Genomic DNA, 144179 nt, shown 5'->3' with positions numbered 1-144179 from the left:
TCCTGACTTTTGCTCCCTAGTGGGACGCTATGTGAGTGGCTGCCCAAATCTATGTGCCCCGAATTGCAATTCTTTGATTCCAAATGAACACTTTTATTTAATTATTGCTTCCTGACAATTTTAAGTTGACAGTGTACAGACCTAACAGGAAAGACTAGACAGAATGAGCTGAAGGCCAAGTTCATGTCTCTCCTACAACACCTATAGTAATGAAGGACTAATAATGTATGTTTGGGGGACAATAACAAGACTCACAATTCATGTTTTTTGGGAGAGATGCAAGCTTATGACTACTAAATTATACATAAAAAATGCCATGCCTTGTAACCACCCAGTCATACTATGACAGATTTGAAATATTTGCTTTTCTATCACAAGCCTTAGCATAGTAACTCTTCCTCATATCAGTTTCTACTACATATATACGCATTAACTTAACAGTTGAATACTAAGATTGCTCAGCATAATAGATGGCAGTGGTTCTAAAGGAGCTGAAATAATCTGTCAGTTAAAGAATATGTGTTTCAGAAGTACTTAACCAAGAAACCATAATGACTCAAAATGGGCTTGTTAAAGTGGAACAGGGAATCAATTCCTGACAGCTCGTCTTGAGCCAGTAAGAGGGCAAAAGATGTCTTCAGCGCCACTCTGGACTGATCTGGCCAAATAGGTTCAAGGCTAGATTGCAAGAAAGTGCAATTTTAAGATAATATTCTCTCTCCTGCGTCTTCTCTTTTAAGTTTTCTGACACTCAAGGTCCAGGCAAGACAAAAGTTTAAAAGCAAGCTATAATGATGGCCAAATAAAAACAGGAAGCTGAGTCCTTGTGTTGGCTAGATGTTTCTCCAAATAGAGAGGTAGAAGGAATTTACAGTAAACCAAACTAATACATTCTCGTGCTTAGAATGTATGTTTTGTTCTTATTACCAATAACCCTAGTTAATTTTGTTGACCACTTATTGAGGACCAGGCACTGAGCCAGTGTTCCACACAATATCTCAGTTGATTTTTTTCCTACAATGCTGTCAAGAAGATATTAGCATTTATTTGGTTTGTACCTGGGGAAACCGAGGCTCACAGTGGCTAAGTAATTTAAGTTCACAAAGATTCTAAGCTACAGAAGCAAGGATAGAATCTGGCCTCCTCCATCCTCACTGTGTTCACTATATTAAATTGCAACACCATTTGTCAGAAGTTATCGCCCCTTCATTAACTTCCAGTAGCCTCAGAATGAGATCACCTGACATGACCCACACTACCTAAGGCAATGTTTTGAAAATGGACCTTTTATTAAACTGCCAAAGTCCACAGTATTTCTCAACAGATCTCCTCTGGTTTATCTGGCAAAATGATTTGCATCTTAAAAGGTGTAGAATTGCATACAAACAAGTTCAAAGCTTGAATGAATCTTTATAACTAATTCCCCTGAAGCAAAGAGTCTTTGTTTTCCTCTTTGCATAACAACGTCAAAATTCTAGATGTCCTAGATCATCTGAAAACCACATGACTTGATAATTTTTTGTCCCCAGATGGAGCCAAAGGCCATGGAAGAGTGTACTTGAGTGTTAGCACAGTACAAAATATGGCTAAGCCTCTTTTGCTCCTGATTCACAAAATGAATACCCAGATTTCTTTTACTTGGAGGTTGAGTATAAGAATTATTGACTGGCTGTGAAGGTTTCCAACATTCTAAGGGATGGTACTGTGCTAAGCATGAGGATCCATATTATATTGGCATTTCTTCCATCTTGCTTTCATACCCTAATTTTAGTGCCCAAGATCTATATGCATGGCCCCTAGGTCCTAGTGCTAAGGCTAGAAATATTTGTTTAATAAGTGAATGTTTTTGCAGTTTACAAGGAACCGGGGTCAAAAGCCCGTTTACAAGGAACTGGGGTCAAAAGCCTATATCTAGATTTTTATCTATATCTAAGATATAGATATATCATGACTATCAGAGAAGAGAACATAAATAAACCACAAGAAAGAATTTTGTCAATTATATAGTGTTCTTTAGTTTTTTGTTTTTTTTTTTTAATTAACTGATCTCCTTGGGGTAATCTTAGTACATTAAAAAGGCAAATAAAATGTATATCCATTTTACCACGTTGCTAGGGAAGAAAAACCATTTCATTATGTGATCAGCCATTAAACAAAATTTAGACACAAACCCAATTTACCCACCTAATGTGTTGATTCCTACTGGATGATGTCAAGGACCAACATTTAATAGATACAAGGCATATTTCAGCCCCTTCCCTTGGGATCTATCCTGATCTCCCCACCCATCTCCCAGTTGCCCTCACACTGTCTAGCTGATATTAACTCATTAAATACATATTTGTCAGGTACTTACTATGTATCTGGCTCCCTTGTAGGAACTGAGATACATCTGATCCAGACAAAGATCTAATTCATAGAACTTACATTTTAGTGTCCTGGGAATACACTCTGAATGATATTCATTCTCTGCTTAATAAAAGTAGTTTATGAACACAAAAGCAGAATTAAAGACCAAGAAAATTATTTTTAGGCTGATTAAAACGTTAAATAAGAAAATGCTTGGTTATATTTTTCTAATAGACCTGCAATAGTTTCCAAAATATTGAATAATAACAGCAAGTTGCAGAGCAATTGACAGACTTTATTAAAAAATATGTTTACATAAGTATAGAAAAGCTCCCATTGTGAAGTACACAGAATGAACAGTTAACACAGGGTTGATTATTTCTTCCTGTGCATAGATATTCACCGTTTAAATTTGTTAATGGAGATGTGTTCTTTTTGTAAATTCAAAAAAGTCTAATCCATATTTATTTAGGGGTTAATGTGACCTGCTTTTCAAATCATCGGGTGAGAGATTGAACTAGATTAGCGATTCTCAATCTCTTCTCCACTCATGGCAGATGACATTCACGTGTGTAACACATTCCCAAAGCCATAACCAGGCTTATGTGTAATTCCCTGACAGGAGTCTACCTTTTTCTCTTCCACCGAGAAGAGTGTGTCAGAAGCTGGATGTTGTAGTGAAGCAAAATTTGCCACTCCAAAATGTCTCTTTGGCATGTGGATTATTTCAGGCTGATTATTTTTAAGAAATGGAAGGCTCAGGAAGAAACTTTGAACTTCCTGCCTAAAAGAATTTAGACAGAGGACTGTTTCAGAGAGGGAGCCATCACCATAGATCATAACTACAGTATAATATGAACTAGGTGTGGTAGACTGAGAAGAACCTAGTAAAGTCTGTTAAAATTCCTCTCCGTGTCTCATGGCTTCTGTATGGCCCAGCAAACATTTGTTTACCAAGCATTTGCTCTTTTTCATCTTCCTGTGAATTATCTTTCTCCCCTCTGAAGTCCCAGACTTCAGCCCCTTTAGCTCTGGACGGCATCTAAGCCTCAACTGCCTGACTGCGTGGGGCCTCATATTCTTATGGAGTCCCCATATGTATGTAATTAAATTGTATTTCCTCCTGTTAATCTGTCTTATGTCGATGCCATTGGTAGACCAGTCAAAAGAATCTTAAAGGGTAGAGTAAAATATTTCCTCCCCAACAATGTCAAAGAGAGTAACGCTATGGGGATAATCTTAGATTACTTTAATTCATAGATATAGATATAGAGACAGAAATAGAAATAGAGACAGAAACATGCAATAGATATACTCATACAGTTACAGTGGAAGAAACTTGGTGATTCACTAGCGCTGGTAACAAATTACCTGTGACATAATTACAGAGCACTATATGTCTAAAAACTATAGGTGAAAAACAAAAACAAAAACAAAACAAATAAAACTGGCCTTAGACCTTACTCAAAATGTGCTCCACAGACCAGCAGCACTGGCCTTACCTGGGAGCTTGTTAGATTTGCCCCCCAGACCTGCTGAGTCAAAATCTGCATTTTAACAAGATCTCCAGATGATCCATAAGCACGTTAAAGTTGAGAAGCACTGGCCTGGAGAAATGCTGAATTCCTTCCAACTCAGAGATCTGGGGAATCTAGGTAAAAATGACGGGCCTGGATGTGACGTCAGCAGCCGCAACAGCACCTAGCCCTGTATTCCTGCTCCCATGCCTCCAAAATTTCAGATGACCTTTTGACAACCTTTTATCCTTCAAGCACAGCCACGGCTACCAAAAGGGACAAGCTATTTTCTGGAGAACAATTGCTACTCAGCACTAAATTGCTGACAGATGGCTGCCACACACGATCGCGATCCATAACTCAGGCATCTGCTCTAAGTTTCAAGATTCCAAGCATTGGCTGCGACAGTTTTGAGTTGGTGATTTCATCTTCATACCCATCCTCATCCCCATGACTGTTGGCACATATCTCAAGATCTATTGGGAAATGAAACCATAAAAACAAAATGGTACTATAATTTGAAAGCCAAGAGCACTTTGAAACTTTTCATTATGCTGTCAGGAAAGAAAAACGGTGTTTGTAAGTATTCAATACTTCATGGTGGTTTTCTAATACATTACTTCGTGTCTGCGCTGGTACCCAGTCTCAATTCTGCAGCAATGCATTAGGTATGCATGTCTGCCATGCTACTGATTTTCATCTTGTAGTTCGGAACCGATCTGCAAATGACTGTCTCTGCTACAGGTTTCTTGATGAACAGACAATGGGAGGGACTTTGTTTTCTTTGTCAGAAAACTGGGTCACTAATTCAAGAAGCCTACAGAAAAGTAATAAACCTCATGATCTGCCAAATCTCACTTTCCTCGTGTCCCTTTGCTTGTCTCTGTTTTTCTCCAAAGGAAAATTTTCAAGATGCCTTTGAAAATGTTACCGGTCCAAGGCTAAATTCATAAACCTGATTCTTCTATTTTTCTTTGGCTATTGTCTTCCCTTGGGTCCTTCTTTTTTTTTTTTTTTTTTTTTTTTTTTTTTTTTTTTTTTTTAGAGCCCATGCATCTCAGTTTCTTGTTGATACTCACAGGGGAAAACGTCATTTTACTAATAGTCGTAAGTGGCCCAAGAGCCATTTCTTATTAGGTGATGACAGGCCTTGTCATACTCAATACTTCCCCATAAAAAATAAAGTGAAAAAAAAAAGAGACTTTATTTCTGAAATATTTGGAAGTATAATGGCACAGAGAAATGGAACAATTCAGGTCACAACTGACCCTAATAAGACAAACAAACAGTGGAGGCAAAGATATACTGTTTGAGCCATGAAGCAATATTCTGTTTTATCTTTTGTTAAGTGCATGTTGCTAAAAAAACAAAAACAAAAACAAAAAAACCCTGATGATAAAATCTATAATTTTGAACACAATTATCTAAAGTGACCATTTTACATTGGGATGGGGGCTAATCCCTTTGGAGAGTTGTGTCCACTGCTGGAGGATTTTCTATCAGGGCTAAGGCAGCCATCAGTTGGCCCAGCCCCAAACAAAGACTGTCTGACAGACGTGTTTGGATCGATTCCCTGATATTTATTAACAAAAGCACTATCAAGCCCCTACTGTGTGCATGAGGAGCTACAGAAGACACAGAAGACATCAAAAACAGGATCTCTTGGGGCGCCCGGGGAGGGCTCAGTCGGTTGGGTGTCCAACTTGGGCTCAGGTCATGATCTCACCGTCTGTGAGTTCAAGGCCCGCGTCGGGCTGTGTGCTGACAGCGCGGAGCTTGGAGCCTGCTTCGGATTCTGTGTCTCCCTCTCTCTCTGCCCTTCCCCTGCTCATAATAAATAAATAAATAAAAACATTAAAACATTAAAAAAAAAAAAACAGGATCTCTGTATGTAAGGTACTTTCCATCTAGCTGTAATTGGCGTTCTTGTGAAAACTGGGCCATGAGAGCCACTGAAATTGGCTGTTGGAAGCATGCTTGGACAACTATGGCCAGCCTAACCTGCAGGGGCCTATCTCTGAGATGATATTTCAATGGTGCCGAGAGAGTTGCACTGTCCAAAAGAATATATACTGCAACCACTATCAGGTGCCTAAAATGCCACCAACCCACTATCTTATATATAGGATTATATATCATATATATATATATTACAGATCCTATATATAGGTCACCTAGGCCTATATATGTAGGCTTGTGTAACCTGTTACAATGACAGTCCCCTGGGGAAAACTATCAGCTAAGAGAAACTGACTCTGCCTTTGAGGAATAATTATTCATGTGACTCTGGTCTGTACTGAAAAAGCGCAGACAACAGTAGAGAATCAGTTAGAGGGAATGCCAGGGAACCCACCCTGCCAACTCCTACTTTTCTTTCTACATGTGCTATCAATTCAGGTCATCAGTGTGAATGTTTGATTACACAAAGAGCAACGGGCTGTTCTTACATGTAGTTATAAAAGGAGTGGCCATTCTACCGCTGCAGGATGTTACGGATCAATCCCAAAGACCGTTTGTACTCATCTGCCACAGACCACCTTCTCCATCTTTTGCCTGAAGTGCCCTTCCCTCGCCCTTCCTCACTCCAGTGCCTAGTTTGAAAAACATCCACTACACAAGGCCTTCATGGTCTGCCTCTGGCCGAATGCATTCCCCTCCCTCTGGACCTGGATTTGTCTGATTCCCCTGCCAGATGGAGCAGAACCATGCTCTCCTCTACTGGTTTTCCAATATGGCCCTGGGACCCACACCGTCAACATCACTTGGGAACTCGTTAGAAATGCAAATTCTCAGATTCCTGCTGCCCCAGACCTACAGGATCCGAAGCCCTGGGGGAGGGGTCCAGTACTCCGAGTCTTAACAAGCCCTCCAGGGAGTTCTGTTGCACATTGAAGTTTGACAACCACTCTTCTACTCTCTTCGACTCCCTCCTTCCTGTCCGTGTCTTAGAGGCTGCCATGAACTGTTTCGCTGCCTCTGTTTAAACACAACCAACACACAGGCATGACTACGACGGAACCAAACTTCACTGCTAGGTTTCCTTCTGTTTATTAGAGCTGAAACGTGTTAACCTTACTTACTGGACTGGTTGTCAGAAAGGAAGAAGATTCTGTCGGGTTACATCAGCCACAATAAATTGCCAGCTGACAATCTTTGCATGTGGTAGTCACAAATACTATAAATCATTGACTGGAATTTGGTGACAGCTTTCCTGCCCCACCTCCCTGCAGACAGCATCTTGTTAGTGAGTCATGGGGATGCTAACAATATATTTACTGCAGCTTCTAAGAAATCTGACGATCCTGTGAGTTATTTTTCTTTTTGCGTGTGAAACATCATAAAAAAGACTTGCAGCGTTTCATTTCTTTTTCTATTACACTCTCTTGCTGGTTTTATAATGCTCTTTCTAAAAAAATATAGATATATAATAACAAGAAAATTTGTTTCCAGGATAGAATGGATCACACATCGGGTTATATCTCCATGTGTGTGTTTTTCTCCCCTAGCCATATTTGTACACATGGGAAATAATCCTGTCTATAATGTCATCTTTAAAGGGCCGCCTCAAGGAATCTCAGTGTTGTTGGCAAAATTGAATTTTGCTGCCCTGGATCACATTATTGCTTTTCTAATTTGACTATGGTTCATCCAGAACTAGAAAACTTGGGTCAGCTGGCCTATTGATTGCTTGCCCAAAAAACTTTTCCACTTGTGCCTCCAGCTGGGCTCCCGCCTCATATTTTAACTTCCTACCCAGAGGACACAAGGTTCAGGATTTTAATCCTTCTGAAATGGTGGTTTTGCTGTTTCTTTTGTTCTTTCCAAGTGCCAGTGCTCCTGGAGAACGTGCAGGCCAAAGAGGCAGAGATGAGAAGGGGGTTTGATGTAAACTTGGGGAGGTATCTGATTTGAATAGGAGACATGTGCTGGGACTCTGGCTCCCACCACCTGCTTCTGGGAGGAGCGTGTAGCAAGTGGGGAAGTGCACTGCCACAGCAGATTTTTAGTGCTGGCTGTGCCACGGGCTGCCCGTGTGACCCTGAACAAGCCACCATACCTTTTTAAGCAAAAAAATTTTTTTGACGTTTATTCATTTTTGAGAGAGAGAGAGAGGCAGAGAATGAGCGGGGACGGGGCAGAGAGAGGGAGACACAGAATCTGAAGCAGGCTAGGCAGTGATTCCTCTGGGACTGCTATGGTGGTACATGTGCCCCATTGCTAAATGTCCCTTCTAGAAGTGGTGGGAGTCAGGGGTTCCAGTATGCGTCTCCTATTCAAATCAGATACCTCCCCAAGTTTACATCAACCCCCCTTCTCATCTCTGCCTCCCGAGCTTGGCTGATAGAACTTTCAGGAGTTCCATCTAAGCCAGAGCAGTACTGTCTGGAATCTAACTTTATAATGTTTATATATGAAAAGAACTTGATGAAACCATGTTCTATTTTATCAATACGCTCCTTCCCTGAACATGCAGAGTCAAGAGTAAGAAGAGGAACCCCTTTTCATTTTCTTATGACACATCTTCGGGTCCTTAGGGGGCAGGAAGAACACTTCTCTACTATAAACTCTTCAGCCAGTCCCTACAAAGCCTGTTTTCTGCTATCTTTGACTTTATTTATTTATTTATTTATTTATTTATTTATTTATTTATTTTGTATAACTCTTGGCAGACATTCCCACTGATGACTTTTCTCTTCACTTAACATTCCCAAACTAGGTTATCCCCTTGGGGGTGGGGGGCTAAGTTGATGTTTACTATGTGACATCACAAATCTTCAGTGATGTCCTGTTTCCTTTGTGACCTACTGTCAGTGAGTGTGGTTGTCAATCACTACAGTAGAAAATCTCAAAACAAGTGACCACTGAGAAAACCAACACTTGGGCTAACGGAACACTCATGCTTTGAGCAATAACTCACTCTTGTGGTGGTTTTCAACTTGGTCTCCCTCCTCAGGTTCCGTGATGCCTTAGGAACCACCTCGGGGTGGCCAAGCGATAATGACTCCAGGGTCCCCACTTCATTCAGACAGACCAACTCCATTGCTTCCTAGCTCCAATTTCATCGGTGGCTCTTCTGGAGTTCTATGTAATATTTCATTTGGAAAGAGAAAATAAAAGCTTTACAGCTTTAAAACTTATAACGGGAAAGATAGAAAGTCATTGCCTCCCCGAACCCCTCTAGATCTGCCCATATTGTCAGACTCCTCCTTTCAAAAGATTTTTGTCTACTTTCCTCAGTTCATTCATCACTTTATGGAAATATGGGCAAGTGCTAGAGTATGGATAGGCGTGAATTATGTGTTAGGTGTGGGGGAACTGAAGATAACATGCACAATCCTTGTCTTAGTCTGGGTTATGAAAGCAGAGGTGGAGAGCCTTTCATTTAGGACTGTGAGCCCAGGGAGCAGGACAGCAGGAGAAGGTTTGTGAAAAGGGATGGGAGGAACCCAACAAGAGGACACATCAACACATGGGCCCTCCATGTGTTGGAGGAATCCAGAGTGCTAGGGAATTAATGCCCCTCCCCAATTACCTACTAGTGTTTTCTGCAAATCTCTTCCCAAGTATAGACTACTGGCACTTGAATCCTTGTCTCAGGGTCAGCATGTAAGGGAACGCAATCTAAGATAGGGATATTTACTAGAATGTCAGAAATCCGGGGTTTGGAATATAAGAGAGAGAGAGAGAGAGAGAGAGAAACTGGGCAAGAAACATACATTCAAAACCAAGTAGAACTTCTGTTTTCATACCACACAGTAGTTAACATAATTCTCCAAGTACTACGAGCCATTCTTGGCTAAACTGATGCAGGACTTCAGATACTACGTGGCTGAACTAGTATTAATCTCCACTTCCGGAAGCACTATTGGTCCCCAAGTAACCCACTGCCTTCTCAAAATTTTACTAATATCTCACTAATGGCACCCAGTGGGACATCTGGGATACCTTCTTTGTTGATGGGAAGTCTTGGTTTCTTAGGTGTTCCCACCTTTAGTTGAGAATTTCTTTGTTCCTGGCCTGGTTCTCCTTTTGAATCAACCCCCGTACTTACGGCACTTGGAGAAGTCTCCATGGAAAAGAGGTGATTTTCAGCCGAAGAAACAAAGCTGTGGAGTCATCTCCTGCCACAATTAACAAGCAGTGCTCTGTAGAATACTCTGATCTTGTGCAAATATCAGAGGGTTCAAATGACATTTCAAATATCAGTATTATAGTTTAATGTATTTTAAAACTGTGATAAAAGAACAGCATGGATATTTAGATGTAGTCATCAAATATTAACCCATTGAGGCAGTGCCTGGAAGGCTCAGTCAGGTAAGCGTCTGACTCTTGATCTCAGCTCTAGTCATGATCTCACACTTTGGGAGTTCGAACCCCTCTTTGGGCTCGTCGTGATCTCACAGTTTGGGAGTTCGAACCCTTCGTTGGGCCCTGCGCTGACAGGGCAGAACCTGCTTGGGATTCTCTCTCTCCCTCTCTCAGCCCCTCCCCCCTCCACACATGCACACACACACTCTCTCTCAAAATAAATTAATAAACTTTAAAAACCAAACCAAACTAAGACACCACATTTACTTATTAGGAGCCACTGAAATACCATTTCACCTTTTGTGTATTTGAAATGAAGGTTCTGCTATTGGAAATACAGCGGAGGGTCACTAAATATTTATTGAAAGGACTTTCTAGGCCTGTTATTACATTTCATATAATGTATTATTGACTGGAAAAGTTTTAGTTAACCCTGGAGTGTGTGTGTGTGTGCGCGCGCGCGCGCGCGTGTGCGCACGTTGGAGTCTCAGACATACCTGCTCTGCTCTTGTCCCAGGGCAATAGCAAGCGAATGGCGTAAAGAAAGAGGAATGTTGGAAAGACTGCTGATCTTTTCTAACTCTGAAGCTTGTGGTAGTGTTGCGGAGATTGAGAATTTTTAGTTTGATGACAAGAAGTCAAAACTTGGATTTCTCTTAAGGAGATTTTCATTAAGCAGCTAATTAGCAAACGGTAGGTGCAATCTGTCGTGCCTGGTGGTTTCGCTCTTTAAACAATCGTGTCTGTGGCCCATGTAATAGGTCACAATTGCTGTGCTCCTGCCCCAGCAAGAGCTGCCACTGTGCTACTGAAACATGAATTTCAGAAAACGCCAAGAACTACCGGATCGCTGACTCATTATATATTGAGCAGCTCGTATATTCAGATCACAGTATGTGGGGGTGGGTGCTGTGTACAGATAAAAGCAGGATCCCAGTGCAATGGAATCAGCGTCTCCCTTAACATCCTGTTTACGGTTAAACATGCACAGGCCCACTGTGCCTGCCATCCAGGAGGACAAATCACATTTGTGTAGCTCTGTGCTGCCTTTCAGTTAGGCTTTTTAAAAGGGTAGCCTGCAGTATTTCTGCATAATGAAGGTTGTTTTTTCTTCCTCTCACATACCAGAGGGTTTTCCTATAGCCTTGAATATCAGCTTTTGAATCCCTGAAAGCCCTCACCACATAATACAGCTTTTTTGTTTTTTTTTTTTCCCAAAGAGTATGGTATCAGGAAATGTCTTTTTCTGAGATGAATAACACAGTTTTAAAGTGATCGCAGAGTTCCTAAAGTTAGCAGGACTTTGGAGAATACAGGACAACTTGAACTCGGAGGTGCTCAAGGCCCCTGTAAAAGTTTTATGGTTCTTTCATGCTTTTGCTTTTGTGTGTCGAAAATGCGGAGAGACCTTGAGGGAGAGAAGAGGAAGCAAAATGTTATCAGAAGGAAAGAAAAAAATCTTGTGACTGCTACCTGGAGGGGGGAATGTGAAACTGGGTCTTAATTTCCTTTTCGTTTTCTGGAAGAATGTCACCGCATGTGAAACAGGAGGCCTGCAAGGGACAAAACATTCCAAAGTCACTCGCATAACAGCCCCCAAATTCCACATACGGGTTTTTTTTTTTTCCTTTTTTTCCACATGACTGGTTAGACAAGTTGTTAATGACTTGGAGTCCTCTTTTCTGTATTCACACATCTCATTCTTTCAGTTTCCCATTACCCCTCATTTATCATACACTCAATAAATATTTTTGTGATACCTACTATGTGCCAGGTACAGCATCGTGTTGGCAAGATACAAAGCTGGAGATAATGGTGAGCAAAACAGACATCTTCCTTACTCTCTTGGAGGTGACCATCTAGTGTGTCTACAGATAATATAATCACAACAAGTGCCAAGGGGCATGAGAAACCAGGAGAGCAGAGGAAGGTCAGTGTGCCCTCGGGCTCAGGAAACAGGGCTGTAGAAAACAATAATGATTGAGCTGAAAACTGAAGGGTCATTCCAGGCTGTGGGAAGAACCTAGAAAAAGCCTGTGGGGCAAAAAGGAAGGTGCAAGGAATGGAAAGGCCAGAATTGAAAGCTGGGACAGGGTGGGGGAGAATTTAGGGGAAGAATGTTCCAGATGTATGTCCGAGTTCAGAGAGCTGCTTTTTTTTTGGCCTCTTCTGGATTTTGGCCTTTGTGTTACAGAAAATGGGCAGCTGTTAAAGGGTTTGAAAGAGAGACGTGACAAGATTTGACAGGCGTTTTTGAAGGACTGCTCTCGGTAGAGGGTGGATAAGAGGCAGGACCGCGTCAGGAAGGGTTTTGGGAGGTGGAGCGCAGTTCAAAGGCTGTGCCTATAGGCCCGATGAAAGATGGGGGTGACTTGAAAGAGGGTGGTGGCTGGATTGGAGGGTGAAGCACCCAGGAGGATGCCACGTTTCCCCGTTATTCTAACTGGCTTGATATTGGGGCCATTTCCCAAGAGGTGGAGAAGGAAACCAAGAGCAAGTGTCCTGTGCGCGTGTGTTTGTGTAAGTAAGTAGGTAGGGGAGAGGGAAGTGTGCATGGCAACCGAAGGAGCAGAATGTAATCATCTTCTAGCACCTACAGTTCCAGTCTTTCCAACCAAGGTAGTGACTGCAATTTTTGACAGGGACCCAAGGTAAGACCTACATTTTACAGAGCCTCCCGTACACAGACAGGCTACATAGAAATTCACAAAATAGTGCTTCCCTGTTTCATGTGCAATGCGGGAATATTTCCTATATTACTCTTTATAAAATGAAACCCAGTGTGGGCCGTAAGGCTGTGACAGCGGCCATGATGGCGGCCATGATGGTGGTGGTCACCTCTGTGGTGTGGTCTGCAGTGCCATTTGTGATGTTGGGTTGGGGTGAAGCTCATAGGGCGTTGGGACCTTCATCCAGAACAGAGTACTCTGCCGCTTCAGCCTGGGTGCACGGGTAGGCCCTTCGCTCCCCCACCAGCGTGACAGCCTCCAGTGCTTCCTGCCGGCCCATCAAGGGGATTTTGAAGAACAAACGTTCCACTGTTTCTTCGGTGGTGGTCTCCACCCAGCAGTCCAGAGGGGTCATTCCGGAGGTACAAAGAAAAAAGACCCAAAAGTGGGACCAATTGAACATCTTGGCGACATCCCGTCCCACATACAGAAACTATGACTTCATGAAGATAAACGAACCCAGCAGTCACCATCTCGGCCGGGCAGATGACGAAGACCTCGTGAATGATCCTGAAGGCAAAGAAGCCATGACACCGGACATTTCAGCTAAGAAACCAGCCGCCACTGATACCTCCGAGTTCAACCGTCAGGTGGGAGAGCCTGAAAATGATGGAGCACACGGCAGTAGGATCTTTCTCAATAGGCGCGTAAAGCAACAGAAGTTCACACTGAAAAGGAAGCTGCATTACAACAAAGGCCTAAACATCAAGGTCTCTAGAAAAATTATCTCGAAAGACTTCCTATACCACGATGACGAAGAAACTCCGCCTAGTAACCACGAAGCCAGCACTGCCACTGAAGACTCACATGAAGGATCGACAACTGATGAACCTCAAACCCACTCATGCCACGCCTAGACAACACCTGCTTCACAACACACGCTCGTTTGCCACATACAACCTCAGTTACCTTCCACCGTGCCGCCGCTGCCTTGGAACTCCTGCTGTAACACCGAAATACTCATCACTTACATTGTACCTCGGTAATTAAATTGTAACTGTAGGGAATAATACCCTACCTACAAAATGACTGCCTGATATTTTTGTGCACGGTTCTTTGTGGCATCAGTCCAAAACCATCTTTTATACAAATAGTGGTTACTGTATACACTATATAGCTTGATAGATGTTAAAGACGACTAATTTGTATTCATTTGTACATATGCTAGCTTTCTTCTTTTTTTTCTTTTCCACGTCCTACCTTTTCTAGAAAACGTTTTGTTACAAAATCAAAATGCAATTGCTATGGTACATGACATAGTCTGATGAATATTCAGGCTGGAAAACACTTCTCCTTAGCGGGGAGGAGGATATATTTTAAGACTTATTGTTCCATTTCCTTAACTTAATACCCTTACACTTTCTCTTAGTTTTCTTTTGGTGTGTACAAGGAAATGGCAACTTTTTTTTCTCAAAAAAAAAAAAAATAATAATTCCTTTTCATTAGTTATTAGATTAAAATTGTGCCAATGCTTATCGGGACTGTGTCTTGTACACTAGGTGGGCAGATTTGATGTCAAGATTTTTAAAAATCCAATGTTACTTCAGTACTGTCCCCCAACTGCCTTTAACCTCAACCCTTTCCACAATCCTCGTGGCACCTACACACAACCCTTTATGGAGTATCATAGATTCTCTAGACATTGGCAACCCTTCCTTCTCTCAAATATTTTATCATTTGTTGAAACAGGGTTATTTCTATTTTCATCACTGTGGCCTATTCAGTCTTCCAATGTGCGGACAAGTAGGAAATAAAATTCAGCTGCCAAGTGTCTACATCTTTTGGTTTACAGCTTGCTAAATAATTTGCTGTTATTAGTTGACCATGTGACCTAATTAGCTTTTAGGAAACTGAGATTTTACTTTTATGACAAAGTCCTTTGCAACCAGTAACATGATTATAGCTCCGGGACAGGAGTAAGCCCAGAGGTGTTTTCTGTATTTCCTTTTTTTTTTTTTTTTTTTTTAATTTAGAATTTTACTGAGATAGTTGTAGGTGCACAGTCAATTGTGAGAAATGATACAGAGAGATCCTGAGTTCTCTTTACCCAGCTAACTCTTTTAGGGTTACTGGACCCAACTGGAGTGTGGGAGGAGGGGCTTCCCACACAATAAGCAATTGTGACACTACCTGAAGATAGCATCTGATTCCACAGGTTAAAGGTGCACTCCTACTGCCACTTGAGACATGAGTCACTACCCTAGGCCTTCACCTTTGCTTCTGACTGACCAGCTACAGACTGGGGGGTTCCAACGACAAAGAACTTAGGTTTGATTAATTTGCTAGAGCAGCTCACAGAACTCAGAGAAACAGTTACATTTAGCAGTTTATTAAAGGATGTGGATCAATAGCCAGATGAAGAGATACATGGTGGGGGGGGGGGTCCTGAACAAAGGACTTTCTGTTTTCATGGAGCTTGGAGCCCAGCTCCGTGGCACGTGAAAGCATTCTGGTTCCCCAAGCATGAAAGCTCTCCAAAAACAAAGACCGAAAAACCCCTATCCTCTTGGGTTGTTATGGGGGCTTTATTACATAATATCAGCACTGACTAACTCATTGACCATTGGCTAATTCAACCTTTGACCCCTCCCCTCCCTGTAAGTCAGGGGGTGGGACTGAAAGTTCCAACCCTCTATTCAGACTCGGTTCCCCTGGCAATCAGCCTTTGTCCTTGCATGGGGTCCAAAGGTCACCTTCCTTAACAAGATACCCATTTCACCTTTATGGCTCTGAAGTGTTTTCAGGAACTGTGGAGGAAGTCCAAATGTATCTGAGAAATAAACTTTGGGTTATTTGAATGAGCAAATATATATTTCTTATAAATCATTATATCCCAGTAACATATGGCAAAACTATAGTACAATGCTGCAACCCGGATATTGACATTCATACGCTCAAGCTACGGAACATTCCATCACCACAAGGATCCCTCATGTTGCCCTTTTATGGCCACATCTGTTCTCCATTTCTATAATTTTGTCATTTCAAGAATGTTCTATAAATGAAATCATACAGTATGTAACCTTTTGGGGATGTACCACACTTTGTTTATCCATTCATCCATTGAAGGACCTCTGGAGTGGTTCCAGGTTTTGGATCACAAAAGAAACTGCTGTGAACGTTCATGCGCAGGTTTTTGTGTGAACATAAGTTTTCACTTTTCTGGGATAAATGCCCGGGAGTGCACTTGCTGGCTCGTATGGTAGTCGCAGTTTCTCAAGAAGCTACCAAACTGTTTTCCAGAGCGGCTGTGCCATTTCACATTCCCACCAGCATAAAGGAGCATTCCGGTTTCTCTGCATCCTTACCAACATTTGGTATTATCACTATTTTTAAGCCATTTTTATAAAAGTAGCCTGATGTCTCAATTTACATTTCACTAATGCCTAATGCGGTTGCACATCTTTGCACGTTCTTATTTGCAATCTGTATATCCTCTTCTGTGAAATGTCTTTCGCCCATTTTCTAGTTTGATTGTTTTCACTGTTGAGTTTTGAGAGTTCTTTGATTTGCAAATCTTTCCTATAATCTGTAGCTTATTTTGTCCTCTTATGGAGACTTTTGCTCTGCAAAAGTTTTTAGTTTTGATGTGGTTCAATTTATCAGTTTTTCCTTTGATGCATGGTGCCATTGGTACCCTAGTCAGATGTGAGCCAGAAAGATTTTTTTTTTTTTTTTTTTTTGCAAATTGTCATTTCCTAATTAAGTGACATGGTCTTAAGCTGTATAGAAAATGGACTCTTATGGGGCGCTTGGGTGGCTCAGTCAGTTAAGTGTCCTACTTCTGCTCAAGTCATGCATGATCTCACAGTTCGTGAGTTGGAGCCCCACATGGGGCTCTTTGCTGACAGCTTGGAGCCTGGGGCCTGCTTTGGATTCTGTGTCTCCCTCTCCCTTACCCCTCCAGTGCTTGCTCTCTATGTGTGTGTCTCTTTCTCTCAAAAATAAATAAACATCAGAAAGAAAGAAAGAAAGAAAGAAAGAAAGAAAGAAAGAAAATGGGGGCGCCTGGGTGGCTCACTGGATTAGGCATCCGGCTTCAGCCCAGGTCATGATCATGGGCTTCCTGGGTTCGAGCCCCTCATCGGGTTCTGTGCTGACAGCTCAGAGCCTGGAGCCTGCTTCGGATACTGTGTCTCCCTCTCTCTCTGCCCCTTGCTCACTCTGTCTCTCTGTCTCCCAAAAATAAATAAACATTAAAAACATTTTTTTAATTAAAAAAAAAATAAAAAGAAAATCGACTCTTATTATTTAAGTTAGATTTTTCCTTTGGAGAAAGGAATCTGAGAATGTTCAGTTCCAGGCTCAACTCTTTATCAATATCATTTCCTCTCCTTAACTCTTCTGATGTCAGCCTTTGTTTACTCATTTTTCAGTCTGAGATTCAGCAGGGCTGGTAATTTAAAACCTGGGACATGTAATGGAGCAAAATGGATAGTTAAATAAGAGTAACTTCTACTTGAAGGTTAAAGCAATTACATGTCCCCTAGACTTGGAAATTGTTTACGTTTTTTTCCCTCTACATTAGTACACTGAGTAACATGTAATAAGACACAATAATATGAAAAGAATGATAGCCAAGAGCCACTCACTTGGTTCCTTTAAATTGCAACCTGTAATCTGACAAACACTGAACTCAAAGGATCTTGATATTTTCAGTTAAAGGATTCTGTTCTTCTTCGTGTGCAAATATCACTTGGGAATACCATCATAGGTGCTTATCAGCCATTCACACCTTAGAATAAATGAAGACCGCGGGATCAAGTATTCGTTGGGAAGGGAATGGGTCAGAATCGGGGGTCATTATACAGACAAAAGGAGAGAAAGAGGTAGCCATAGTGAGGGATTGGAAAGGGAGGGAAGGAAACAAATGAGAAAAAAGGAATCAAGGATTAAGTTCACCAGCTCTAAAAGTTCTGACTGGTTCTCAATGAATCATCAACTCTCTGAACTGTTATAAAAAGGACACAAAATCTTACTGAAGGGGCAATGAGGAAAAGGATAGTTCTCTTTTCTGCTGAACCCAATAATTGTATCAATACTACTACCAGTACTCTGACTAATGATTGCCATTTATTGAGTATATGTGATGTGTTGTTCACTGCGGTAGGGCTTCAAAAACATTGTCTCCTTCAATTATGACAATAATCCTTTGAAATAGTATTGTTTTTCCCATTTTTTGAGGTAATTTAAAATAAAGGAAATTTGGGGGCACCTGGGTGGCTTAGTTGGTTAAGCAGTCTGACTGTTGATCTCAGCTCAGGTCTTGGTCTCAGGGTTGTGAGTTTGAATCCCGCATTGGGCTCCACCTTAGGCTATTTAAATAAAATAAATAAAATAAAATAAACATAAAAATAAATACAAAATAAAGGAAATTATGTAACTTGTCCAAATCCACAGCTGCTAAATGATGGAATCAAGATTTAAGCCCAGGCCTGGCTTACTCAGGCATAGTCTCCTTCCCACTATACAACACTGGCTTTATTCAGGTCCTTAATGGGGACTAAAGGCTTCTTCCTGCCTGCTCCCTAAGCACACGTGTCTACCCTGACAGTGCGGCAGGGGCTGCTTTTATGTACAGCTGTAAAGTGGGAGTGGTCGAAGGAGAATGTTCTCCAATCTAGGAGCTGCCCCTTCTTCCCCGCTCCCACACTGCCCTGAGCCCCAGCTCCTTGTGCTACTCCCTCCCACTCTTTGCTCTGAGTCGGTGTTCAGCAAAGAACTGGAGACATTCACTCAAAGATGCCAGTGGATGGATGTAGTGTATGTATCAATTGCACGTTCCACAAGTGAACAAACCTTTACCAAGCATGGCCATGTGTCAGGGGCAGTAGCCAGTCCTAGGGAGAAAAAGATGAATGAAACACAGCCTCCGCCCCCCAAGGAGGTCTGAGTCAAGTGGGGAAGACCTGTGTGGTTCTGAAATGATCATTTATGATGTCTTCCAGGAAAGAGGGTGCTTGTATTAAAAGAGGGACAAGACATAATGACTTGAAAGCCAGTAAGTGGTTTCCAGATGCCCGAAGGGTGAGCACCAGCCTTCAGAAGAGGTGTTGTCTTCTGAGTTCCTTCTGTCTGGACGTGAGGACAGAGGGAGTCTAGCCCTCAGAAGGGATTAGTGGAAAGCCATAGAAGGATTCACAAGTGGGGAGGTAAACAGAGATGAGATCATTGGAGGGAATAACAAATGGTTCTGCGTTGAGAGCAGGGCGTTGACTTGGAGAATCCTTTACCTCAAGATGATGCTCAGAGTTTTGTTGTTGTCTTATTTGCATGAGGAAATGTAGATACTTCGTCTCAGAAGTGAAACAGATTATGTAAAATCTGAACTATAAGCCATGCTTCCTTTTGTTGGATGTTGCTTTCTGGAGCTCTATTGTCCTCTTCTGGAACATTGGGGCCCGTTGTTGAAACCCGGGGTCAGGGCGAGTGCTGGTTTGAGAAGTGCATATCCCTATACTTTTAATCCCCCGGCACCTAGACTGATGGGGAGGAAGCACAGAGAAGCTCAGGGGAGTAGCAGGAAGAGAGTCATGTGAGGCTGGAGCAAAGCAGAAAGGAAGGAGAGAGGGAAGAAAAAAGAAGGAGATGGAGAGCCAAGTTTTGTTGGGAAATATTTGGAAAGAAACGACAGCACTCAAGGCCATAAACTTCTTGGATTTTTCTAAGGTGTTAAAATTGTGTGTCCCTTTCTTGGATTCTTAAGGCAATTTCTGTTTATAAGTGGGATATGGGTCCTGCCACTCCTGTGCCACCCTGGCGACACATCGAGTCTTTGGAGCACCTTAGCTCGAGACTGGTGAGTGGCAGCAAAATGAGGTGCCTGGGAAGGACAGAGATTCAGGGGTGAGAGGAGTGGGAGATGATAATCGTGTGTAGGGCCACACCACCCAGGAGCCACTTCTGTCGTTTGTCATCAAACACCCTCCTCCACCCCGCACCCTATCCTCTGGCCACACTTCGATTGACAGGATTATTGGGGAGAAATGTGGGCAAGGAGAGGGATGAAGGGTGGAGCCTTCCAAACCCAGATTGGTGGAAGAATACAACTGGAATTTTTTGCGATAAGAAACTTGATCCACTTAGCGGTACCATTTCCAAATGGGGAAATTCAGCCCATAAGCAATGGTCGCAGCACGCGGTACTCGTCCGGGTGGGGAGCAGCAGAGGCTGAGCTGTCTGCTAATGTCCACACTGGTTGGGCTTGAGTGGCTGAAGCTGCATATGCAGCAGCTTTCGGAGGACTTAAGGATGCAGGTTGCGGAAAGTCTGGGGAAAGCTGAAAATTGCAGGTGTGTGTCTGTGCGTGTGTGTGTGTGTGTGTGTGTGTGCGTGCACGCGTGCACGTGTGTGGGCAGGGGGGAAAGCTGCCGTAGGCATTCTTCCTCACCAGGATAAACACAGTTCTCTAGTACAAGGTTATACATTATTAGCTCCTAAAAAATATAAAGAATTGTTTTTATCATCGTGTAGGCTGAGCATTTTTGCATCACTGAACCTGACTATGCGTGTTGGATACTAATATCTTATTCTTTCAAGAAGACTTTTTTTCCTCTTCCTTTTTTTTTCCTGTTTTAAAGTAGACTCTTTGAAAGGTGCATATGAACCCGGTTTCCATAGCAATTGCAAGCATCAGTGATAACCCAGAGCTTCTAAGTTATAATACACAGGCTACCCTATTAATGAGTTTCAAGCTGCATTTCCATGACACAACAGCTCAGCCGCTGATAGATAAGGTCAGACCCCATCTCCAAACTTTAAATTAAATCAGGAGAGATCAAAATGCAACAGAAGGAGTGTCCTTTTGGAAAGTGTACTGTTAAAAAAAAAAAATATGTTCTTTGTGGAGGCAAAACAGTTGCTTTTGTGGTTTGTAATGCCCAGATGGAAAAATCCTAAAACAGATACAGCTTCTTCTGGGATATTAATGGCATGTTGTCATTTCCTTATGCTATTTGTGAGTGAGTTTTTTCCTGTGGTAGCGCCGACTCGAAGAAAGCACATAATCCTTTGCTCCAGGAAGAACCGATGTGATGGTTAATTCTTGCCAGGTCTGGAATAACACTAGTTCAATTATAATATATTAAGTTGTTTATTCAGGCACTAAATGCTGAGACCCAGAGCTTGTCTTCAAGAAGCTGCCAGATCAGTGGAGAGCTCGGCCTTGTCACCAGACCATTTCTCTACTGTGCCGGAGTGCTATACAGAGGCACTTAAGGGGCGTTGTCCAAGGTCTTGAAACACCTTTCTGTGGAGTTTAGTTTGAGGATAACAACTTGCAGAAGAAATGGAATTTCTTTTTTTTTTAATTCTTTTTTTAACATTTATTTATTTTTGAGACAGAGAGAGACAGAGCATGAACGGGGGAGGGTCAGAGAGAGGGAGACACAGAATGTGAAACAGGCTCCAGGCTCTGAGCTGTCAGCACAGAGCCCGACGCGGGGCTCGAACTCACAGACCGTGAGATCATGACCTGAGCCGAAGTCGGCCGCTTAACCGATTTGGCCACACAGTAGGGTCTGGAATGGAACAGGGTGGGGAGGACAGAGATGGGGACAGGAGCACAGACGTGACATTGGTCTCAGAAAGGGAATGATTGTAATGTTCAAATGCTGAATCTCTCACCTTTCACTCATAGCCAGGTCAGAGCCCTCTCTACACTAGCGCCACGCAGTGTGGTCCCTAGACTGGTGCCATGAGCATCACCTGGAAGCTGCTTAAAAATGCAAATTCTCGAGGTGCCTGGGCAGCTCAGTCAGTTAAGCGTCTGCTTCTTGATCTCAGCTCAGGTCTCGATCTCAGGGTCATGAGTTCAAGCCCAGAGTTGGGCCCTGAGCTGCGTGTGAAGCCTACTTAAATAATAATAATAATAATAATGCAAAATTCTCAGGGCCAGCCCCAGACTGCCTGAGTCAGCATCTCTGGGACTGGTGCCAGCCACTGGTGCTTTAACAAGCTTCCCAGGGGATTGTTATGGACTGTCAAGTTTAAGAACCACTCCTCTACAATACAGCTTTTTAATTAGCTGAGCTCAACTCTGTGGGACAGACCTTACTGTTACTGTGTGTGTGTATGTCTGTGTGTGTGTGTGTGTGTGTGTGTGTGTGTGTCAGACCTCACAGTTACTGTGTATGTGTGTGTGTGTGTGTGATGTATATACAATTTTGCAGAAATTTATCACACTGAATGGCAGGACTGTGTACAGGTTTGCCAAGAAACTTCCACAGGTATGCTGCCTGATTCAGACCACAGCCAAACTCAGACCACTGTCCCTACCTGTCCTCCTGCTACTCTTTGTCTAGTCCTTCCTCCTCATCCTCCCGTACACCACATCCTCACCCAGCAACCCACACACACACTCAGTCACTGTTGCCGTGGGCATTCCTGCTGCCGCTACAGGGTCCCAAGACTTTCCCACATCTCCATCTCTGCCTGGGCTGTTCCTTTTGCCCAGAATACATGTCTCCCTGTGTTTTTTTTTTTTAAGTGTATTTATTTATGTTGAGAGTGACAGAGAGCAAGTGGGGGAGGGGTGAGAGAAAGGGAGACCGAGGATCTGAAGCGGGCTCCGTGCTCGCCAACCGTGAGATCATGACCCGAGCTGAAGTCAGACACTTAACCAACTGAGCCACCCAGGCGTCCCTGTCTTCCTGTTTTCACGGCATGTTTCACTCAGTCTTCCACATTTAGTGCAAACCACACCTCAAACTCCTGAGTCAGAATAGTGGGTGCCTGCCTTGGGGGAGGCAGAAGAGTCTAGTAATTGACAATAGCAGATTTAGAGTCAGAAAGATCTGGATGTGTACCCGGGCTCCACCATGTATTAGCTGAGTCATCTGAGGCAAAGCTTGTCGCCTCTTTGAGTCGAGTTTCTTCACAATCCAATGAAGACAATAATAAATAATACCTTCCATTCCCAGTAGTTGGAATGATTAAATGAAAAAATATTAGTAAAACCCATGGCCTCTAGTAACTATCCAATACATGCTATTGAATGGTTCTTATTCGATATTTGAAACTACTCAAATCAATATTGAATATACATTCAAAAATACCATTTTTCTCACGTGCACACATCTTTCTCTACACCTGCTAAAGGGCTGATCATTTCTGTAACAGTGTCAGATATTTCTGAACGTATCTCTTGTCTCCAACTGGACCATGGGCCTCTTGGAGACAGGAACTGTGGCCACGCTCAGATACAGCTTGTTACCTGAGGCCCCTCAAGCTTTGGGGCCATGAGCTGTGAGGGACACCAGTGAAGACAGAGTGAAATGCTCCCACAAGGCAAGCCTTGAGTGGCCGCTGCTTCAAGTAACCTTCTCTTTGAAGACGTCTTTGGTGTCTTCATCACCAGGAGTAGGAGATGAAATGAGAGGGCAGGAAGCAGGCTTTAGATGTAAAGCCAGGTATACATTTTAATTTTAAAAGGCATTAAGACTTTGGGGTGCCTGGGTGGCTGAGTCGGTTAAGCATTCAACTCTCAATTTCCCCTCAGGTCATGATCTCTATGTTCATAGGATCGAGCCCCGCATGGGGCTCACAGTGCAGAGCCCGCTTGGGACTCTCTCTCTCCCTCTCTCTCTCTGCCCCTCCCCTGCTTGTCCTTTCTCTCTCAAAATAAATAAGTAAACTTTAAAATAAATGAATGAATAAATAAATAAAATTCATTGAAACTTCGAGAACAGTTTCAAGTTTATGAAATAAAGGAATTAATTCTGTCTTATGAATCCAAGCCAAAGGTAAGAACCACATTCAGTTACTTACAGTAACACACAGCACTTTATATTCTCAGAATGTTTTTTTTTCTTCAGAAGTCTCTTTATTAGCTACTATGGACTTTGATAGCAGCGTACAATGTTTAGAGCTGGAAGGGGCCTTAAAGACCCTTTGTTCCAACTCCCTCACCTTAGAGGTAAAATTCCCTGTCTCATAAGCAGCAGAGACCAAAAGATCACCCAGGGCTTATGAAGCCAAGGGGAGGCCATGTTTGTATATAGCCACACCATCTCCTCTTTTATATATGGGGAATATAAATTGAAGACAGATTGAAATGTGTTTTCAAATTGATTTGGGGGCTGTTCTTATATTTAGAACTCAGAAAAGCCTTCAGGGAGCATCTGTCCTTTCCTAGAAAACCTCACCACAGACCAGCACCTGACACCCTCTCTGGCTGACGCTGTGCCTTTTCTAGCTGTGTGAGGAGGTACCTTGCTCCTCTGGGGGTGCCTGAGCAGAAAAACAATGCAGAAAAACAAGAAAGATCAGTGGTGCACTCGGGACAACCCACTACGTCTAAATTTCCTATCTTCTCTGAGTGACGGAAGAAGAGGTGCTCATGGTCCCCTTCTGCTTTGTCTCCTTGGCTTCCTCATTTGTGAGATGCAAAACTACTGATGTCGTGAGGTTGTGAGGACTTATGAAATAACACAAGAAGAGGGCTTAGAACAGTGCCAGACATCATTGCCTGTACTTAATATATATATTTATCTTTTAATGTTTACTTATTTATTTGAGAGAGAGAGAGGATGCACAAGCAGGGGAAGGACAGAGAGGGAGAGTGAGAATCCCAAGCAGGCTCTGCGATGTCAGCACAGAACCTGATGCGGGGCTTGAACCCACGAACTGTGAGATCCTGATCTTAGCCCAAATCAAGAGTTAGACACTTAACCGACTGAGCCACCCAGGCGCCCCTATTTAATATTCTTTTTGATATTGTTAGCACTGTCTTGGAGCTCTCCATGGGGCTACAGGATCAATCACAACCTGGCATTGAACAAGGGAAAACTCTGCTGCTCACAGGTAGGTGGGACATGTCACAGGAGCCAGCATACTCTTCACATCACAGACTAGGCTTGGTTCTTGAACGGAGACCTGGCTGCACCATTATCGGACCTTGTGGAGAACACCCTTTAGCATTAGAGCTGCTGAGAGTGCCCCCTACAGACAGCCCTCCACTGTCAGCCCACTCTTCTCCAGGACAGGCTCAGCTGAAAAGAAACACTTGGCTCAAGATCACAGCTCCTTCCTGAGGTGGCCCAAAACCAATGACTGATCAGTGTAGGGTTCTAATAGGCCTGTTCATTTGGACCCAACTTGGGACAACTCTGAAAGGCAATTCCAGCTTCAAAACTCCCTGTGGAGCTGGCCAAGACTTAGCCCTGAGACTTCATCACAGATGGGCTTCTCCTTCAGCCCAGTCTCTCGTCCTTCCCCTCCCCAAACCTGGTGTTGTTCCCAAGAGCCCCTCTAATAACTCCCCAAGTCTGCTTCCTAGGAAAACCAACCTGTGACAGACCTCTAACATTAGAAGTGCTGAGCTGAGGGACGCCTAGGTGGCTCAGTTGGTTGAGAGTCTGAGTCTTGATTTCATGATTTTGGCTCAGGTCATGATCTAGCAGTTGTGGGATTGAGCCTCGTGTCAGGCTCTGTGCTCAGTGTGGGGCCTGCTTGGGATTTTCTCTCTCTCCCTCTGTCCCTACTCATGTGTACAGTCTCTCTTTCTCTCTCTCTCTCAAAAAAAAAAAAATGCAGAGCTGAGAATGATCTAATGTCAAACCAAAACATCTCTGTCCAGCCATCAGAAATGAGGCATCTATACCATCTACAGCTGGCTGCAGTGTCAGGGATATGTGTGGTCACTGACTTTTTCTTGGCAAGGTGGCGTGCAAAGCTAGTAACGAAGGCACAAAGAGAGAAATAAACAGGGGTTGGAACACCTGCCTTAAGCATTGCCACACTTAGGGATTGGTTTGACAGGATCCCCTTGTCCCCAACTCTTGGCATAGGAGCTTTAATCAGCCTATTGTTCAGGTCCTGCAGGACCCCCAAATCTCATTTTATCTATCCACAGTGTATTGGGGATTTCTGGCCTGTTGGTTTATCAGACTCTGATCAGGAGTGAACCCCTGTGTGGACACCGATTCATGACAATCTCAAGTCCAACCAACAACAAATAAATACTAGCTACATTCTTAAAAATCCATCCAACATACCCAAAATGTGGATGGTCATGCCATCTGGTAGAAAATACATGCAAGTTATCATCATGGGGTGGAAGCTCCTCCATGTTACCTTTGGAATTCACTAAAGATTTGTCATAGTTTGAGTGCTATCTGTAGTTATGGGGTATCAACTCCAAGATTCTAATCTGTGCCCTTCTGGTGCCCTGTGATAAAGAAGAAAGAAATTATATTTTAATTTTCTGTCTTCTTTTTCTATTCCTAAAAATTATCTCCTGTCTGACATTGGGTTGCTACTGCCAATATCAGAGAGATTACTATCTATGTTCTCTTCAAGGATTTTTTATGATTCCAGGTCTCACATTTAGGTCCTTACTCTATTTTGAGTTTATGTTTGTATGTGGTCCAGCTTCATTCTTTTGCATGTGGCTATTCAATTTTCACATTTTCCCAACATTCTTTGTTGTTGAAGAGACTGTCTTTTTTCCATTGGATATTCATTCCTCCTTGATGAAGATTAATTGACCATATAATTGTGGGTTCATTTCTGGGTTTTCTATTCTGTTTCATTTATCTATGTGTCTATTTTTGTGCCAGCAGCATACTGCTTTGGTTATGATAACTTTGTAATATAACTTGAAACCCAGAATTGTGATGTCTCCAGCTTTTGTTTTCTTTTTTCTTAATGTTGATGTAGTCCCAATAGTTTATTTTTGCTTTTATTTCCCTTGCCCCAGGAGACATATCTAGAAAACAGATGGGAATATAAACAGGTTGGGATACCTCCAGGGATATTAATGGTATTGCATGAAAATAAGTAAGTAATGCTAAATAGCATGCGCATTACTTTTATTCTTCTCCATCATATGTTGCTGTTTTCTTCCTGCCACAGACAAAACATACAGATGGCCAACAGACACATGAAAGATACATGAAACAAGATAGTATATTATTGTGTAAAGACAGACAAAACAATATTGACATTTGATTTTCATTATATTTCATTATGTTGTCATTCATTATATTTCATTATACTGCCTACTTATTCAATTCAGAAGGAATGTGTGCAAACAGTCTGAAGTGTGTAAGTGTCATGCAAGCAGGAGAAAAAAATTGTAAAAAGACAAATAGCAAAACCAAAGGAATTATAGAATCTATATCCTAACTCTCATTTCAGGATCAGAAATAAGAGTAACCACTAGCGGTACATAATATGCGCATTGGCAGGTTCTTGACCATCTGGAACTCCAACCATTTTGTTTGTTTAAACATTTACCCTCCATGTATTGATATGCTGGTAGTTCAGCTCATCCGAAAAAGTCCATACAATAAGTATCATCACTGTAAGTTGCTTGTCTCGAGAGGACCCAAGAATATGTAAGTGAGTACGTAGATTTTGGTATTATCACTAATGCCTCTTTGTTTAAGTAACTTTAATCAAATATCCTTGAACTTGAAATGTTACGTAAATTTTGTTTATATTGCATTAGGAATGCGAAAATGAATGATCCAGTCCATGTTCTCAAGGAGCTCCTTTTACTGGGGCAAATGTTTGCTTAATAACTGCAACACATTGTGACAAAGGTTTAATAGGCAAGTGTTGAGAAAGCACAGACAAAGGATATTGAATGTCTATTTTAAATAGATCCCCCCTCTTCTATCCATAGAATCTGCATAGCACCACATTTTTGGTTAGTGGCTAAGGAGAGGGAAGAGAATTTTATGATCATGCTTAGCTTTAATCTTTAATCTTCTAGCATGTTGAAACAATATGGTGTATAAGAAATAACTTGAATTTGGAGTCAGAACACATGAATTTGTATCCAGGATCTGTATCTTATTAACTGAGTCTAAGAGTGACTTGACTAATGCCACATAGTTTTGTCATATGTAAAAGGGAGTAAGAGACAATTATGGAGAAAATAATACCACCACCACCACCAACAATAGCTAATATTTCTTGAGCACTTATTATGTGCCAGGCCCTGTTCTTGTTTACAGGTATTCTAATTTCATGACCCTTTGAGGTAATTACCACTATTAATCTAAATTTATAGAGAAGAAAATTGGGCACAAGAAAAGTTAAGTCGTTTGTAGAAGATGGAGGTAGTTTTCACAAGTTCACTGGTGACTCCAAGACTAGAAACAAACCAGTCTAATTGTCTTCACAACTATGTAGCAGCTAGTGCAACCTGATATATACCTACCTTAAAGGCTTGTGATGAGAGGCTCAACTGAGATATATGTAAATACTTTGTAAACTATGAACTTTGTCAACTCGTGCCTACAGATTTTAGTTGTGCAGTATGTGTAGTTTAATAACAATTAACATTTGCATACAATTATTAAATTTAGATCATGTATAATTTAGTAATAGAGCATGTATGCCAACCAGCATTTTAATATTTAGAATGCCAAGGGAACTTCTGGAAACAGAATTTGAAAGATAGAACTACTACATAAAAATCAGCATAAATAGCCTGACTTCTTTCTATAATTCTCTTTCCCTTGGAGCAGACTTCAGTCAAATGAAGTTTATCTAAAATTCATTCAGCCTCCTTCAGGATGGCAGACTACGCTTTTTCTTTCCCACCCTCACTGAAATGACAGTAAAGAAGTATAAAAGGGAATACATCTATAATAGAACTAAAAAGGGGATAAAGGGCCATGGATTGACCAGAGATGTTGACAAATTTCTGAAAGACTGAAAACATAAGGGGTTATTTTGACAGATGAAATAGTGGTGGATGCAAAGCTCACAACACAGAAGGGGGAGAGGTCGCTGAACAGCCTCTGAAGGTGGGGGGATTCTGAGCTAAAAGCTGTCAGGTACAAAGAGTTGGATTGCAAAGTGGGGTAGAATTCATAATGATTAACAGAAATACTAGTCAAAATAGTCAATATTGACTAGTCAATATAGTCAAAAATAGCTATAACAGGTACTCCACTCCCCACACCCCCATGTAGGAGGACTACCTCTACTTTCGAATAGGAGAATGACTTTATAAAGAAATTGAAAGGTCTAGAGTCCTATTGTGGTTCTGGGGTGCCCTACAGGAAAAGTTTCTTAGTTTTATTTATTTATTTATTTATTTATTTATTTATTTATTTTTTAACGTTTATTTATTATTTTTGAGACAGAGAGAGACAGAGCATGAATGGGGGAGGGGCAGAGAGAGAGGGAGACACAGAATCGGAAGCAGGCTCCAGGCTCTGAGCCATCAGCCCAGAGCCCGACACGGGGCTCGAACTCACGGACCGCGAGATCGTGACCTGAGCTGAAGTCGGACGCTTAACCGACTGCGCCACCCAGGCGCCCCTTTAGTTTTAACTACAGAGAAGATCTTCAGCCTGCCTCCCTTATTTCTGTCCTTCACCCCCCGAAATAAAGCTCCCTCATGAATGATATGCCTTCCCTCTCAGGTGAAGACAGATCTACATAGCTCCAGAGGGAAATTAATATCAACTGTTTTTAAAAAATCAACCTGTTCCCATATTTCTAAGTTCAAATGTACAACTAAAGATTGCATGGCATTTGAAGAAACCAAAAACTCATGATAGAGGAACCCAATGTAATAATTTATTTATTTATTTATTTTGAGGGAGACTGAGAGAGAGCATGCATGCGTGTGCACATACTGGGGAGGGGCAGAGAGAGAGGGAGAGAGAGAGAATCCCAAGCAGGCTCTGCACTATCAGCACAGAAATCACGAGTTGGATTCTCGTGATGAGAATGACTGAGCCACCCAGGTGACCCCTTAATGTAATCATTTTTATTTTTATTTATTTTATTTTTATTTTTTTATTATTATTTTTAATGTAATAATTTTTTTTTTTAACGTTTATTTATTTTTGGGACAGAGAGAGACAGAGCATGAACGGGGGAGGGGCAGAGAGAGAGGGAGACACAGAATCGGAAACAGGCTCCAGGCTCTGAGCCATCAGCCCAGAGCCCGACGCGGGGCTCGAACTCACGGACCGCGAGATCGTGACCTGGCTGAAGTCGGACGCCTAACCGACTGCGCCACCCAGGCACCCCTAATGTAATAATTTTTAAAAGATCCCAGAGGAAAAAGGAATTCAGGGAATGTAAGATAAGGCTGAAAGAAAAAAAAAAGCTTTAACTGAAAGGTAAGAAGAGAGCTATTTAAAACCCTCAGGGAGATTCGAGAAAATGTTGCATGCATAATATAAGAATAAGGTGTTATAAAAAGCAGCATGCAAAGGAAAACATTCTTGAAAATTAAAAATATTTATTAAATACACTTGAGAAAAGAGAGAAAATAAAAAGAAAATTAAGAGATACAGAAGATCACATGTAGGGAGTTGAGTATCTATCTAATCAGAGTTCCAGGAAGATAGAGGAAGAAAATGCAGGGAAGGAAATAACCAAAGAAATAATAGAAGAAAACTTCCCAGAGTTTAATAAAATCATATGTTCAACTGTAAAGAGCTCAATAAATGTCTAACAGAATAAGTACAGAAAAGCTCACACTGAGACACATAATTAAAATTTTATAATAATAGTGATAAAGACACAATCCTAGAAGATTCTGGGGGTCAGTGGGAGATGGAAAAAGAAACCAAAATGATACATGACTTTACAAACACCACATTCTAGAAGACAATGGGTCAATGTCTCAAACTTCTGAAGAAACATTTTTTTTCAACATGCTATTTTATATCCCAGAAAACTTTGAACAAAGTCAAGAAGCCAAATAAAGACATTTCAGACAGGCAAGGATTGAGGAAGTTTAATAACTACACATACTTCTGAAAAAAATAAAGTTACTTGAGAATGTAGTTCAGGAAAACCAAAAATAGAAGGAATCCAAGAATGAGAAAAACATGGAAGACTTGAGAGCCAAGAAACAGTGCAATGAAAAGAAATTCCAAGATGACAATTATACAGCAAAGCTTCTAAGGCAACAGGTCAGTATTAAACACAGGCATATGAAGTTCCTATAAAAATGTCTTTAAGCGAAGTGGGTCATCTTGGTGATTAGGTGAAAACATATGCTCTATTTAATAACAAGGAAAAAAAAACCATAGGCAATTAAAAAGCCCAAAGGGGAAAAACTGACGAAAAGAACACGGTCAAAGTAAGAAAGCAAAATAAAATATGATGTAAACTTTGCCAAGTGAGGTAGAGAAGACAGAGGACAGAAAATTTGAGGGTGTTTTGGGGGGAGGGAGGGTCTATGAAATAATAATGTTCGAACAAGGGTTAGTACATTCTCTTTTATCTAAAATGCTAGAAACTAAATGTCCACTAGATAGGAATAGACTGCGAGTAACTGTACTCATAGACATTGATGGTTTTTCAAAGAAGTGATGTATAATAAAATAAATTTAACACTAAAGTCACTTTGAATATAATTTAGTCTTTGATGATGCAGAATAAAGTCTAAGATCATTCATTGATCAAAGATCATGATTCTGAAAGTCTTGTTTTGATAAGGCACAAGAAGTATTGGGCAATTTATCTGCAGGTTAAAAAGCAAGAAAGAGGTCTTTATTTTATGGTACACACACACACACACACACACACACGGATAGATAATGAGGAACAATATTCAAGACTATCAGTGTTTTCTAAACAGTGACTAGAGCTTTGAATACTCATGAATGTTTTCCATGGGCATTGTGGAGGCAAGAGTTGCACTCTAAAATATTCAACTCATAAGCTTATCAGTGGCAGGATGAGTGGGAACTGTCTGCTTCAACTCCCTCCCCTCCACTACCCCTAATGCTCTACCCGAGTCTCCTTACTTGTCTGCTCTCAGGTAGCATAGAATTTTTGTTTCACAGGATATCCCATGGAACATTAGAAGTGGCATAGAAGGAACTCGGGCTCAGATTTTGGAGGAGGTGGGGAAACATCTAACCCATTTATTTTTACTGCCTCATTTTCAACAAGAACAGCTTCTCTCTTATCTGCTTTATTTATTATGCTTCCCTGTCAGTTTGCATTTGAGGAAAGAGTTTGCTTCTAGGGGAAAACAATCACCACAAAATAACTACTAAATCATGAGTTATTGGATTTGAGTCTATCTCACACATCGAAATCTGTGACGTATTCATTGACTTTAGAGCAGTGTCTCTGCTGCCTCTGGAACATGGGACTTCCCAGTTCCATAAATATCCAGCTATAGGCAGTAGTCTTCTGAACCCTGGTACTAGACAGAGTCACTTTTCCTTGCCCATTGGAATTTTTTTCCTTCTAGAACTCCCCCTCCCGCTCCCACCCTTGGCCCTGTATGCTGGTCTCAGGACCTACCTTGGAGCCCTTGGCTATGACACCCCACTGAGCAACTCTCAGCCCGCATGGGCCAAATTTCTAGTGTGTCTTTCCCACAGCTTGGCACAGCTCCAGGTTGGGGGATCCCTTATCAACCACAGATCCAACTCTGCCTCACCCATCTTTTCACTAAGAAGACAGATCAAACAGAGAGATGAGCTCACTCTGAAGACTCAGTTTGGCATGGGAACAGAAGCAGAGCGAGCTTGCATGGATGTGTAAGTTCTGCATGGTAGGCTTCTGCCTGACACAGTCTGGGATTTGGGAAGTCGTGCCTGCTGAGCATCCCTGAGGGGCTATGGGTACGCCTACACTATTGCATTCCCTGAAAGGCAAACTCTGCCCTACTTATTCTGTGACTCACTCAGCGCCTGTTCCCTCTTGGAATTAACCCAAGGAAAAGAGTCCTCTCAGCAAAACAAAGTTTGCCTGCTTCCTTGTGTGTGGCCTGCTTATTTTATTTTTTGGAGCTTTACTTTAGAAGTGTAGAGCAGCCTGAGGCCCCCCTCCCCGCTTTTTTTTTTCCATTTTGTTTTGTGTGTCTTCTTAAAATTGTATCTTAGCTAGAACTACTCTTTCTCCCGTGGTGGTTTTATAGCTCACAAGGTGAACCATGACCCTGAAAGATCAACAGGAATACCCTTAGGATAAGTTAAGAGAGTATCATATATAATAAAGATGATCCCTAGTACTAGAACAAGGGCCTCAAGAAGAAGGACAGCCGTTCCATCTTGGTTATGGGCAAATGGGACTGGGAGGCACAGAAGTGTTAGTACTTCATGGTCACCTCAGGGCAGGGTTTAAACCCAATAGGTACCTGGGGGTGAGGAAGAAGTAATATTTGAAAAATGCTTGGGGTTTGGGAATGAGAGGACATTTTATCAGTCTTAGCCTGAGTTCCCCAGGAAACAGTTTTAAGCAACAAGTTTTCGTGCCCCACTTTACTTTAGAGAGCAAATCCAAGAAAGCAGGAGTGAGGGGAAAAGGCCCTGAAGTAGGGAAGGCAGGAGAAAGATATTAAAGGCTTTTGTTTGTTTCAAGCCAGCCACAGCTTCATAACAAGTAGAGGCAATTGCCTGGTCTTATGAGGCTTCTACAGAAAGGCTGTATGAACCATTGCATCTCAGAACAGTCCACCACGGTGGAAGAAGGAAAAATGTATCCTCTGGGCAGAGCAGGCTCATCATGTGAGAGAAGGTTTCAAATACAGACATACAGATGTCAGCAGTTACAAGTCAAGCCAGGGTGCATTAAAATTACTTGAGCTTAGGGGAATATGAAGGAGATATCAACAGAATTTGCTGCAGCTGGACTGATTTGGCAAGTGTGTTAATTTTTAATCTTTTGTATTTTTGTATTTGTATTTTTAATCTTATTTTGTATTTTTAATCTGTATCAAATTTAATCTGTATTTTGTATTTGTATTTTTAATCTTATGTATGTATGTATGTATTTACAGAGCCTGTGCATGAGAGCGGGGGAGGGACAGAGAGGGAAGGAGAGACAGAATCCCAAGTAGACTCCATGCTATCAGTGCAGAGCCTGACTCGGTGCTCCATCCCACAAACCACAGGATCATGACCTGAGCCAAAGTCAAGAGTCAGAGGCTTAACGGACTGAGCCACCCAGGCGCCCCAGAAGTGTAGGCTTGCTTTTTTTTTTTTTAATGTAGGCTTCCTGCCCAGCACAGAGCCCAAGGCAGGGCTTGAACTCATGACCCTGAGATCAAGAGTTGGACACTTAACCAACTGAGCCACCCAGGCACTCCTTCATTTCTATTAGTAAAGCTTTAGAGATTGTTTTTGGTTGTGGAGTATTTGTGGTGAATAGACTCTAGGATGGCCCCAAATTTTCCCTGCCTCCTGATATTCACATTTTTTGTGTGATCTCCTCTACTCCAGTTGTGGGGGGGGGGACCTGTGACTTTCATCCAACCAATAGAGTAATTGATGGGATGTCACTTCCACACTTAGGCCACATATAATTGTGACTTCTGTCATTCTAGCAGATTCTCTCCCTTCCTAGTTTTGATGAAGTAAACCACCATGTTGGAGAGGTCCACATGGCAAGGAAACACAAGTGGCCTCTGGCTAACAGCCCCCAAGGAACAGAATCCTGTTGCAACAACATGCACTTAGAAGCAGATCCTTCTCGGGGCGCCTGGGTGGCTCAGTTGGTTAAGCGCCCAACTTCAGCTCAGGTCATGATCTCCCAGTTCGTGAGTTTGAGCCCTGCATCAGGCTTTCTTCTCTCGGCACAGAGCTTGCTTCGGATCCTCTGTACCCCTCTGTCTCTGCCCCCTCCTCTCAAAATAATGAAATAAAAACTTAAAAACTAAAAAAAAAAAAAAAAGAAACAAATCCTTCCTCATGAGTCTCAGATGAGACTCCACCCCCAGCTAGTAGTCAGGCCTCGTGAGTGACCCTGATGTATAGGGCCCATCTAAGCTGCAATGGATTTCTGACCTATAGAAACTGAGAGAATAAGTAGAAATGCATTGTTTAAAGCTGCTAAGTTTGTGGTAGTATTGTTACACAGCAATAGATAACTACTATGGCATCCAAGAGGAGGCATGGCTAAGAGGATTGGTTAAGGGACAAGACAAGCCTCTGGTGAGAGTTAGGAAATACTAGCGTAAAATAAAAAGGCTCTGCGGAATGGAACAGGCTGGAGATCAGGTGCAGACATGGGGATCCTTTTGGGCAACAGGAAAGGTCTTGGCATCTTGTTGCCAAGTTCAAAGATATTTTTAGGAGGTTGCAATTGGAAATGCTCAATGACAAGAACATTCAGTGCAAATGTGTGATTCGTGTGTCAGAACGAGAGCCCGTTAGACAATGAAGAAGAAACATGTTGCACAAAGCTTTGTGCATAATAAGACTTCCTCAGATGGTTTTCAGGGTCCCGAGTCTTTTTGCTGTACGTAATTTTATGGTTTTGATAATGGGTAGCTGGGGTGGAGGTTAAGTGAGGCAGACAAAAGATTTCTCAAAGCCCACGCGCTCTATGAAACACTGAGGAAAGGGAAATGCAGTAGTAAAAGTAAACTCCGTGTTTGCTAACTGTCCCAGGGGATGGAAGATTCCCACTGGACACATGCGATCCAACATCACAGTCCAGAAAGAAGACGGTATGATGTTTACAATGATCTTTACCTCCATTGGATGCAGTAGTAGGATAATGCATACATTAAAAGGTGAATCATCGGTCTCAGAAAAATGTGGTCTGGTGGTCGGGATCACGAGGGACTATTGCTTTATTCTGGCTTTCTTTAGACACAGAATCCAGTAGCAGGAGGTATTTTTTGTGTTCAGAAGGAGAAAGAGAGAAAGGGGAGTTTGCCCATCGGTAATCCATACTTCCTACATATAGGCTGAAGCATCGTCTTTTCTCTTTTCTCTGCCATTTTGTGATCACTAGATTTCCTGCACACAGTTCCGAAGCTTAAGCTGCAAATTAGTTGTTGTTTCGTGGATAAAAGAGGGATTTAAGAATTACTCCATGTATGGGACGCCTGGGTGGCTCAGTCGGTTCAGAGTCCAACTTTGGCTCAGGTCATGATCTCACCATTCATGAGTTCGAGCCCCACATCAGGCTCTGTGCTGACAGCTCGGAGCCTTGAGTCTGCTTCCGATTCTGTGTCTCCCTCTCTCTCTGCCCCTTCCCCACTCACATTCTGTGTGTGTGTCTCTCGTCTCTCTCTCTCTCTCTCTCTCTCAAAAAAAAAATACACATCAAAAAAATTAAAGAATTACTGCGTGTGGTATCCATGGTTGATGTGGGGCTAGGGGGTGGGCTGGGGTGGAACATTCTAATGTTTGTTTATTTTTGAGAGACAGAGAGAGACGGAACACGAGCAGGTGAGGGGCAGAGAGAGAGAAAGGGAGACACAGAATCCAAAGTAGGCTCTAGGCTCTGAGCTGTCAGCACAGAGCCCGACACGGGGCTTGAACTCAGGAGCCGCGAGATCATGACCTGAGCTGAAGTTGGACACTTAACCGGCTGAGCCATGAGATGGAGCATTCGAAACCCCAGAATATAGTGTATTATTCCTGCCTCTAAGACTGAAGCTGGAAGAGCCTGTTTATAAAATATTTTCAAAATTATGGAGCTCCTTCTATATTTGAAAATACTGTCCTGGGCCTTCTCGAACAATCAAAGAAATCGCTCAAAAAAAAAAAAAAAAAAAGAGCTTAGCAAGCATCTGAAAGACTGAGCTAACACCATTAACACCATCAAAACACTTTGGGATAGAACAATTGGTGGGGAAATCTTCCCCAGAACAATTGATTTTTCAGTGCATTCAACAACTGCCTAATAGTTACACCCATCAGCTTAAGGGGGAAAATATATACTACCATATAAACCTCTGAATGTGCTTTACAATAGCTACAATTTCGGAGAAATGAGACCTTATTTTAAAGATGGATTCTTAAAGCTGTTGCGATTTTTGAGTAACACTAATGGGCAAGGCAGGAGCTGGCTTCAGTAACAGTGTTTTATTTTTCCTTGTAAAAACTACTACTTAACAACCCACATCCTATTTCTTGTTCCACGTGATTCTTGCTACCCAAGGCAAGGTGCAAGGGGAGAAGAGGAATATGAAAAATCCAACACAAAGATTGAGTCACAGAATGCCCCAGAAAATAGGATCCCTCCTGACACTCTCATTAGCCAGCTCTCTTCTTATCCAATATTATCTTTTGTGATTTAAAATATTTTTAAACTTTTATTTAGTTTTGAGAGAGACAGAGACAGAATGTGAGTAGAGTAGGGGCAGAGAGAGAGGGAGACACAGAATCCAAAGCAGGATCCAAGCTCTGTGCTGTCAGCACAGAGCTCCATGTGGGGCTCGATCTCACCTGAGCCGAAGTCAGATGTTTAACCGACTGAGCCACCCAGGCGCCCCTCCAATATTATTTTTAAGTGTGAACAATATAAAAATGTCTAAAAAGGAAAGAAAAACCCCAAAGACTTCAAATGGCAGCTTTACTATTTCTTATTATCTTATTTAAATATGTAGGGACATAATGCTAGGTATAATAAGCCACTCGTGTGTATTGCTATTGTACAAATATAAATCAAAAATAGGCTTACAAATGAAATATGAACAAAACTACAAAGTGACAAAATATAAATTAACAACATTAATGTGATAAATAAGGTGGATGTGACAAAGCCAAGCTGGTATTCACAGTGTAAATATTCATTCATTTATGCGTTTATTCATTCAGTACACATTAATCGAGTGCTTGTTATTTCCAGTGGCACTCTTCTAGGGGCTGTAGATACATCAGAGAACAAAACTAAATTCCCTGCCTTCATGGAGCTCACATTCTACTGGGATACAATAGATAATAAACCGGATACATGAGTGAAATATATAGTGTATCAGATGATAATGAGTGCTAAGGAGAAGAATCTAGGGAAAGAGAGGGAAAGAATTTGAGGAAAAGGGAATTGCAACTTGTGATACAGGAAGGCCTCATGGAGAAGGTGACATTTGTTATAAAAACTTGAGTGATTATAGCAGCACTTTCAACAATAGCCAAAGTATGGAAAGAGCCTAATGCCCATCAACTGATGAATGGATAAAGAAGATGTGGTTTATATATACAATGGAATACTACTTGGCATTGAGGAAGAATGAAATCTGGCCATTTGTAGCAACATGGATGCAACTGGAGAGTGTTCTACTCAGTGAAATAAGTCAGGCAGAGAAAGACAGATACCATATGTTTTCACTCACATGTGGATCCTGAGAAACTTAACAGAAAGCCATGGGGGAGGGGAAGCGGGGGGAAAGTTACAGAGAGGGAAGGAGGCTCCTAAATACTGAGAACAAGCTGAGGGTTGATGGGGGGTGGGGGGAAAGGGGAAAGTGGGTGATGGGCATGGAGGAGGGCACCTGTTGGGATGAGCACTGGGTGTTGTATGGAAACCAATTTGACAATGAATTATACAAAAAAAAAAAAACTTGAGTGAGTATTTGGGTATTATTGGGGGTGGGGCATGGTGAGTGTTCCAGTCTGAGGGAATAGTGAGTGCAAAGGCTCTGGGGCAGGGGTGAGCCTGTTTGTAAGTGGTTCTGCTATAGGGCAGGTTCTTTTGAGTTCAACAGACTTTTACTACCATGTGCCCTAAGACAACTCGATTTTTCCATCACTTTCCCCTTTTTCAAATTATTGTGAAACTTTTGCTCTTCCTGTCTTGGCTGTTAGGTCATTTGTCTTTTACTGGAGACTAAAGACATCTTTTATATATCATATCTACTTCATTTTGTTTAAGTTACATAATATGATGGTTAATTTCATGTGTCAACCTGACTGGCATAAACGATGCCCAGATAAAACATTATTTTTGGGTGCATCTGTGAGGGTGTCTCTGGAAAAAATTAGCATTTGATTCAAGAGACTGAGACATTCACTCTCTCCAGTGTGGGTGGGCATGATCCAATCCGCTGGGGCCTGAATGGAATAAAAACTCAAAGGAAGGGGAAATTTTCTCTTCTTGAGCTTAAAATACCCATCTTCTCCTGTCCTCAGACATCAAAGTTCCTGGTTCTCTGATCATTGGACTTGGGACTTATACTGGTGGCCCTTAGGGTCTCAGATTTTTGGAATCTGACTGAATTATACCACTGGCTTTCCTGATTCTCCAGCTTGTGGATGGCAGATTGTGGGACTTCTCAAACCTCATAATCTCACAGGAACCAATTTCCATATCTATCTATCTATCTATCTATCATCTTCATCATCCTCATCATCTATTTACCTACCTATATCCTATTGTTTCTGGTTTTTTGGAGAACCCTAATACAGGTAATGACAATCAAGTGATATATTATTTAACACCAATGTGATAGCAAACCTAACCACACATGCAGACCCTGAAATACAGTGATGGAACTCAGAGTTAATTGGTCAACAGGATCATATGGATTATGTTTAACTTAATATTTTAAAATTATTATCAAAATCTAAAGACTGAACTAGTAAAGTTTCATAGAACACTCACAGGCTTCTGACAATATCTTCATGGATCTCATGTGGTCTGAGGAATCCCACTTTAAGAAACCAGGAGGGAATGCTTTGAAGCTGGCCTTCGTCCTGGCTGGCTTATGGCCATATGTTCCACTAGCAAGATTTCTCCACTTCAGCTCTGGTGATGTGGCTGAATGATTCAACACATGGTTGGGGAATCTGCAGGATGTCTGGCTAGAAAGTAAATCCAAAACAACAACCTTCAGTCTTTTGTTGTCATACCCACCTGTGAGAAGCTTCTGCGATTGAAACTATGTACCGCCTAGATCTTCTACCCACAATTATCTGGGCAGGAAACGACTTTGTCAGTTTTGCAGTAGAGAGAGGAGATTAGAATCTAGGCAAGCAGCATCTGCACCTTTTCTGTTGTGCCTGAAATCTACATCTAAGGCAGAAGGAAGGCCTGAGAGCAAATTTTATGATGCTGGCCCATCAGTCATAAGGCAAGACTGGGTCTTAAGGTTGAAGGGAAAATAGCATGTAAGGCAATGAAGCTCAGGCAAAATGGCTTTTTGCCCAGGTCTTAGGAGCCTGCACTGTTCTAGGTGACAGTTCTGAGAAAGTTCTTTTTCAAAAAGCATAACGCAAGAGAGGTAAATAGGGCCCTACCATTAGAAATGGATGTAGAAGGCAATATCTGTTACAATAACTGGTGTGTATCTGTGACATTTAAGATAAAATTGGAAGAACTCCAAGATATTTTGTAAAGGAATTGAGCATAGTAAGAAAAAAAAAATTCTTACTGTGGTCTGGAAAAATGGTTATATATTCTTGACCAAAATTTTTTAGTTAATCTCACATGGAAAAATAGATCACTTTGGTAGGATCTCCTAACTAATCTGAACTGGATGCAACTGCTTTAGGTTTCCATCCTTAAATTTTTTTTTATCAGGAGTAACTTTAGACCACCAGCCTAACTTCTAGTGTAGACCTCCATGAGATTCTAGGACACAATCTTGGCAGAATAATATGATTATTTCCTCTTAGAATAAGAACATAAATTTCATATGTACAAAGATCTTTTCTTTCTTATTCACACTCTCTGCTTTACCCCCTTATCACCTTCGGCAGCACTTTCCTTTCAACACACACGCATGTGCGTGCACACACACATACATACCATATACACATTTAAGAGGCAGAACTGGGATCGCATGGGACTAATAAATTGTTTAAATAGCTCCAAGAGGTGGGAAATGGGTGTTTCACATCTAAGATCTCACATCATCTTTCATGTGGGGTATCAGAAGACACATGGCATCAGCATCTGATATCACAAGGGAGCATAGCATAGCACTGGGATAAGGAACAGCGACTCTAGAAGTCAGACTTTCTGGGTTGGAATCTTGTCTCTACTACTGACTGGCTGTGTGATTTACTTAACCTTTGTGCCTCCATTTGCTCACTTGTAAAATGTGTGTAATAATTTTACCTAACCCGTCGTGTCATTTTGAGGATTAAATGAGTTAATATTTGTGAAGCATGTAGAAGCATGGAAAAAATAGACAAAGAAATAAGTGAGGCTTGTTTTAGAAAAAAAAATAGCAGAGGGATTCTTATGAATTGTGAAGGCATGACAATGAGGTGGTCAGAAAGTGTTAGAATCCTGAAATAATAGCAGATCTTCATTTTCCAATTTGTGTGGGATTTTGGTTATGCAGATGACATTGTTTTTGAGTACAAAGCAACCAATGCCTCAAGAACTATCTGGCACTTTCTCCCCCTAAGGTGAAGCATGGGTTGTAAGAAAAAGTAATACATGTTCACGAAAATGCACTGATAGGTTAAGAAATGAACAACTGCTTGATATTCCTGAAATATCTTTTTCAGTATTATCACGAAGGGGCTCAGGAATGAGTGCCGTTTGTAGAATAAAAACTCAGTAGACGTTAATAACTAGAAAGACGCAAATGTCTTTAATTGTTGCAAGAGTACTTGCTTTATACAGTATACTGTAGTGGATGCTGTGATGTGCAGCTCAGATGCTACCTGCAGACTGAAGCTCTCATTTCTTCAGGTTGTGAGAGTGTTGGCAGCTGCAAGCCTTTATCTGTTAGCCCTCTCTAGAAATTGTCCTCCGCTGAAGAGTGCTGCGTCATCCAAGGTCATACCCCCTTCCCATGTTGAACCTATAGCCAATGACAGCTCAATCTGGGTATATAAAGAGCTGCCCCATTTGACCCAATGCGAGACCATTCTTCAGGGCCAGTCCATATGATTGGTTGAGGCTTTTTTAGTAATTGCTTCTCAATTCAACTTCTTCCTCTATCCCTCTTGCTTCTTCCACTCTCCCATAGTTATTAATCCAAAAAACACTTCGCAATAAACCTCCTACATGCAGATCTCTGTGTCAGAGTCTAGTTCTTGGAAACTTGACCTGCAAAAGGTACACAGTGAGTAGAGTGTATACCAGTTACAGTGATATGAAACCACGGGCATTCTGATATCTCATTCCCTTTTTCACAGGGATATCTTTATGTATTGCAATCTTCTTTAAGGGCTTCCTTAATTTCTTCAACAAGGTCATCATCTATTGGTCCCTGGATCACATCTCATCAAAGCACCTGGCTACAGTCAGAATCCAAGAATGCACGCTCTCCATAGAATAATGGCCAAGTCCAGGGTGAATAGAATTTTCCAACCAAAAGTCCTATACTCCAACTGATCTTTGATGAATGAGAGTTTAAGTGATTCCAATTATAATTGTTAAAGAACAGGTGAAATAATATTGGGTGAGGTCAAATCATGTAATATCTCCCTTTGGAAAGAAAACCAAGGAGTTTATGGAACAGAGTATAAGTTCTGTTTAAATGCCTTGTTCTTCAAAGTGTTCACGTGATTATATAATCACCGTAAGCAAGAAAGCTTGGACAATCTGTTTTGTTCAAAAATGCCTTGTCTGATTAGATGTGAAAGATCTTCTTTATTTCTCATCTTAAGCTTAGAGGAACAAGTACGTTTTTATCCTTAATGTGAGGTGGGTCAAGATCTGGATCCAGCTTAACTGGATTTGTTTAACTTTGTGAGTTCCTAAATTCTCACACAGTGTCTTGAGAATGCTATTACAAAATTCCTGAAGATACGTAATTCTAATTGTACCACTGGCTTGAACACTGACACCCAGTATGATAAACCAGCCAGGTCCCAAGTTTTCTTGCTGTGCCCTTTGTAACAACACACGGTAGCAAACCGTACAGGGATATTGGATAAATACTTACTGAAACATAAAAGAATAGGGATGGTAGCAGTTACTTATGCAAATTCAGTGTAGATTATAGCAGCATGCTACATTCATAGAAAAGTTACCATTGTTATTTTGATGAATACTCGGTAATTCTAACAACACTGGCAAATGGCATTTAAAAAAAAAAAAAAAAGATCGGAAATGTTGTTACCAGTCATGGATTCCACGCAACAGAGACACCTCCATTTTGAATTCAGAGCCATATTGCACATTACTGGAAATGCCATACAGTGCAGAAACATGTTGGTACTAAAGCCAGGTCGTGTGATCTGCTCTCATAGCTCCTGAATGGAGTTTAACAGCCTTTAATTGCCATACTCTTTCAAAGACAGTCCGACTTCATGCACAGTGTGCATTTAACATCCTTGAGTGAGCACACCTCCACGTACTGGGATGGTTGACGTGTGTCCAGGATGATCAATAGACTTTCCTGAGTTGTGCCAGTCCAGATGACAAAAGGTCTATGTCTGTGGCTTATGTACAATGCTCATTCCACAAAACAAACGGTGTCTCATCTATGACCCCTGCCCTCAATGGATTTTGCATTATATTGGGAGTTATTTCAAATCTAGGTGAAGAATGGGTCTCTCTTGACGGATACTTTTCTTGGGCATCAAAAATTACGAAATTTTATTCCATCAAGAAACACCGTTGGATTGCTTTGTTGTAGGCTTAATGCATAAGACATGCCTTCATATATTATGTAAGGACACTCTCTTAAATTACAGTGCTAAAATAAATGACACAGTGCTGTGAGGTAAACAGCAATTCCTTTAGCAGATTGATTCTGTTTGTGACATTTAAGTCTCCAAACCATGACTGATCATGCTGGGAAGGAGGGTGTGGCAGATTACATTTTTCAAAAATGGCCCACCCCACATGCTGTTCTGCAATGTGACCTTGCTACCATCCCAGCGAGAGGTGGAGTCTGTTTCTCTACCTTTTAAATCTGGGTAGGGCCCTGTTGAGTGCTTTGACCTTTAGAATACGGTAAAAGTGATGCAGTGCCTATTCCAAGCATAACCTTCAGTCGGCTTGGCAAATACTTCTTTCTGCATCTTAGAAGCCAGCTGCCGGGTTAGAAATGTAACCCCCCCCCCCCCCGGAACTACCATACTGTGAGAAGCCCAGGCCACACAGAGATGGGATCCCATATGAACAGAGACATAGAGGGAGGGAGGGAGAGAGAGAGATAGAGACAGAGGGAGAGAGAGAGAAAGAACAAAGCACCAAGCATGCATGTGAATTAAGTCATCTTGGAAGTAGCTCACCCCAACCGATGCCATGTGGATCCAAGAAGGGCCCAGCTGAGCCCATCCCGAATTCTGGATCATGAACGAAATAAAGTGATTTCTTCAATCCTCTAAGTTTTGTAGTAGTTTGTTATGTAGCAATAGATAACTGAAACAAAGGGATTTGCAAATAACCTGATTCATTAATCAAATATGCTGGCAAGTATGGGAGCTTAGATGCATTTTTGAGACTGTGGTGTCGTACTGCCTGCCTTTAGATTCTGGATCTGCCACTTAAAAGCTCTATGATGTTGAGCAACACATGCCTCAGTTCTCTCATCTGTAAAATGGAGATAATAGCCACCTCCCAGGGTTGTTCTGGGGACTGAATACTGAAAACTTACAACAGTGCCTGGAAATTTAGGAAGCCCTTATTTAGATTTTAGCTATTCTTATTTTTATTTATTTATTTTTATTTTTATTTTATTTTTTTAATTTACATCCAAGTTAGTTAGCATATAGTGCAACAATGATTCCAGAAGTAGATTCCTTAATGCTCCTTACCCATTGAGCCCATTCCCCCCTCCCACAACCACTCTAGTAACCTGTTTATTCTCCGTATTTAAGAGTCTCTTATGTTTTGTCCCCCCTCCTTGTTTTTACATTATTTTTGCTTCCCTTCCCTTGTGTTCATCTGTTCTGTGTCTTAAAAGTCCTCACATGAGTGAAGTCTTATTTGTCTTCCTCTGACTGACTAATTTCGCTTAGCATAATATCCTCTAGTTTCATCCACGTAGTTGCAAATGGCAAGATTTCATTCTTTTTGATTGCCGAGTAATACTCCATTGTGTGTATGTGTGTGTGTGTATATATATATATATATATATATATATATATATATATATACCACATCTTCTCTATCCATTCATCCATCTATGGACATTTGGGCTCTTTCCATACTTTGGCTATTGTTGATAGTGCGTCTATAAACATGGGTGTGCCCCTTCAAAACAGCATCCTCATATCCCTTGGATAAATCCCTAGTAGTGCCATTGCTGGGTCGTAGGGTAGTTCTATTTTTAATTTTTTGAGGAACCTCCATACTGTTTTCCAGAGTGGCTGCACCAGTTTGCATTCCCATCAGCAGTGCAAAAGAGATCCTGTTTCTCCACATTCTCGCCCTGAGTTGTTAACATTAGCCTAGATTTTAGCTGTTATTATTGTGACGTAGAGCTGGGCCTCAACATTGTTGACCAGCACAGCGCCCTTCTGTTCAACACAGTAGGAGTGAGCTTTTAGAATCAGACAGAGCTGAGACTACATCCTGGATCAACCATCTATGTGTAATTCTGGAGCCCCTTCTGGGCCTCAAGGTTCCCCTCTGTGGTACGGGGATAGTAGTACTTCTCAAGGTTGTGAGTGTTCGATGAGCTGACCAAGTAAAGCTCTGGGCTCAGAGGCTGGCATGCAATTAGTGTACCGTAATTGTTGATCCCCTTGGCACCGCAATGTCCCTTTTGATTCCACATAGGGTGAAACTCTCAACGCAAGAAGAAGCTGACTGGTTTTCAGTTCTTCAGCAACGTTAAACAGAGCGGGTACTCAAGTTTTGGGGTGAAGGTCTAGTTCAGTTGTTTTCAAGGAGTACCTGGAACTATACATATTTACAAGAATAACTTGCTGATATCCAGTTGTTTTCTTTTTCTTTCTTAAGAGGATGCTCTCCTTGTCATACAAAACCATATGGTTTGGGGAACGGTAACTGGCTGAGGATGCACGGCATCAATTATCTATTACAACTCAAAGCTATCAATCAAAACACATGTTATTTCCTATGCCCCAGGCAACCAAAGGCATCAAACTAACAAGAACTCAGAGGAGCAGATAAACATGAATGTTGAGCTACAACGTTCCCAGGAACACACAGAACAACAGCAGTCCCTATTCCTATCAGCTCACTCTGGCCGGTACCAGACAGAGCTGGAAACATAAGAGGTGATGGTGGAGGGGGGATGGGGCCCCCCGAATCCCAAGATTGAGGCTGATATAAATTCCAAAGAGAATGTAAACACTGACTCTGCTGCAGGGAGTAAACAAAGCCTCGTCAAAATAAAGAAGAGGGGTGCCTGGGCGGCTCAGTCAGTTAAGCGCTCGACTTCAGCTCAGGTCATGATTTCACCGGTTCCAGAGTTCGAGCCCTGCACCGGGATCTCTGCTGTCAGTGCAGAGGCCCCTTTGGGTCCTCTGTCTTCCTCTCTCTCTGCCCCTCCCCCACCTCTCTCTCTCTCAAAAATAAATAAACATTAAAAAAAAATAATAAAGGCAAGAGGGTCAGTGATTTCTGGAGACTTGCCTCCTGGACAAAAAGCAGTAAGAAAACTTAGAGTGATGTCAGCTCATGAGAAAATAATGGCAAAGTCAGGAAAAATAGAGGAGTAGATCAGAATAAATCACCTTTTAAGTGAGCAGAGTCAGGGACCAGGAAGGACAAAATTCCCAATACCTGTTTTATATCAGTGTGGGAAACTAGCTCATTTTAACCTGTCATTGTATATAAATCACTCTTCAAGCTTGGTGAAGGCAGGAATTCTTCTTCTAATACATCATATTTACCTGCAAATGGGTTGCCATAAAACGATAATGGTGGATTTTGCTAAGGAATATGTCAACACTGTAAGGATTGACCCCGCCTCCACCCTGCAAAGAAGATGTGTGGGGAGAGTGTGAAATGTATTATTAAAGGACATTAAAGCACGGTCGAATTCTTGGTATAAAGGGGAAAATAAAAGGGCACCCGGGTGGCTCAGTTGGTTAAGCATCTGACTCTTGATTTCAGCTCAGGTCACGATCTCACGGTTTGTGAGTTTGAGCCCCGAGTCAAGCCCAGTGTCAGGCTCTGCACTAACAGTGCAGAGCCTGCTTGGGATTCTGTGTCTCCCTCTCTCTCTCTGCTCCTCCATCCTGATCTCTCTCTCTCTCTCTCTCTCTCAAAATAAATTTAAAAAAAAAAAAGGGGGGGGGATGAAGGCAAATGTACTGGCATAGTGTAGAGTTCTAATTAACAGGTAGAATGAGCCCTGAATTCCAGATTCCTCAATTAGAAGTGATCTAGTAACCTCTACCCTACATCAAGATCCCAATAAATCATATAATAACATGGTATTTATTGAGTACCGACTGTGTGCTAGGCTCTGCTCCTTTTTTCAAATCCATGGCTTTACTTAATCCATATAATAACCCTATGATGCAGGAACTATTTTTAACCCTCATCATGTAGCTAAATAAATTGAGACAGAGAAATTAACTTACTTGGCCCAAGTCACACCACTACTAAGTGCTGGAGTCAATATTTGAATTTAAAACTCCTCGATTACAGGGTCAAAACTCTCAGGCTCTAAGCTATATTACCTCTATTAACTCTAGATAATATTTACATGCTCCTAAATACTTCCCCAACAGGATTACCCAGAACAGATTATCCCATGTCCTCAAGTAATTTTTACTTTCTATATTCTGTAACTATAAGAGTCAATAAAACAAAGAAATAAACATAAGCCCCACGTGTTGGAACAGGAGGAGATAGAGCAAATATTTTATGAAAGATTCAAGCATACTTTGTACTGTTGGAGCACCTAACTGACTAGTTACCTCCTACATAGAGAAGATACACAACAAGTATTGTTCATTGACTGACAAACCACTAAACTGACCTTGGGAGAAGCGTTTTTTGGTTTTCATTTTTTGTTGTTGTTTTTTTGCTAGGCTTCTAAACTCAGCGAGTTCAATGCCTGTGGTGGACAGCCTCTAAAAGGGTCCCTGGTGGTTCCTGCCTCCTAGTATTCTTGCCCTTCCTATAATCCCCTCCCCTTGAGTGCAGGCTGGACCTAGTGGCTTGATTCTGATTAGTAGGCTATGGCAAAGATCACAGGTGCCCCCTCTGAGGTTAGGTTACAGAAAGCCCTTTCTCTCTTGATCTCAGAGAGTCCTCACTGTGGGGAAGGCAAACTGTCATGTTGTGAACTTCCCTATGGATACGTCCATGTAACAAGGAATCAAAGGAGACCTCTGGCCAGCAGCCAGTGAGAACCTGAGGCCCTCAGTCCAAGAGTCCCCCCCCCAGATCTGAATGCTGCCAGTAACTAGGTGAGTGAGCTTGGAGGCTGATCTTCCCTGAGATAAGAATTCAGCCCCAGCTGGCACCTTGACTGCAGCTTTGTGAGAGACCTGGAGTCTGAGGACACAGTCTAGCTGCTCCCAGATTCCTGACCCACAGAAAAGGGGCCATGATAAATGCTCATGGTTTAAGCCACTAAGTTATGAGGGTAATTTGTTACACAGCCATAGATAACTAATACAGTGCCCCTCCATTCTTGTGACACACAAAGGGTGGACTTTCCATTTGAGAAAGTCCAGTCAGGGGAAAAAAAAAAAAATTCACAGGAAATCTTGTTGCCATGGCAACAGATTACTGTTTTCTTATGCCCAGTGTAAACACCGGCTACCAATGCTGATGGTTCTGAGCCCACAAATTTCCTCAATTAAAAGAGGAATTAAATGTTGAGGGAGACATAGGTAGTGGGCCTGTCACATGGCCATTGGTCCCAGAATCACACCACAGTGGCCTTTTTTGGCATGCCAGCAGTGGTTTAGGACTGAGTGCAAGGGACAGTCGGGGGAGTAATTATTTAGTCTTTGGCAAGAAAGATGGTGGTAAAGGCAGGCCAGCTTAGATACCCCACTTCCAGCCAAATGGAAAGGACATTGCTTGGCTTTCAGATACGTTCAGAAGGAGAAATAGTAACAAACCAAACTGAATACTTAACCTTTGTTTAATGCTCTATTCTTTTCAAGCCGCTGCCATGATGTTATCTCAACTGGCACCTCCCAATGGCCAAATCAGATGGGCAGGGAAGGCATTGAATTACATTCGAAAGAGTAAAAGTGTATTTTTGTGATTCTTGCCTTGTATTAAAAAAACATACTATGTGAGGGACTGTCAGAGAAGTGACTCTTCTGATATCACAAAACCACTGGGCAGCAGAAGCAGGGTGGGAACCAAGTGGTCATTTCCCCAGTGAGGAGCCCTTTCTGTCCCCTGCCCCTCTCTGCTGGTCAGACATTCTCCCTCACAAACCCCTCTTTTCTGTTCTGGGAATAGAGCAGCCCTACGTTGGAGGTTGTGCCCCTGAGCCACTGCTGGCACCATGAAGCTTATATGTCTTTCCCTGGAGTCGTGGGAGGCCATCTGTGCCCTCACATTTTAAAAAATTGAGGTCATTTTTGGGACTTGTTCATATAGCACCATTTTTGCAAACTTGATATGCACAGACCTGTCTAGGAACTGAGTTAATGTTCAGATTCACAGGCCCTGCCTCCCAGAGATTCTGATTAATTAGAACTGGAAAGGGGCCCAAGACTGTATTTTTTCCAAGCACCTTCGTGTGATTCTGATGGAGGTGATACGTGCCCAACGTTTTTTAGAAAGATTTTCTTAATGTTTCTTCATTTTTGAGAGAGAGAGAGAAAGAGGGAGAGAGAGAGAGAGGTGCAGAGAGAGAGGGAGACACAGAATCTGAAGCAGGCACCAGGCTCCAAGCTGTCAGCACAGAGCCCAACATGGGGCTCGAACTCACGGACCCTGAGATCATGAGCCGAAGTCAGACACTCAACAGACTGAACCACCCAGGCGCCCCTTGGCCAATTTTAATAAATGCTCCTCCTTATCAGTACTGTGTTGTAACAAAGAGCTAAAAGAGCATACACGTGAATACACCCACAGAAGAATATCTTGTGTTATGTAGTAAGTTGTTTTCTAAAAGGTTGTATGTGTCTCACATTTTATATATCACTTCACATGCGAAAGACTTTACACTCACATAGTATTTTTCTTCAGGGTAAGGGCTGCATCTTAAAGGTTGTTTACTCCTCAGCACCTAAGCACAATGCCCGGTTTTGGTTGAATTGAATCTTGGTTGAACGAATGACTATTGAGCTTGTTCAAAGAGGGGGTAGGTCTTGAACCTTGATGACTAGTCAAAGACTCATTCAACATACAGCAGTACATCTTAACGTCATTCACTCTCATCTCCATCTAATGGTTATAAAGCATGATGATTCTGAAGGGTGAAAGACAAATATAAGATGGAAACTGAAATAGCTCTCTGAATGAGAAGCCTCTAGAAAAGTTGTTACCTTAGTCTCAGGGTCTTTCTTTTCGTCTCTAACCTTAAAAGTTATAACCTCAGCTTTGCCAGGAGACTTTATGATCTATTACATTTGTAACTCCTAGAGAAGGAGAAGGGATATGATTAATGGGGGCCAACACAAAGCATCCAATTCCCCTTTCCCAAATCACAGGGCAGACGAGCTTTGTTCGTGAATCGACAACTTACAACGTATTATTTAGCACAGTGAATTAGAATCTCTTAAATAGGTGTGAAACAGAGGTACGTATAGTCACTAGAACAGGAGCTGATGAGGGTGTGGCTGGCCCAACTTAAGAGACCAAAATACAGCAGGATGCTGGCTCCAGTATGCCTCGGGAGCGGGCATCTACCCTGAGCTGTCAAATGAAGGTTTTTCAGCTGATTTGTTTATGTGACAGCTTGCCTGTTAACAGAAAAATATTGATTCCTCTGGCTTAGCAACGAGGCTCCTAAAACATTTCATCCCTAAACTCATAAATTGGTAATAAAAAAAATTAAGCTTTCCCAAGGAGTTTGCTTGGCCTCAAATGTTTGATTGGACAAGGCACAGATATTTTTCCTGATACTGCAGTTAAGAGCCAGACTTTCTGCTTTCTCTGGTTTGACTTATTGGATAAGCCTTTTGAAAAATGGAACTTGTACTTAGTGTGTTTTATTTGAACCTCAATGATGATATACATCTCAGCAGTAAATTTTTAAATAGCTGCGTTATATATGCTGAATAAATGATGAACCCAATTGTGCTTTCAGTCATCCTCATAGAGCATCTGGAAGGTAATCAGGGTCAAGATTGAGAGACAGAAGGATAGGGATGGAGAAAGATTTAATATATGTCATGTTTCTGACAAGTGAGGAACTGTTGATTGATGCCAAACTAGGCTTAAAAAACCCAAAACCATCATATATGGTAAAATCACTGGGGACACACTCCCCACACACCAAGAAGGGTCTTTTGAAATTGGTGTCTAAGTAAACATCATCAACACATAACAAAGTTGATAAGTTATAGGCACAGATCAGAACAGTGGCTCGTGTTGTAGACTATTTCCAAAGCCCTTGCTTTGCAGTGTCTCAGTTCAGTATCATCAGAGTCCTTTCCTGTAAGAGTTATGATCCTTTTGCTTTTTAGTTTTCAACAGCTTTGTTGAGGCATAATTGACATACAATAGGCTGCACATATTTTGAAGTATATACTTTTCTTTTTTAAAAATTAAAAAAAAAAAGTTTATTTGTTTTTGAGAGAGAGAGAGACAGAGTGCGAGCAGAGGAGGGGCAGAGAGAGAGGGAGGAGACACAGAATTGGAAGCAGGCTCCAAGCTCTTAGCTGTCAGCACAGAGCCCGATGTGGGGCTCGTACACCCATGAACCGTGAGATCATGACCTGAGTCGAAGTCAGACGCTTAACCAACTGGGCCACCCAGGTGCCCCGAAGTGTATACTTTTCTAAGTTTTGCCATATGCATACACCCATGAAACCATTATCACAATCAAGATGGTGAACTTATGCATCACCCTCCAAGGTTTCCTGGTTCCCCTTTATCATCTCTTGCCCACCCCTCTCCCAAGGAACCTAGGGGCAGATTAGTATCTGCTTTCTGTCACCATAGATGAGTTTGCACATTCTCAAATTTTCTCTGAATAGAATCACACACTCTGCACTCATTTTTGTTGCTGTTGGGGTTCTTTCAGTCGGCATGATTATTTTGAGTTTCATCCATATGGCTGCATAAATCAAAGTTCATTCCTTTTAATTGTTGAGTAGCATCCCGTTGTATGGATGTATCACCAGGTTACATTCACCTGCTGAGGACCCTGGGGTTGCTTCCAGTTTGGGGTTATTAGAAATAAAGTTGCTGTGAACATTAACGCACAAGTCTTTATATGAATATGTGCTTTCTTTTCTTTTGGGTAAATGCTTCCACGTGAATTGCTTGGATCATATAGTAGGTATATGCTTAATTTCTTGAGAAACTACAAAGCTGTTTTTCAACTTGTTCATATCATTTATATTCTCAGCAGCAGCATAAGAAAGTTTCCGTTCCCTCTATTCACACCAAATCTTGGTATGGTCAGTCTTTATCATTTCAATTTAATTTTAATTTAATGTAATGGATGCATAGCGGCATCTTACCGCGGTTTTAATTTGCATTTCCTTACTGACTAATTATGTTGAACATCTTTTCCTGTGCTTATTTGCCATCAGTATACATTTGGTGAAGTGTCTCTTAAAATCTTTTGCTCATTTTTTTATTGGGTGCTTTGTTTTGTTATTACTGAGTTTTGGGAGTTTTTTTTTTTTTTTTTTTAAATATATTCTGAACTCAAGTCCTGCATGAGACATGTGCTTTGCAAATATTTTCTCCCAGTCCTTGGTTTGTCTTTTCATTCTCTTAACAGTGTCTTTTGAAGAACAGATGTTTTTGACTTTGTTGAAGTCCAATTTATCAATTTTTTAAATAGATCATGCTTTTGATATGGTATATAAGAAATCTTTGTATTATCCAAGATCACAAAGATTTTCTCCCATGTTTTCTTATAGAAGTTTTTAGTTTTAGTTTTTAAATTTAAGTCTAGGATCCATACCGAGTTAGATTTTGTGTACGGCGTGAGATATGGACTGAAGCACTTTTTTGAGAGCACACAGATTTTCAATTATTCCAGCACTGTTTGTTGAAAAGATTATCTTTCTCCACTGGATTTACCATTATACCTTTGTTTAAAATCAGTTTTCCATATATGTGTGAGTCCACTTTTGAACTCTCTGTTATGTTTTATTGACCTATTTGTCTATCTTGGTGTAATCGTATATTGTCTTGATTACTATATATTTAATATTGTCTTGATTACTACAGCTTTAAAATAAGTCTTGAAATCAGGTAGTATCTGTCCTCCAAAATTATTGTTCTTCAAAGTTGTTTTGGCCATTCTAGGTCTTTTGCATTTCCATATGAATTTTAGAATTTGATTTTCATTTCCTACAAAAAAAATCTTGTTGAGAACTTGATTGGGATTACATTAACTCAATACATCAATTAAGGAGGATTCATACCTTAATTATATCAAATCTTCTGACCCATGAACAAGGTGTACCTCTCCCTTTATTTAGGTCTTGTTCCCTCAGCAGTGTTTTCTAATCTTTGGTGTACAAGTCTTTCTTGTCTTTTGTCAGGTTTATCCCTGAGTATTTCATATATTTGATGCTATTTTATTTTTTTAAGTTTATTTTTTAAAACTTATTTTGAGAGAGTGAGAGACGAACAAGGAGGGACACAGAGAGAGAGGGAAAGAGAGAGAATCCCAAGCAGGCTCCACACTCTCAGTGCAGACCCCAATGCGGGGCTTGAACTCAGGAACCACAAGATCATGACCTGAGCCAAAATCAAGAGTCCAATGCTTAACTGACTGAGCCACCTGGGTGCCCTTCTTTGATGTGATGCTATTTTAAATGTTACTTCTTCGTTCTGTTTCTGATTGTTGCTGGTATTTAGCCATACACTTGATTTTCATATATTGATTTTGTGTCCTGCAATTTCGCTAAACTTGTGTTTTAGTTCTAGCAGGGTTTTTTGTTTTGTTTTGTTTTTTGGTAGATATAATCAGATTTTTTACATAGATGATCATGCTGTCTAAGAATAAAGAGAGTTTCACACCTTCCTTTCCGACCTGAATACCTTTTATTTGTTTTCCTCATTGGATTGTACCGACTAGAACTCCAATCCAGTGTTGAATAGAAGCAGTGAGAGCAAACATCCTTGTCTTGTTGCTAATCTCAGGGGGAAAGCATTTCATCTTTCACTATCAAGTGTCATGTTAGTAGATTTTTTGTACATGCTTATATTCATTTTCTGTTGCTCATAATGCATTACCCCAAAACTTAGCAACTGAGAGCAGCAGTTATTATCTCACAATTTCCGTGGGTCAGGAATCCAGACATGGCATAGCTGGATGCATCTGCCTTCAGGTTTCTCACAAGACTGTGATCAAGGCATTAGCTGTGACTGTCGTGTCATCCAAAGTCTGAGTTCAGGGAAGATCCACTTCCAAGCTTACTCATGTGGTTGTTGGCAGGATTCATTTGACTGTGGGTGTCAGTCCCTCTTTAGCTCTTGACCTGGGGACTCCATCAACCCTTTGCCACATGGGGCTTTCCGTAGGCAGCTCAACTTCTCTCAGAACAAGTCAACGAGAGAGCGTGAGAGGGCCAGCAAGAGGAAAGTCACATTCATTTTGTCAACTAATCTCAGAAGGGACATCTTATCACTTTTGCAGATTTCTGTTTGTAAAAAAGTGAGTCATCATTAGGTCTGGCCCACACTTAGGGGAAGGGCTTATAGAGGGGGCAGGCAACATCAGAAGCCATCTTATAGTCAGCCTACTACAATGCCCTCTGTCAAGTTGAAGAAGTCACCTTCAGTTCTTAGTTTGCTGAGAGTTTTTATCAAAAACGGATGTTGGATTATGTCAAGTGAATTGTACTTCGTGTGGTTTCTTTCTTAGTTTGTCTCATCTGGTGACTTTTTAAGGCTTGTTTACACTGATTGGATTTTCAGATGTTAAACCAAAACTGAATTCCTGAGATAAACATCACTTGCTCATGATGTATTACCCTTTTTACATATTGTTTGATTCTACTTGACAAAACTTTGTTTATAGTTCTTATACCTATGTTAGTGCAATATAAGAAATACTGGTCTGTAGGTTTTTGTTTGTTTGTTTTCTCATAATGTGTTTGCCTGGCTTTGGTGAGAGGGTGGTAGTGTTGGCCTCATAGAACCAGTTGGAAAGTAGTCCCTCCTCTTTGGTTTTTGGGAAGAGTTTGTGTAATACTGGCATTATTTCTTCTTTATGTATTTGGTAGAATTTATCAGTGAAGCTATTTGGGCCTAGCAATGACTTTGTGGGAAAGTTTTTAACTACAAATTCAATTTTCTAGTAGATACAAGTCTACTCATATTATCTATGTCTTTTTAAGTAAGCTTGGTAGTTTGTGTCTTTCAAGGAGTCTGTCCATTTCATATAAATTGTCAAATTTATTAGCATCAAGTTGTCCATAACATTTCCTTCTTACCCTTCTAATATATGTGGGATTTGTAATGTCACCTCTCTCATTCCTGATATTGGTAATTTGTGCATTGTCTCTCTTTTTCTGGTGAGACGTTTATCAATTTTGTTGTTTTATTTTGCAAATAAAGAATTATTGGTATCATTGATTTACTTTTCTGGGGTTTTTGTTTGTTTGTTTTCTATTTCGTTGATTTCAGCTTTGACTTCTGTTAACTCCTTTCTTCTGCTTACTGTGCTTTTATTTTGTAATTTCTTTGGGTAGAAGTTTAGGTCTTTGATTGAGACTATCTTTTCTAATATAAGCTATTAGTGCTATAAATTTCTTCCTGGGCACTGCTGTCTCAGCAGCCCATGCTTTTTGAATTTCATTTTCGTTTAGTATAAAATACTTTGTAATTTCTCTTTTGACTTCTTCTTCCATCTATGGGTTATTTAAAAGTGTCCTATGTTACTTAGTTTCAAAATACTTGGGGATTTTACAAATATCTCTGTTATTGATTTTTAATTTCATTTAGAGAATCTAATTTGTTAGAGAATCTAATTTGTATAACTTACATACTTTTAAAATTATCGACACTTGTGTTATGGTCCAGAATATGGTCTATCTTGATAAATGTTTCTTGTGTACTTGAAAGGCAAATGCTTTGATGTGCTTATTGAGTGGGTTCTTCTATTAATGTCAATCAGGTAAAGTTATTTGAGTCTTCTACATCCTTGCTTATTTTCCATCTACTTTTATCAATTATTGAGAGGGTAGCATTAAAATCAACTATAATTGTGTATTTGTCTATTTCTCCTTACAACTCTATCAGATTTTGCTACAGGTATTTTAAAACTGTTTTATTACGTTAATAAATGATTATGATTGTTATGTCCTTCTGATGCAGTAATCCTGTCTTCATTATGAAATAGCCTTTTCTATCCCTGATAATGTCCCTTCCTCCAAAATCTATTTTGTTATTAATGTAGCTACCAAAGCTTTCTTTTGACTAATGTTAGTGTGATTATCTTTCATTATTCTTTTACTTTTAACCTATTGGTATTATAATATTTAAATTGTATTTCCTTTGGTAGCATATAAGTGGGTCTTGTTTTCTTTGTCAATCTGATAACCTGCATTTTAACTGGGTTGTTAGATCATTTACGTTTAATGAGAGTATTGACATTCTTTGGTTTACATCTATCATCTTGCTATTTGTTTTCTATTTGCCCCAACTGTTCTTTCTTCCTATTTTCCCTCTTTTTCTGCCTTCTTTGTATTGAGTGTTTTTAAACTTTGTTTTATATCCTTTGTTGACTTATTAGCTATACCTTTGTTTTATTGTACTAGTAGTTGCTTTAGGGTTTATACTATGCATCTTTCACCCCTCGTAGTCTACCTTCAGGTGATGCTATATCACTTCACACTTAGTATAAAAATCTTACAATAGCATAGTTCTATTTCTCCCCTCCCAGCTTGTATGTTATGGTTGTCATACATTTTATTTATGCATATGTTTAAAACTCTATTATACACTGGGGTTTTAAATTGTGTTGTTTTTTTTTAAGCAATTATCTTTTCAAGACTTAAATCATAAATAACATTCTTTTTTAAAAAAATGTTTATTTATTTTAGAGAGGGGGTGGAGAGCACACGTGTGTACATGAGCAGGAGCAGGGCAGAGACAGAGAGGGATACAGAGAATCCCAAGCGGGCTCCTTGATGCTCTCACCCATGAACTGTCAGGTCATGACCTAAGCCAAAATCAAGAGCTGAACACTTAACCAACTGTTAAGTTGGCGCTCCTCATAAATTCTTACAGATTTACCCAGGTAGTTACCATTTCCAGCGCTTTTCAGTACTTTATATAGATCCACATTTCTTTCTGGTATCATTTTCCTTCTGCCTGAAGACTTCCTTTAGTATTTCTTGTACTGATGGTGTGGTGGTGATTAAATCTTTCAATGTTATATCTTAAAAAGTTGTTATTTTGCCTTCATTTTTTAAATAGTTCTGACTAAACATAGAATTGTAGGTTGGCAATTGTTGGGATGAGCACTGGGCATTGTATGTAAGTGATGAATCACTGAATTCTACTCCTGATACCAATGTTGTACTGTATATTAACAAAAATTTAAATAAAAAATGGTAGGTTGACAGGTTCTTTTTAGTGTTTTAAAGATGTTTTCTCGCTGTCTTTGAGTTTATATTTTTTATGACAAGAAATATGATGTCATCCTTACATTTATTCCTCTGTACATAATATGCTGTATTCTCTCTTTATCATTGACTTTGATCAATTTGATTATAATGCAGTTTGGAATAGTTTCCTTGTTGTTTTGTGTGTGGTTGGGGTTCACTGAGATTCTTGGATCTCTGGCTTTAAAGTTTTCACCACATTTGGAAAACTTATACCTATTGTTTCTTCAAGATTTTTTTTCTGTCCTCCCCATCTCCTTCATGGATTCCAATTACATATTCCTTGTGTTGCTTGAAGTTGTCCCATGGCCCATTAATGCTCTTTTCTTTCCTCCCTTCCTTCCTTTCTTTTTTTTTCTTCTTCCTTTTTTCTGTCATTCTTTCTTTCCCTTTTTTTTTTGAGTCTTTTTTCTCTATGTTTTTCATTTTGATAATTTCTACTGCTATGTCCTAATATTCACTGGTCTTTACTCCTGCTATTTCTAACCTCTTGTTAATACCATTTAGTATTTTTGTTTGTTTGTTTACTTTTTTTTCCCTCTCAGACATGATAGTTTTCATGGTACTTTGAGTGTTTTCTCAGACATGGAAGTTTGATCTTCTAAAAATTTTCATGTTTCTACATATAGAATATAGTAATGATAACTATTTTAGAGTTTTTTCCTGATAGTTCTAACATCTATGCCAACTCTGGGTTGTATTTGGTTGATTGATTGAGTGATTGATTATTCTTCTCACTATGGGTCTTATTTTCCAGTTTTTGTTTGTTTGTTTTCTTGCCTTGCAATCTTTGATTTGATGCCAGCCATTGTGAATTTTAACTTGTTGGGTTCTGGATATTTTTATATTCCTATAAATATTCTTGAGTTTTTTTTCAGGGATGTAGTTACATTATTTGAAAGCAGTAGAGTCATTTCAGATAGTGTTTTATAATTTCTTACTTAAATCTAAGGCTAATTATTCCCTACTAGTAAGGCAAGAACTTCCTGTGTACTCTACCTAATGCTGCATGAATAGTGACTTTTCCCAGCCTGGCTGGTGATAACATATTATCCTGGCTCAGTGTGAGTGTTAGGCACAGTTTTCTCTGATTCTCTCTGATGGTTCATTCCCCACCCTCAGCTGGTTTATTCACACACATGGTTTGATCAATATCCTCTTAAGTAGTTGAGTGGAACTCTTTACAGATCTTTACAGAACCCTCTCTTTGTTCACCTCTCTCCTCTCTGGTACTCTGACCAGCTATTACTAGTTGCCTTGGTCCCCCAGACTCTCAGATTTCTCTCCCCAACTCAGGGAGACCATGAAACTCTGCCTAGTATTCCCCTTTCTGCACCACAACCTGGAAACACAAACAGTAAGATGGGGTAATCATAAGTTTCATCTCATATCTTTCCTTATATCAGGGATCATTGTTCACTGTCTGATTTTCAGTGACTTGAACACTGTTCTTTCAAATATTTTGTCTGGCTTCTGTGGTTGTTTCAGGCAGGAATATAAATCTGGTCCCTCTTGCTCTACCCTGGCTAGAAGTGGAAATATGATCATGCAATTAAAAAAATTTGGGGGGGGGCACCTGGGTGGCTCAGTTGGTTAAGCATCCGACTTCGGCTCAGGTCATGATCTCCCAGTTCGTGGGTTTGAGCCCCGTGTTGGGCTCTGTGTTGACAGCTCAGAGCCTGGACCCTGCTTTAGATTCTGTGTCTCCTTCTCTCTCTGTTCCTCCCCTGTTCATGCTCTGTCACTCTCTCTCTCAAAAATAAATAAAGATGAAAAATATTAAAAAAATTTTTTTAAGTTTATTTATTTTGAGAGAGACACAGAGAGAGAGAGAGAGAGCATGAGTGGGGTTAGGGGCAGAGAGAGAGGGAGAGAGAATTCCAATCAGGCTCCATGCTGACACAGAGCAGAGCCCAAGGCAGGCCTAGAACTCACAAAGTGTGGGATCATAACCTGAACCAAAGTCAAGAGTTGGATGCTTAACCACCGAGCCACCCAGGTGCTCCAATTATTCCATTTTAAAATGAGCTCAAGAGGGCTTAGTGCTGTGGTAAGTGGTAGAGCTAGAATTTATGCCCCATTCTTTTGACTCCTGCTTCAAAAGCATCATCTTAGAAATATCTGTATAGCTGGAGAAACTGCAGGGCTTTCCCCTTCCCCTCCCCAGCTTATGGCTTTTAATAATTGCTCATTTTATGTTTAATCTTTAGTTTTTGTTGGTTTGTTGTCATTTTTGTATGTTTCTTGGTTTTTCTTTAGGAGTACAGGTGAGCAGCTACTGGGGACTGTTGATCTACTCTCCATCTCTCTTTTCAGGGAGAATAATGTCCTCCCTGCTCTGTAGAGCTCTGTAGAGCTCCATTCTCTAAAGCCTGGTGTTTGTTGTGAATCAGCAGAGAACCTTTCTCTCTGTGTTTGAACCTTGTGTAGATGCTCATTCAGCTTCTGTTCTTATTTCTTAGGCTCACTGATACATCATATCCTTGCCTAGTTCAGAACCTTTGTTTGTTTCTTCCTCTGGTAGAACACTCTTCTGTCATTCTTTCCTTCAAATTCTATCCCTCATTTCAACCCCATCCCAAGTTTTGTTTCTACTAGGAAACCTTCCCCACCTATGCAATTTCTACCTCTATGAAATCATGCTAGGTTTGTTTGGACGAGATGCTCCCAAAGCCCCTTCCAGCTCTGAAACGAATTTTGTGGGAGTTAATATTACTCTCCCCCCATTCTAAATTACACCATTTGGCAAAAGTTGACTCTGAATTATATTCTAAATTTGTTCCATATATCCTCTGCACTCTGTCTGGCAAGGTGCCAATCAATAAGTTCCAAATAAATGTGGTTGAAAGGAGGGATGAATGGCATTTCTTCCCTGGTCATGCAATGTATGGGTTTTTTTTCTTTTTTTAACCAGAAAATACGTTTCCTGAGGGCAGAGCTAATGTATTTTGCTTATTTGACATTACCTATAAGACCTACCCTATGCTAGAGGCATTGCTGAGTGTTTGCAAGGATTCTGATTCCAAGAAATCACTGGCAACCTGATTGCCCAGAATCATGGTACCAGGCTCAGGTGATAATATAGTCCCCAAGTAAATAAATGTTGAATGAACAATGAGATGGCTCTGGAATAGAGAGTTTAGCAAGACCTTCATGCTTACACAGAGAAACAAAGGTACAGATAGTGCAGACACACTCAAATTTTATTGTTTGTTTGATACATCTGCTGCTTTGAGGCTTATACTTAATGTGAGTCTGTTGAATGATTTACAGGTATCCTCATGCACCGAGATGAAGGGCTTTATTATAAATCTCCCTCCTTGTGCTGTAGGATACTGTGCATTTTTCAATGCTGTAAACATAAATAGAAAAGTGTTTTCTCTGTGACAAGGACAAATGTCACTTGGCAAAGCTCTTAAAGATGCAGACTTTTGAATTTGAGTTCTCATTATTACCGTGTCCTGATTCAAGAAGTAAGTATAAAAGATGCTTTATACTTATAAATTTTATTCCACAAACCTTTGTAATAAGGAAAAAAACAATAAACGTTATCATATAAAAGCAATACATGGAGAAAATAATGTTAAGCAAAAATAAGAAAATGAAATCCATTTCTATCTCCAACATAGATAACCACTGATAACATTTTAGAGCATATTCTCTCAGTCTTTTTATACACATATTTAATTCAAAAATGTAATTGTGCTGAACATATTATTTTTGCATGCTTTTTCATTTAGTGACATGGAGACTATTCAGTATATATTCATAAAAATTCTCCAGATTCTCATTTCTCACTGCTATTTAGCACTTCCATGTATGGATCTACTATAACTTATTTATCCAGACCCCTAATCTGGGTCATGTTTGTCATTTTCAGTATTTTTGCTATCATGAAATCAGAAGAATAAGAGTCTTTGCAACTAAAGCTTTGTGTACATCCCGGATTCTTTCCTTAAAATAATTCCCTAAAAGTGGAATTCTTGGGTCAAGAAGTATGGGAAATTCAAAGGCTTTTGACACCAAAACTACTTTCGTTCTGGGGCGCCTGGGTGGCTTAGTCGGTTAAGCGTCTGACTTTGGCTCAGGTCATGATCTCACGGTTTGTGAGTTCGAGTTGTGAGTTCGAGCTGTGTGTCTGTGCTGTCAGCCCAGAGCCTGGAGCCTGCTTGGGATTCTGTGTCTCCCTCTCTTTCTGCCCCTCTCCCACTCACACTCTGCCTCTCTCTCTCTCAAAAATAAGTAAACATTAAAAATTTTTAATAATAAAAAAACTACCTTCAATCTAATTTAATCTCCTAACAATGCATGAAGCACTTTTTCAATGTGATATCATTTGTACTTACAACCTTTATGTAAGAAAAATTTAAGGCATCCATATTTAATAGTTGAGGAAATCAAGGTGCCGATTTCTAGAGAATCAAGGGCATAGAGGATTAACACCAGAGCTATGAGCCTGCTTTCTCTATTCCTTACACTACTGGAACAGTATCCATTGCATCTATACAAGTAGTGTTTGGAAAAGCTGAGTCTGGTAGCTTCCCTTATCAAAATCAAGATTTATTAGTCAAACAGTTATTGAAAACAAAGTTAGACTACAAAGCCTATGATGGTAATAAGATGAGTCATACCTTTAGACCATCAGGAGTTATTTGCCATCAGGAGGCAGCAGAAAGTCACTTTCCATCTCCCCAAGAATGAAGTGTGGTTTTCCTGAGAAGATAGTCTCTCTCTCTCTCTCTCTCTCTCTCTCTCTCCTTGTTAGACAGGAAGTAGGATTTATTGGTGGGCATGAATAAGAAGGGGACAATGCTGAGGTTCTCATGAATACAGAGCCCACCATTTGTCCAGAGGGACCCGATCAGGGATGTATTTGACCCCACAGCCATCTGAGATGAGCCACTTTTCACCACCATGCCTTCAAATTCATCCACATTACAGTTAGCAAAGCCCCACTTCTTGGATATGTGGATCTTCTGGTGGCCAGGGAACTTGATCTTGGACCCATAAGACCTCAATCACATGCTCCTTGTTCTACGGCTTAGTATAGATGGATGTGATGATGTGGCCAATGTAGACCCTAGCCACTGTGCCCTGTGGTCTTCCAAAGGCACCCACATAGCTGTCCAGAGCCTGTCAGCTCTGACCAGTACAGGACAACATCTTGGTGATAAGGATGACGTGGAAGGGGTGAAGCTGCACTCAGAAGTGAAAAACCCTCTTTGTCACAGATTTGCACTCCATACTTGTGCACGCAGATACAGGCATCTTCCAGGTCTTCAGAAGAGAGCTGCTCATTCATCTGACACCATGTGGCCGCATCGTGGGAACTCATCCACTTTTGCCTTCTTCCACTGCAGGTCACAGATGTAGATCTTGGCCTCAGAGACACCTCTGCAGAGGCGAGGCTTTGGATATGGGTTGTTCTTAGAATAGCGGTTACACTGGGCAGCCCGTGGCCCATTGCAACACCAGGATGTTCAGTGGTGTGGAGGGAAAAGAGAAGATAGTCTCTTTTCTACTTTGCTACCTGTTGCATAATCACAAGCTACAGAACTTTGCTTTGTATCCAAACTGAAATTTATGAAATTAGGACTTCCAGTTCAAATTAAGATTGAAAATAAGTTCTGTATATTTATTTTTTTAAGTTTATTTATTTTGAGAGAGAGAGCCAGCATGGGTAGGGGAGGGGCAGAGAGATTGGGAGAGAGAGAATCCCAAGCAGGCTTCATGTTCGGCATGGAGCCGGATGTGGGGCTGGATCCCACAAACCATGAGATTACAACCTGAGCCAAAGTCAAGAGTCAGATATTCAACCGACTGAGCCACCCAGGCACTTTACGTTTTGTGTATTTCTTCATAAAATCTCAGCTCTTCTTACAACTTTTTTTTTAACTTATAAGGGATTATCTCACTATATGCTTTGAGCTACACTTAAAGTGGATTTCCTAAGAGATATATTTTTTTAAGTAGGCTCCATGCCAAATGTGGGGCTGGAACTCACAACCTCGAGATCAAGAGTTGCATGCTCCACGGACTAAACCACCCAGGCACTCTTGGATTTTATTTTTAAAACAAGATTCTGGGAGGAAGGGGTGGGGGAAGAAAAAAAGAGAGAGAGAGAAGAAAAAAACATAGAAGACTCTTAAAGATAGAAGACAGAGTTGATGGAGGGAGGTGGGTGGGGGATGGGCTAGATGGGTGATGGGTACTAAGGAAGGCACTTGTTATGATGAGCACTGGGTGTTGTATGGAAGTGATGAATCACTGAATTCTACTCCTGAAACCAATATTGCACCATATGTTAACTAACTAGAATTTAAATAAAAATTTGAAAAGAAAACAAGACAAGACTCTAACTCCAATATAACTTGTCACTCTTGATCTAGTTAATTTTGTGATCTTTAATTTTCCAGGATGCTACTGTGAAAGAAAAACAAACAAAAACATAGCCAGATGTAGTTCTTCACTGCCAAACAATACCATAATTCTTTCAAACCTAGGAGACATTTCCTTAGCCTGGAATGTGCTTTTCAACTTGTAGGCCTCCTATTTCAAAGTACATTGATTGTCAAAATGGCACAACTGGACATGCCCCTCTGGATCCATGGCCTTTGCAACCTGACTTTGAAACTTCTCCCATCAAAAGTGAAGTTTCTATCCCCATCCCATGAAACTGGCCTAGCCCTGTGACTTGGTTTGCCAATACAATGCAGTGCTGTTTCCGTTCCAAGCCTGGGTCTTATAAGGTCTTGTGTACTTCTCCTTGCTCTCTTGGACCCTGATGATCTGTGTGAACAATGCCAGACCAGCCTTTGGGGACGTGAGCAATCACAAGGAGGAGAGCCATCTCAAGCAAGGCCCGCACAGACCAGCCAGTGCCTAGCTGATCCGCCAACTAACTACTGACACATGAGTGTTTCCAGATGCGATCATCTTAGCCTGGCCCAGACCAGAAGAACCACGCAGCTGATCCACAGATCCATGACCTCTGGTTTTATTTTCGGGGTGGGGGGAAGAGAGAAAAATTTGTTATGCAGCATTATTTATGACAATAGATAGCTGATACTTTGGGTCTAAAGCAACTGAGCCAATAATGATTATGTACCATTCTCCTGCCTAGGATTCAGAATGAAATGAGTCTGGGAGAGAAAAGATTTTGTTTCTGATTTGGCAGGTTTTGTAGATATAGATCAATGAAGAGGTCTGGCTGTATTTATACACACTGATGATTTACCTCCTGATAGTCTTTCTGATTCCCACTAGTAATGCTTAAGACTCAGTTCAAAAATATTTCACTGGCCTGGTGTCCAGCTACTCCCAATCATATGTCAGGACCACATTAAACCATTCCTTGCTCCCCAAACACACGTCAAACACAGTAACACTGGCATGCCTTCACTTAAACCCGATCATCCTTCCTTCCTTCCCTCTTCATCAAAATATTTTGGGTAGTCTATGAAGCAGTTGATTTCCTTAAAGTTTCTCTCCTCCGTGAAACATTCTTAATCACAGGCCTTCATCCTCCAGTATAATAATTTTTTTCTTTCTTCTCTGTTTATTTTAATACTTACTTTATAATGCTTGCTTCAGTTTGACTTATGGTGAAAGATCTAAAATTCTGCCAGTATTAGCCAATCTAAAAGGCTAAGAAAAAATAAAGTAAGTTTCAGATAGTGTTTTAAGTATCTTCTTATAGAATGTGGTTATGATTTTCTGCCTTAAGGAAAAAAAAAAAAAGCAAAAGTCATTTTAGCCATGTTTAGAGTTCAGAAAGCGATGGTATTTTGGCTTAAAATATACCGTGGAATCAGAATTAACTTTCTACAGGTCATTATACCATAGCCAAATCATTGTTCGTATTTTTCCTATTGAATTATTATTATTTTTTTTAAGAAGTAAAATGGAGCAGACCTCTACTCCAGAGAGAGGAACAGGAAAGAGAGAGAAAGAAGAAAGACCTGGCCCGGTTCAGGTCGAGAGGAGGAATCGGTGGAGAATCTCATCTGTGTTCTGAACGCTACAGCCAGGATTCATCCATCTTGTTAAGGTAAGTAAACTCAAGCCCCGGACTCCCCCTCATGTAAGACGAGCACAGCTAAGCTTTCATCTCACATAACACTTGAATATCTCCTTTCCTATAAACCACTTCCATCCTGAGAGGAAAAGGCTACAGTTTATGAACATTTGTATTGGTCATATTTTACCATATGGCTAACAGGGAAAAGTTAGAGGATGGTTGTTTGATGGTGCTTTGTTTGAAACACACATCTAAATAAGTTTGCTTTTTCCTCGTTAAATAACTTAAAAAAATTTTTTTTAAATATTTATTTTTGAGAGAGACACAGAGTGCGAGTGGAGGAGGGGCAGAGAAAGAGGGAGACACAGAATCTATAGCAGGCTCCAGGCTCCGAGCTGTCAGCACAGGGCCTGACGTGGGGCTCGAACCCACGAACCGTGAGATCATGACTTGAGCTGAAGTCGGATGCTTAACGGACTGAGCCACCCCGGTGCCCCAAGAACTTTTTATAATAATGCTCCATTTAATTGAAACATGTTAGTGAGCTGAGACGTGAAATAGGTTTATGAATCAACACGTAAAGCTAGAAGCCATTTTGCAGCATGGAGTCCCGGCCATAAGACACTCCGTTCCACTGGCTGGCATAATGTCTTGCCCATAGAATAAACTCAAAAAGGGTTCTGTCTGCAAAACAAAATGGATACAATTGAGTTACCAGAGTTTTAAGTGGTATTGAATAGAACATCAATAGAAGGAATAAAAAGAAAACTGATTTTATTACAAAGTCATTGTGGATCAATAATACATAATAACACAGACACGAGAAGCAGTCAGTGACAGAAGACATTCAATGATTTATGAGCACATTAAGTTCATGAAATAATAAGCCCATGCTGTTACATACTATCTTTTTCTGAATCAATAGCTATGGAATTGAATAAGAAAGTGGAATGTTTTCAAAAGGTGCAATAATAAGGGCGACAAAGCTGTGCGAAGTTGCTTATCTGGAGGATATCTCCAGTATCTAGCTACATAAGAATAAAAAATTAAAAGGTTTAGCATGGAATAAACCCAGATATGTTCCCCATAGCAAACTTTGTAGACACTTTGGTGGACCACGATTAATCATCGTGTCAACGAATGGTTCTCTGGTTACGAATCTCTTTTCTAAGATGGAAAATCTTAGATGCTGGGTTCGTGTCCCCCTTTCCACGGGGTCATGAAGGAAGCAGTGTGTTAACAGTAATGCAAACACCCAAGCCCCATCCCACTCCAGGATTCTGGCTAGTGTGAGCTGAGGACAAATACATGATGTGGGTATCCAGAGAAATGGCAGCCAATGAAACCTATTTTCTGACCCTCCCGCGAACGATGCCATGTTGTCTCTTTCAGCAACCAAAATAAGTCTGCAAAGGAATCCATTCAAAATCTCAAAATATTCCCTTCCTAAAACAGTCCTTCCTCGGAACAAAGGTTCTTATCATACCTTTTATGCCAATTCCTTTCGAGAGTCATTTTCTCTCTGTCTCTGTCTCCCTCTCTCACCCACTCAGACACACCTCCCCACCCACACACACATACACACACGCACACAGCACAAGCATCAGTCTCACAAACTCATATGCCAGAAATGGAGATCTCTGAGGTCAAACATGAAGCATGATTTTAAAAACGCTTTGCTAGCTTATTCCAAAACACAAAATGGAGATTCTAAGCCATGGAAACCTTTATCTGGGTCTTTATTTGAGTGTGTCTTTTTCTAGTTATGTTTCTCTGTTTATGTGGGTTTACTGGTGACCTCCTGTACCTTCTGTTAGTGCATCCAAAGCCTCTCCCAACCCACCTCTCTCTCTTTCTCTCTCTCTAATCCTCTTTTTTACTTATTCCAGTAACTATGGACAAGAGAGAATGGAGGTGCATATATATTTTATTTGTTCTATTTATTGAATTTTTTATGTTCCCTCTTCCTTTTGTATAACTCAGAAAAGTCTGATGCTATACATTTCTCTTTTAAAAACAATAAAAATCCAATTAAATTGCCTTTTCTGTATTGATTACCAATGGTTTCTACCTCCCTTGAGCCGCTGATTCTGAAAAGAAGCAAGCTTCATCTTCGTTCTGAACTTATTTTTATGAAGTCAAAACTTTCCTTTCCAGAAAAAAAAAAAAGAGGGAGGGCTTCCAATTTTTTCTTGCAGTCAGAATTTCAGTTGTCACTGCTTCTGGACTTTAATTCTTGACTCTTCTCTGCTAACAATGAGAATTCATGTTTCTACGTCTCTATAATTTTGTTTATACATCATTGTATGTACCCAGCCTAAATTCCAGGCTACCCTTGGCACACTTTACCTCACTCTTTTAAATGAAGGATTCTGCTTAGAAGACATCCTTTTCTTTCTCTTTTCACATTCTCATGTAGCCAAACAATTATCTTGCTTTAGAACCTCATTCACTTCCTGATTTAGGCAGAAAACAGCACGTTCTAAAATTACAGCATCTTGGGGATAGAAGGGATTAGTCAATGTATCTAATTTAACTCAGTTGGCTCCCAGCTGTATTCTCATTGGTTTAAAGGATAAGACAAGAAATAGGGCTCATTAGTTGTTAAACTCTCCAAACATTTATAAAGCAAGCCACTGGCAGACACCAGGGATTCAGAAATGAATATGTGGTTCTTGTCTTCAGGAAGCCCATAATCTAGTGGGTGGAAAGAGAAGTAAACAGTTACTAATGATGGAAATCGTTTGCATGAAAGGGAGATACTGTGGGAGCCAAAAACCCAGGTTGGGGTGGGGGCGGGCATTTTTAGGAACGGGATGCCTGACCTGGACCTCGAAGGACAAAGCCTCAGAAATTCTCAAACTCTGGAAAAAGTCTCTGTGTGAGTGCATGATATTCAAAATGCAGTTGCTGTTGAAGAAGTTACTATAGGAATAACTGTAAAAATGTCACCTTTATACTCAAGATAGCACGGCATGGTGTCTGTGTGGTTTATCGGCAATGGCAGGCTTATTACTTTTAATGCTGTAATTTTCGCAGGGTCACCGTTCTACTTTTCCCTGTTATATGTGTTACATAAAACTGTACTTCTTCATCTCTATTGGAAAAAGCAAAAATGCCTGTAGAGGAAGTTGCTTTTTGATAATGGCATATTTTCCATGAAGAAAATGAAACCCTTGCAAATTCACTTCATTATGCTTGGCTCCCTCCTTCGTGGCTGTTGCTTTCATATCAACTCCCTCTTTCCTTCTCCTCTTCCCCATGCCCCTGCTGTTCCCTCCTGTTGCCCTGATATGGTGATCCTGGCCAGACTAGGGGGACCCCTCCCGTACTCTTGTTAAAGCTAGGACTTGAAGTACAGTTTGATAATTTTCTAATCGTCTTTCGCTACTGGGTATTTCAGCCAAGATAAGTTTGTCTTCATTGAAGACCATTAGAAGGGCCTGGAAAGCTAGGCTGCTTCTGGTGTCATTGTAGGGCAGAGTGCAGGGACTTACTGGGTTGATCAGCGCTGATCAAGACACCTCTGATCCAACCCATTCTATACCTGGAATGTTAAGGAACAGGAGGTCATTCCAGGGGCCAGGAGAAAGAGAAGTATGCCACGGGGCTGGAAGAGGAGTCACAGGAACAGCTGAGTGGAATAGACTAGAAAACTGAGCCTTACTGCTAGAGGGCCATGTTGGCTGCAGTCTGGTTAGGAACAAAGAGACTGATCGAGGTAAGAGAGCAGAAGCAGGCACTAGGGGCGCTTGACAACAGGATGTGCTAACTTGGGCTCTCTGGCACACCTCACATACCCATGCAGACTGCAAAAGCCAACTCGCTCTAAAGAGTGCCAATTTTGCAGCCTCGCACCCCCCTCACTGCCAGGGCCCTGCCTTGGCCCCCATTCAAGCATAATGAGAAGGTTTCTATAATTATCGCCCCAGCGTTGGCATTTGCACACAGCTGCGTTATCACACACAGATCTGCCCAGTCCCTGAGAAGGAGTTCCAGAACAAGAGGGCTGCTGTGCTTGACGCCACCGCTGCCTTCAGAGCCCTCAGACCTTGCCCTTTCTTCTTTTTTTTCTTTTTTTCTTTCTTCTTCTTCTTCTTCTTCTTCTTCTTCTTCTTCTTCTTCTTCTTTTTCTTTCTGAAGGGTTTAATTTGAAAAGAAAAAAAACCAGTGAAAGTGTCTAATCCTAGACTATAGAGCCAACTGTTAGCAGGGCTGAAGGTCGGATGCTGGCAGAGCTATTCTCTCGAACTTGCCATGGCCAGTGCCCCTCTTGTGTCAGCTGCGATGAGAAAAGAACACAAACACTAGAGCCCTGCGTATTCCCAGAGGCTCTGGTATGGACATGTATCCTGCTTTCTAGGCCCAAGGGGGGAGGCTGGGAAAGAAGAGAATGACTTTTCGTTGCCAGTTTTGGAAGAAAGCAAACAGGTTCTCAAACTTAGGTGCCTTCCATCCCACTGTGAAGCATGGGGTCCAGACCAGAAGAGTCTACAAATTTTCAGAATTAGAAAGGGCCATGGATGTTTTTGAGGCCCATTTCACACTCGGTGCAGCTTCCTCATTGGAAATATCCTGAAGCTGTCATCCAAAAAGAAGAATTCTCTCCTTGGCTGCTTCTGGGAACTGGCTGCTCCTTCCCTGGCAAGGGAGCTGGATTTATATCTGAACAGCTCTGATCCTTGGACATTCTTGCTGTCTTCACTCTATAATGGAAAGAGAAAATCATACTAGGTGTCTCCGTAGCTTTAAACCCATCAAGGGGCTCCCATGGCCCTTGGGATCAAGTCCATGTTCACAACAGCTCTGTGTGTTTGGCCCTTCCCACTCTCAGCCTCATCCTTGATAACATCTCCCACCCTCCACCCCCACTCTCACCCCCGGAAGAGACAGATGCTCAACGTACGGTTTCTTTCATTTTCTAGAATGAACCTCTTTCACTCTTAGCCCTCCAGCCCTCTCACCTATAAATTCCTCTTCTGGGAACATTCCTCTGTTTTTAAAAAAATATTTTTTTAATTAATTTATTTTGAGAGAGAGGACACGAACAGGTGAAGAGTAGAGAGAAGGAGAGACAGAATCCCAAGTTGGCTCCAGGCCCTCAGTGCCCAGCCTGATGCGGAGCTCAAGCCCACTTAACTGTGAGATCATGACCTGAGCCAAGATCAGGAGTCAGTCGCTCAACAGACTGAACCACCCAGGCGCCCCCCAGGAACACTCCTGCCCAGGTTGGCCTTTCTTTCCCCTGCATCATTTTCTGGGAGGCCTCTCTGACTTCTAACCCTGATGAACTCCCTTTGCCCCGAGCTCTTGAAGCATTTGCTGTGGGGTTAGCACAATGCTTGTCATGTTGTAGAGGCTTACTGAGATTAGTTGAATGAATAAATGAGTACATGAACCCAATCTTCTTGTAACTTCTACTCTCTTGTCTTAATTCCACCCTCTTCCATATGACAGCCCTTGAAATATTCAAAGACCATCATCCTAATCATTCCAGCATCAGCACGAATCTGGTCCCAGCAGGAAACAAATCCCACACTCAGGCAGGGTAATTGAGGATAGTGTGATAAAAAGGTGTTTACAAAGATGGGCACACCCCAGAGCTAGCAAGAGCAAGATCTTAAACCTGAAGAGTTGAGGGGAAGGAAAACTTACCTGAGGCCAGAGAGAGTAGTTGAAGCTGGAGGAGAGGACCACCCACCAAGCCTGTAGGAAGGTGGCCAAGCGAGGGAATACATACCCATCTCACATTCTTCCCACCCTTTAATCCACCCCCCCCCCATGCTTCTCACTGGTAGATAAAGGGCAAGGAGCCTCCTAGGATACAAGGCCCAATGGAAAAAGACAGAGAATAAAAGAATGGGGAAAGACAAATAAAAATTATCCACTACAATCATCCAATCCCAACAGCTACCCTAAATCTACTCCCGCCAGACTAAACAGCTTGAGTTGTTTCTGCTATTGCTCAAAGGTCGTGTCTGCTGGACTCCTTATTATCTAAGTCAACGCCATCTGGGCAGGTTCTGGACTGCCATTCATTGCCTGTCCTGAAGCATGTGGCCAGGAATACCACAATGCTCCTGACACCCTCTGAGTAGCACAGCAGCCAGGGTAATGGATACCAATCTCTGCCACTCTGAATGCTACCTTTGTATTAATGCAGGTTTAACACTGTGGTTCCTTGCTTATTGAATGCATTTCAATTGTTTTTTAATTGGGTTTATGATCAATTAAATCCCCCAGGCCTCCTCACACAAACTACTGTGAAATCAAGCTTCCTCCTAAATTGTACTCATGTCATCGATTTCTGTTGTAACCTAACTGCAAGATTTTACATTTATCCCTGTCAGATTTTATCTTATTTACTTCTGTCCATTGTTCCAGATTATAAATCCTTATTTTGTTATCTAGTGTAGCACCTTTTCCTCTCCACTTTGAGTCACTAGCTAATTGCATTAGGCCGTTCTCTTTGTTTTCATCTGTATTGATGATGATTTAAAAAAACTTCTTTGTAATGTTTCATTTATTTTTGAGAGAGAGGGAGAGAGAGAGAACAAGCAGGGGAAAGGGAGAGAGAGAGGGAAACACAGAATCTGAAGCAGGCTCCAGGCTCCAAGCTGTCAACATAGAGCCCGATGCCGGGCTCAAACTCGCAAACCGTGAGGTCATGACCTGAGCCAAAGTCGGGCACTTAACCAACTAGCCACCCAGGCACCCCTGTTGATGACTGAACACAATCCCAGACAGCTGGGCACGGAAGACCTCCTCTGGTGGAGAGACTGAGTAGTATAGTGTGGGAAATAGAACACTATTTCTGCAGTGGGTTGGTGGTATAATGGAAGGCAAAAGATCATGATGAAATAGTTTTGGGGAAAACCCTGGGTTGCACAAATTAAACGAGTTTCTTAAAGTATCCCTTAGAGCTATTAACATGCTAATGTCTATGGGCTATCTCTGGAATCAGATCTTCAAGACTACTGCATTGATTTGACTATGGAACACTCACACATGTTTGTGTGTATGTGCATATTGGTACACGTGTGTATTGTGTAGAATTGCACAAGATAGGGTTTCACAAAGTTCAACGTGGGAAACGTTGACTATGGAATGGAACAGACCTGAGTTTCACTCCCAGTTCTACCACTTGCCAGTTTGGAGAAAGATACTTAATCTCTCTAATCTTCCGTTTTCTTATCTATGAAGTGGGTGTAAAAGAAGATCTTACCTCATACATTTGTGGTGAGAATGAACTAAGATAATGTATGAATGAATAAGTGCCTCTTACCACGCTAGGATAGTAAATACTCACTAGATGTTAGCCAACATGACACAATATGTTTGTAATTATCATTATCATTAATGTTATTTTGACATCAATCCAGTAGTTAGCTTCCCTACGACAAATACGTCAAAATGTAATAGTCTAAACAAGCTGAAAGATATGCAAGAAGGTAGAAATATGTTTCTAGTTTATATGACTTATATGACTGATAAATGATGAATATTCTAAATAAATGAGAAAAATTCTCACAACCCAATAAGAAAAAATAACGTCCTAACAGAAAATAAAGGACGCAGGCAGCTAGTTGACAATAGAAGAAATGTAAGTGGTCTTAAGTTGGAAATTTTTATTCTTAATGAAAAGGGATACTTGTGAAGGCTGCAACTCCCAACCCAGACTTGTAGCACCTGCCTTTTCATTTCACTGGTGCCAGTTGAAAAATGACGACAACAACCACCACAATAATAATAGCTCACGAGAATTTAGCATTTAGTGGACATTGACCACTGTCCTAAGCGTACTATAAATATTTACTCATTCTCACAATGAAAACTGTGAGGTAGATTTTTTTATTATTATTGTTTCCACTTTACAGATGAGAAAACTAAATACAAAAGATTTAAGTATACCATTTCTGGAGCAGTTTGGGGAAAATTGTGAAATTTTTGATGGTATCCATAAGGAGCTTTAAAATATGCACATGCTTTGGCTCAATATAGTTCGAGCTGTGGTGCATTGCCCAGGTCTTCTTCACAACTTATTCCTCCAGCTGCCACCAGCTGATTGTCCTCAGCTCTCAGCCCTCTCTATTGTCCTCAGCTGGAGACGTCTGCCTTGTCACCATATGACTTTGGACTGGCCCAGGTGCAATGACCAGATGACACAAAAATATAAAGGCTTAGCTCCCTCACTGCATATAGGACAACTCTATAGGACCGTCGCTGCTGCAGAGCTTCCCATGGGATCAACTGAACCTTTGTGGTGGTTCTGTCATAACTCAACTTCTCCCTCTGCCCAATCCTGCTTCCCCCCCCCCCCAGAGGTTTTGATTCTAAGAGTACTTCCTAAAAACTTGGGCAAGGTGATCGCCATCTTAGAATCTGCATCCCGGAGAACACACACAGCAGCACCTGGGAATTTAACATCTAAGAACATATCCGAAGTAAAAGCCTACTGTGAATGTAAAGAATTATATATGAGCCCTGGTGGATGGCAAAACCACAAGAGGAAGGAACCTAGGTCCCTGAATCAGTGTGTGAAAAATTTCATCCACCAGTTTCAGCTTGGATCTCCAAGCCATAGACATCTGGAAAAAGCTTTGCTCTCATCCTTTCAACAACAATAACAAAGAAGGTGAACAAGCTTCACAGTAATGGCTTTTATTGAACACATGAAAGAACTGAGGTCATAGGGCAAACAACTAGCCTGAAATCTAGAGAGAGATAGGTGACTGCAGGGAAAAACAGGATGCTAGCATTTACCAACCTGTCACAGGGGCTACCAAAAGCCACAGAAGCCCAGCAGAGGATTTAGCTAGAATTTTTAAAATCAAATTGCTAAAGGCTGAGTGTAGGCTAGTATGAGAGAATAAAGCCCCTTAGCTTCAGGCATAGAAATGTTCGCATCTTGTAGGATTTTCCTTTTGGGACCCATAGGTGCTCACGGAAGGTGGGGGGGTGGGGGGGGTGGGTGGCAGATGGGGAGCACTGTTTTTTTTTTTAAGTTTGTTTATTTATTTATTTATTTATTTATTTATTTTAGAGAGAGAGAGATACAGAGTGCAAGTGGGAGAGGGGCAGAGACAGAGGGAGACACAGAATCCAAAGTGGGCTCTGAGCTGTCAGCACAGATTCCGACCTGGGGATCAAACCCACGAACCACAAGATCATAACCTGAGCCGAAGTTGGACGCTTAACTGTCTGAGCCACCCAGGCGTGGATGGGGAGAATTCTAAGAAAGCTTCTCCCTTCTCTGTCACGCTGACTGGTGGAGGGCAAAAACTCCACCCAGACTCCACCCCTCTCTCCCACAAGAAACAAAAACAATCTGCAGGGCTAAGGGCAACAAAAACTGTAGCCTTATGGCACTGGTGGAAACCAGAGTTCATCTAAGGGAAAGAAACAGAGAAAAAAACAACAAGTTTCTGTCCCTGGAATAAGACAGGAGTGCACGCTTGGCCCAGCATTATGTCTGGAAGAGGGGCAGAGATACTTGGGAAGGCTACAACTCCCAACCCAGACTGATAGCACCTGTCTAAGACTGAAGATAATGCAGAGCATCAGAGAATTCCCCCCACCACACTGCCACCTCCATGCTAACAAGTGTCAAATGAAAATAATAGTGGAATAGAGCTAGGAGAGCTGCAGAATAAGAATTGTCTTCGAGGAGCATGACAGTAAGAAGACCCAAAGCCAAGTGGAAAGCAAACTTCAAAATCAACCCATCTCCCAATCATGTTACTACAAGCTTTCATACTAAGGGCATAGCAGAAGGAAGAGCCTGCTCATCTCCAAGCATTAAAAAAATGTATCTACTGTCCTACATAACACATCCTGCTTCCACCAAAAAAAAAAAAAAAAAAAAAAAGAAAAAGAAAAAGAAAAAGAAAAAAAGACATACAAAAAGTCCAGGAAAAACAGTCTAAAGAGACAAAGCAATGATCAGAAACAGCTTCAGTTATGACACAGATATTGGAACTAGTAAGGAATTTACTATGATTCATACATTAAAGTCTCTAATTGAAAAGGAAGATTAAGGGGCGCCTGGGTGGCTCATTGGTTAGGCGACCAACTTAGGCTCAGGTCATGATCTCGCAGTTTGTGAGTTTGAGCCCTGCATTGAGTTCTGTGCTGACAGCTCAGAGCCTGGATCCTACTTCAGATTCTGTGTGTCCCCCTCTCTCTACCCCTCCCCTGCTCACGCTCTGTGTCTCTCTGTCTGTCAATAATAAATAAACGTTAAAAAAAAATTAAAGAAAAGGAAAATTACATGCAAGGATAGTTGATTTCATCAGAGAGATGGCAACAGTAAGAAGAAACAAAATGGAAATGCTAGAAATGAAAACCAAAGTAACAAAGATGAAGAATGTTTTCAAAGGGCACACCAGTAAACTCAACACAGCCAAGGATATAATCAGTGATTTTGATCAGTAGAGATTATCTTAACTTAAATAAGAAGAGGGAAAAAAAAAGAGTGGGAAGAAAAACAGAAGATCAAAGAGACATGGGACCATACCAAATGATATAACATGTTTGTCATGAAATTTCAGGAGAAGAAAGAACAAGGCAGAAGAAATATTTGAAGAAATAATGAAATAATGGCTGAGAATTTCCCAAACTTTGTGACAGACACCAAATTATAGATCCAAGAGGCTCAGAGAGCATTCAGCAAGGAAAAAACAAAACCTAGGTGCATTGGTTTCCAGTGGCTGCTGTAAGAAATTACCACAAACTTGGTGGCTTAAAACAACAGTGATTTGGTCACAGTTCTGGAAGCCAGAAGTCTGAAATCAGTATCATGGGCCAGAGTCAAATCAGGATGTACTTTCTTTTGAGGCTATAGGGGCAAATCTAGTCCTTGCCTCTTTCAGTAATGGGTGGCTACTGACGTTCCTTGGCTTGGGGTTGAGTCACTTCAGTCTTGAAGACCAGCACCTTCAAATATCTCTGTTCTGTCTTCACATTGCCTTCTTCTCTGTATGTGTGTCAAAAGCACAAGGAATGGGAGAAGGAAGTAGAAATACACTGACATTACATATGAAGCAATATAACAGTCTTTGAAGGTAGACTCTGTTTGTAAACCAATTAAACATGTTTTTAAAGAGGGATAAATAATAATTCAATAAAAGATGAAATGTATTCACAAGAGTGTTAAATTATACCTACAGAAGGCAGAAACAAAGAAATAAAAAAGAGCAAATAGAGCAAACAGAAAACAGCTAACAAGATAGTAGATTTTAATCCAATCACACATAATCCCATTCAGTGTGAATGGTCTAAACATACCAGCTAAAAGACAGAGATATTCATATTGGATTAAAAAAAATCAGGACTCAAACACATACTGTCTACAAGAAATCCACTTTAAATATAAAGACACAGGTAGCTTAAAAATAAATGGATAGAGCAATGCATGCCATGCAAACGCTACATAAAAGAAAACTGAAGTGGTTATACCAATTACAACAAAAGTAAACTTTAGAACAAGGAAGATTGTCAGGATAAAGAGGAACATCACATAATGACAAAGAAGTCAGTTATTTAAATAATCCTCCGTGTGTGTGCCTAACAATAAAGCTTCAAAATATATGAGGAATAGGGGCACCTGGGTGGCTCATTCGGTCTGAGCCTGTGTCTGTCTGACTCTTGGTTTCATGATCTCATGGTTTGTGAGTTTGAGCCCCTCCTTGGGCTCCATACTGACAGTGCAGAGTCTGCTTGGGATTCTCTCTGGATTCTCTCTCACTCCCTCTCTCTCTGCCTCTCCCCTGCTCATACTCTCTCTCTCTAAATAAACAAATAAATAAACTTTTAAAAATATATGAGGAATAAAAAAGGACCGATCTGAAGGGACAAATAGACAAATCTACAATTCTAGTTGGAATATACTGGTTGATATTTTGCCTACAAAATATCAGGACAGATATAGATGATCTGGACGACACTATTAACCAACTTGACTTCATTGATATTTATAAAATATGCCAAACAACAACAGCAGAGTACACATTCTTTCTAAGTGCACATGGCACATGTACCAAGATAGACCCCATTCTGGGCCATAACACAAGCCTTATGATATTTTAAATAGAAGCCATGCAAAGTATGTTCTTACACCATGCTAGAATTAAACTGGAAGTCAATAACGAAAAGCTATTTATAAAATCATCAAATATTGGGAAATTAAACAACACATTTCTAAATGAGTTTTAGGTCAAAAAAGAAGTCTCAATGGAAGTTAAAGTATTCTGGCTTAAATGAGAAGGAAAATACGGCCTTTCAAAATTTGGCTGATTCTAAGGCTCAGGCAGAAAATCACCCTGAAGCATCTTGTAGTAACAGAAAGCAAGGAAGTTCTAAAACATAAATTAATTAATAAAGAAAATTAAATAGGAAATACATTTTAAGAGTTGGAGGCATGTCAAAAAGATATAGGAGCCAACCTGAAAGAGCTCCCCATGATCAAAGCTGGAACAATTTGAAGAACAAAATAAATAACATTAATTTTGGAGTATAAACCTAGAAAGCAAATAAATATCCATGATTTCACACTGGTATAAATAATTGAATAAAAAAACAAGTGGGAAGAAAGGAATAACTTGTTATAATGCAATTCCAAATAATACATGTAGAAGGAACGAGAGAAATAGAAAATCAGAGCACTATAGTCATAATTTACATAGCAGACCCCTGATGGATGCAAAAATTAATGGAAAAAACTTTCAGGAGAAACAAAATATTTGCATGGCCTCAAAAGTATCTCCCTCTAAATATTTATTAATTATTATGGTTGTTGAGCATATGCCCATGAAGTCCTAGCTACTCCTTCCTCCAGAAGACTGAGCATAATTCTCCTTCCCTTGAGTATGGGCTGGTCTTTACGGTGGAGAAACTGGCAGTCATTGCCTTAACCAAGAGGATTGAGGTTAACATAATCAGGGATAAGTCATGTGGGTATCATGTACCTCCTAATATGATGCAGTAAGAAAGTATTCTCTAAAATCCATAACTCCAATCTAATCACAGGAATGCATCAGACAGACCCCATTTGGTGGACATTCTACAAACCACCTGACTTCAAGAGTGTCAAGGTTATGAAAAACCAGTGAAGACTGAGAAACTGTCACTAATTAGAGGAAACTAGGGAGACATGACAGTCGAATGCATGGTGGTATTCTGGGTTAGATTCTGGGAAAGAAAAAGGTTATTAGTGGGAAAACTGGTGGAATCTGATTCAAGTCTGTGGTTTAGTTAATATGGTTGCACCCATGTTAATTCCGTAGTTTTAATAAATGCACCATGATTATATAAGATTCTCACTTTAGGAAGAGCTGGGGAAAGGGTATCTGAGAACTCCCTGTACTATCTTTGCAATTCTTCCGTAAACCTACAATTACTTCAAAATAAAAGATTTTTAAGTTATCCATATACTAAGTACACCCACACTGGATTTGTATATAAGAAATTAAATTCTCTTGTGTTAAGCCTTTGAAATTTGGAGGGTTTTTCTTAATTGAAATTAGTGTCATCCTAATGTACTGTTGATCATAATTATTAAGCAGAATCCTTTCAAATTAATTCTGTTCCATGAACACATATTTGACCACTCAATCAAGAAGAGATTGCATATTTGTTGTAAGTTGTTGTAAGAGATCCAGAAAAAGTTGACCAGCTGCTCTCTTTTTGTAATTGGTTCTCCAAAATTAAACTCTAAATTAGTCTCCACTTTTTTCTATGTTTGTTATTTTTATCTTCACAGCTATATTATAAGTACAATAAGATCCTTGAGATGAGAGCAACCAGAGGACCCTGAAAGGTAAACTTGAATGACAGGGAAGACCAGGCATCATAAATTCAGATGCCTTTGGGGGCCAGGCAGGTGATATGCATGTCTGAATGAGGCCTACTAGGAACTGGAAAATGCATGTTCACCTAGAGCCATGTCAGTATAGAATTGTTAACATCATGCTGATCAAGTGAAAGAAGTTTGCCATTTAGAATGGTCTAAGTGTAAGAGACTATCCCTAGTGATGGTGATCCTATTGGGAGGAGAAACCAGAATGCCTTTCTAGCAGAGGAATCTCAGGGTGAAAAGTCTACTTATACTTAAGCAAAGCACGTTCAGAGGGTCATGGCACTCTAGCCTGGTGTTTAAGGAGAGAAGGTAGCATGCCTAGGGCATTAGAACCAGAAGAGATTTTGGTGATCTTGTAGCTAAGTAGTATGCAGTGTGACTCTGCAGGACCTAGTGGCTCATAGAACCCTCCTGAAGCCTGGGGAGAGGGGCTTCTGAAATTTACCTCCCACATCTGTTGAATTTGATCTACACATGGTAGGTATTTCTCTGTGACAATTTATTGAAATCAATAGTTCCATGTCAAAAATACGTTTGAAAAGCATTGATCTAAGAGCCCTAAGTCTTTTCATATTATAAAGAAGCCCAAGATGTTGAAGTGACTTGTTCCAAATTTATCTGGATTTCCTTAGATTTGACCTGCAAATCTGGCCCCAAAGTCAGTACTCTTTCTACTATATGCCTGTGGAGGTCTGGACAGGACTGGAACAAATTTGCTCCTTGGGAGAACCCCACTTTTATTTTATTTTTCGATTCTATTCTATTCTATTCTATTCTACTCTATTCTATTCTATTCATCTTTTGCCCTCTGAGTCTCATGTTAGGTGCTGATCTGGAATCAAGAATTTAGGAAGGAAAGTAAGACTTTGAATTATTTTCATCCATTCCCTAGGTGAATAAAACATCTGAGAGCAGGTTTTAGTACAGAGTAAAGAGCAATGGACATTTGAGCGATGGGCAGTAACAACACAAACAACAATAACAATACAATAACAATACCTTATGTTTATTGAATAGTTGCTATGTGTTCAGCACTGCCCCAAGCACCTTACAAATATTTTCTCACTTAACCCTCACAACAACCCTATTTGGTAACTATTATTATCCCCATTTAATAGGAATGAAAGTAACACCTAATTAGAGAGGTTAAGTAATTATCCCAAAGTCTAATTATATAGTTATTAATCTATTATTGGAACCTCTTAGGTAGCAGATAAGCATGAATAAATCTATGTATTCCCCTTTGCTGTTTTCTCCAGAGCTGTATTTGCTGCTGTGAGAACCCCAGCCTTCTGTTGACGGGATGGTTGCTTCCAGCAACCCCCACTCCACCCTCCTCCAGATAGGCTTTAAAAAATGGGCCCTTCCTGATTCCTATAAAAAGGGGTTAGCAGATGTAGGTAAAAATGTTCCTGTGGAGCTAGCATCTCAATGTCAAGGCAAGAGAGCCACAATAACACTAAGAATGAGGGAGCCCAGTTGTAGTCTGCCTCCATCAAATGACTCAGATAGTTTTCAGATGTGGTAGGTGGGATGAAACTCAAAGCTTGTTGGACTTCAAACATTTCCTCCTCTGTTTAATACATCCTGTGTGTTCTCTAGGGGAAATGCAATCCCTTATGCTTCTGTGATTCAACACAGTTGTTGCTTTTAAGTATGTTTGAAATCCCAGAGGTCCCTTGGGCAAATCCTTTTAAGCAAGAGAGCTACATTTTACTGAATCAGATAACTCAATTTTGAGTTCCAAGAAACTTGGGTTGTGATTTGAAACTTCCAACCATTAAAGTATGAGCTGGCGCAAAAGGTGGAAAAGTGCATCTCGTCTTTGCTTGTCTGACAACAGAAGGGTGAGAATGTTCCCTCAGCCACCATTTCAATGTATAGGAGGGTAGGGAGGGGGAAATATACAGCAGGAAAAGTGAGTTCCCACACAGCCAGGGTAGAAGACTTAGTTCCTGCTTCTTCTCTCTCATCCACTGGAGAAGGAAGTCCCAAGATTAAAACTCCTTGGTTGTAGCTTGATAGTGTTTGGACCACAACTTCCCATGGTATGCTGGCTGTGATTACTGTTTGAGTTTGAATCTAGTCTCTGCCACTTTCAAACTGTGTGACTTCTGGATCCACTTAATCTCTCTGTGCTTTAGTTTTCTTACATGGAAAATGAAAATAATAATAGTTCCAACCTGGGGTGCCTGGGTGGCTCAGTCACTTAAGTGTCTGACTTCAGCTCAAGTCATGAACTCACAGTTTGTGAGTTCAAGTTCCGCATTGGGCTCTGTGCTGACGGCTTGGAGCCTGGAGCCTGCTTCAGATTCTGTGTCTCCCTCTCTGCCTTCTCTGTCTCCCACTCACCTTCTGTCTCTCTCTCCTTCAAAAAATTAATAAATGTTAAAAAAATTAAATAATTGTTCCAACCTCATTAGCTTGTTGAGAGTATTTGATGAGTTAATCGTGGGAAGTGCATAAACCATGCCTGTCACGTTGTAAGAACTCGGTAAAGGTTAATGGTAGTAAAGCTTTAGTAATCTGTTCCTAAGAGGTTCTGGGGACCCCAAAGAATCCTAAAGCTCTAGAACTCTAGACATGATTTTGTCTCTCAGGCAGTCTCCAAATCACGGGGGGCTAGTTCACAAATACACTGGCCGTTTAGAGGACATTCAAGAATGGTCTGACCTATTATGACTATGGGTGTGGTCTCCACCCTATTCCTCCAGGATTATTGTAGAGTCTTCTGATACTACTTCAGAGTCTAAATATGGATACTAAAAAAAGAAATGCTGTAACGTGACATGTCACTGTAATTCAAACCACATGGTAATGTGGGTAGAATGTTAGCTGATTGTTAAGCAGGATGGTGATACAACCCAGGTAATGCTAATGGAAGTTGCACTTGAGGAAGATATAGATGTTGAATGTGTGGTCACGGTGCTAACTAAGATACTGGGGGCCGAAGAGGTCCTGCATTGTATTTCTGGTCATTAAAGAGAAGTCACACAGTATTTGATAAACACTTTCTAAACACCTATTATGCACTGAGTATGTTGTGAGACAGTTATTTCCACAAATATTTATTGAGCACCTACTATGCACCAGCATACTTCTAGGTCTTAGGTATACAACAGTGGGTAAAAGAGGCCAAAACCCCTGCCCAAATGCAAATTCTATTTTAGTGGAAGAGACAGACTACCGATAAGGTAAATAACTAAACTAGTATGATGGATGGCAATAAGTGCTGAGGTTAAAAAAAAAAAAAAATGAGGGAGGGAATGGAGATAGAGAGGGTCAGACATGGAGTAGTGATTGCTTTCTAGATAGAACTGAAAGAGGTGAGGGAGTATGCCATGTGGATACTTACAGAAGAAATATTCTAGGCAGAGAAAAGAGCGATACAAAGGCCCCAAGGAAGAATTGTGCCTCGGATGGTCAGAGAATGGCAAGAAAGCTTTGGGGTCTTGAGTGGTAGGGGATGAGGTTAGAGATGTGGTGCCTGACCAAATCACAAAGGGTCTTGCACATTATTGTAAGGACTTTGGCTTTTACAGTATGAGCTAGGAAGCCATTGTAGGGTTATAAGTGAAGGAATGATATGTTCTGCTGATGTTTGATGAGATTATTTGGGTGCTGTGTTTAGAATCAAAATGAAGAAGGCAAGGACAGAGGAAGACAGACCAGTTAGGAGGTTACTGCAACAATCCGAGCAAGACATAACCATTGCTTGGGTCGGAGTGGTAGCAGGAAAGCTGGTAAGAACTGGTCAGATTCCAGATCTATTTTGAAAGTAGATCCATCAGGATTTTCTGATGAATTTAATGTACAGTGTGAGGATAAGAGGAGTCAAGGATGCCTTCAAGGTTTCTGGCCTGAACGACTGGAAGATTAGAATTATCATTTACTCTTCTAGTGGTGCTAGGGAGACTTCAAGAGGAAGAGGTTTGGAGAAGAAGACCAGGAGTTTGTTCAATTTGCACATGAAATGCCTATTAACATCCAGATGGAGATGTCAGGCAGGCCCTTGGGTGTATGCATCTGAAGTGCAGGAGAAGGTCTGAGATGGAGATAAAATTTAGGGGGTCATGAACCTATAGGGAGTATAGAAATCTAGGAGATTGGATGAGATCATCAAGATAGTGAGTGTATCCAGAAAAAAGACATTCAAAGATGAAGTCCTGTGGCTTCATTTAAAGGTCAGTGGGATGAGAAGGAAGTAGCAAGGGATGGAAAAGAAGCAACCAATAGGTAGGAAGCAAGCAGGAGAGTATGGTGTCCTGGAAGCCAAGTGAAGGAAGTGTCTCAACAGGAAGAGTCGTCAATTCAGTAAAATGCTGCTGATCTAGCAAGTAAAATGCAAATGTAGAACGCACTACTGGATTTAGCAATATGGAGGTCATCCAAACTGTGTAGTTTTAGGGAGGAGTGATGGATGATCTGGAAGAGATAATAAGGAGGAAGGAAGACACTACCTCACATCTAGACCCAGTGAAGATGAAGGGTCTGGGAGACGGAACGGCTACTGTTTGAGGAGGCATCTGAGGAAAGGTAAGTTTCACTTAGAGTAAAAAGGTGAAGGGAATAGTCAAGGAAGTGTAAGGGGATATGAGGCATTTGGCTGATGATTGATAGATGCTTGGCAGAAAGTTCCAGTTCTTTCAGGAGATGGGTCTGTGGGAGGGGAGATGGTTACAGAAAAGGCAGTGTTTAAACCATAAGGAGACTAGAGGCCAGGTGATAGGGGATGGCTGGGAACCCTAGATGTCTTCCAGTGACTGACACAGAACATGTTGTTCTGAAGCAGACTGTGCTAGTAAGTGTCAGGCAGCTTGAGAGGAGTGATGGGGATATATAGAATTGGGGAGCCACTGCTTGACTTCTATGGGTGGAGGATGAAGCCTGCATAAAGGAAACCTTGCCCCTAGCATGTGGGCTTCCTCTTTCTGGTGGAGGACTAGAGACTCAAGGAGGGGTGACCTTACATTGAACTCACAGGAAATCTCTTGACCCCTGGTGATGGTCGTTTGCCCAGCCAATACAAGAGACATTCTTGCAGGGATGAGTGCAGCCATGGCAGCCTCTGACATATACCTCCCCACTTTAGCTGGTGAGGGGTTGTCATTACCCATTGGCATACTGGGCAGCCACTTTTGCCCAATCCCCACTCCCAGGCTTCTGTGGCCGAAAGTCAACACAGAAGCATTCTCTCAATCGCCGGATCATCTCTATTTTATAGGAACATTTCCCGCGGTTGTTCTCTGCCAGCTTTGTTCCAAACGTGTCCAAATGTATTTTCATGTGGCTGGAAGTGTTTAAACATTCTGACATTTCAATCACGTAATACGGCTGAATGAACTTCCATGGTATTTGGCACAGCAGTGTTGCTTAATTCTTTTCTGACTGTGATCACCAAGCAGGAACCTAAGAAGTGGCAGGTACTCCCTAGGGAGATACAGAAGGCGTATGTCTGCTCGTGATTGCAGAGCACCGTTGATGCAAAGCTGTTCTCTTGAGTCCGGTGGCGAATGGTGGGTATTACATTGCCCGAAAATCACAAGAGACTAGGAACTTTGAGAAGTCTGAAGTCTTGAGGGCACTCATACAACTTTTTAAAAATTTTTTCTCAAGATGTTCCAAAGTGCTTTGCACCTGATTCACCTTCTTCGAGCTTCAACCCTAACATTGACATATTGCCAACTTACCAACACACAAAGTAACTTATCCAAATTATACAGAGAGCTTACATGTGTCTAGCACTTACCAATTTAGCAATTAAAGGCCTGGAAGTATATTTTCTGATTTGATAATAAGGGTAAGATATTATAGTCTTCATTTTCCAGATGAGCAAATTTCTACAACTCCTCAGGTGGGACTTATTTTCACCAAACGATACCATTTATTCATTAATTCACTCATTTAATGAGTGAATATACCCTTATTTGGCCCTAGTAAGAGCTCTTCAGTATTTTCACAGCCAATACATCTGTTTAAGATTTGAACATTTGCACATTTTAAACAACGACTCAATTCTTACTCTATGTGATACTCCTTCAAGAACTATTTTTTAAGGAGGACACAAAGATAGCTAGAATATGGACTCTGCTATAAAGGAGCTCAAAGTCACATTTACAATATTTATTCTGAACTTCTCAGCTGAAACCCAAGCTGACATGTGTATTAATCCAACAATGTTTCTTGGTGTCTGTACTGCTTAAGGTAACCTTAGATGTTGCAACATACAAATCCAAATGTATATAATGCTTCAGACACAACAGAAATTTCTTTCTTTCTCGTGTGCAGTCCAAAGTGGGTGGTCCTACTGGTGGGCAGCAATCTTCCAAGTAGCAATTCGGGGAGCCAGGCTTCTTCCATCTTCAGTGTGTAGCTTCCGAGCTTGTTGGGCTCATTTGCATCAAGTCAGTAGCATCAGAAACAACATGAAGGGTGGCATGTGGGAGGTTTTTATGGGCCAGATATGAAAGTGGAACACAAGAGTTCCCGGTTCATTCTGGTGGCTAAGCCTTAGTCACGTGACCACAACTAACCTCAAGAGAGGCTGAAAAACGTGATCTAGCTGTGTACTCAGGGCGATAAGAAAAAAGCTTTGATGAGCAGCTGCCATTCTCTGCCATTGTGTGTGTGTGTGTGTGTGTGTGTGTGGCTTTCGGCATAGGAGGGTTTATCTGGAGCAAGATGGATACAAGTAAAGGAGCAGAAAGCTAGACCAGTGCCCTCCCCAGTAGACTTCTGAGCTGTGCTGAGAGAGATGAGTTATGGTCATTTCCAAGGTATATCTCTTCTTCATGAGGGTGATTCATGTTTGAGCTAGGAGTGTGAAAGAATCCCCCAAGGTGGGGGAACTTAGCTTCAACTTCAAGTTCTTCTTGTCTCTAGTGCATTTATTCTTCTGAAGTTCTGTCTGCCCATATGATTAATCCGATGATCTCCTGCCCTCTAGCTTTGGTACTACTTCTGGCTCCTGAAGGCTTTTACAAAAAAGACTTTCCTTGACTCTTCTGATCTTGGATCACATGCAGTCTTATCCTTCAGATCAATCTAAGCCTATGGGACAGAAAGAAATTATTAAATTGAATTCTGTCATATGTTTGTTAACAGGCTTAGTCAGTTGGTTGATCACACAATAATAGAGTTCTTTCTGAAGTTCTAACAACTCATTACTGTCCCCAGGAAAACCACTTCATGTTTCTATATCTCTAGTCTCCTAGGGTGTGTGTGGGGGGGGGGGGGTAGAGAAATGACATTTTACACATCATAGCTATCTTGAGGACCCACAGTGGTTTCCCAGTAAATGCAGTCGACATACTAGCTTTCCATTAAAAGTAATTCTCAGGTCTTCTGCAAATCCAAAAGTACCAGCCAAGGGTTCCTTACTGCTGAGTTTGTGAGCACTTCCAAGTTTTGGCTGAGGGCAAAAAAAAAAAAAAAAAAAAAAAAAAAAAAATAGCCTCCTCACACTTTTTACTTTATAATTGGATGTTAAAATAGAAATTTCTGCTGAGACACTAATAGATACCAGATACCAAAATGACATGTGAGATAAACTTTCCTACAGGATTTGCAGAAAGAAATGGCGAAAACCCAAAATTATGAGTTTTGTGACTCACTCACAACATGGGGAGAAAGGGTCGAGGGTTAGAGTTGAGAGGGAGATTTTCTCAGACATGATTTATTTGAGAAAGTTCTGTTGAGAAGGCCAGGAAATACTTCCTTCTTTACCTCAGATCACGAGAGAGGGGCTTTCCAGAAACCATTTGGCAGGGTAATATGTGTTGCCCATCGTTCAAGGGGAGACACAGTAGATTAACATCTACTTCGTACCTGGAACGGATAGACTAACTGCTCTAGTCTAGTAGCTGCATTGGGTGGACCAAGGGCCAACAGTTCTGGAATCTATTGGAGAAAAGGATGCATAAGTGTTTGCCGTGAAACAGATTTGGACGTGTGTGTGTGTGTGTGTGTGTGTGTCTGTGTGTGTGTTTGAGAAAAGAGAGAGAGAGAGAGAGAGAGAAGCAAAGAGATGAGACAGGAGAGAGTCCATCACCTGGGGCAAGAGAACCTCCAAGCATTTGGTGGGGGGAGACATCGCAGTTGCAAAAGGCCTGTGTACCCCCACCCCCAGCTATATACTTCTCCCTCTTCACACACCCGTGCAGGGGGCGTGAAGGACCGGGAGAACAGCCGGGGAAAGAAAATGAAGAAGCACTATTTCTTCTCCAGATAAAAAGCTGATCATGTCTCCCCCACCTTACTCCCTGCTCCAGGCTTCCTACCAGCATCCGGTCATGTTCAAAATTTTCATCACCACACGGACCTGGAAATTTTGGTTACTGCTCATTACTAAAAAGAGAATGTGTTTTGGACTTAACGTAACCATAAGAATTTGTATTACCTAAGCACTCCAGAAAAGAAGTGGGGCTCCCCAGTATTTTGTCTAGGGGCTGGGAAGGAATTATCCTTCTGAATAAATGTAAGGGAGCAGGAGGAGACAAAAAATAAAGTTACCGTCTATTTATGTGACTACGTGGTTACAGCCCCTTCAGAATACATTGGGAATGTTCGTGATCCCTCTCCGTGATACATACCCTGGAAAGAGGCAGATTGTTTTCTTTTACGGACACGTGAATACCACCCAATGTGTATCGTATCCCTTTTCCTCACCCTGATCTCAGAGGAAATGGAGACGTCCTCATTTCCATTACCTGCACTTATTATTTTGGAGTCAATTTCTAAATGTTGAGATGCTTAATTAAATAAGTGCATGCAAATTTTAGGTTCTTTTTTTTTTCCTGCTTAAACAAACGACCACAAATCTATTGCTTCCAAATTGTGCTTTGCTCCGGCATTTAGCCATAGTTGTGAGCACATTAGTACCGCACTCTGAAATGACACGATTGTTTCGGCATCAGGCTCCATTTCAAAAGATACTTCATATGCCGGTAGGTCTCCAAGGGATTTCTTTCCTCTCTCTCCTTATTTACTTATTTTCTTTCTTTGTATTGCAGTAAAATTCAAGGCTGAGGAAGAGCTTGCTCTCTGAATCCCAGCCTGGGAGTAAATAATTCAGCACAGTGTGGCACAGAAAATGCTTCCCTCTGCCTCATTTTTTCAAAACTTGTGTCTGTGTGGATTCAAGATCATGCTGAGTGCTCTGATATAGAGCAGGGCAGATGTCCTGGCTGAATCGAGAGATACAAACTCAGTGAAGTGTAAGTCATGGGACAATTGGCTGTTCTCAAAACTTGATGGAAAATGACACCGCTTTGAAGCTTTTGTTTTTCGGTGAAGTAAGAGCTATTGGGTGTCTTTTGCAGCCAGGTCAGAGCAATAAACAGACATACTATGCAAAACAGGGTGAGTGCTTTCTGGCTACTTTCCTTGCAGATCGTGTTCCTTTTTTGCTTTTGGATTGACAGCTCAGAGTCCTGGGTACAAATCATTGGTTAACTTCCAACTGATATGTTAGTTGCGCTGATTCCCCCAGCAATTTGGCAATATATCTTTCCCACTCCCTTCCCCAGAACCTTAAAAAATGATCAAAATTTACCTCCTGCATTTAACTACACATTCCACTGCCCGGTATGGTATTTGTTCAACAGTGCTATAACCTTCAAAACCACCATGCTGGCTTGATTTTGTACGTGATCGAGTAGAATTGTTTGGAAATAACAGCTTTAGGGTGCTGTATTAAGTGGGTTGAGACCACAGAGCTGATGAGCACCATCCTGCAAATGACAATGTAGCAGGTGTTGTCGATGCCCCGCCCACACCCAGTTCACTGCACTCAAAATGACTTCCAACTGCCAACATCCACATCTCCGGGTCAGGAGGCCATGTCCCAAGCCACGGATGGTCACTCTGCCTGTGCACGTGGCTGGCTGGATGTGCCAGGAATTAACACTCCCCAAGAGCAACTCTCAACCAATGATACTCAGGAGTCGGTATACAAATGTTCCAGGTCCTTTGCCTCTCGAACGGGATGCTCCTGAGATGTGTGGTGGTAGTAGGTGATAATACCTACTAAGACTCAAATCCTTATCTCCCTGAGTTTGCTTTTCAGGAACTCAAACAAAAACCAAAAGGCCAGTCATATCCCACTTAAAGCCTGTAAAGGACTTCAAACTCCAAGTATATGAGGATAATGCTTTTATTTTCATTTCCTTAAGTTCATTTGAGAGAGACAGAGAGAGTGAGCTGGGGAGGGACAGAGAGAGAAGGGGACAGAGGATCTGAAGCGGGCTCCGACAGCACAGAGCCCGACAGGGGGCTTGAACTCGCAGACTGCAAGATCGTGACCTGATCCAAAGTCGGACCCTTAACCGACTGAGCCACCAGGCACCCTGAGGATAATTCTTTTAAACAAACGTGTCCTGGGGATGGAGGAGTGCCCCTCCTCCCGCTGTACAACTCTCTTGTGTCTTTCCTTCCCTGTTCTGTTCAGGGCCACTGCAGTGTGGCCAGAAATGGAAGCTGCTCTAAGTTCTAAACCATCCTTTTAACTCTGTCCCTCCAGCGTCTCCTCCCTCCCATCTGCCCTGTATCCCACTGTCAGGCCAGTTCTCTTAATACCCCATTTTCAGGTATTGCTCCCTGTTCAGAAATCTGCAACGGCCTCCTAATGGGACAGCAACAACGCAAAATGTCTCTGCCTCATCCTAAGCCTCCCTCGTATGCTGGGAAGAGAAGTTGGTTGTTTATTGTCCCAGCCCCCTTCCTGCTGATCCGTGGCTTGACCCGATCTGCATTGATCTGCATTCCTCCCTGAAGGCCACAGCTCCTGTTAGATACCCGCTGGTACTATAGCTCTCCCTTAAGGTTATTTAACCACTCTGTCCCCTTGACCCTCCAGGCTACGTTCTCATCCTGGGGTACCTCACCATCGCTTGTTAGTTCTCTCTGGTAAGCTGTCTCTAGTTATCCTTTTGACCGTACTCTGGTTTCTGCCAGGTCCCTGGGCAATCCCAGGGCTAATGGAGAAATCAGGAGTTCTGGATTCCAGACTTGCCTCTGTCACTTTCTGTCTGGCGTGACCGACAAGACACAATCTAACGATCTTAGTTACCTGAGGGTTTTTGAGCCTTCTATTCATTATCTGTTAATGAGAATAATAAGGCCTACACAGCATGTCTCTTAGGGTTGCAATGTTGATAAAATTTAGTTTTGTGCTGCAAAAGATATTTTCTTATAAATGTGGAGACTGCATACATCTAACATTTTGTTATTACCACATATAGAGAAGAATCTTGAGCGAAACTCAAAAAACACATTACCAGAAAAGGGAAGAAACCAGGAATGAGGTCACAGAAGGAAATGGACGACTCGAGAGAAACATCCATGCCACTTATAAGTCACTTATGCCAGTGATTCATCTGGTGCCGTCCTTACTCAGGGCCCCAAGCACAGGGCAACCCTGTGTGCGTTGCCATAGCAACTGCCAGCCAGAATCTGGAAATTCCAGCAGCTTACGATATCAATCATCATGAGAAAAGGGGTCAGAGCAAACTGCAAAAAATGTATATCACGGAGGCCATAGAAAGAGGAACTGTAGTAGAGACAGTCTGTAGAAGTTCTCAAAATATTGGTCCTGGTCCAGCAGCCAGGGAACTTATTAGACATGCAGAGTCTTGAGCCCCACGCAAGATGCACTGAATTAGAAACTCCAGGGGTGGGGCCCAATACTGTGTTTTTGTAAGCTTTCTGAGTGATTTAGATGCGTGCTAAAATTCGAGAACCACTGCTCTAAGGGTCAGGAAATGTAGCTTCAACTCCCAATGTCCAAACGTGCAAGGGTGTGCATGATAAAGAGACTACAAGCAAAGTTCGAAAATAGAAGGCAAATATCTCATAATTTCCCTGTGGTTTACCTGAGTAGGAATGGTGACTAAAATACAGCAGTGGAAAGTCTGACCGTATTCGTTTTCCATTTCTGCATGACAAATGACCACAAATTTACTAACTTAAAACAACACACATTCATTATCTCACAGTTTCTGTGGGTCACAAGTCTGGGCATGATTTAACAGGGTGCTCTGCTTTAGTCTCTCACAAACTTGCAATTAAGGTATTGGCCAGGACTGGGTTCCCATCAGAGGCTTGACTGGAGAAGGATTTTCTACCAAGTTCCCTCGCATTGTTGCCAGACTTCATTTCCTTGTGGCTATAGGGTTCATGGAAGCTTGCTTCTTCAAAGTCAGTAGTGGAGAGAGAAACTTCTGGCTAAATGGAGTTTAATATAACATCACACAATCATGGGAGTGACAACCTATCACCTTGACACATTCTATTGGTTTAGAAATAAGTCAGAGGTTTCACCCACACACAAGCAGAGGATAGAGAATTATACAAGGGTGTGAACAGAGGGAGGTGAGGATCTTAAGAGCCATGTTAAAGTCTTCTATGGTCTTCCCTCTGGCCCCCAGTGATTATTCATGTCTCTCTCACATGGAAAATACATTTACCCATGTCCAAAGTTTCCCAAAAATCTCATGGCATTAAAGCATCAGCCCAAAGTCCAAAATCTCCTAATTTAAATCAGGTCCAAGTATAGAGGAGGCTCCTGGCTGTCATGACTTAAGCACAGCCCTGGAGCTACAATTGCTTTCCATCTGCAGATCTGTGAAACTAAAGAGACACATTACCTGCTCTCAGCATATCCAACGTACAACGGTGAGAAGGCACAGCACAACAGCTGCAGACGTTGAAGTTCAAAAAGGGACAAAATGGGGGCACCTGGGTGGCTCAGTCAGTTGAGCGTCCGACTCTTGATTTGGGCTCAGGTCATGATCCCAGAGTTGTGGGATCGAACCCTGTGTCAGGGTCCATGCTCAGTATGGATTCTCTCTCTCCCTCCCTCTACCCCTCTCCCTACCCTCTAAAAAAAAAAAAAAAAGACAAAATGGAAAGTAAAAAGGAGTCAGTCAATGGTCCACAGCCATATTGAAATCTAGCCAGGCAAATAATGCAAGTTACTTGATTAGATTTCAGTCTGGGAATCATTCTTCATGGCTCTCAGCTCCACCCTCTGGGCTCTTGGTTCTGTGGTCATTGTCCTTCCTTTTTCATGAAAGCTAGCATGTGTTTTCAGCTTATTAGTTTTATCAGCCTGCTTCCTGCCAGTGTGATTTTGGGGATCCAACAACCTCTCCATTTTGTACTCTCTTTTTCCTTTTCAGTTCAAGCTGGCAGTGTTTATTATGAAACAGTTTTCTCAGGAACTTTGTGGGTGTTCCATGGATTTCAAAGGGGTTTACTCCAGTAGACAAAAGCCACACCCACAGATTTTTTCCAAACAATCCCTTCTCTATTTGGACCTCTTGTTGAGAGGGCATAGAAGCTTTTGAGAAAGACTCCAGTTTGATTGAGAGGATCTATGATCCTCCCTCCATCTCTTGAAACAATCCTTTGTATGACTGAACACTCTGACTTTTTTACCTTTCTGATGTTCTAGCAAGAGCTTGTAGGGTTCCACTCGTCAACATTTTCTCTAGATGAAGCTGTCTTAACATTAGCATCTTTTTTGCCATCTGAAAAGACTGGGTTTCCAAGATCATCAAGTCCTCTTTCTTTTTTGTTCTTCCCTCAATTTATTTCTCTCCTCTCACATTTTACTCCAAGCACCAAGAAGAAACTAGGCAATACCTTTAACACTTCACTGGTGAATCTCCTTAGTTAGATAATCCAGTTCACCACTTATAAGTTGTGCTTTGCATATAACAATAGGAAATCATTCTTCTGAGCCTTCAGCCCCTACATAACAAAGATTCTCCTTTTCGTTTCCCAAAACATATTCCTTACTTCATCTGAGCCCTCACCAACAGCATCCTCCAATTCCAGATTTCTACTGGAAAAATCTACTAGCAGTCCAGCAGTCTGCTCAAGGCAATTTAGGCTTTCTCTATAATGTTCCTCCAGATTCTTCCAGAGTCTATCTACTGCTAAGTTGCAAAGCCTACTTTTTGTACCAAAATATGTATTGGTTTTCTATCACTGAGTAACAAATTACCATGAAATTGGCAACTTAAAACAAGATTCAGTTGTTATCTCAGTTTCTGTAGGTCAAAAGTTAGGATATTGCTTACTTTGGTCCTCTGTTTAGGGTATCACAAGGCTGAAATCAAAGGATCAGCCAGGAATCAGAGGTTTGAGTGGGGAATAATTTGATTCCTAGCTCCCTCAGGCTACCAGAAGAACTCATTTTCTTGGGGCTGTAGGATTAATAGAATCTTGCTTCTTCAAAGCCAGCAATGAAGAGAGAGAGAGAGAGACAGAAAAAGAAAGAGACCACTAGCAAGATGGAGTCTTATATAATGTAACATAAACATTGGGATGACATCCATCACATTTGTCATATTTTATTGATCAGAAGCAAGTCATAGGTTTTACACACATTCCAAAGGAGAGGATTAAATAAGGACATGAACACAAGAAGATAGAGATTATTAGAGTCACCTTAAAATCTGTTTGCCACACTGAACTTTTTCAAAATAGAACAAACATAATTTTCAGGGGAAGAACCCCTTCACGTTAAGAACATGTGTAAATTAAAACCCAGGAGCTCAAGGGTGGGTGGAAAGAGAAAAGCAATTAAGTACGGAAAGAAATTTTTTTTTTACGTTTATTTATTTACTTTGAGAGAGAGAGAGAGACAGAGAGAGCGAGCTGGGGAGGGGCAGAGAGAGGGAGAGAAGAGAGAATCCCAAGCAGGCACTGCACTGTCAGCATAGAGCCTGATGCTGGGCTCAAACCCACAAACTGTGAGATCATGACCTGAGCCAAAATCTAGAGTTGGACGCTTAACTGCCTGAGCCACCCAGGTGCCCCTGGAAAGAAATTTTTTAAAAAGTTTCACTATAGATTACTAAGGGAGGTGTGGAGGATGCCTTGCTAATAAAGATGATGTAGAAAGAAGGAAAATCTCCTGAAGGATAAACTGGCTAGGGAAAGATATGTAGGTGAGGCAGGACTTAAAATGTACTTTGGATGATGGATAGTATTTAGAGATGAAGGTAGCATTTCATCACGGAGTGAAGGCATGAAGACCACTTGGAGCTGGGAACCAACATGGAACATTGAAGGGACAGCTAGGAGACTGAAGTCATTCGATGGTTCTCTAACGTGGCTACACATTGGAGTCATCTGGAAACATAAGAAAATACTGATTCCAGGCCCATCAGTTTGGTCTCTATAGTTGTCTTGGTTTTCCTCTTCCCCCCACCCATGTTCATTTGTTCCGTTTCATAAATTCCACATATGAGTGAAATCATATGCTATGTGTCTTTCCCTGATGTATTTCACTTAGCGTAATACTCTAAAAATATAGAAGGATTCACGAATTTGTGTGCCATCCTTGCCCAGGGGACCATGCATATCTCTGTATCGTTCCAATTTTAGTATATGTGCTGCCAAAGTGAGCATTCTTTCTAGTTTCTTAAGGTTGAAACTGATGCCATTGATTTGAGACCTTTCTCCTTTTCTAATATAGGTGTTTAGTGCCATAAATTTTCTCTAAATATTATTTAGTGACATCCCACAAAAAGTTGTGCTTTCATTTTTATTTGGTTCAAGATACTTTTTAATTTCTCTTTTTATTTCTTTTTTGACCCATGAGTATTGTAGAAGTGGACTAGTTTACTAATATTTAGGGATTTTCTGGAGATTTTCCTATTATTAATTTCTAATTTAATTCCATTGTAGTCAGAGAATGTACTTTGTAGGTATGAACACTTTAAATTTATTGAGACAACTATTTTAGGGCCCAGCATATGCTCACCTTGGTAAATGTTCCATGTGTCCTTGACAAAAACTATTGTCTTTGGGTGGCATGTTCTGTATAAACATCAATTTGGTCATTTTGGTTAGCATTACTGTTAGGCTTTTTTTTCTATCCTTAGTGATTTTCTGTATACTTGGTCTATCAATTATTGAGAGGGGATATTGAAATTGTTTACTGTATTGGTGGATTTATCTAGTTCTTCTTGACATTCTATCAGTTTTGTTTCATGTATTTTGAGACTCTGTTATTAGGTGCATACATATTTTTGATTTTTTACATACTCTTGATAAAGTGATCCTTTACCATTATGAAATGATGTTCTTTGTCCATGGCAGTATTCTTTGTTCTGAAATCGACTTTGTCTGATATTAATATTGACATTGAAGTTTTCTTCTTATCAGTGTTAGGATGGTATATGTTTTTTCCATACTTTTACTTTGGAACTGTTTGTGTATTTATATTTGAAATGTTTTCTTGTAGGCAGCATATAATCAAATCTTACTTTTAAAATCACATCTGACATCTCCACTTTTTAATTGAGACACTGAGACTACTTACACTTAATATGATTATTGATACTGTTAGGTTTAAACTTATCTTCCTGCTATTCGATTTCTATTTGTTCCATTTGGTCTGTAATCTCCTTTTCCTTTTTTTCTGCCTTCTTTTAGATTAATTGAATATTTTTTATGATTCTACTTTCTCTCCTGAGTTGGCTTCACTCTGCTTTTTTTTTAATTTTAGTGGTTGCTTTGGTGTTTATAGTATACAACTTGAACTCATCACAGTTTACCTTAAAATGGTATTATACCACTTCACATATAGTATAAGAACTTAACAAAAGTATGTTTCTTGCCTCCTAACTTCTGTATTGTTGTTGGCATACATTTTACCTTTACATATGTTATAAACACTGAACTACATTGTTATTATGTTAAATAGTCCATTTTGACTTAAAAATCCTTAAAGACAAGACAAACATCTTATAAATTTACCCATGTAGTTACAATTTCTAGGTCTTGTCATTTCCTTATATAGATTTTTTTAAAGAATTCTCTCCTCTCAGTTTTTTTAAGCTTTATTTATTTGAGTAATCTTGAACTTGAACTTGAACTCACAACCCCAAGATCAAGAGTCAAATGCTCCTCCAACTGAGCCACCCAGATGCCCCTCTTTGTATAGATTTCTATTGCCATCTGGTATCATTTACCTTCTGTCAGAATGACTTCCTTTAACACTGCTTATAGTGCATGTGTACTGGTGATAAATTCTCTCAGCTTTTGTATCTGAAAGATTTTATTTTGCCTTCCTTTTTGAGAGATACTTTCACTGGCTGTAGAATTCTAAATTGACCTTTTTTACTTCCAATAAAATATTGCTTCATCTTCTCACTTGGTTTTCCCCCCACAAGAAATTTGCTGTCATCTTGATTTTTGCTTCTCTGTATATATGCTTTTTTCTCACTGTTCTTAAGATTTTCTATTTATCACTGATTTTGCAAATTTATTGTCATATGCTTTGCACTATTTGCTTTCATCTTTCTTGTGTTTGGGGTATGGTAAGTTTCTTGAATCTCTGGGTCAATATTTTTCATAAAACTTGGATTTGGAGGCCATTATTTTTTCAAATTATCTTTATTCTCCTACTTTCTTTTCAGAAATTTCAATTACACATGGGTTAATACACTTGCTGTTGCTCACAACTAATGGGTGCTCTTTTTAGTTTTTTAATGTTTATTATTATTTTTATTATTATTGAGAGAAAGAGAGAGGGAGGGATGGAGGGAGGGGCAGAGAGAGGATGAAACAGAAGATCTGAAGCAGGCTCTGCACTGACAGTAGACAGCCCAATGTGGGGCCCGAACTCATGAACTGTGTATGAAATCATGACCTGAGCTGAAGTTGGACGCTTAACTGACCAAGCCACCCAGGCACCCCTTACTTTTTAAAATTATTTTTTTCTATGTGTGCTTTATTTTGCTATGTCTTTGAATTCTGCAAATAGTTTCTCCTCCAATGACTAATCTGCCATTAATCTTATTTTGCATCTCTGGCATTGCTGTTTTTATTTCCAGAATTTTGATTTGGATTTCTGTTATATCTTCCATATCTCTACTTAAGTTTTGAACATATGAAAGACAGTTATAATAACAGTTTTAACATCATTGTTTACATATTCTAATCAGTTTACCTGTTCTGGGTCAGTTTTGATTATGTGATTGTTTTTGTCATTATAGGTCATGTTTCCCTGTTTTGTTTTTGTTTTTGTTTTTGCAAGCCTGGCAATTTTTGATTAAATGCCAGATATTCTGAGTTATGTTTTTAAAATGTATCAGGGGTGGGACTGGAACTATGTTGTCTAACACTAATTATCCCTTCTTTTTGAGGTAAAGCCCTTCTGTGTACTCTGGCTGATGCTTCATGAATCATGAGGTTTTCCAGTATAGCTATGGGGATTACTCTCAACTCACTGTGAGCATTATGCACTGTTGCTTATAATCTTTTTCGGTGGTTCTTTCCCCAGCCTTAGAATTTTTCACACTTGCATGCACTGATCAATATTCTGCTAACTACTCAAGAGTGATGCCCCCACAAATCACCAAAGTTCTCTCTGTGTGAAGCTATCTCTTCTCTGATACCCTGTCTTGCAAATTCTAGCCATATTCTTTCTAGACTCTCATGCACATCTCCTTAACTCAGGGAGCCCTTCTGGCTCTGCCTCAGTTCCCGTTCTCTGCACTTCATCCTGGAAATTCTTCCAAATCAGTAAACTGGGCTAGTCATTGGGCTTACTGCATTTGTTTTTCATTTCTCAGGATTCGCTGTATTTTGCCACATGATAGTCAATGTCTTAAAAACCATTGTTTCATAGGTTTTGTCCAATTTTTGGTTGTTTCTGTTGGGTGAATAAATCTGGTGCTTATTATTCCATTTGGGCTGGAATTGGAAGTCTAACTAGTTGTTGCTAACCACATGGATTGTTTGCATGTCAGAAAGTGACAGTTTGAGCATTTTACATATCAACACAATTTATAGTAACTTACATGTTGGCATTTGACTGTGTTTTAGTTATGTTCTAGAAATTGGTGAGCTGCTTTTGGTTGACATTTAACCCATTTTTTTTTCTCATTTAAAATAATGGGAAATAGGTTCCTGGTTAGCATTTTTATGTAGTATGTCTTATTTCCTGTAATGGATTATTGATGCTAATCGGGAAATGCCTATATTTAGCTTAGACTTTTCTTCTTTCACATGAAAATTCTCCTAGAAGTAGCCTGTCTGGGAGACATGAAGTTTTCAAATACAAGTGTCTTCTGTCTTTCTTCTCCTTTGTGTATGAATTTCATCTTCCTCAGAATTACCAGATGGAGCATTAGTCATCAAGTCCACATTCCAACAGCTCTTAGCTAAGTCATCCCACTTTTAATAGATTTCTCTAGGAGCCTATCCCATGCTTTTCTCTTACTGTGGTGGATAGGCCAACCATATCTTCAAGAAATGGCATACAAATGTAGTCTTTTCATCAGGCATCTTATTGCCCTGAATAAAACTAGAGTTCTGTTGTTAAGCCATAAGGAGAAAAGGGACATGGATAAGCCATTAGGAGTGCCTGCGAAATTTGACAATGGACATGAATGACAGGCTAGGTATTATGAATGCATTTTGAACATGGATATGTCATAAGGTTTAAAGAAGATTTTTCTGGAAGTGTAGAGCCATGGGTTGTAGAATGACAGAGGCTGGTGACAGTCTCCTATTTGGTCTCTCCATGACAATAATCCAGGAATGCAGCATTGAAGGCCAACAATGGAACAGATAAAGGAAATTCTTCAAAATACTTATCCAAGGAAGAAACTTTAGGAAGTACTAGGTGGCAGATGGGATATAAAGGGCAAGTAGGGCAAAAAGAGTGTGTAGCAAAGAAAGACTAGATTATGAAAACTCATGGAGTGTCAGAAAACTCATGGAAGTCACTACTCCACATCTGGTAAGTTGGGTCCTGCCCTGGACTTGAGACAATGACGTCTGCAAAAATGTACTGAAGACTCTCTATTAGCAATAGGACTGTTGAAATAGACTGGCACTAACACATCTGGAGTCTGTGGTGACCCAAGATGGGCAGAGTACAGCTTGATATGTACAGTAATCCCCATCAAAGATGGCCAGCTCATTGAGACCATGAATGTCCAAGCCTTTGTTTCCATGTCCCCACAGGAGTTCCCTCTAGGATAAGGAGCTAATCCTAACCCCCAGCCCTGACGTCCTTAGAGCCTGCCAGCTTCTGTATCCAAAGCCAGTTCTATCTTTTGCCATATCAAAGATATAATAGGAAAATAATAAACATGTTGTAGTAAAAGAGTAAATATCTGGGGTCAGACCGGTCAGGACAGAATTATTGGTCAATATTTTGTCAGTTGGATGACATTGGGTAGGTTACTCTTTTTCTCTGAGCCACATTTACTGATCTGAAAAAGGAGAATAATTATAATAATACCTGCCCAAATACTTTTTTTGTGTGAGACTTAATCATGTTTGTCAAAGAACGTGGCAATTGAAGAGCTCAGACTTTGGCCTTGGCTCAGTCCATTTACTTGATGTATCAACTCTCAAGTTGCTTCACTCCTTTGGGTCTTAATTTCCTTATCTGTCCTTTTACAGAGCTTAAAAACCAGTTTTTGGCATATAATGTCTGCTGAATAAATATTTGTTAAATAAAATTCTGTTGGATCTATAAAACAAAACGTTTCATTTAGATTAGCATTTTCCAAAGTATGTGTTGTGAGACGCTGATGAATTGATAATGCATATTACAAAAACCCAGGAAGATATTGTCATTGGTGACACCCACAAAGCCACCATACCTATTTTTTCCTGTCTTTAAATATCCAAACTATTAATATTTACTTAATAGTATTTTATAGAAGAAGCCACTGTTCATTCGCCTCTTTTGATTTTCAATCAATTCTTGCCACTGCAATCTATTTGGATATAGGGGGACATTGACTTAGCTAAATCATAATTAGATATTAGTTGATGGCCCTAAATTGGACAGCAATTTTCCTGAAGGCAGGGACTCATCAACCTGTGGGCTTGTCCTTGCCCCTGATGTGGAGTATAATGGGAGCGGGAGACAGGCTTGCTCCACAGATGGTTTAATTTGTACACCTGGTAGTCCAGTTGCTCAACCAATTGGCTTCCTTATTGAAATGACAGCTAATTTAAAAGAATAAATGGCTATTTAATAGAATGGGAAACCATTAAACCCAGAACCTTCTAATAAAGACTGATTCTTATGTAAGTCTTATGAAGTGTTAATTACTGGCTCCTGAGAAAAGGGAAGAATGAAATATTGCCCGTGGAGTGCTTGTTGCCTCACCGTGAACTCAGACTCTACCTTGAATAATACTGACAATGCTAATAATAATAAAAATGCTGCTGCTGCTCCTTTATTTTTCAGTTGTACTTTGTGGTTTCAAAACCATGTAAATTTGGAGAAGTAATTGAATACAAAGGAAAGAGAACAGGCTGTGGATTCTGTTAGATCTGGGTTCAAATCCAACCTCTACTGTCTGTGTTCTCAATGCTACCATCTGAAAAATGAGAATAGCAATACATATTATAAGTGTTAGGGACTTATTAGAGCCCCCCCCAAAAGAATTGAAAATAAGGAAAATAAAAATTGTGTTTGAGACTGAAACTTAAACATCAACACCGTGACTCATTGCCCGATAGTCCTAAAAATACAAAATGGCTGTGAGACCTGGTAACAAATGCAATCAGAATAGCAGCTGCAGTTAGCTATGGCAACATAGCAGAACATTACAAACACAATTGTCCAAATATCAGAAAAGGGACACAGAGTATGAGCCAACAAATTTCGGATGTTTCCTGCCCAACAGGATAGACTATACCTAACATAGAAATAAAGGTGCAGTAGATTAAAAGCTCCTCGCGTCAGAAGGTAGAGCGTATTCTTCCACCCTTGAATACAGGTTTGTCCATGTGATTTGCTTTGGCCACTGGGACACTGGCAAATATGGCACAAGCAAAGGTTTGAACAGTGCTTACAGAGTGAGGCTTGCCTTCTCTTGCTGCTGATATCTTTTCTCATCATGTGAATAAGACTGGAGGATGAGAGCCTACCTGTAGGGAGGCCTCAACTGTTCAGCCATCTGAACCATCACATTTGAGGCCCTGTACGTACGAGTGAGGCTGTCCTAGACCATCTAGCCCCAAACAAGTCTCCCCAAACAAGTCTGTCCTAGACCATCTCCCCAAACAAGGAGAACCACAGAACCACAGCTAACCCACAGCACTATGAAGAATGGTTGTTGTTTTAAGCCATTGAGTTTTGGGGTAGTTTGTTATACCACATCAGACACCAGAAGACTTTTTAGCTTTTGGTATTCCAGTCCCAGGGGTGAGGTCATCCACTCTGTATATATGTATATGAATGTATCAGGCAATTTTACGTTGACATCATCAAAGACTCCATTCTCCTCACTTCTCTTACCCTGAGGCCATGCTCGCCAACAAATGTCTAATCATGATCTGGCCTGTCACATAGTTTACCTAGGTGGACAATGGACTGACCACATGAACCCCAAGGATTCCTAGCCCCTGGTAAGGCAATTATTTATGACAAATTAATGACGTGTCTTCTGACCAAGGTTTGGCTTCAGGAGCGTATATCCTATGTCTCTAAACATTTGCTCTCCATTCTTCTCTATCCTGCTCTTTAGTCCAGAAAGTTCATCTGTATAGATTCCCTCAAGGAACAATCTTGCCTTGTGGCTTCTTATTGGGCTTCCCCAGTGGGAAGCTTTACCTGGAAACTGGAGAGGAGAGTGATTTCAGAGGATTGATCCTTACAGTACCTCCCTCTAAGATTGATTTGGGTAAGCTGAGTTCCTGGACTGAAGATTGCTGCTCCTGTTAAGATAATCCCTTCTCTAAAACTCTCTTTGAAACCAATCCTTTCCCTCATCTTTTCAGGCTTAGAGGTAAAAATGGAGCAATTTTTACTCCAGTTCTGCACTATCCTATCTGGTTTCCCTACTCCTGCCCACACTTTTGTAAATAACTCTTTTATTAAGCCTTTTCCCAATTATCCTGATCTCAGCATGCCATCTGTCTCCTGTTGAGCCCTGACTGATACATATGCTAAGCATGTGGGTTTGAGTATCTGGTTTGTCTGATGGTGGTTTCTCTTTGGCTTATGATTTACCCTTGAGAGATGGTTCCACATTCACTGAGCCAATGTAGTCGAGTTTTTAGGCCCACGAGGCTGAGAGTCAGACTGAAATTCACAAAGGTAACAAATTCCTCTAGGAACCAGCCAGCTGGCCTTTTCCCTTCTGGAGTGGAGAACAAGAATTGTACTTGTCTGTATTTCTACAATACCCACTCTTCAAGGTTGCTGTTAGGATTAGATAAACTGCATGCAAATTGCTTTGTGCCTTTGTATCTGCCATCTTGTAAATTCTCAACATGTTAAGAACTGCTGTTATTGTGTTTTTTTTAATTTTTTTAACGCTTATTTATTTTTGAGACAGAGAGAGACAGAGCATGAACGGGGGAGGGTCAGAGAGAGGGAGACACAGAATCTGAAACAGGCTCCAGGCTCTGAGCTGTCAGCACAGAGCCTGATGCGGGGCTCGAACTCACGGACCGCGAGATCATGACCTGAGCTGAAGTCGGCCGCTTAACCGACTGAGCCACCCAGGCGCCCTGCTGTTATTGTGTTTAATGTTCCTTTGCATAATATGGTCTTTACCAAATGATGTGTAATATTTTTCTCGGGCTCCTTTTTGGGATGCTTGTATTAGGGTGCATAACATTGAGATTGCGGGGCTTGGGATAAAAAAAGAGAATGTAGGTGAAGCATGATTTACATGTGGTGCACACAGCTTCTAAAGCCTTGTGACAAGGCACCAAACGGAAAGGATTCTGATTTAGCAGTTGTCACATAAGCATATTCCATGAGTCAAATATGGAGGAAAAAATGGAGCACTTGAAGTAAAACAAATAGTTTTGCCAGTTCGTTGTAATTAAGCAGTCATGGAGCACTTGATTTGCTTGTGCCCGGAAAAGTTGGTATAAGAGTCAGGGGGGTGACAGGTGGATCCCTTCTGGGACATGGCATCATGGCAAGATGTGTAAGTTTCCTTGTTATGTACTAAGGAGTATGGACAGTCAAGTAAAAAGATTCCCTAGCATTCTCTCCTTTTCAGAGCAAGCCAGTATCCAAGGGGCCAAGTAAGGAGGCAAAGAGGGCCCTGGTAATGTCACTCACATCTCTTCCCATTATGGATTCAGGTTAGCCTCTACATTGTTTTTTTTTTTTTTTTTAAGTTCATTTTGATTTATTTTGAGAGAGAGATAAGAGTGGGGGGAGGGGCAGAGAGAGAGAGGGAGACAGAATCCCAAGCAGGCTCTGCATTGTCAGCACAGAGCCCAATGTGGGGCTTGAACTCACGAATCATGAGATCATGACCTGAACCAAAGTCAAGAGTTGGATGCTTAACCGACTGAGCCACCAGGAGCCCAGGTTAGCCTCTACATTGTAAGGTCCTGCCTCTATTTCTCTTCATACAGCAAATATTCTCCTACTCACCTACACACAAGCACACACAACCCCCAACCATGTGTGGAGAGCCATTCAAAATCGAGCTTAATAACCTTTATTCTCTACAAATGTATTCTCTGATGGAGGCTTTTGTTTCAAATTGCTTGTTTACTTTAAATGATTTGTTCGGGGGCCTCAATTTCATGTCCTTACCATTCAAAGCAGGATGTGGCCTCAGAGGAGCTCTAAGCAGCTCAGGACAAGGCAGACCAGGAGCCATCATGAATGGGTGCAGAGTGAGCAGAAATTGTCACGAAAATGGGAGTATAGTTAGCATAGGGTCACAAGACAGACATTATCAGAAGTGTTCCTGTGGAACGGCCCGTGGACAGAACATGGAAACAGACAGTCAATTGTAAGGTCGAGGATGATGTATAAGATGGAGTGTGAGCCTGGGGTAAGTAAAGGAATGTCATATCGAGGTCATAAGAACCTTAACACTCAGGGAGATGTAGAACAGAACATTGATTCATAAGTTTTGAGACAAAACATAACTACCTGAACTTGAAATCAGGTGGGGCACCAGGTCAAAAATAAAGAGGAATCTAAAAAAATAAAAAAAATAAAGAGGAATCTAATTTAGATATGCAGTTAAAAATTGCCCATGCTAAGGGGGCAAGAGATTTTAGCAATAATGGTAATTAAAAAAAAAATCACCAGATTACCTCCTAGTTGAAAATGTCTAAAAATCATGTGAAGCATTGACTAGAGACTATTTTTTTTTTCATTTTTCTAATGTTTGTTTATTTTTGAGAAAGGGAGAGAAACACAGTGTGAGTGGGGGAAGGACAGAGAGAGGGAGACACAGAATCTGAAGTAGGCTCCGGGCTCTGTGCTGAGTAGGCTCCAGGCTCTGAGCTGTCAGCACAGAGCCCGACGTGGGGCTCGATGTGGGGCTTGAACTCATGAACCATGAGTTCATGACCTGAGCCAAAGTCGGACACTTAACCAACTGAGCCACCCAGGTGCCCCTACTAGAGACTGTTTGAACTGGCGCTGAAGAAAATATGAAAAAAAAAAAAAAAAAAAAAGGCTGTCAGAATTCGCATAGACTTATTCAGCTTGTATCACGTAATCAGCAACCAACCAGATGAATGTTCCTTTGGGGAACGAGAAAATAAGGGGAATCGGCCCTGGGTAGGTAAAATAACCTTAGCTGGGTATCTTGGGTGTCTCTTTAGCCTGAAAAGCATGATCTCACCTTGGAGTTTAGTGTCACAGTGAAGTTAACTGAATCCCCCAGTCTCTCTTCTGAACCGTATTAACAACACAATTGTTCAGTCATTGACAGAGCAGGGTTACTTTTCAAATTTAAAATATGGGCTGTGGGTCTCTCCCTGTGCTTATTCTTTCTTCTAACTCTAAGCAGTCTTCCCAAAGCTTTGAATGAACCAAATGCTGACTCGGGAAAAGGAAAGGAGAACACGTGGCCAGTTCTCTCCAGAGCGGAAAGCAGGAAAGCCTTTATCATCTCTGTCCTGTGTAATTTGACTAAACCTACTTGAAGAAGAAAGAACGGATGGCCTCAGAGAAACTTTGTACTCTTAAGTGAACAATAATCATAGTGCAGAAAGGGAAAAGGGAAAAAAGGAAGAGGAAAGAAAATGAGGCGGTTTTTTTCCCCTCAGCTGAGAATGTCTAAGGTTTCATTAATGCAACTTGGATCCTTTCTCTCTAAATGAGGTTCCAACTTGCTGGAAAAAGGCCCATGCAGAAATATCATGTAATTAATAATGCCTTGAAGGGAAATATACTTTAGGTGTTTTGCTATTTTTTTAACCACTGGATGTGGTTTTTAAATTATTATTTATTTATGCCCATGTTGATGCGGACTGATTTTGGGGTGACTTACATAAACACATTTATTTTTTTTAATGTTTATTTATATTGAGGGGGGGCAGGGACAGAGAGAGAGAGAGAGAGAGAGAGAAAGAATCCCAAGCAAGCTCCCTACAGAACCCAATGTGGGGCTTGAACCCACCAACCTGACCTGAGCTGAAATCAAGAGTGGGAGGTTTAACTGACTGAACCACCCAGGTTCCCCCATAAATATATTTAATATTGTAAGATTAAAAAAAAACAAGAAGCAAATAGGAAAATCGGGGAAAGGGAAAAATTCAAGCAGTTAATATAAGGTAATATTCATACCCGAAATGTTTGTTGTTCTAAGTCCTCGTAGTTCCACTAAGAACCAAAGATGTGAGACAAAACCAGATACATGATTTGCAGTGTCCCTAAGATAAAAATCAGACTTGATGCTCAGGAGAGCCAGAGCAAAATGCCTCCCTTGGGTCCTCATAAATAGGAACGTAATGGACAACTTCCTCAACAGCATCCTTACAGTAAACACAGACACTAGCTTCACAGATCAGTTTCTTATCCTCCCCTTGGTGCCACCATATAAACATTAGCCAGGAAGAGCAATTCAGTATGGGAATCTACACACATCTCCGATGGCCCGGCTTACACGAGGCCAGCATATCAGTGCGCACAAAAAAATGGACCGATGCACTGCACATCACTTATTCAATCGATCACCCTCAAGTATTTGATTTTTCACCCAAGCTTGAGAGAAGCACTGAGTTCAGCCTGATGCCCCGGACAAAAAGCTGGAGAGTACCTGCTCTGTGTTGCCAGTTTCGCCAAGCCAGAAAAATAAGGGTAACTTCATGGGAATGTTGAGGAGATTCAACTCCTGGGGCAGTTTACCCTTATTTGCCCGTAAGAAGATAAGAAGCTGTCCCCTTCACTCACTTCAGAAGGACCCTGAACCTGAGAGCTGTCTGAGCTCTCAGTTTGGGGATTGTCTAGATTTTACTGCAACAGAAGCTTATACAATTCTGAGAGTCCCTTTAGGAGATGAACACAAAATCAACTACATAAGTTAATTGCTATTTAGAATGGGAAAACACAAAAAAATTGCAAATTTTAGAAAAACTTGTCAAATATCACAAAAATCTCTAAAACTTCTTTTTTTGTGTGAATTAACTGCCTGACACTCCTCAACAACAGGGTTTTCCTAAGTTGGGGCCACCAATTGCTTGATCTCTTATAAAAATCATATTCTATACAGGGAATAGAAAGATAATTCAGTCTTCTAGCATAGATGATGGAAATTTTTTTTTTAATTTTTTTTAATGTTTATTTTTGAGAGAGACAGAGAGACAGAGCATGAGCAGGGGAGGGGCAGGGAGAGAGAATCCGAGGCAGGCTCCAGACTCTGAGCTGTCAGCACAGAGCCCAATGCAGGGCGTGAACTCACAAACTGTGAGATCATGACTTGAGCTGAAGTCGGTCACCTAACCAACTGAGCCACCCAGGTGCCCCAGAGATTTATTTTTTCTTACTGACAGTTGAGGAAAAATTTCTTTCCACTTTACAACCTGTTACGGATACTGGCATGTACATTTAAAATTTTTTAAAGAAATATTTATTTATTTATTTATTTATTTATTTATTTTGACAGAGAGAGTACCTATGAGGAGGCAAGGGGCAGAGAGAGAGGAAGGAGAGAATCTCAACCTGTGCTGTCAGTGCAGAGCCTGATGCAGGGCTCAAACTCACGAAGCATGAGACCATGACCCAAGCCAAAATCGAGAGTGGGACATTTAACCGACTGAGCCCCCCAGGCACCCTGTGGCATGTGCATTTTTAATTTTAGGAAAATCTGTGTCAAATTTCTGTTATAGATATGCTGTGATATTTAGAATAATTGTTCACAGATCAGTTTCAGGCCTCTTACATTTGTCTTTCCTCCACGACCTAGCTACATACTTCCTTTTTTTAAAAAGTTTTTATTTAAATCCCAGTTAGTTAACTCTATATACTTCTGGTTCCAGGCCCCTATGGGGCAGTTTCACATCACAATACGGCCCTGTACCTTCATGTGACAATATGAGGTGAGTCACCACCTTGGGAAGGAGGGTAATTTTATCTGGATGGCTAGCAGCTACTTAACTGTGCAAAGAAATGACTGCGGGCTGCACGGATGTATCCTGCTAAACACAATTAAAATGATTCTAGTGAGCTGAATAATGGCAACCCCAAGATACCAGATCTTAATCTTTGGAACATGCCCTTGCTACCTTATAAACAAAAAGAGTGTTGGGGATATAATTAAGAGTCTTGAAGATCTCAAGGATAAAGAGATTATTCTGGACTATCCAGGTGGAGCCTAAATAGTGTCGACAGGTATCCTTATAAGAGACAGGCAAAGAGAGATTACACTCACAGAGGAGAAGGTGATGTGAAGACAGAGGTAGAGATTGGAATGATGTAGCCATAAAGCGAAAGAACACCAAGGAATCCTGGCAGCTACCAGAAGCTAGAAGATTTGGGGCCAAAAATCGGACTGCTTTCCAGAACCCCCCCAAGGGAGCCCTGCTGAAACTTAAGTTTGGACATCTGGCCTCTAGAACCATGAGAGAAGAAGTTTCTATTGTTTTACACCACTGAGTTTGTGAAACGTTGTTACACGAGCCCTAAGGAACTAATATAGACTCCCAGTTCCACTTCCTTACAGCCAGATCCCATCTAGGGTCATAGCTTTTCCATACCCACTTTAACGTTAGGGGAAATGTAAAAGAGGGGAAGTTGGAGGAGAATGAGACAGTTATTGTAACCAATTGCTGTTGAAATACTTTTGTTCATTGTAGAAAATCCTATGACAATGTGAGCCTATCACTTAGGCCCCTCCCATGGTCTTGGGAGGGGCCCAGGAAAGTGAGGGGCCCTGAAGCTTAAGACTCATTAGCTTCACGGTAAATCTTCCTCTGACACGAGGCAGCCATGATGGTTGTGTTGAGGAAGGTCTAAAAGGGAGATCTTGGGGGGCCTGGGGGTTTCAATTGGTTAAGTGTCAGACTCCTGACTTTGGCTCAGGACAAGATCTCACCAGTGTGTGAGTTCAAGCTTGGTGTCAGGTTCTGAACTGACAGTGAGGAACCTGCTTGGGATTCTCTGTATCTCTCTCTTTCTCTCAAAAATAAACATTAAAAAAATAAATAAATAAAAGGAAGGGTGCGTGCCTGCATGTCTCAGTCAGTTAAGCATCTGACTCTTGGTTTCAGGTTGGGTCATGATCTCATGGTTCCTGAATTCAAGCCCCATGTCCAGCTCTGCACTGACAGTGAGGAACCTGCTTGGGATTCTCTTTCTCCCTCTCTCTCTGCTCCTATCCCACACCTGTGGAGTAGAGCACTCATTCCTTCTCTCTCAAAATAAACTAAAAAAAAAAAAAAAAGATTTAGGGGTGCCTGGGTGGCTCAGCAGGTTAAGTGTCTGACTCTTGATTTCAGCTCAGGTCATGATCTCACAATTGGTGAGATTGAGCCCTGCATGGAGCTGACAGTGCAGAGCCTGCTTGGGATTCTCTCTCTCTCTCTCTCTCTCTCTCTCTCTCTCTCTCTCTCTCAATCTGTCCCTTTCCCACTCATGCATGTGCTTTCTGTCTCAAAATAAAAAACATTAAAGAAATCTTTTAAAAAAAGATTATCAATCAATCAATCAATCAATGGAAGATCTTATGCTTTTGTGGCAAAGAAGGACCAATTTGGAAAAAAGCAGGAATTTCTGAGCATGAGTACAATGGAAACCAGTTTATGGTGGGGGGTGGGGGTGGAGGAGGATGAAGAAGGAATGGAATAAGAGTAATAATAGCATTTTTAAGAAATGCTGCATGAGCTCTGTCCCTGCTTTTCCCTAGAAGAGGTGGGAAATTGTAAGCTTTTTTCTTGTCCCTGATTCCCATAGAGACACCAGTTTCCTCTTCTCCCCTAACAATTGCACTTCTGGTATTTAAATCTTTGCTGAATATTCTATAATTATTTCTTAACATATCAGTTCCCTCCCCCAAGGTTTTGAGCTCTGTGAGACAAAGAGCCACGGTGATTTACTTTTGTAAATCGGTTAAGTTAAAAAAAAATGATAAGAGATCAAGAAAACCTGGGGAGGGAGCCTACAGTACAGGGTCAGACCACTCCGGCTTTTATCTGTATGTCCCCTTTTCTCTACTACCCTGACAATAGAATCCTTACCGAGTCTAAGGAAGGAGAACCGACCTTCTCAGCATGTGGCATCACCAATCTACTGTTTATGGCATAAATATTGATTTTTGGTACTCAAAACACAGGCTGTTGAGATTCAAAACCCATTCTTTCAACCCACTGTTTCTGCTAGGAGCTTGAACCATTTATTTTGAAATCTTCCACAGATCTCCACCCCAGCTGAGAATGTATTCTCTTACTGTGCTGTGTCCTTCCTTCACTGATTCAGTAAGTCCTGGGTGCCCAAGGAGATGAGGCGAGAGAGGAGCCATGGGGCAAAAGTACTTACAGAGAAAGGAAAACATATCAGTTAATAGTAAAATATTACCCCAGTACAATTATGTCTGTATCAGATCATCGGTCCCAAAGTTTCATGGGTCTGGCTGGTAGGAAATGCCATCTTAACCATATTTTGGAAGCCCTACAATAGATCATGCAGAAGTCCAGGTAGTTTGCGATAGTGATTAATACTATTCACAAATATTCCAGATCTTTCTCCTTCCAGTGCACTGGGCAGGACTTACTTTCTTCCCACTTGAAATTAGCTGTGCCCACTGGGCTTGCATTGGCCAGTGAGGTGTGAGTGGGTATAAGGCATACCTTCAAGAAAGGACTTCGAAGAGCCACACTGTGATTCACTATGCTTTCTTTTCTTTCAGCCTGGTTACCAGAGTGAGGGGACAGAGTAGAGCTCTCAGCCGACTTTCAATGGTCTCAAAGCACTAGCGAAAGACCAGATCTTTATTTATTTAAGCCGCTGTAATTTTGCATTTGTTAGTATAGCATAAACAACTAACCTCTCATAATTGTTACAAACATGAGAACATAGCTCTCCCATCAAAGAGTAGTAAAGTCCCTTCATTTAAATCAAAACAAAGATATCTACAGAAGAAGTGTGTGTGTGGTTACTGGAATATACACGTAAGTGGAATTAAATAGATAAAAAGCAAATTTTTTGAGGGAGCTGTACTGACAAAGAAGCCACGGGCCTGGATAAAGAAAGTCTGTGGCAGTTTGACATGACTGAGCCAAAGTAGATTGACGCAGTGGCTTATCCCCCAAGGAGAACATGCCCTCCCATGCCTTTCTAAATGAGGCCCAAGAGAGTGACTAAGAGCTAGGAAATAGAACTGGGGCTGAATAATTAAGTGTTCTCCATTTCCTTGACAGAGGACCCTTCCAATCCCTGCCCAGTAGAATCTCTACAGACCAACGTCTCCCATTTTTCCAATTGTAAAATAGAAATGTTATTGCCATTAGCTTGCCTCTATTCTACTGTGAATGCTATATACGTGGGGATACTTTCCAGTGTTAGTTCATACGTCTCTGGATCAAGAGAAGTTCCATCTGGACCTGAAATAGTCATCATTGCATATCACTCCTAGATGTAGAGACTACCGTGCATGACCCAGAGATGTTGGACTTTGAACTTTGATGCCAAGACTAAATGGGACTTTTGGATTGCCTCCTTTGAGTTAAGTCTGAATGTTTTATGGGTAAGAGGGGAGTAAACTGAGCATTCCATGACCAGAAAGGCAGACTGTTAAAAGCATTAGGATTGTTCACAATATTCTGTTCTCTTTCCTCCAGGGCACATGGTAAGATTGTATTTTTACCTGCACAAAGTTAGGTGCAGCCATAAGACTTACCTTGGCCAGGGGCACCTGGGTGGCTCAGTCGGTTGAGCGTCCGGCTTCGGCTCGGGTCATGATCTCGCAGTTGTTGAGTTCGAGCCCTGTGTTGGGCTCTGTGCTGACAGCTCAGAGCCTGGACCCTGCTTCAGATTCTGTGTTCTCCTCTCTCTTCGCCCCATCCTTGCTTGTGCTCTCTCTCTGTCTTTCAAAAATGAATAAACATTAAAAAAAAATTAAAAAAAAAAAAGACTTACCTTGGCCAGCAAAAAGTGAGCTGAAATGATGTGTGCCACTCCAGGAAGAAGCTCTCTGAGATCCACTGCATCCTTTGCAATGTTTTCAGAGAGGGTTTATTCCCTGTGTGGGCCCCAAGGCGTGGATGCAATGTGGAGCAGAGTCCCTAGTCAACCATGAAGGCTGTGAGCAAGAAATAAACGTCTTTCGTGTGAGGTCACTGAGATTCAAGAGTTCCTTGTTTCCATAGTACTTTACCTAACCTGCCTCACAGAGGTTCTTATAGGATATTCTGGCAGGGCCCTGTAGTCTTAGCAGATGCTTATTGTCCAAGCCTAAAAGTGGCCCAAAGATCTGTATCTGAACTCTCAAGTTCATATCTCTTATCCTTCAGTCCTAGCCACCTCTTGGCAATTCATGATAAAAAGGTCATAGACATCCATGGTACTACATGAGACACCTTATGAGAAAGTCCTTCTCTAAAATAAACCCTCTCTGGCCTTGGGGAAAATTGTCCTCCCAGACACCTATCTCCTCGTGGGCCCATCTCTGCCTCTCAGGCCTGGAATTTCTAGAATCCCCTGGGTGGGGAGGCTTTTTCCATGCCTCAAAAACTCTATCTTTAGCTCTGCAGCACACAAGCCAATAACAATCTCATCGACAAAGAGTTCTGAACTCAGAAACCAAAACTCAGACTGCCCTTTTTAGCTTATGATTGGGGTGAGACTATCGCACACACTTTTCAAAGCAATAGGAAGAGGCTATTCTTTTTTTTTTTAATGTTTATTTATTTTTAAGAGAGAGAGATTTTGAGAGAGACAGCGCAAGTGTGAGTGGGGGAGGGACAGAGAGAGGGACAGAGGATCTGAAGCGGGCTCTGCGCTGACAGCCGGGAGCCTGGTGGGGGCTCAATCCCAAGAAATGTGAGGTCGTGACCTGAGCCGAAGTCAGATGCTTAGCTGACTGAACGACCCAGGCGCCCAGGAAGAGATGATTCTACTACACGTGTCATTGACAAAACAAAGGATTCAACTCAGGAATTCAGACTCAATGGGAAATGGGACTTGTTCCTCTCTAAGAACTTAATATAAATCCTTTTAATCAAAGGTCATTCTGAGAGTGGACAGAGGAAACAGGGAAAGAACTAGCATTTGGGGGACCCTACTATGTGCCAGGTACTTAACCACATTCAACCCTCTAAGCAGCTATATGAGAGAGGTGCTATTATTTTCTCACAGAAGACACTAAGGTTCAGCGAACTGAAGACACTTGCCTAAGGTCACAGAGAAAGTAAGTGGCAGAGTGGGAATTCCAACCAGATGTCTCTAGCTGCAAAGACTTCACAGTTGTACTCTTCCTTCGCTACCCGTTGCCATAGCCAAATGAAGTTAAAAGAGAGAAAATATTTACCATAGTAGGGTAAGAGAAATATGATGCAGAATTAAAGAAATTGTTGTTTTCTTAATATGAGTAAAATTTACATTTCTGAACATTGTAACATCTAATCTATTATAAAATCTCCCCATTGGGGCGCCCAGGTGGCTCAGGTGATTAAGCATCCGACTTTGGCTCAGGTCATGATCTCGCGGTTCGTGAGTTTGAGCCCCACATCAGGCTCTCTGCTGTCAGCACAAAGCCCACTTGGGATCCTCTGTCCCTGTCTTGCTCTGTCCCTCCCGTACATGCACTCTCTCTCTCTCCCCAAAATAAATAAATTTTTAAAAATCTCCCCATTAAACTACCACTTGAATACTGACTATAATTATATCCTTTATTCAGGAAATCCTGTACTACCGATGTTTTGGATGGAAATACAATCAATATCATTATCTTCAAGACATCAGACATTAAGAACACAGAGGTTCCTTACAGTTGTAGTCTGGGAAATGGATCATGTCCCTTGCTGGCCATTACATTTGTACCTTGCTCCTGTGTCCATGTAGCTTTCACCTAAAGGAAAACTGAGGAGAACAATTTCACAGGACTTAAAAATTTATAATAGAGCATTTCTTGGCTAAGACAGCGTTTGATGTGTACAGAGCTTAACACAATGCTTGACACTTAATAAAAGTTTAACTAAATTAAGGGAACAACATGGGCGTTTGAGTCATGACTAGGATTCAAAGTTGGGTGGATTCTCCTGTCCCTCATTAGACAGGGGTTAAGTCATTTACCCTTGTCAAGATGGAGCTTCATCATCTATAAAATGGAGGAAATAATACCTATCTTACAGGATTCTTATGAGCATCGTTCAGAAGATTCTTGGGAAAAATTCTACTTCAGAAGCTTAAAGCCCCTGGCCCCTGTCATGGATGCATTAGTCTTCTGTCTCTCAAGAAAAAGAAAAGGTGGAAATAAAAGATTGTGTCTATTAGCTCTTCTTAAATTAGTCCAACAAAATTCGAAGTGCTCCTTTCTCAGAAAGATAAATTTCATGCTGTTGGAACAAATGGAACATATAATGCTTGCTAAGTCTCTGGCAGGTGTCTGTCTAAAGCTTGATGTTCAACGTTGGTTCTAAAGAACAGGGAAGTACCTTCCCATTGATCCACCTCAATAAGGCCATGGAGTATGGGTTGAATTTCACAACAGTCATTTCTGCCCTAGAAGAAATTAGAAAAAGGGGCATGAGTCCTTTGAAACAAATGTCCACTATGAGGGTGAAACTTCCTATTTCCATCCACCCACTCCACTCCTACCCCATAATAAAAATGGGAGGGTAGCAATCTGCTTAGATATGTGAAAACTAGGGGAAATCTTACATGCAAAAGGCTGAAACCAGTCAGGGTCAGAGCTGCTGCTGTGTAATATTGCTCTGAATAGATAAAAAAAAAAAAAAAAGACAGTAAAAAACAGCCATTACCTATCACCTCAATTTTTATCTTCAAATGGCCACCTCTTTGCTTATCTTAAAAATCAGTCCAGACTTCCAGTTCCAAACAAGATTGCATAGACCCCTTTCGCCCCGTTCCTCCCCATTAAGCACAACTATAAACCCTGGAAATTAGGAAAGAAACAGCAAAATGAGAAGTTGGGAAGATGGTAAGGAGATGAACTCTTTTGAGACCCCAAGACTAAAAGAACAACCTAGCAGCACAGTGTCTTATGTGCTCCCACCTGATAGAAGAAGACAACTCAGACCCAGCCTTTCCCTACTCCTGACCTAGCAACAGAAGGCAGCCCAGGTAGGTTCATTTCTTCCTCAGATTGAATGGGAGTCCATCTGACAACATCATGCAAGACATCACTCACAAGAGGGACCAATAGGGAGCCTCACCAACAATAAGCAATCAGGAGAAGTGCTCTCCATCTAGGTCGTGCCTTAGATGCCCCTACCCCACCGAGAGATAACTGAGGCAGATGGGTAGAAACAGCAAAAGGGAACTCCACTACAGCAAGAGGCCCCGTCCAGAAAGCTTCTTTGTTCCCCCTGGAATTGAAACTCTCTTCCCTCATCCAGAGGGACCTTGCGATTGCACTCTTAGGCATTTATTCTAGAGAAATGTTCACACAACAACCTATACACAAATGTCAATAGTTTTTTTGTTTATTTATTTATTTTGGAAGGGGAGTGTGAGTGGGGGAGGAGCAGAGAGAAGTGAGAGAAATCCTTCACTGCCAGTGTGGAGCTTTCGGGGCTCGAACCCATGAACTGTGAGATCATGACCTGAGCTGAAACCAAGAGTCTCAGATGCTTAACCAACTGAGCCACCCAGGTGCCCCAATAGTGGTTTTAATTTTTGATAGGCAAAGACTGGAATCAGCCTAGATATCCTTCAACAGGATGGCTAAGTGACTGTGATTCATATACACATGGACTACCACTCAGAAATAGGAAGCAATGAACTGTTGATACATACCACAATTTGAATGAATGTCCAGAACGACCCTGAGTGAAAAAGGCAATCCTGAAAGGTTATATACCACATGATTTCATTAAGATAATATTTTTGAAATGGGAAAATTTTTAAATGGAGGTCAGATTCGTTGTTGCCAAGGATTTGGGATAGGGAAGGAGCTGAACATGCTATAAAGGAGAACCCAGCGTGTCCTCGTGTTGATGGAGCTGTTTGCTCAGAGTCTTGACTGCGGTGGAGGGTACAAACCTTGGTGTATGGTGAAATTGAATAGAATGAATTGCATGCACACGCTTTTTCATTCCCACTTCAAATCATGGAAACTTATCAAATTGTCCTCCTCCCAGAATGCAATAAAAGCAGACCGCAGAGCCTTGCACCAACTACAGCCCCATGATTTACACCCTTGTATTGGATTGACTTCCACTGTCTCTCAGGACTCTTGCACAACGAACCAGAGGCAGTACAGGCCTTACAGCTGAACAGGTCATTGTGGACTCCAAATAGCTCCGGAGGTCAGCAAGGAGCTCACAGCCAATAGAAGAAAAAGACCCATATTAGAGTATTAGTAGAATACTCTACCTTGTAGTAGAATTAGAGTACCCTGACATAAATCCTACAAAAGAGGTAAATAACCTTTAAGAAGTTGTCTACAAGAAAGATTAAGGGAGTGAGCTGTGCTTTCACTCACATGTGGAATTCAGGCCTAAATGCACCTAAAATTACAGGTTTCACCTTACACAAAGTAAACCTCAGTTTCCACATATGTGAAATGGGGATGATAAGGGAACCCACCTACCTCATGGAGTTCCTGAGAGGATTAAATGAGATTCGGTAGGCAAAGTGGGGAATGCACTATTATGGACTGAATTGTGTCCCGTCAAATTTCATATATTGAAGCCCTGACCCTCAATGTGACTACATGTGGAGACAGGGCCTTTAAAGAGGTAACTAAGATTACACGAGGTTATAAGGGTAGGGCCCTAATCGAATAGGACTGGTATCTTTTTTACAAGGGGAAGAGACACCAGGAATGTGCACACACACACGGTGAAGACCAACTTGAGGACACAGAGACAATGTGACCGTCTCAAGCCAAGGAGACCTCAGGAGAAACCAAACTGCTAATACCTTGATCTTGAACTTCCAGTCTCCAGAACGGTGAGAAATAAATTTTTGTTGTTTATGCGCCCCAAGCTGTGGTGTTTTGTTATGGCGGCCCGCGCCAACACATGCACCATCAGATGCAGAGCTATATGCGCCATGAATATGAGCTGTAATAATGATGTTTATTGCTAGAATTAATGTAAATAAACTTGCAGAATTAATGTGGCAAAAGATGTGGTGCCTGCATCCTTAGAGGCCCGAGAGGTCTCTGTTGGTAGGGAGGGGGCTGTGGTCAAAACGGAAGAGCATAAATTAGGAGCGGATGCCAAGAAAAGCCCAAAACAGGGAGAATGAGCAAAGTGAAGCTGGGTGTGGGATTTTCTGACATGCACCCATGCAAAGAGTAGACGACCATAGAGCCACAGCGGGAGCACGGAGGAAAGACAGCCAGCTGGTGAGGCAGCCTCTTGTCAGTGGGGGATTCATCCAGGGAGGGCAGCATTGGGGTGGGGTTCTGGGTCCACAGCCAATCTAGGGCTTCCTATATGACAGCCACGAACAGGAGGACAAAAGTAGACACCTGAGTCAAAATTCCTAGAGAATGCTGAGAATCAATACTTGGAAGAGCAAGTCTAAATGTCAAGTCCAAATTGCTGGGGCAGGGGGAAAACATGAGAGACAGGGACAAGGGTCAACAGCAGGGAGAAATTGGAGAGTGCCGTAGAAAAGTGTGAACAGCCCTGAAATGTTTGCTGTTTGCTTTCATTTGTTCCTGCATGCCGCACCGTGGGTATGACTAGTCGAAAGTTACAAGGTCAGTGGGAGAGGTCCCAAGCCCATGTTTTATAGTAATAAGAGACAGCTAACACTCAAGGCATCACAATAGACCTTGAATTGAGCAAAAGGAATCACAGAAAAAGCCAGAATTCAATAGGCCTTTCAAACAAACCTGAACAAATTGACCCTAAATGATTGTTCATCACCTGGTATCTAGCAGGAACCGATATTAGAGTCAGCGAATAGGCCACCAGCCTCACCAGCACTACCTGGGCATCCCACCAGGTAACCCAGTGACATTTGTTCCCAGGATATAGACCATTTGGGTAATGAATATGAGACGAGACTTGATTTTTATTAGTGTGGCACATTGTAAGCAATAATTGTGCTTGTAAAATAGCCACGTTTTAAATCCACTCTTGTTTCTGACGCTAATTGTTAAGGCTAACGGCCCCTTTGATGCGTTAAAGAGCGTTGTTTGATCCTTTTAGCTCTGGCTTTGGAATACATCCTGATTCATTTCTTATCACCTCCTTCAATGCTTCTCTAGTCTACGTTACCATCATTTCTTGCCTGGATCATTGCAATACTTCCCCAACTTTCTCTTTTCCTCTGACAGTCTCTTCTGCACAAAGCAGACAAGCAACCCCTTTTAAAATATAAGTCTGATGACATCACTCCTTTGCTCAGAAACCTACAGTCTTCCCATAACACATTAGTCACCTACACAAGTCCGTATCAAATCCTCTGTTGCAGGTTGGATTCCCCATCTGAGACGGAGGCTACAGGGCAAGGTATTTATTAGGGAGTGTCCTTGGGATCAGCATCTGTGCAGAGGAGGGGAACAAAGCAAGAACAGGCAGAGGAAGGAATTGAAGTTTGACATAGGCTCAACAAGAGTCTTGGCCAATGTCATGTAGAGTTCTAGAGGTGGAATGGTGTTTTAGAGTTGTCCTAAGTTAGGTCAAGATGCTGGGCCTTTAGACTCCCTCATTGATCAGTCATTGGATGCTGGCAGCCCTAGGAAGGGGCATGACCTTGGTGGAGGTGGCTCTCAGCAGCTGGGGAAGGTCTGTCCACAGTACTCTTAAAGCTGGGACAAGTCCATTAAAGGGGGATCTGGTCAGCACATCACAGTGCCTGACACTCTCCAGCCTCATCTCCTATCAATCTTCCCCTGGTTCATTCAGCTCCAGGTAAACTAGCCTCTTTACCATTCCTCAAGCAGGTCAAGTACAACTGTACCTCGGGAACTTTGCTCCTGCTCTCCCTCTCCCTGAAGCACCTGTCCTACGCTTCCTCACTTTAACACTCTTCTGAAATGTAGCCACCTCAGAGAAAGAACTTCTCTAACAACTCTGTCCAAAATAGCTGATACCTAGAATATATTTCTGCTTCCTTGATGGCTTATTATCTCTCTCACTAGAATATAAGCTCCTTGAGTTGAGGATTTTATCTGTCTCATCCGTCGTTCTATCTCCAGAGCCTAGAGCAACATATGACACACAACAAGTCTTCAGTAAATGATCGTTGAATGACTACAAAAAAGAATGAACTGCTTGACATTGATTCATAACACTGACATCTGTAGGTTTCTCTTCTTATTATTTAAATGCAGATAGTGTCTTCTCTGCTCCGACACAGGCAGTTCTCCGCCCTCCGCCTCCAGCGGGCTCCCAGAGTCCCCTCTCGAAAACATACAGCTTAGTTCCTGGGTCCATTTTCATAACCCACACAATTTCAAAGCTTCCTGTCTCACCACGTACCCTCCCCCACAGCCTGCAAGGCTACCATTGCCACTCCCGAAATGGCAAATATTGCTACTTCCAATGAATTCTCCACAGTACCTGATCCTTACCATTACTAGCTTCTAATCAGTCTAACTAGGTCACTTGCCAGTCCTCAAGCTACAAGGGAGGCTGAGAAAACAAATATCTCTTGTTTCAGCTTCTATCGTGGGCAAATTTTCAAATCTAGCCTGGGGAGTCAGATGCCAGGCATTAAAAACAGAAACAAACAGATGTTCCCCCACCTAAGAAATAGTAAATCTTGTCACTGCCCCTTAAGAAACTTGAAATTCAGTTGATGACACAGGCCTTCACAGTTTTGTCAATCAGTCAACATTTTTAGCCTCTTCTATGCACACAAGGCATTGTGTTAAGGGCTGTGCATATTCTAAATAAGAAAAACACAGTTCTTGCCTTAAATAACTTTCTCCTAGAAGAGGAAAAATAGTGTCAAGAACAGAATTCAGGGATAGAACTAACTCTTGCCCATTCTTAAATGCAATCAATATTGGATTTTTGTGTATTTTTTTTTTTTTGCTCTTGTTTGAGTAGTAGCTTGTGAGGCAGCCATATTTTGAACAGAATTTGATCTATTGTCAATGTCCAATAAATATTTTTAATAATGAGTGCTCTGGAGGAATAACATCCAAGAATATTCTAGCAGATGGTAAAACATTTTTGCACAGTTAATTTCTGCCAAAACAGCCCTCTATCCTACTTGAGAGCAGTGGAAAATCAAACAGAAAATTAAAGACAGCTAGACAAAGCATGAGAAATGTCTGGCCTGAGCTATGGAAGAGGCTTATTCCTTTGCCACGGTTGGATTACCTGTGTCTTTTCTTTGCTGTCATGAAGAAGGAGAAGGGAAAAAATGCCAGTACACACAGGGTATGCATTGTATTGTCTCTTATTTAAGTTCACAGGACCATTGAGGAAAAAAGTAACAACAATCCTGTGTTTAGAGTAAATCTGTTCCTTGTTGTCAAAGGAATTTCTAACATGGTTAAGCTCCCATCAAGGAGCATTTAGACTCTATTTTAATCATCCCCGATTTACTAAAAAGACAACTGAGGCACGGAGAGTTTGAATCATTTACTACAGGCCAGAAATTCAAACTGAGTTTTCTGTTAGCCCGGTCCGTGCCTTAGATTTGTTCTAGAAAAATAGACCCTGTTCAAACACTTCTGAAGGATACTGTGGGGTGTGAGAAGATGAGAAAGGTTCCTTGCTCTGTAACTGAAACATGAGGGCAGTTGAGAGTCCACAAAGTTGTGCAGTGTTGTTCTAGTTCTATTCAACATGGGGCTGGAAGCCTCTCAGCAAGTTAGTTAGTATGGTGCAGATGAAAATAGAAAGGGCCCAGTGTTCTTCCCAGGTTATGTGTCCACTAAATACAGTAGATTAAGATGATAACATATATATGTGTATCCATGTATGAATATGCATATGTGTGTGCATATGTGCATATATATGTGCATGCATATGCATACACCATGGTGAAAACAATACAGACATGGTAAACCTAATACTGTCTTACGCACCAGGAAACCTGTATTATTTCAACACTGGAAAAGAAAATGAGCCTTCTCCCATGTTAGTCCCATCATTCCTTTTCTGCTTTGAGTTGGAAGTTTCTGCGTAAAAATGGGATGTAGAGGGGTGCCTGGGTGGCTCAGTTGGTTAAGTGGCCAACTCTTGACTTCAGCTCAGGTCATGAACTCGAGGTTGGGATTCTCTCTCTCCTTCTCTCTGCCCCTCTCCCACTCTCTATCGCTCTCAAAATAAACAAACATTAAAAAAAATAAATACGTAAAAAATAAAAATAAAATAAAAATGGGATGTAGAGTGAGGGACCGACTCTTTCCTGACAGCACCCCAGCAACCCCATGACCTCTGAGCTTAGGACTCCCTCTTCCTTTTCATATAAATCATCAACTGCTTTGTAACTGCCCCCTTCGACTCCCAACTGGGATAACTAGATGGAATAAGATTTATGTTTCTGGGGAGTTTGGGCTCAAAGTCAGCAAACCTATTATCTATGAGCACATTACCTCCTGACTTTTAAATCTAGCGTGTGGACCTCTCTCAGTTTATTCGTCCCAAAGAATGAGAATAATAGCTCATGCTCCATTCACCTGTTTGGACTATTTTATTAGAAAAAAAATATCTGCAATGTAATTTTCATTTTCAACTAAACACGTATTACTGTTTAATCTAAGTTGCTATAGGGTGGTTGATGTATTTCGAGACTGTAGATATTTCTGGTGACTAAAATGCAGTGAGGACTAGGGAATCTCGCTGCTCTATTGGCACAAAGAAGTGAGAGGACACCAACACGGGTATTTCACTTGAGCCCATGTCTCCAAATGAAGGAGGGACTGATTTCAGCATTAGTTCCTCGGAAGCTCTGTGGCTCAGAATGGTTAAAACTCTCCTATATTACTGTTTCCCAAACTAAATGCTAAGCTCCTTCAAGGCAGAGGCTGTGTGTTATGCTTCTCTTCGCCCCCTGAGAATTTCTTAGCCAATATCAGCTGCCTCAAAAAGAATCAGCACACGCGCACACACACACACACACACACACAGACACAGAATTAGCAAAAGCCATTGGAGAGGCAGATGAAAGAGCAGGAAGAACTGTATCTTACGATATATTAGTTCAGGCCTTTAACCCCTCCCCCCAATTCATGTACTTCTATTATGCAAGCCGGGACGATTTTTTGCATTAAGGCATAAATCTATGGTGAGTTAAACCTCTTAAAGTCACTTTCTTTAAAATCACACAGTTTAGGGGAATCTCGCAACATCCGATGGGGTCTTCCTCGGAAGAGAAAGGAAGTTCAACCTAGCAACGTCCAAAAAGAGCATGCTACGAACACTCAAAAGTGGCAAATGACCTAGGGGTGGAGCCATCGATGTGACAAATGTGACTGATTCTAGTCTGTTCGGCAGTGTGTCACAGGATGCTCAGTGTGCCGGGCCTCCCCCACCTTCATTTCTTTCTTTAATCATTTTCATCTCACATTTTGATGATTTTTCTCAGCCCTTTAAAAGTCTCATTGAATCCACTAATGAACGGAGCACTGAAAATGTGCTAATTTGCGAACCTGTGGTCTCATGGCCAAACTGATGCCGCCTTTTCCCAGATGACAGTCCCAGAATTGAAAGTGACCGCACACCGTGGTCCTCAGAGGACGGAAATGCGTTCATGAGTGAGAAATGAAATTGCAAGTTTATGGAGCGTCGTTTCATATCTAGACGGCCACGTTGTGCCTGGGTCTTTGGTTCAATTAGCTGCATTATTGCTCTGGCAATAAATAAATAAATAAATAAGCCTATTTTGTGAAATTTTTGGTCTTTCATGGCAGGCTTTCCTTTTTCCCTGATGATGAAAAATAGCCAATGCAGAATTCATAGAACTGTCATCAGGACTTTGAGATATAGGATTTGGGAATACTCATTCATTCAATAACTGTGTACTTGGAAAGAGTAATGAAGCCTAAAATCCATTGCTTTGACATTTATTTCAGTTATCTATTGCTGTGTAGCAAACCCACCGCAGAACTTAGTAGTTTAAAAGAACATTTATTTTACGGTCTCACAACTCTGTGGCCTGGGCTGTGCACAGCCGGGGGTTCTTCTGTTACTTCTCCCAGTGGTCACTAGGGTGGCTGAATACAGCAGGCAGATTGGCTTGGGGCCAGGCTCGGCTGGAATTCTGAGATCGCTGGGCTTCTTTCTCTTTCCATGTGGTCTCTCCACATGATCTCTCCAGCAGGATAGTCAGACTTCTCTCATGATAGCCCAGGCGCCTGGCAGCACAAAACAGAAGATGCTGAGCCCTCTTAAGGCTTAAGCCCAGAACTGGCATAGCAGAAATCCACTGTGTTCTTTTGACGAAAGCAGACACAGGTCCAGCCCAGATACAATGTGGGAGAAGACATGAGATATGAATACCAAAAGGTGTGGTTCATTTGGGGCTACTGATGACACAGAATAACACAACAGAAGCACCAGGATCACACATGTGCATGCACACACATGCACACACACGCACAATGTATAGGTGAATAAGTCACAGGGATAAAGAAGTCACAAAGATAAAAGGTACAGTATAGGAAATGTAGTCAATAGTATTGTAATAGCATTGCATGGTGACAGAGGGTAGCTACACTTGGGATGAGCACAGCATAACATATAGACTTGTTGAATTACTATATTGTACACCTGAAACTAATGTAACATCGTGTGTCAACTATAATTCAATTTATTTATTTAAAAAAATTGTTTTAATGTTTATTTTTTGAAGGAGAGAGAGATATAGCGTGAGTGGGGGAGGGGCAGAGAGAGAGGGAGACACAGAATCTGAAGCAGGCTCCAGGCTCTGAGCTGTCAGCACAGAGCCCAATGCGGGGCTCGAACTCACCAACAGTGAGATCATGACCCAAGCTGAAGTCAGACGTTTAACCGACTGAGCCACCCAGGTGTCCCAACTATAATTCAATTTTTTTTTAATTTTTTTTTTCAATGTTTATTTATTTTTGGGACAGAGAGAGACAGAGTATGAACGGGGGAGGGGCAGAGAGAGAGGGAGACACAGAATCGGAAACAGGCTCCAGGCTCCGAGCCATCAGCCCAGAGCCCGACGCGGGGCTCGAACTCACGGACCGCGAGATCGTGACCTGGCTGAAGTCGGACGCTTAACCGACTGCGCCACCCAGGCGCCCCCAACTATAATTCAATTTAAGGAAAATTTTAAAAAGGGTGAACTTGTGGCAGGTAATTATATTTCAATAAAGCTGTCTCAAAAAATCCCCCTGGGGCGCCTGGGTGGCTCAGTCGGTTAAGCGTCTAACTCTCGGTTTCGGCTCAGGTCACGATCTTGCCGCTTCATGGGTTTGAGCCCCGCATCAGGCTCTGTGCTGGCAGTGCAGAGCCTGCTTGGGATTCTCTCCCTCTCTCTCTGCCCCTTCCTTGCTGGTGTTGTCTCTGCCTCTCTCAAAATAAATAAATAAACTTTAAAAAAAAGAAAAATTGCCCCCAAGTGTAAGGTGAGTTGGTCTGTAGACTACTTCAGATGGTTTCCAATGGCCACTGTTTAACGAATATTCCCATCTGTGACCTGCAGAGAGAATTAAGGGTCTGACATTGCCATGTTACATAAGCTGTCTGAGTCTCAGTACATTCATATGAAAAACAGGAATAATGGTGCATATCCACCTACTTCAAAGGATTATTATATTAAGAAAACATCTGTGAAATCGTATTTCAAAGTGTAAGCCACCATATAAATGTAAGTTGCTATTAGAGCAGTCAAAGGATTTCATGACTGTCATTTTGTGTCTTGTTTTGAGTCTTCTGTGATTTTTGAACTATGCTTGTAATTTTGGATGAGAATTCTTACAGCTAACTTTTAGTGAGACCAAAATATTAATTGTTCCATAGCTGTTATTATGTTTAGTTTCTTTCTTCAGCAACCAATTTGGATGATAGCTTTAAAATCACAATAGAATATTTGGTTATTATATTACCCCTGGATTGATTTTAGTGCTAAACATTGTGTATCTTGTGATTAAATAATTTTTCATGCCATCTCCCTATTAGTGGAAGATTAAGATAATTTCCCTGCTGAAAGTATTAGGGACATGCTTATTAATTTTTGAGTTATTTATAGAGTATTCTAAATGATTATTTTGCCACTATTCAAGCCTATCCTGTTTAACAATTGCCATGAAATGTAAAAATGACAGAGTTTTAGTAGGACCCAAAGTATCTAACCAGATCTTTCTCTGACAACATTTCAGCCCTCAGACTACTAAAAGCAGGAGACAAAGGGAGTGCAGAGGCGAATTTGGGTCCTTCTCCTCTGTAGTGTAGGCAGCATGAAAAATTTGACCTCCATCAGAAAGCTCTGTACCTGGGAGACCAAACAGGAGTAGCAGAAATGATGGCAGCATCTCTCTGCGTTTCTCCTGGCAACCAGCGGTCTGTGGTTCTTGCTGGAAACATGCTAATGTGGGCCCGTTGAGATCCACTGCTGAGAAAGGCAGGCTGCCCCATTTGATGCCTCCTCCTGCTGTAGGTTTCTCTAGTGGCTCCCAGGGAAACCTTAGATCCCGATAAGCTGTATGGGTTGCTGGTGTCAGTTTTACCAGAGGGGAAACTTTTAAACGTAATGTCCTTCTTGAATTCATATTGAATTATACATGTATTTTAAACAGCAACAGCTGAAGGAGTCGAATTTCCAAAATTATGAAGACATGGAAACATACTTCTTTGTTTTCTTTCCATCCTTCCTTCCATCCTTCCTTCTCTTCCTTTCTGCCTGTCTCTTTCTCATGGCAGATGAAGGGTGGGTAATAAGGAGAGTGGAGGAAAAAAGAAAATGAAAAAATACACATTTATATATTACTGTTTAGAAGTCCTTTACTCCAGGGGCACCTGGGTGGCTCAGTCGGTTAAGTGACGGACTTCGGCTCAGGTCGTTATCCATGGTTGTGAGATCTAGTCCCATGTTTGGCTCTTCGCTGGCAGTGTGGAGCCTGCTTAGGATTCTCTCTCTCTCCCTCTCTCTATCCCCTGCCCCTGCTCACACTCTCTCTCAAAATAAAAAATAAACTTAAAAAAAAAGAAGTCCTTTACTCCATAAAATCAATATACTGACCTGAGAATTTAAAATATATAAATTAGGGGCGCCTGGGTGGCTCAGTCGGTTAAGCATCCAACTTCAGCTCAGGTCACCATCTCGCGGTCCATGAGTTCGAGCCCCGCATCGGGCTCTGGGCTGATGGCTCAGAACCTGGAGCCTGCTTCCGATTCTGTGTCTCCCTCTCTCTCTGCCCCTCCCCTGTTCATGCTCTGTCTCTCTCTGTCTCAAAAATAAACCTTAAAAAAGTTTTTTTTAAATAAAATAAAATATATAAATTAAACTTTATTTGCTTATAAAATTATCAAGTTTGCTACACTGAATATGAACTATGGTTTATTAATAATAATAATAACAACTTATATGACGAATGCATTTCAGGCTTTTTAATCCTTATAATGAGATGAGGAAAGTAAGAAACAGAGGCTAAGTAACTTTCCCCAGGTCTCAGCTTGTGAGTGGTAGAGACAGAATTCAAAGTCCATTAATTCCAAAGCCCATGACAATGAATTTTTGAGGTGACCCCACAGGTTACAAGGAATCCAATCTCATTATTTTCTTTTTAAAAATTGGGCAAACTTTATATTCAGACAATAATCCACTGCATTTAAAATATTCTAAATTTTGTCAAGCACGGAATCTAAGACTGTTAACCATTAAGAAATCTCACGCTTTTGAGAAGTTGCTTTTTAATGCGCAAATTTTTGTGCCATGTTTCCTGGGGTCCTGTGGTGCATCCTAAATTTGGCTAGACTGCCCACTTTCTGAAAAGGAGAGAAAGAAAACCAGCCGTAATTCCCTAGATGTTGTCATTAGAAACTTAAGTTTATTCAGCCATTTTCAGGGCTCACCGACTTCCGTTGCTTTGTCCAAAATCTGCAGATTTACTGAACTGAGGCAAGCTTTTCACCTCTTTGCCATGCTAAATTGTATCTTGATTAAATGGAAAACATGGCCAAGCATGGACAAATTTCTTCCATGTGCGGCGAGAGGCGATCACATCAAAAATGAGTGCTGGAGGTTCCAGTCCAAGTTAGTGACAGAGGAATCTCCTGAGCTCCCTTCTTCCCAGTGACACAGCAAATGTACAGCTGCACATGGGACAATTCCTTGTGAAAGAAATCCGGAAACCAGCTGACTGAATCCTACACATTGGCAAATGAGAAAAGGTTCGCATTGAAATGGGTAGGAAAAGCTGAGATACACTCTTACCATATACCCCACCCTTGGCACAGTGCCATACAATTGGGAGGGAACTCCCCAGCTCACAGCGTCTCCCTGAGAAGCAAAAGGTGTGAACTCCACATCTAGATCTCCAGCTTTTAGGAATATCACCTAAGGGATTTGTCCCCAAAACACCTATCTCCAAAAACCAATGGAGCTTGTGTCCACAAGACTCATAGCACTATAGAAAACAATGAAAAAGTTCTTAATGGACTCTAGAGGACTCAGTGTGGCTATCCCCTTGGGGCTCAGCACAGAGGAAGCAGGCAAAACAGACATCCATATCCAGGAAGCCCACGAAGTACCAAATAAGATGTATCAAAAGAGACTCACACCAAGGGAGCACAGTTCAAGAGGTGGAGTAGGAAGCTCCCTGAACTTACCTGCTCCCACAGGCATATCATACTGACAGCTACACATGGAACAACTCCTTCTGAAAACTACCTGAAAACAAGCTGAACAGCTCTTCCACAAGAAAAGATAAAAGGACCACATCGAGATAGGGAGGAGAGGCAGACACAGGCTCACGAAAAACCCTAGCGTGACAACCCACAATTGGGAGGGATCTCATAAATATGGAGCTTCTCCCTAAAGAGCAAGTGTTTCGTGCCCCACATTCAGCACCTCAACCCTTGGGACTGTCACTGGAGAGACAAGCCCCCCATAAGCCTGGCTTATGTCCAGGAGACCCAAAACACTGTAAGGAATGGAGCTTCCTTAAGCTTAATAAGCTTCTTAAAGCTTATTTATTTATTTTGAGACAAAGGGAGGGAGAGAGAGAGAGCACAGGGGAGGGGCAGAGAGAGGGAGAGAGAGAGAGAATCCCAAGCAAGCTCTGCACTGTCAGTGTAGAGCCCGAGGCGGAGCTGGAACTCGAGACCATGAGGTCATGACCTGAAATGAAACCAAGAGTCGGACACTCAACCGACTGAGCCACCCAGGGGCCCTGGTACCATACTGTTTTGATGACTACTGCTTTATAATATTACTTGAAGTCTGGAATTGTGATACCTCCAGTTTGGTTCTTTCTCAAGATTGCTTTGGCTATTCAGGATCTTTTGTGGTCCCATGCAAATTTTAGGATTGTTTGTTCTATTTCTGTGAAAAAATCAAAACTGGAATTTTGATAGAGATTGCACTGGATCTATAGATGGCTTTAGGTAATATGGACATTCTAACAATATTCATTTTTCCAATTCATGAGCATGGAATAGTTTTCCATTTACCTGTGTCTTCTTCAGTTTCTTTCATCAATGTCATATAGTTTGCAGAGTGCAGGTCTTTCACCTCCTTGGTTAAATTTATTCCTACATATTTAATCCTTTTCTAAAAATGTTTATTTATTTTTGAGGGAGAGAGAGAGAGAGAGAAAGAGAGAGAAAATGATCGGGGGAGGGACAGAGAGAGATACAGAGACAAAAAATCTGAAACAGACTCTACACTGTCAGCACAGAGCCCAACTTGGGGCTCGAACTTGGGAACCATGAGATCATGACCTGAGCTAAAGTCGGACTCATAACCAACTGAGCCACCCAGGCGCCCCAGTATTTTATCCTTATTGACACAATTGTAAATGAGATTGTTTTCCTAATTTCTCTTTCTGATGATCTAAGCAGACTAATTTATTCTGAATAGGTCCCAGTTGTTGATGACATGCCAAGACCTGTCAGTGTTCCAAAGGGAAGGATCTCAGTGAGCACCTCGTTTCAGGCTGATTGGAAGCCGGACACTCAGGCAGCAGCTTTTTAAAGGATGCAAATATATACAATGTTGTGAGACCACAATCATAAACATTGCTGGCCCCCAGGCCAGGTGATGTGGAAGGGTCTCCTGGGCAACGGTAGCAAAACTCCGGGCTCTAGATGAGTGTATAAGCTCCTACCTGGAAGGTACTGGTGAGCCAACGGAAAGTGCAGAGATGATGCCCCTTAGCCCATGTGGTCCCCCGCCCCATACCATCTCTTATTGTTTCAGTCCCATGGAGCCCAGAAACTCAAGAAGAGACAGGTACTCAAGGGTTTGCCTCCTGTGTGCACTGCACACACCCACCTGCTTTAGCTGGTCTGCAGGGAAGCACAGGGGTGGGGCATACTCACCAGCTTTAGCAGGGTTGTGGGAGGACTCGGGACAGGGCAGGCCCACCAGTGCCAGCAAGGTAGAGTGAGAACACAAGAATGGCAGCTGCCAGTGCATCCTGCCCCCAGAGAGAGCCCCAACGGGTCTCTGCCTCTCCGGCAGACACTTGAAGATTAGCAAATGAACCTTCTTCACGTATCATTTAGGTGCTCTTCAAACTGCTGCTCTTGCTCTGGGTTCCAGGGCGGGTGAGTCTGTGCATGAATCCAACATTGGAATCCCATTTCCTATATAGTCTTCTGAGTCTCCTGGACTTTAGCCCTGTCAGTTTTCAAAGCCAAACATTTTGGGGGGCTCATCTCCCTGGTTTATGTCCCAAGGGTCTGGGTGCCTGATGTGGGGCACGAACCCTTGCTCTTCAGGGAGAAGCTCCATATTTGTTAGATCCTTTCCGACTGTGAGTCACCTCACAAACAGAGAGTTTTTTGTTTGTTTGTTTGTTTTTAATGAGACTGCATCTCTGCCTCTTCTTCTGTCTTGATGTGGTGGCCCTTTTATCCTTTGTTCTGGTGGAGCTGTTCAGCTACTTTTCAGAGGGAATTGTTCCATATGTAGCTGTAGATTTGGTGTGTCTGTGGGAGGAGGTGAGTTCAGGATCTTCCTACGCCACCATCTTGAACTGCCTCTCTTAGTTCTTCTGAGCAGTCGACAAGATCATATATAGAAAAACCTTACACTGAGTGCTTGGCATGATTTTCAATCCCTGAAACTTTAATGACTGAATGTTTATATAATTATTTTTTTCTAGTTTAACCACCTTCACGTTTTAATATTGGCTAGATAATATCAATCAAATCCATCTACAAGCACCTGAAAGCTTTAAATTCCTAAGATGCGCTGCATGTTTTTAAAGACAGTAAATCAAATATGTTGTTATTCCCAACTGTTTCCATATTGGTTTTCATTATCCTTCCTTGATTTTAGGTTAAAGAGCACTTGGTCTATTTTTGTCCCATCTTTTTTGGTCTCTCAATTTTATTTATATTTGAGAATCAAATTTATCCCATCCACTGACCCAAATCCAAATTAAATATTATATTGCAATTTGTTTGTTTAAGCAGATTTTTCCCCCTAAATCTCTTTAAAAAAAAAAAAGATTCTAGGTTTCCTGAAGTAATGTCATTCAATATTAAATTGATCTTTGTCAGCACTTTAGTCCTGATATCTTGGGCAAAAATGATGTGTCCTTAAATATGTATATCAGCTACATTTTGTGCATCTCAGCTCAAATAATTAGATCCATTTCCCATTAATTTTTTCAGAGTCCAAGATTATCTAGATGGAGTTTTTAGTAATGTAACCTTAATTCTTATACTTGGCAAAGTTCTCAAATGGTCCAATTTATCCTGTCATTCCCTTTCAATGTGACCTTATTAAAGCCATTATTACATTTCCCCTTAATTTCATTTAGAGGACATTTGTCCACTCTCAGCCTCTGGTTTCACACATGGACCTGTGGAGACACTTATCTTGTTACATATATGGTAATTCCAAATCTTTGGTTAGCTAAGAAATATAAGTAGAAATCGGTTGTAAAGTGGAAAGCATTTTAAGAAACCCATGTAAAGGTGGATTCTTAGTTTTGCAGAGCAATGGTCAAGCACGTACACATATAAGCTTTACTTGACCTTGAGAACACACAGACCCAGAGGAGAACTTTGGCAATGCGCTGCTCCCCAGGACTCCCTAGACATCCCCAGCTAGATCCAGCTCCAAGAGCCTTGGCCAAACCAACAAGTCAAGACGTCCACAGATACCAGAATGAAAAACTACCCTCAGGATTTGCTCACTGTCTTGTCTAGCCTTTTTCTTTTTCCACACCATGGGTGAGGCACAAATGACATATCACTGTAGCAAGGCACTTTGAACACATTCCATTTACGTGAACTTTCTTTTTTTTTTTTTAATTTTTTAAAATATTTATTTATATTTCGAGAGAGAGAGAGAGAGAGTAAGGGGGGGAGGGGCAGAGAGAGAGGGAGACACAGAATCTGAAGCAGGCTCCAGGCTCTGAGCTGTCAGCACAGAGCCCGACGCGGGGCTCGAACTCACAGACCGTGAGATCATGACCTGAGCCGAAGTCAGACCCTTAACCAACTGAGCCACCAAGGCACCCCAATTTATCTAAACTTTCTTATGCTTTTGGTCCATTGCCTTTTGGAACCCATGTTTCAGACATTCCTGCCACATTCCTGTCCTTCACTCCCTGCCACTTTATGTTGCATTCAACATGTATACACACACACACACACACACACACACACACACACACTTGAGTGTTTCTTTGATATTTGTTAATAATCAATTTTTACTGTGTGTTTTAGCCCCGATTCCCTAGAAATCGGAACCAATTCTACCAATGGTAGAAACTTACACTTTAACCCTTTATTGGGGAGTATAATCCCAGGGAAGCAAGAACAACAACAACAAAAAAGTGAGGCAGAGAAGGAAGGAAAGCAAATACAGAGTGGTGCATTATGGGGCTGGCCACAGCCTTACAGCAAAACACAGCTTGCTCACATAGAAAGTGTCCAGAGAGGCTGTATGGAACCACTGTGTCTCAGAACAATCTGTTGGGAGTGAAAGGGAAAGCAATGGCTTCTTCTTATCTCCAGTCCCTTATTGGTCTATAGAATATTAGCTTACCTGTACTGCTGGGCTGAGTTACCTGAGTCTTCTGGAAAGCCCCTGGGATAACAGGTTCTCTGTGGGCCCAGTCCAGTCAGTGTTGCAGGCATAGTGGTCTCTCCTTGTCAGACAACACTGCATATGGGGGCTCCTCTGATTATGGCAGGAAGGGCAGCCAGGGTGTTAAAGAGCACAAGAAAAGCATGGAACTTCCTTAGAACTACTCCTAAAGTCAAGCAAAGGCAGCTATCTACACGGTGTGGTTTGAGGAAAACCAAAGAATCTTCGACCTCTACAATAGCTCCCCGATCATATTGTTCAACTAAAAAGACCACAATTTGAACCTGTCTTTTGCTTCAGGCCCTGAGAGATTCTGTTAGGATGCAAGTTATATTAGATAAGAGACATCATATTGAGCCAATAACCCAGACCGCTTTATTTGTAGAGTAGAGCTCTGGGGGAATGAACTTCAGGAAGAGTTAGGTTTTATTAGGATAAAAGGAAATGAAAGCTGGGGAAGAAATCATCCAATCCAATTCAGTACTGCCCAAGAAGGATATATCTAGGTAAGAAACAACTGAGAAGTCCAGAGCAATTGGAGGGTAGGCTGAGGCCAGAGAGCTTAGAAGTTAGATGGAAAGAAAGGATTGAATGGGAGACATTAAGGATCAACTTTCCCTACCTCACTTTTGGTCTTGGTTTGTTCAATGGTCCTTCTCCCACAAGTCGAATGGCAGAGAGGTTGAACACTGGTGGGGCTCTGGCTTCAAGGCCTTACTCTGCATGTGCTCCTTTCAAACTTGATTAGCTACGGATTCCATTATGGGATCTTCTGTGCCTCATCATATCTGCGTTACACTGGCCTCTCCTACAAACTCTGTCAAAGGCTCCATGTCCCCCACACCCACCACTCTGGACATTAGTCCTGCAAAGAAGCTAAACATCCCTCAAACATGAAATTCCTATCAGCAGGAAATTCTCTGAAGGACTCTCTCTCGTCAATCAAGCACTCCCTTTCCTGCCTCCCAACACACACACACACACACACACACACACACACACACACCCTTCTTTCTGTGCAACATTTAAGAAGGATAATGATGTTATGTTGTTTGCTTAGTTCTAGGAATCTTGGTGACCACAATGTGGCCAATTTACTGTTTGGGGTTGTGAAATTCAAGGTTATGTTAAATGTGAACCTTTGGTGCTATTTCTGTTGCTGTCTCTAATGGTTTTCAGATTCTTCTATTCTGTTCATAAATTCAAGTCAGGTATTTTCTTCTAAGATCCTGCCCCTGATTCACTGCACCACTCACATTTTGCATTTAGAAGACGTTTCCCTATGACACTAAGATGTTTGATGTTATTAAAATCATGCTATTGGTATTCATATCAATTATGTCTCGAGTGTTATGCTTAGTATGTCTATTAATAAAATTCGGATTTTCCTCTTTTTTTGGCTTCTGCAAAAATAATTTATAGAGACACAAATAGTAATATTAAAGCTATCAACCATAAAAGTCAATACATGTAATTTAAGAGTTGCATACATATGAATTCAGATCTTGTGCCTGCTAAATGTATATACATTAGCTGCACACTAGAAATTTGGAGTTTCAGAAGCAGCAAGCTGTCAAATAATAGAGCACTGATGTTTTGAAAATGAACTTTTCAGCAAAGCAGGAAAATTGGCAAAGCTGGGTTAGTACATGAAATGCATATGCCTCTTTACTCCACTAAATTGTCCTTAGGTATATCCATTAACACTGTTTCTTCGATGAATATTTCTGTTTAAGAAAGGCTTTCATTTTACCTTTGAAGTGGGAATTTCCCAGAAAGGAGGAAAGTTTTGCTCATGATTTTGGAAGCTCCTTTGCAAATAATATTAAGCATAATCTTCAATTAAGAAGTTCACAACTATATTTATAAGATGTTTAATCATCTTGTCACTATATTTCTCAACTCCAAAATATTTTCACAGTAAAATAAGATCAACAGAGAAAAATAATTTGCTATTTCAGGAAGCGGGTCTATTAAAAGTGATCTGAATTTTGGGGCCAACTTGAGAATTCAAGTCCGATGATACGTAATATAAGTATTCCCATAACTTGCCAGCCAATGGGTACACATGTAGAGGGAGGAGAGATGTTACTTACATTGCAACAACACTTATTTCTCTGATCCTTGCTATCCATGAATGACCCCTCAAAGTACAACTCAGTTATTCCTGCTAATCCCCTAAGATGTTTCATTTCAACTACGTTTTTGTTGTTGTTGTTGTTGTTGCTGTTGTTTTCTGAGTCTTCTGGTTAAGTCCACTGCCCTCAACAAAACCACTTAGAAGTGGGGAAATGTCTTGCTTCCCCGAACCGCACCATGTTTCTTCACTTGGGCAAAAGCAAGATCCCCTCCTGTTTCAATTCCTGCTACATTCCTCTCCCCTGGGGCAGGCAGAAATCCCCTTCTCCTCCAAAAGAAAATCCTAACGACGATTGATAAATGCAAATGACTCTTAGGAGCACCACGTTAGTTTATTTGTTAAAATCGAGTTTATATCAGTAGTGGTTAGGTAAATCTCACTACATAGAAATAAAATAAGGAGTGTTTAAGGGAAATGAGAAGGTTCAATATGGGTACAAAGCGGCAGATAATCTGGCAATATTTACAAAAATTTCAAATGCACATCCCATGTGATGTAGCAACACCACTTTGAGGAATCTATAGAAGTGTTTGTATTAGAGTGTTTACTGCAGTATTGTTGGTGGAGGCAAAAAAGCTGCAAGCAAATTGAATATCCATCAATAAAGTGATAAAGTAATGGTTGAATAAATTATAGTGTGTCCAATGGACAATATTCTGCAACTACTAAAATAAACAAACTAGATCTATTTTGAGCTACAGGTTTCAATGACATACTGTGAAGTAAATTGCCAAGTGGTAAAGGAAGGCACATAGTATAATCATATGTTTTATAAGACAGAAACGTAGTGTGTGTGTGTGTGTGTGTGTGTGTGTGTGTGTACATGGGAATGGAAGGAAGGAAATGGAAAGAAATGGAAGAAACTGTGGAAAGCTAATGGCATGGTATGGTATGAACACAGGTTACCTCAAAAGGTAAACACAGAAGTAGTAGGGAGATACACTAAAAATAAAATCTGTGGATCATTTCCCTGGTCATTATGATCACTTATTCATGTGTCATTAAAATATTTCAATTAAGGCAAATGGGGAAACATTTTATGGAATAGAAGAAACAGAAAACTCACTAGAGTGATACCTTCAAGGGTAAGAAATAGATAGGACACAATTATGGCAATCAATTCATTTCCAAAAATATATACTGAGTGCTTACAATATGCTTAATGTGTTTCTCAGTACTGTGAGAAATAAGAAAGACGAGTAGGTCATGATCTTTGTTCTCAAAAACCCTGTAGATCTGCTAAAGGACAAAATGCATGCCTTATTATTATCTCAAAGGCACTGCTTTGCTCAGGAGTGACGCATGTAATATGTGTCTATTGACTAATAGAATGGAGCTGACTGGGGCTGGATGAGCTAGAAAAGACCTTGTGGGTGTAGCTGAGACTATTAATAACCCCCCTTCCCCTAACCCTTACCACTTCAGTGCATTCCCACCCAACTTCCAGCTGCCAGGATCTGTATCCCTTGGTCCGAGAGCTTTCTCCGACCACCAGAGCCTGCTCTACCCAGAAGTGCCAACAAGTTAATACAGCTCTCAACCAAGGATGATGGCAGTTGGTGTATAAATTCTCCAGCTCCTTTGCCCCTCAAGTAGAATAACTGAGCTCCATGTTCTACATGGGCTCACATAATTCCCCACTAAGATTAGGTTTTGATTTAACACAGTGATAACTCACTTGATAGCATACATTGGCCTTGACCATCTCTCCTTCCCTGTTTCACTTCCCCACTCCCTCACCGATGTTTTCCAGGAAACACTGCAACCAAATCCTTATCTCAGGGTCAGTTTCTGGAAGAACCCAAACTAAGACAGTGGAGGTCAACAGACTTGCTTTAGACCTTATGGTTTTTATATTTTCATTTATTTCACAAATATGGATAGAATACCTACTTTTCCCAGTCAGGAAAACAGATACCTCTCTAGAGGTTTCAAGCAGAGAGAAATTCAATGCTTGGAGTTGGTTTAAGGGTATTGTATTAGTTTCCTATTGCTGCTGTAACAAGTTACCACAAATTTAGTGGCTTACAATAACACAAATTTATTCTCTTACGGTTCTGAAGCTCAGGAGTTTATCGTCAGTTTCATTGGGTTAAGGTCAAGGTGTCAGTAACACTTGCTCCTTCTGGAGGCTCTGAGGTTGAATTTTTTATTTCGTTTAGTAAATTTACTTACTCAATTTTTCATTTCAGCTATTGTACTTTTGACCTCCTTTGGTTCACTTGACTAATTTATCTCTTTATTGATATTCTTTATTTGCTCAGACATTATTCTCATTTCCTTCAGTTCTTTGTCCATATTTTCCTTTAGTTCTTTTAGCATATTTAAGACAGTTGATGTAAATTCTTTGTCTATTAAGTCCGAAGTATAGGCTTTCTCAGAGATGGTTTCTGTCAATTTTATTTATTTCTGTGAGTGGGCCATGCTTTCTTGTTTCTTTGTATATCTTATAATCTTCTGTTCCAAACTAGAAATTTTGAATGTTATAAAGTAGTAACTCCGGAAATCTAATTCTTGATCATTGAGGGCCTCGGTCATGTTTGCTTACTGACTTTTCCAAACTCTTTTTGCGAAGACCATGTTCCCTGTTGTGTGTGGTCATGGAAGTCTCTGTGCTGTTATTTCCTAGGTCATCCAATGATTTGCAGAGGTTTCTCTTGTTTTAATATTTCATTTTAATAATATGTGTTATGTTTAAATAGCAATGCACAAAGAAAAAATCTTCAGGGAATGTTTACACACAGTGTGACACATGCTTTAAATATGCAGAGGAGGAAAAAGGGTGATGCCAGAGATTTCTTTAAATACTTGGGGCCAAAAAGGTGGGGGGAAAACTACTTCCCAGTCTTTGCAGATTGGCTCTGTGCTGGGGCACTCCTTTAACACTAAGCCAGGTCACCTACCGCTCTGTGTTAGCTTTCACATCCTACTTGTTCAGAATCCAAAGATCATCCAGAGATGCAAGGCTACGATCACTTCGGGTCTTTTGTCCGCATCTGTCAGCCCCTGGGCATGCATTTTGTGCTCTGCGTTCCCTGGTAAATGTAGTAGCCATTCAAAAAGCCTTTATTCCCCTCAAGAATCTTCCTCCTCAGTTTTTTTTTTTCCTTCCCACACTTTTGGGTCTGCTTCCCCTTGCCCCACCTTCTTCCCCTTACCCCAGGCAGTTATGTGCAGTATATCTTCAAGTGTTTTTCAAGAGATGTCACTTGGAAAACTGCTGCACACCCAGAGGATGGGGGCCAACAAAAGTCTGTCTCTGCATCAGTCCCTCAGGGAAACACTGAACTGGTGAAAACACAACCAAAATATTATCAGAACAAGAACTCTGTTGCTCGCCCCCACTCCCAGCACCAGCAAATCATACCAAGAACACGGGCCACTGTCCCTATAACCACCACTGAGCTGGGGAATGGGGTATGGTAGACAGGTAAGAAAAAAAAATGCCATAATACATGCTTACCGAAATTTACCAGCATCCATCTTCGTTAAGCACTTCCTTGGTTGCTGCAAGGTTTTGATTAGATCCCAGAGTTCCATCAAAATTGATTCTGTCAGTTTTCTCCAACTTCATGGTTGTTTCTGTGGAGGGACCAATTCTTTCAGCTTTCTAATCCACCGCTCCTGTCACATCATCTCTACAACTCTTTCTCCCAGAAATTATTCTCTCCCCCAAAGGGGGGAATACAAGATCCCATTAGTCACTGCATCCCTTTCTGGTGATGTTAATTTCTCCCATTGATCAGTAAAAAGCCCACTGGGGGTGTTTGATAGCTTAAGACTAAATTGCAAAAGTATTTATTTTTAAACTATCATGTATTTATGAACTGCTACTTATTTGTTTACCTATCTATTGTTAACTATTTTTGTTAACTGTTACTAACATTTCTTATCTAAAATAGCAGAGGAAGGGGAGACAATAATAAAAAACACAAATGTATATAAGTCAAGTAAGAAACCAAGTACACTGCATGAAATATGTTATGGCTCTTGGTTCCGTAACTGAACACTAAGGTATAGCAGAAATTGAAGTTCCTTTGTCTACTAGTTAGTCCGTGTTTTGTTTTGTTTTTTTACCCTCAGCCTTCACCTCAGCTGGTCAACTTTTTCTTTTTTTAGCTGGGTATATAATTAAAACCTTCAATGTAAGGAATCTGAATCCTAAGGGGTCCTGCATTAATTGGGTAGTGTTTGATTAACTTTCATGACTGAAAATGGAGACCTATGGAATCCCCTGAGTTCTAGTCATCATCCTCTATGCCCCCATTATATACAGTAACCCAATTTTCCCTTAATAATCAGGATTAAGCACCCTGTCTACTATAGTAACCCACTTCCTTGCCTGTGGTAAGTTTAGCCTGAGGAACACGATCAAGTAGCTGGTCTCATTCAGTAGCTTCACATTCAGTAGAACTTTCATTGTATCCTCTGGCAGACACACATTCCCCCCTTGGAAATAAATACCTCTTAGCTAGCACAGCCCAAACTTTCAAGGATTTTTAGCAAAATCTGATGAATGTATTATGAGGTGGAAAAGCAAGAGAGGCCACGCTCCATGTCACCCCTTGGTTTTGAGGCCCATTTTGGCAAAATGGTGCCAGTTTTGGTCATGCATTTAAATTGTATGTCACATCCTTGAGGACAGTTTTCCAACCTCGTAGGTACAGTCTCCCGCTGTAACAGGCACCAGAACTGCCGCGTCAGTAGGCTATTTCAGCATTCTGTGAGGCCAACTGCTTTTTGAGTAGTGGAGCACATGGTAAGAGCAGTGAATTTTGTGACCATGAGGCCAACCCACACTTGTTTTCCTGAAAAAATTAGATATTTGATGAGAAGCAATGTTATTTGAAATAATAGAATAATTAATTATATCGCAGGCAGGGATACCGGTCTGTATTTAGAATATATATATATATATATATATATATATATTCCCATAAGGACTAAGTGCTGCTCTTTCATCACGGTTGAATGCAACCAATCTCCCACGAAGTGGCTAGCTGGTCTTCCCTCAACTCCCTCAACACCTCAGAGCTGAGGATTATTTCTGGTGTTGGCAGACAGGCCAGCTGATAGTGATGGTAAGGCAAAGTTGATGCTGTTGAGCCCATGCCTAACCCCCATTCCTGCTGTCATGGTCCCTTGCACACTGAGCAATCTGCCACGATGTAGCTTGGGAAAGAAGCCAATTGACATCCACAGGATAGCTATTTGGAGTGACCAGCTTTGCCTGAGAAAGTGAGAAAATTGATCAGATTTGCATGAGCAGATGGAAAGGAAGAGATGTTAGTTTAAGCAAAAGAGTAAAGGCAGAGATAATCATAGAGTCTGGCAGAGTATGGGGAGCCCAGCCTGGCTGGAGGCAAGTATGGAGAACTTTTTGAGAAAAACACAAAGGTTAGAAAGGAAGGGCATTATAAAGTTCTACCAACAACAGCAACAACAACAACAACACCGTTTTTTAAGTACGTGTGGTGATGGATGTTATCTAGACTTACTGTGGTGATGGTTTCACCGTGTATACAAATAGCAAATCAGCATGTTGTACATACAAAACTAATATAATGTTATATGTCAATCATGCTTCAATTTTTAAAAATCATAAAAAATAACAGCAATGCATTATACTAGCTTACATTGTTCAAGTCCTTACTGTATATTGTGCTGAGTGCTTTCTATGTATTTTATTACTTAATCTTCAAAAAAAAAAACTCCTATGGCAGAGATTCTATTTTTGAGGGACTGAATGTTTCTGTCTCCCTCAAAATTCATATGTCGAGACCCTAATCCTTTGAGAGGTAATTAGATCATGAGGGTGAAGCCTTCATTAATGGAATTGCCACCCTTCTAAGAGTCCAGAAAGCTAGTTAGTACAAATGTTTAGCAATCTAAGGGGAAGATGCAAGAGGGAAAAGGGCCTGACCGGAACCCAACCATGTTGGCACCCTGATCTTATACATCCAGTCTCCAGAACCATTGAGAAATGAATTTCTGCTGTAGGTCAGGTACCAAATTTACGGTATTTTCTTTTTTTAATGTTTATTTATTTTTGAGAGATAGAGAGAGACAGAGTGAGAGCAGGGGAAGGGCAGAGAGAGGGAGACACAGAATCCGAAGCAGGCTCCAGGCTCTGAGCTGTCAGCACAGAGCCCGGTGCAGGGCTTGAACTCATGGACTGGGAGATCATGCCCTGAACTGACATTGAACACTTAATATGGTATTTTCTCATAGCAGCCTAGACTGACTAAGACAGTCTTACTATACCCATTCTAGGGAATAGTTTCATGATAAAGTAAGAAATTAGAGATTCCCCATGGCACTGACACACAGAAGCCCACAGATGTTGTTTACCACTGGGCAATACTGCCTTGCTATTTGGGCTGAGTAGTATGGATTCTAATGTTAGATGAAGGGGAATGATTAAGGAGATCAGAGCAAAAAGAAAGGTTTAAGAAAATCACTCTGCAATGTGCTGTGGAACAGAGTGGTTTTTCTCTCTTATAGAGAATGATAAAGGAAGGAAGGTGGAAAGAACCTGGGACCATGAAGACAGTCTCAGGCTTGAATCTCTGATCTATCCCATAATAACTTGTGACCCGCAAAATTCTTAACCTGAGGTGCCCTGGTTTCCTCATTGGTAAAATGGAGATTTAACAGTTCTTACTTAATAAGACTGTTTTAGAGAATAAACAAAGCAAGGTGTATTACACTTGGCCCTTGATGTAGAGTTGATACTCCACAAATGTGGATTCTTTTCTTTCCATCCCCTTTCTTCCCAGCAGCAAACATTAGAATGGGTTTTTTTGGAAACTTTTCAAAATATAAATCTCATTATTTTAGAATTTGTTGAATGGGACTCTCTCAGAAGATGGGATGGCATTTTGAATTCAAATCATTCAACAAGCATCTGTTTATTTTCTGTTTATGAGCCTTTCTCAATACTGGGCTCTTGAACTAAAATGAATCGGCTATGGTCTCTAGTCAGTGTATAGGTAAGTCTAAGTCACTGAGATAAGGGCCACAGTAGAGTTTGTATCAGGAGGCACAGGAAAACCACTGGGGGAGTGTAGGAGTGTATGATCAGTTTTTACAGTGGAGTTCATTGATTCACTTAAGGTTCATAAAACAGCAGCACCCCTCAAAATCACTCTAATAGGGCCCTACATTCTTATAAAAAAAATTAACAAATAATCTCTTTTCCCTCTCCTGTCCCCCAAGGCAAGAGGATTGGTAGAGATAATAAAGATCTTTGGCTAATAGGTCATCTCAAATTTCTCTCCTGGTAGCTAAGAAAATAGTTGGTAAGGGGTGTCTGGTGACTCAGTTGGTTAAGTGTCTGACTCTTGATTTCGGCTCAGGTCATGATCCCAGGGTCATGGAATCGAGCCCTGCGTCGGGCTCAGCATTGACAGCGGGGAGCCTGCTTGGGATTCTCCCTCTCTCTCTCTCTCTGCTCCTCACTTATGCTCACTCTCTCTCTCAAAATAAAACAATAAACTAAAAAAAAATAATAAAGTAACTGGTATGAGACAAAAAGCTCATCAAGGGGCCTATTTATTATTTTATTATTATTCCCACCAGTTCCAATGGTAAGTGATTGGGGAGGAGGGAGCCAAGAGTAAATGAGAGGGTTTCAACGCTCCTTGGAGGATAATGGAAAATCATTTGAGAAAAAGAGACCTTAACAATTACAGAGAAAATAGGAAAATATTTCCCTTCTCCTTGAAAGAAGCATGGTTGGAGAAAAACAGGTCAGGAACAGAAACGGACTTGGTGACTTCCCTGTGAGAGGTTCACCTTATCGGTCTCAAAGCACTGTAGCAAAACACCAGGGTATGGCACTAAATTTTTTCCCATCTTAAAGCCCACCTTCACGCATAGCATTCAGCAAAATGCATCCCACCATTCTTGCCTTTTGTTGAGATATAACAAACAGAAGCACCAGGTGGCAAAAGGAAGCAGAGCTTTTATGATGAAATAGCCCCGAGGGCTCAGGGGGCCAGAGGTGTAAACTAGCAATACATGGGCTGAACAACTGGAGAGGAAATGACCTAAAACTTCCTCTTACCCTAGAAGAAGCTGAACTTTGAAAGCACAAGGGGTGGGGTCTCAGCCGGTTAAGCACCTGACTCTTGAGTTCGGCTCAGGTCATGATCTCTTGGTTCCGTTGGTGGGTTGCGAGCCCCGCGTTGGGCTCTGTGCTGGCAGTGCAGAGCCTGCTTCAGATTCTCTCTCTCCCCATTTCTGCCCCTCCCCTGCTCTTTCTCTCTTTCAAAATAAATAAACTTAAAAAAAAAAGTACAAGAGGCAAATCCTTGGGTATTAAGTGCTGTCCCTCATCTTCGATATTAAAGTTGGAACCAGACTCATCCATCTTTTTGTTTTTCTCTCTAAACAGAATTTCCGCACGCTGTCACTGTTTCATTAACTTCCCTCAGAATGTCATTTCCCCTTGTGTGATGATCTGTGTAACGAAGCCTAGTTCCCACACGAGTACTCTCTCTACGTAGTCCTTGTTTTCACATGACGCGGAATGCTCTATTCCAAGTTGTGCAAACTAGAAATGAAGATGTTTTAAAAAAATTTTTTTTTTCAACGTTTATTTATTTTTGGGACAGAGAGAGACAGAGCATGAACCGGGGAGGGGCAGAGAGAGGGAGACACAGAATCGGAAACAGGCTCCAGGCTCTGAGCCATCAGCCCAGAGCCCGATGCGGGGCTCGAACTCCCGGACCGCGAGATCGTGACCTGGCTGAAGTCGGACGCTTAACCGACTGCGCCACCCAGGCGCCCCAAAATGAAGATGTTTTAAATAAGCTTCACCTGCTCACAGCTGACAGGCTTGCGCCCCATGGGAAATTCAGGCTAAGAACTGCAGTGATGTGGTGTGGCTGTGACTCAGGTTTCCAAAGCTTCAGGGACTCACAAGCATGTATTATCAGAGATGACAGCTGTCGGTCCAGAATGAAGCATTTTCAAACAGGTGCAAATTTCAGTGCAGGCTCCCAACCTACTAATAACCTGCCTTGTCAAAAATTTCAGTATTTTCTAAGGTAAAATGAAACTTCACATAGATTCCATTGGTGGGGTGGTGCATTTGCCTCTTATGAAGTAGATAATACGATTGGATATTTTTCCTCACTCCTACGTGCAAGTAAAAGGCAAGGGAAATTCACATGATCCATCATCACTCCTGTGATGTGTACCTCTTTGTCATTAGTTTAGAGATGTTGGGTTTAAGGCCTGGGAACACTTGCCAAATATTGAGTTAGGAAACGATACAATATGTAAAATGTACAATTTATATAAATGTGTGTAATATATATTGTTTACATACAATTTTCATAATATATATAATTTATGTAAATTTATTATATATAAATATTCTGTGTGTACCATTAACATGTAATATGTATTTATTATTGAAGTAACCAGTTATTACACACCCCTGCACACCTCTCCTTTCCCTTCCTTATCCACTTTCAGCCCCCATTCCCCACACACTACAATTTATGCCACTGGGCTCCCTGTTCTTCCTTGAACCCATCTGTCCCGTTTCCAAGGCTTGTGTCAGCAATTCTTAACCTTTTCCCCCAAGTGACACAGCTAAGGAATGGCATCCCCATGGGCAGCAACGTAACTCACATAGCCATGTCCAGATCTTGTCAAAACCCCCAAATTCTGCAGGGAGGCAAAAAAGGCATAATAAGTCCAAGCAACCCAGATATTGGCTGGCGGAAGCAAGCCGCTGGTGAGGAGCACGATTCCCTCTGAGCAAACTCTTGGGCGCTCAGTTCTCTCCCACTCAAAGCAAGGGAGTGAGAATGAATATTTATAGGGACAACTCTGAATCTTCTCTAATTTTAAAAATGTGAATCATTTTCAAACTTCGGTGCTTTATTATATTTGCCACGGACCACACACATGCTGCCTTAGCCCTTCCCACTCTTACATGCTGAAATACTTACCCCCACATCACGACTTGCTGAAAAACCCTCGCATCATCTAAGGTTCCATTTAAATACCACCTCCTCCAGTGAAGCAGATGCCGTGTGTCCCCCAGCCAAATCCTGTCTCCACACACCGCTCAAGTTGATAAGTCTTTGCCTGAATGCTTTCACGGGCTGCAGGGCAGCTCAGGAGTACTGGAAAGTTAACACCCCTGGGCAGAGCCCTCAGACAAGGATGAACAGGGTTTGGTAAATAAATATCTTCATCTTCCTCCCTCTCCAGTAGACCAACACTGAGATGTGTTCTTCATCAACTCCCACAGATCCCCAGTGGGATGGAGCCCCAATTGCCCATGACAATGACTTGCTCAGCACCCTGTGTTTTGCTTCCTGAGATCGGCATCCAAATAAACCTGGTGCTCAAATACTACACCTGGCATCTGCTTCTAGGGGAATCCAGTCCAAGATTTCTTGAAAATCCTTTTCCAGTGACCCCACAGAAAATAACTCCTTCCCCTCCTGGACTCCCTTAACACTCT

At 41.3% G+C, this 144179-nt stretch overlaps 1 protein-coding gene, 1 long non-coding RNA gene, 1 other non-coding gene and 1 pseudogene across 3 annotated transcripts; 2 read left to right on the top strand and 2 right to left on the bottom strand.

Moving 5' to 3' along the window:
• Positions 1-13347: 13347 nt before the first annotated feature.
• Positions 13348-13761, top strand: PPP1R2C (PPP1R2C family member C). Its single transcript, XM_045471146.1, has one exon. The coding sequence runs from the start codon at positions 13348-13350 to the stop codon at positions 13759-13761; it is 414 nt and encodes a 137-aa protein (XP_045327102.1).
• A 48106-nt stretch (positions 13762-61867) lies between these two features.
• LOC123594344 lies at positions 61868-90940 on the bottom strand (annotated as a pseudogene).
• A 3385-nt stretch (positions 90941-94325) lies between these two features.
• LOC123595511 lies at positions 94326-94430 on the bottom strand. Its single transcript, XR_006711211.1, has one exon. It is a non-coding gene; the product is annotated as a U6 spliceosomal RNA (small nuclear RNA).
• An 8040-nt stretch (positions 94431-102470) lies between these two features.
• Positions 102471-116341, top strand: LOC123594152. The gene is made up of 3 exons (XR_006710694.1): positions 102471-103106; positions 113108-113189; positions 116202-116341. It is a non-coding gene; the product is annotated as an uncharacterized LOC123594152 (long non-coding RNA).
• Positions 116342-144179: the final 27838 nt, after the last annotated feature.

The sequence above is a fragment of the Leopardus geoffroyi genome, chromosome X (assembly GCF_018350155.1).
Source record: "Leopardus geoffroyi isolate Oge1 chromosome X, O.geoffroyi_Oge1_pat1.0, whole genome shotgun sequence".
NCBI lineage: Eukaryota > Metazoa > Chordata > Mammalia > Carnivora > Felidae > Leopardus > Leopardus geoffroyi.
Note: the sequence above shows the minus strand (reverse complement) of the source record. Positions and strands in the feature narration are given on the sequence as shown.

Coding starts and splice junctions, on each gene's coding strand:
- PPP1R2C (XM_045471146.1), top strand. CDS start 13,348: ATGAAGATAAACGAACCCAGCAGTCACCATCTCGGCCGGGCAGATGAC.